We start from the raw sequence: 121728 nt of genomic DNA, 5'->3' as shown, positions 1-121728 counted from the left end.
GCATACCAGCCATTCCATGCACAAATGTACCTTTGAATGCAGAAAATGTTGGCATTAGAGCTATCTACTCATTTAGCAGGGCTATTATGTATGTTTAATGATCACTTGCAGCACCATGAGAAATGTCCAGTAATGGTCACCGATTAAAACCATTAAGGAAAGATAAACTATGTGTATATATTAAATTCCTCCTTGGGCTGACGCTAGGTAAGAAAATGCAGCCAAGTAGATTTAAAGTGAATGTGTGAATCTTTGCTACATATTCCAGTAAAGCTGCTAAACTTACAAAGTATGTAATTTGTTGGCTATTAAGTTATGTATGTATGCTAAAATTCTCCAATAACAAACTGTACCTGAATTTAAGTTTGAGCAACAGATCTGTCTAATGCTAGCTGGCACACAATTGATTACTACTGATCATTCCAGCTTCACTGATGCTCAGCAACAGGATGTTGCCATTTAGGAAACACAAATTCATTTCTAAGCTTTAAGCAGAAGGCAGTACGTGGGCCATATAGGATTTTCCAATCTGCATCTGTCCAGAATAGATATGATTAAGTGCATTTTTGTTTAGCTATTGATTTATTCACCTGGCTTCCTCAAATGTCAGATATATGTATGTTTCTTGTCCAAGAAAAATAGGGCTCTTTGGAGTATTGATTGCAGCAGTGGAGTCTGCAGAACACCTGCAGGTTTGGTGCACATTTAAGACATTGGACTGTTCTTTAATAAACTGTGGTGGGTTGACCTTGGCTGTAGGCCAGGTGCCCACCCAGCCACTCTATCACTACCCTTCCCAGCAGGACAGGGGAGAGAGTAAGATGGAAAACAACTCGTGGATTGGGATAAGACAGTTTAGTTGAAGCAAAAGCAAAGTGGAAGCTTGCACATGCGAAAGCAAAGCAAAAGATAACAAGGTTTATTCTCTACTTCCCATCAGCAGCAATGGTCAGCCACTCCCGAGAAGCAGGGCTTCAGCACGCGTGATGGTTTCTCAGCAGGCAGCCATTGGAGACAAGGAATGCCTGCCCTCCTGCTCCTTGCCTTAGCTTTTGTATCTGAGCTGACATCATATGGTATGGAATATTCCTTTGGTCAGTTTGGATCAGCTGGCCTGCTTGTGTCCCCTCCCAGGATCTTGCCCTTGGTTGAGGAAGGAATGTCACAGTGCTGATGCTGTGCTCAGCAATAGCCAGAACACTGGTGTGTTATCAACACCCTACAAGGGCCCTATGAGGCCCTTTCCCTTGAGAATTTTTTCCTTCTCTGAGAACTTGGAAGGCAAAACCTTCCAGGTTATATCTTTCCCAATCTGCAAAACATTCCCTGATAATAAAAAACAAATGTTATTTGCCAAGACTCTTTGGATTTGTGATTTTCATAAACTCCAGCAGTTCCGGACTTCTTTTTCTCAAATGTGTGCTGGAGCCACAGCACTCTTACTGCAGATACTTTCCAGCTCTGTGCAGTTGCACCTCTGAGTTTTGCTAGTGTCTTTGCCTATTAAGAACTCCTTTACCTTTCTTTGATTTCTTTTTGGATCTACACTTTCTTCATATTTACTCTGCACTCTTGTTTTCATTATTTTCTCTTCATAACATACGTCTGTGGGACGTCTCCTAAATCTCATCATCAGTCTTCTTTTTCTCATGTCAAATAGAGAGATTTAACATGGAAATCTCATATACAGTTACTTCAAACACTCAGACTAGATGATCTGTCAAGTTTTGGGTGGGATGGATATGCCACGAAAGTACCTATTTATCTTTTACTGAAAAAAAAATACATAAAAAGTAGGTCAGATTTAGATATTTAAAGCAGGGTGAGATGCATTCCATCTTACAAGACTTCTCAGTTGCCAGTGAAGTCAAAGACAAATTCTGAGTAATTTCAGTACTGAAAGATAAGGCCCAGAAAATTTTATGTCCTGTTAACAATGGTACCTGAGATGATGGACAATGAATGCCTTCTTTTCTAGCTCAGCAGCTACTTCAGAAGACAAGTGACAATTAGTTATGACTGTCTGAAAGTAGTTTGGTAATCTTGGAAAAATAAGAAATCCACTTGGCTCCTAATCTATGTTCTCAGAGATGGCTTCATGATAGATGTCACTCACTAAATGGTCCCAGAGACTATAATACTCTTTCTCTTCTGGAGAGAATATCTTTGGAGCTTAATCTAACTATAATAGAACAAGTGTATCAAAGAAATGCTTTAAGGAGCTCATCAGCTATGAACTGGAAGTAACTATGTAGGGAACAAGGTCTTGGGAACAGATTGTTTAACTAAAGTTAAAGCTCAACATTTTCACACTAAGAATGAGATTAAAAGCATGCAAGCAAATAAACAAGGAGAGTAATATACATCTGATATGACTTAAAATTTGTCAGTACTGATAATGGCTAAATTGAGACAGGATGCTTTCCTGATTTGAGCCCAGAAATTATGATGACCTCTATATATACAGAAAACAAGAGTAAATGATCACAGCACTTTCTTCTGACTTTAAAAACTATGCCATATTGACAAGGTTATAAAGTTGGGTTGTACCGTCACCATCCTGCAGAACTCTTTTTTTTCTGAACTCTCGATAACAGTTTCACAGTCACAACAGTTTGCTTAGTGTAGAGCCTCAAATAAGTGTTAGAAGATGTGAGTTTTTATAGAAAACAAAAAACTGGATTCATCTGCTACTGTTAACTAGGCATTTGAAACTAAGACTAAAACGCACTAAGACACTATCCTTTTTCCCTAGTATTCCAAATCACAGCAGAACTCTTGGACTTCAGATTTCCTTTTTCAGCAGGACATGATGTATAACATTCTGAAAGACATTATAGAAATGCAAACTTTGCCTGATCTTACCTGAAAAAATATAAAAATAATATTCAGAAACTCCTGACAGGTAATTTACATTTTGTATGTTGGATACACTACAGTAACTATTATATTTTGCAGGCTAATTCTGTAGTGCAAGTTTAGTCTTTTTACATTTCATCCGCTGTCACAAGTGATTAAATGACAGATAAAAAATTTACTTGATAATAATTGAGTGTGTCATCTGCTTTCAAAGGCTCACAGTTCCAAAACTGAGAAAGACTGAAAAAGGAGAAATGTATAGTGTCTCATTATACTTTATCTTTCAGGTAGCTAAATATTGTGACTAAAAGTCAGATTAGACAGCTTCATCTGGTGTCATGTTTTACAGAAGTGGAAAGACAAGTCACAGACGTGACAAATCTTTCTTCAGTACAGACTATTGAAAAAAATGCTTTAGTAGATCTGCTTGTAATTTTTCACGCTGTGTCCTGCTTTGGCACTGAACCATATGAAATTTACAAAAGCAACACCTGCAGCTCTCTAAATCACAGCCATTTGGAAAGCTGATGTCTCCATATAACATTCTCACATTCAATCAACCTAAATATGTTAACAGTTAGGTGATTTATGGTGAATCCCTGAAGACATACGCTTGGGAAAAGATTTTCTTTGTCTCAAGATGTCTTTCTCTCTGAAGAACCTGTCATACCAGTCAGACTTTCAAACTCTGCACACTGTGGTGTAGTGCTGAGCAACTTCCTGGAAGTTACTAAATGCTTTCAACTCATATTATCTTGTAGGAATTGAAGGAAGTTGACTATTTACAGGAAGAGCCGAGACCTTTAAAGAATAAAGTGCAAATTAATTCTATTAGCTTACATGTTTGTAGTTACTTTTAGGTATATTTTGACATTTTCTATTTTTATTTCTTGACATAAAAGTATACTTGACTAGCAAACACTTTGCTGTCACTTCCTTTAAGATTCTCACACCAGCCATCAACTTCTTCTGTTGCTGTTGATGTTAGAAGACAAAATGTTTTGGAAGAACTTATGTGTAAAAAGCTTTAGTTCTAAAAGTTAATGCGAAGCTCCATGTATTTCAGTAGATAATTTGCCTTCCTTATGCATATAAATGTACTAATGCTATGAGCTCTTTTATATTTTTCCAAAATCATAGCAGCCAGATATCCAAAGGACCAATTCGGTTGTGGACTTTTCTCTAAACAATCAACCTGTTTCCAGACCAGAGTTGCTGACTCCTCAATGATCTGTTGAAAGATTCAGTAGCTTTTGGCACATAGATACTTACAGCATGTCCTTTATTCTTTCTGGCATATAATAGAGTCTTCTGCTTCCTCCTGCTTCCCTGATTATCACCTTACAGTGACTGGGGAAGTAAAATAGTATAATTAAAGGGAGTGTGGGTATCTCCAGGTATCATTAGGACATCACATGACAGTATATCATTCAGCTTTGTGCTTAGCGTGTTTAGCAGAAATATGGGTTCTGTGCTTTTTTGACATAGGTGTCACTATAATTCTTTGTGATGGGTCTTCACATTTGATGACATTGCAAAAGCAGAGTGGAATAGATTCAACCTTGAAATAAAATGCAATCTGTGAGAATAATTAAACAGTAGAGTGCTTTAACAAGAAAGTGGTAGATCATTGTAACTTAGCTTTTTTCAAAGTAGGAGTTAATATCTTTTTTACAAAATATGCTTAGATCACCTGGAAGAAACCTCCAGCCCCTGTGGCTGAGGTTATCAGTGGAGACACTGCAGTTGCTTTTGGTCTCAGGAACCATGAATCTGTGAAGCGTTTTCGTTCTTTGTGGATCATGGCATAGTGAGCAAAATTGTGTCCACAGTCCTTGCTTTGCTCATATTACTTGCAGTTCTGTAATAGACCAATGTCTGTAATTAAATGTCATATCTCAGTGCTTCAGATGATTTTTCTGAAGTGATTAGGAAGTCTTCTCTTCCTTGCCTCTCACTTGCCTGGGCAAAACTGGACAGGTATACTTTTATATATCTTTTCCTCCACCAAAACCATCAAAAGTGAGATGCTGGATAGCGTGGACTGGTGGCTAGAGGGGGTGAAGATTTTGGACTGGCTAGTGGAACATCTTATTCACGAGCCAACTTTTGGCCTAGGAAGAGAGATCGGTCAGGCTTGGACCGTAAGGTGGATGTATGTGTTTATGCCAGATGGGGAGGGTTGGGGATTTATGCTTACAGCTGGGTGGAGCTGTGGAGTAGATTCTGGCTGTGGATCAGCTGGTTCCAGAAATATCATTAATGATGGCACTATAAAACATTTCCATACATAACATGATAAGAAGAGAATGTTTTGTTCCTGTTTACCTGTCACTGAAAAGAAGTTTGTAACTTGACTGTAAAGACCTTCCCAGCTACTACATTTCTTGAAAGCTTAAGCAGTGTGAGGGTTATATTGCCATGCAAACTGAACTAGGCAGTAAAGACCCGTCCCTTATAAAACTATGTAAATTTAATTCCACTCCCAAACCTTTTTATTTATTAATATCAGACTTGGAGATTTTAGGAGAAGCACAAGGAACCGCCTTGTATAAGCAGTTCTTTCTGGGCTCAATTCCAAAGTCTTTCTCCACATTCTATCTGTGGATATAGTATCTAACATTGTATCTGTGGCCATTCTTAATAATTCAGTGGATCCCAGAGGCCATGTTCATAACTTTTATTTCTTTCCCTCAAAATTCTGTACTTATAATGCAGAGATACATATTGCACTTCTTTTATTTCAGTGTTGTGAGAAGTGAAAGGAGGAGATACTCTTACTCCCTTCTCCTTCAGTCTAATAACTTCCAAGAGCAGGTGCTACTCAGCATGAGGGACAACAGGAGCAATCTCACCAAGCTGAGGTGGGCATGAAATTCTGTTTTGAGACTGGACCCACATGGAAGCCCACACTCAGAGGTGGGGATATTTGAAATAGTACATTCCTAATGGCTTGAGATTTGGAATTCTAGCTTTGGATCTTTTCCCAGTGGAGATAAACATGATTATGCACCCTAGCAGTTCAAATAATCTCTAGTTACATATGGATTCACTGCTATATATGTTTCATACTTCCTCTCATATAAAATAATAGGGATTAGTTCTCTTCACCTCCATCTATGTAGCTGGCTTTTTTTCCTATAAAATTCAATAAGAAGAAAAAATCCAATGCATTTATACTCACAGAAAACCAGTCATGCAAAGCATTCATTTATGAAAGAGAGATGGTTACACTGAGTCAATACTAGTACAATTACCTACTTGAACGTGCTCAGCTACACAATGCATTACCTAATTCTGCCTTTTGAGATTCTTGCTGGTTTTTTTTTCTTTTCCTGTAAGGTTCTCTTTCTGTATTCTCTTATTCTTGTGTTTTCAAGAACCACCAGTAGCTGGAAATGTAGAAGTACACACTGTTGTCATGGAAAACCTGACTTACCTAGACAGATACCTTACCATCACTGTAAACAAAAAAACAGATGCAAGATTTGCAAGCTGTATTTACAGCTCTGACACACAGTAGTCTATTTGGTAGAGCTGGCTGGAAAATATTTTTTTCAGTCTGTGAAAATCCTGAAATAACCTTTTCTTATTCCAAATGAGACAGAAGTTTTCCTTATTCCAAGTGGGACAAAACTTTCTTCTTCTTTTTCTGATGGGCAGGGAGATCAGTGGGATGAGAATTGTCTCTGTTAAATTTTTAAATTAAAAAAAATTATTCTAGATGACTTCCCATGTTTTACCTTACTGTATTCCAAATATTTTGTTTCAATTTAATTTTTTTGTATGAGCTTCATCACTAAATGGCATCCAGTATTGAAGTCAAACATTTCTAATTTGGAGAATACCGAAAGAGGAAGGTTTTCACTATTTCCTAATAGAAATTGCTTTGAAATTGATAATTTCACATAAACTCCCCACCTCTGTAGAAATGGTGCTTTCAAAGCAAAATTTGGAAATTGATTATATTAAAAAGTGTGACTAGTCTAGTTTGTCAGTGATTCTTTAAGGTGAAGACTTTTGGTTTGAAGTAATTTCTGTGACCCTCTGAAATTAATGAGAATATTCTTCTAATGTCCACTGATTGTATTAATCATTTTTTCATAAATGTTATGTGTCAAGATCATTAAAAAAATACCCTAACAACTGGAAATAGGCTTCACTTCATCTTAGAGACCTACTGAAGCCTGCCATATCTTAACATTGTTCCCCAGCAGTGGAACAGGAGCTGATTTAAATGACTGCACAACCCTCTCTGCATCCAAGGAGTGTGGAGTTGCCTGGTTCTTCCCCTTTAGTTGTAGTTAGAGGAAAATGCTCCACTGTGCTACACCTGTATGGTTGCACTTGATCCTCCAAAAATTTACATTACCCCAGAGTATTGCACTGATCACAGTTTGAAGTCGCTTCAGAAGGCACCAGAATCCAATGGTGATCCACATCAGAGAAATTAGTGATAAAGATGCTCCTTTACCACAGCAATTCACCTTTGAGTACTGTTATGAACAAATTTAAGACTGTGTCGTACATTGCCTGCCTAGCATTCATCTTAAACTTTCAATAACATGCTTACTAAATTAAAGCTCATATACTCCCTGGAAAACAGATAAGAAACCCCATCCTGTCTCTAGTGCTCACCTTAATCACTAAGTTACAAGCCATACTCTCTCAGGTCCCTGTTAATATCAATTATTCTACATATAATGGAATAGCTTCAGCAAAGGTGGAGACATTCAGAGGGCTCTCTAACTTTGACATTATGGCACTTCCAAGGGAAAACAAGCTCAAACCTCTAAGGCAAAAGAAGCAACTGGGGCACTTCTGTCCTGGGCTGGATTCAAACTTGAATCCTTATCAGTGAGCTGTTAGGTAAAACACTTATCAGGAGCATCCAGCAGGCACAGCAGAGCTTAGCCTTGAACCTAATCTGAAGCAGTTTGTAGCAGTACAGTCATCACAAGATCATGGCTCATATTAGTATGCCTTCCTCTGGTGTTAATCGTTATTTAGAAATAATCACTGCAGTGGTTTGTGTTTCATTCATGCAGAAGGAATAAGGGTAGATCAGCCCTAACACTCTGTGTCGCGAGGGGAATGTGAAGCAGTAGCTCTTTAGGAAAGCATACTGCCGGAATTCTGCATCGGCTCAATCACTCTGCAGTTCACCATGGTGAAATGGCTGGGTTTGTCAAGCTTGTCAGCAATGTGCATCATTCAGCTGACAACACAGAAAGCTGGGGTTGGCTCATGCACAGCAATTTCCAGATGATGAGTGGGATCAATTGATACATCCACTTTAGGAGATACAGTAGGAATATTCTCAGTTTGAGCAAGGCTACACTGCATGAGTATCTCCCTCATTGACAACAGAGATGATGCCTGCATACAAGACAGGGCATGATTAGCAGGAGGGAAAAGAAAGAGAAGTAATATGTCTTTTAAAGGGAATTGTTTCATTTATATTTTCTTGATCTTTTTGAAGGAGATTTTTTTTCTTTTATTGTCATGTGTCCCATTTGAAGCCAATGGGAGTCTATGCTTCCACCCTTTCCCTGTTTTCCACATAAACTGCATAGACTGCACAGCTATGGGTGTAACTTAACAGTTGTGCACGGACTGTGTTTCTTCTCTAAAGAAGAGGTCCCATTACTTTGCAAATATAGAATTAAAGACCTAGGAATTAATGACTCTTTTTGAGTGTAAAAGAAGTGCAGCTGGACATAGGAGGGGATCAATCCCTATAAGGTTACAGGATACCAAGAGTAAAATAACAGGAATGATGGATCAGATGCCTAGCAGAAAGCTTCACTCTGTTGCTTAGATTCTGAGCCTTCTGGAGCACAGCAGGTTGTTTAGGGTTTTTGTGATGTTGCATGATATAGTATAAATAAGAGCAATTCATGGTTCAGTACTGCTCTTCTAGATAGTACCTAATCTTTTTTGGTGCAGGAAAACAATGAGCTCTTGGTTTTTCTTTTAATTTTTTTTTATATGATGTGCGTAGAAGGAATTCTTCATGTTTTATATATTCAGTTGCTGCTAGTTTTTTTCTGCCACTGGCATTCAGTCTTCTTTGTTGTTGCTACATTTGCCACAGGTCTAAATGCTTCATAACAATGCAGTACATATTAGCAAAAATATAGTGGCCTGTCGCTGTATAACTTGCTGCTATAGCTGCTGCAAGAACAGTTTTCTCTTCCTGTTTCTGCTCTGGGAAGAAACTGTTCACCAGGCCCAAGGGATTGTCCCAGATGTTGTAGCTGATGTCATCTTCCAGTTGGTACAGCCCTTCCACTCTCGTATCTTCCCACTGGGTCAATTCTTTGACTCTCACATCTTCTACTTTATACAGAGTTATGTGCCACCGGTAGCCTTGCAATCCTGCAGTATTAATCAAACCATCCAAACAAAGGGCTTATTTTGTTTCTAGTACAGATACAGATCCTTAATTACTCCAGTATTGTTTTAACTACCTCAGCAAATTCTTAGCTCTTTTGTTGCACTTCATTGCATATTACATATTTCCAGTTGGAGACTTGACAGGAGGCAGAAGCAATCAAACCATATTGTCTTGCATAACAGTAGGGAAACTGCCATGTCTCTCATGCAAAAGATTAATCATACACTGTGTGCTGTCTTTGTAAAACAAAAACATGTCTCGCTTAAACAGCTTAAAAGTTACGTCCTGTGTGATGCTGTCAGTGTAGGGACCAAAAGTCAGAGATCTAAAGGAGTCTAATCTTTAAGAAGCAGCTTTTTATTTTCCTTGTAAATCAAACCGTAAATTCCTGCAGTTGATCTCAGAGCACGATGTTTACATGAGACTTGCTGCAGATAAAGAAGGGAAGGGACAAACTGTTGCTGGGCAGATTAGTGGGGAAAGCCACAAGTACCACAGGTGGAGAAAGAATAGCCTGCTATTGCCAGGCAAGGGAGCTGTTTAGGGGCAAGCTTGAATTTTAGATCCAGACATTATCTCTGGAATATAAGGAGCCAGACTGCATTACTGCTGCCCTAAAATACCTGTGAGGACCAGGCATTTAACTGCTATGTCTGACAACAGCTTGGAAAAACCTACATGGGTGCTGTCTCCCTCTTCACTGTGTTTAATCTGAGGAGGTAGGGATATGTCCAGAATTATTAACTGGAAAAAACAGGAGGAGTAGCGAGACTTTAAGAACAGGCAACAAAAGTTTGTTTGGAAGTCCTATTCACAGATCCACTAAGAAATACTTTGGAAATACATGAAGTCATTCTAGAGACTGATTTTCAATCCACGAGTATAACTACTCCATATTGCATTTACTGTGATCCATCTTGTCATAAAGATCTGAATTGAAGGTAATGCAGCACAGAAGCACTGGATTTTATTAATCTCACCAAAGCACAGGGAAATGGCTAAACATAAAAAAAAATTGCAGGTGGTGGGGAGAAGGCAAATAGAAAGTCCCTGGTGCAGGGATTTATCCTATACTTGCAGGGAATGTATAAACTTCATTAAAAAATTCAAAGCCTGCTTGGCGTGGATCCTAGCTGTGTAGTGGTTTGTTTAGTGATGATGGAAAGCTCACTCTACAATAATTCCTAATGGTTTATTGCAAAATGTTCTGTAATGATGACGTACTTGAGCTGTTAATTGATTATGAAATGCCTTGAGAGCTTTATGAAAAGCATAAGATAAAATTATTGTTGGATTATGCTGTTCATTAACTTTAAAGAAAATAAATGTGCTGTAATTCCAACTGGCCTGTAAATCTGTTTTGTTCGTCTTCTTTCTTTTTCCTGGTAATATCGATGTTTATTGCTTGTTTGAATGGAAGTACATGCAGGGAGATTAAAGGGCCTGAACCAATCTGACTGAAGTCAACCTGAATTGTTCCCATTGACTAGAGAAGGAGTTGGAGGAGTCCTTGTTTGGTCTGTCCAAGTCCACAATGAAAGTCTATGGAAGACCAGTCATGAGACTCTCTGAAGAGAGGGGATGTGAAAATTCTTGTTTCTCAACTGGGAGATTTACTTCATCCTAAAGCTGTTTCAAGTGCCTAGACATCTTTTGTTGTCAAAACAAATTCTGCATAAATGGCAGGTATAGGAAATTGGGACCATGTTTGCAGTGATAAAGCTGTGCCCATTCATTTGGAGACTACTGCAGTACTTCTGCAAACCACTGCCTTACAGCACTTTACATTTTGTTTTGTAAGGAACTGGGAAGGTAAATCCTGTGAGTAAGCTTAACCTGGCAGCAAGCATTTTCCTCTGTTCCTGGTCTGTGCTTTTGAAAGCTGCAAGGTCAACTAAGAGAGTGCAATTCTGAAGGATTCCAAAGGCTATTCCATTGGTTAAGCATGGGCCTGATCCTGCCATATCCCTGATTGACTTGCCAATCTATATTATGACAAGCATCTTTTAGAAAGCAAGCTTAACAGGAGGCTGAGTGCTTTAGATGTGGGTGGATGTAACCCCAGGGAAGGTTATTCATGCTGCAGATCTGGTCATACACTGACACTGAAAAAGAACAGTCTCTCACCCTGTGTCTCTGTGACCAGAGTGGGGAAGAAGGCAGAGAATGGACAGAAAGTGGAATGGGGGCATATCCCTCCCAATCCTCGTAAGATTACAAATCCAAGTGTAAATCATAGATTTCCCCCAGAAAGACTATATCTCGTTATCTGTATCTCTGCTTTTAGCATCTAACCCTCATTGTGTTTTACTAGTGCAATAATTAAAAAATAAAAGGGGATATGCCTTACCCTAAATAAGCAAACATCAGCCAATGAAATAGAATTTACTTCCATGGTTATTTGATAATACATTCTGTGAACCAGAAAATTCATACATTTCTAATGTATTGTACAGGAAGGACGTTATTACTGTTTAAAAAGGAAAAGTTTTCCACAGAAAATATGTTAAAACTTGCCAGCATCTCTCATGCTTTCAATTGCTGCCATGGGAGACAGATAAAAATCACCCTAATGATAAACTGTACCACGAAAAAGGCATCTCTGAGGCATCTCCATACCTTTTTAAATGTTGCCTTTGATTTTTGAGATTAGTAGAGTTTTCTCAACCTCTGAGTCTTTGTAAATTTTTGGAAACGGACTACAGCCTCTAGAGTTCGGCTAAAACCTGAATGGATTTAATTTTCTGCCTCAAAGTTGGTCTTGCAAAGACTTTTACACAATCGATATTCTTATACTCTTACATTTGGAAGGAGTTCCATGTGAAAAAAAAAACAGTTTGGAAGAAATAAATGTTTTATTTGCTATTTAGATTTTCAGATTTTAAATATTTAATTATTTTAAATTTTCAGAAGATTATCAAACCCCATTGGAATATTAGTTTTAATTTCAGCAGACCAAATTCTATAAGAATTTGCATTTGTGCACTGTCAGTTATAACACTGAACTGGATCATGAAATTTAGCCTCCTTGTTGGCTTCTGACCCAGAAAGCTTTTCAGAAAGTTTTTCAGTCTGCAGATCTGATATTATTTCATCTGGAATACTCAAAATTTAGTTACTGTTATCTTCTGACTTGATATCAAGGGGAATTTGAATTCTTAGGGTACCACTCAGACACGATAAGAGGACACTGACCAGTGCATAAGAGTGAATCCGAGCAAGGAGATTAATGAGTGGGACTTTAACATTGTTCTGAGTGGAGTTTATGCATGAAGCTTGGTAGTGATCCTCTCTGTAAGGCTGAATTTTAAATTCAGTTCCCAGATTTTCAGCAAATCTGTTATAAATGGGAGCTAACAATTTTTATAATGGATATATTAGAATTAACTAGGAGACATGAAAGTTGTATTTGTAAGTGTCTTCAAGTTATACTGCTTCAGAATTAACGGTGTTGCCACCACTTACTTGGGAGTGAACACGTGTTGCAAAAATATTTACTATTTTATCAGAAATAGTGTAGACCCCTAAATTCTGCAGAGCATTTTGTCTAGAGAAGTCAGCAGACTCCCATGTTACTCCAGACCTCAAATGCTGACGGGTACCACTAGATCTGGAATAACTGTAAGTTGAAAGTGAATTCTTGGTATGCATACTGATGCCTAAAAGACTGAGGGAAAAAAAACTCCAGGCCCAATTAGGTAGGAAATAAGATAAGAAAGCAGAAAGCTTTAATGAGCCTCCATGCTCCAGGAATACAAACCATCGCATGTGCATTTCGACTCAGGTGTTACAACTTTTATAATGATGTCCATCCAATCCCCGCTTGTCCATCCCTCGGTTCTGCCCTGCTCCGCCCCTTGGCACACCCCTTTGGGAATTGAGTCTGGGGGAGTTTGGAACCCCTCTTTCATCACCTTCCTCTTCATCAAAGCACGTGCAGCCCTTGGAGGCTGTTGTCCATGTTTACATTCCTGGGCAGGCAATAGGGTGTTTTCTGCAAATCTACATTGAAAGAAGACTAAACAACTAATGGACTTAACGGAATTGATATGGGAAGGGGGTTTGATGTGTACAACCGTTAGGCTACTGCTGTCACTTCTACTGGAAAATACTGATAGAAGATATAACATCATGAGAAACACACTACAGCTACATTTAAAATCTACATTCGCTACGTAATTACTTCTAAAGTTTATAGAAATTTAAAAAATCAAAAAACTCTAAGGCAACAATATGTAAATCAAAGTAACTGATATCCCATTGTTCTTTTGCTTTCAATTAAAAAAAAAGGAAAAGAGGAGAGAAAGAAAAACTAAGAATGCCTCCCAAATATAATTAAGTATTTGCATATAAAAGACTTTTAACTTACCTTCTTTGCTCACTGGCAGCCTTTGGAAGCCCATTATTGTTTTCTGCTGTTAAATTTACCAGAAAAAACCATACTTTTGGACAAGTAGGCGTTAATAAAAAAAAATTTATTGTTGTTAGTTTATTTCCATAGGATGCAGACCTTTGTAGACACAAGAATTATTTCTAGACACAAGTAGGAGAAAAATGTAAGATTCTGTGGTGGTGTGAGGGTTTTTTAAACATCCTAGATAAAGGTTTATAGATGCTGTTTCAGTAGAAAGTCTTATTATAATAGCAAAGGAAACATGGGTATCTTCAGTTTCTCATCCTGAGTGTGCAGCTTTGTGACTAGATAACTGTGAGCAAATGACTTATTCTTTTGAGGACTTAGTCTTATTTCTACCAATGTAATTCTGGAAAAACTCCACAGAAGTCAATGGAGTTACAATACTAATCCAGTGTTGCTTCCTCATCTGTAAAAGAGGTTAATGACATTATCCTCTCTTGGGGAATATGTCAAGGATATTTAGTTAATGTTGACTCTGTAAAATGCTAATTAATTTTTACTGCAAAATTTGTACTGTACAGGTGAAAGAAACAGCGCACAAGGTACTCATGCTTAACCCACTCTGCTAAAGACACATCATGATATATTGGTTTTCATTATAACATCTCAAACAACTTTCCCATTATCACTTTCATTAGTGAGGGAAGACTGCTCTGTTCTATTAGGAAAGCAACCAGATGCATGTAAATAAATTAACACCAAAAGGTTACCAACCGTAGCATGTGCATATGTCCTACACTGTGCAGCTTTGCTTATGTACAGGTCAAAAGAGAGCATTATAAGTTTAAAATAAGCAGTTTTGATTCTGCTAAGTAATTTGTTGTTACATATAGACCGAGAGAGAATAAAATATACTAAGACAAAATGATGGACAGATAAATAATTATTGCCTGAAGTGATCTGCAGCTTTCAGGCAATTCTTTTAACATGTTTCTATCTCATTGTTTATGTATATAAATGAGAAATGTCTTTGTAAGAAGTAGCAAGGATACCAGGCATGAAAGCTTTGGTATGTGTCTATCCAATGCCAGCAGGAACATAACTATAATTCTTAGTAACTCAGAATTAGCAATTTATGAAGTGATCATGGGACACTGTCACAAAGTAAGTAGAAGCAGGTAAAACTGCCAATAACAATAATTTCCACTCCTGTTCTGAAGTTCACGCTGGTAATTCTTGGTACATTTTTCAAAAATGGGTGCATTATTCCCATTTTGCAGATGTGGAAAGTGATCACACTAGGACAGGTGCCATGCCTAAACAAAACAGCTGGTGAATGAGGTGTGAGGAAGCCGTGCAGCTGAGTGCAGAGAAGAAAAGGGCAGGAGCGGGGGGGTCCCATTTCCAGCAGCAGCCATCCCATGGATCTGCTCCCAATACTGCTCTCACATTTGGAAAGAGAAACTTGGCCTACCAGCTCCCATCATCTATCCACTGACATTAGATTAAAGGTAGAAGACAGAAAGATACCACATAAAATAGTATCAGCTTGTTAGAGAACTCTTCCTTGTGAATGACTGTCCCAAGTGTTTGGATCTCCTGTTTTGTTCCAGATGCCACTCTTCTCAACAGTGTGTTAACACTGACTTTTTGCATTCCACCTTCAACTATCAACTTACCAACCTGCTTTGTTATCCCCTCTACTAGTGCTGCAATGATGAGGAGGCTAATTGAAGTCCTTTCGTGTTCTAATCTTTCCAGGGGCTCAGCTGTGATCTTTTGAATTATAGTACACAGCTTTCCACTGTGAACCAGCTCAGGTTTCTGTTCAGCTTGCAAGGACTGGTGAAATCAGACAGTAATGGTTAAAGCTTCCTTCTGTCCTAGCCAGCATGACTGTGTCCAGTGAGATAATTTTTCAAGAGAAAAACATTGCTAAACCAGTTCTATATAAACCAAGAATGTTTTTACACTGAACTCTTGAGCTGGCAGTGTAGCTAGAGTAGCTTGGGCACCAGCTGACAAGTATTTACACAGGATTTCAAGCTGGTTTGTTCAATTCATGCTATGATAGCTATGTTGCTACTGGTTCCTCAGTCATCATGCTACATAGCTTTGTTTTAACAACACGACATGAGAATATGCTAGACTTACCTTTCTTGCCAAAACATTTGCAAGAAAAAAACAAAGACATTACCACATTGGAAATCATACACTGAGAAAACATTTTATTTCCAAAATTAGGCTTTTGTATATTCACATGCTAAAAGGAAGAGATAGTATTTCCTATAAAATTTTTAATTTAAGAAAAAAAAATAATAAAGTAACTTTTTCCATAGCCTCTATAAATTAGCAATAGCATTGGTTTGGCCAACTTGTCCTGAAAACGAGTTCATTAAATCTAATTGCACACACTGTATAGCAAAGAATCATATGAAAAAGGAACCTATGAGTTTTATGTCCAATTAGGAAAATACTCTGGTGTTCAGCACTGATTCCAGTGGTGGATGTCTGCCAAAATACATTTAACTAAAATTGATACATTTTAAGATAGAATCAGCCCTAACAACAGGGAAATCATCTATTAGAGGCAATAACTCAAAGATCACAGTAAAATTGCTTGTTAATAGAAATCACAAACTTTGGGAAAATATCAATGTTTATTAAAATTTATTATCTCTGATGGCTCAGTGGAAGAGATTAGAATATTCTTAAGATCTTGTAACTTGACTGTAGTGAATCAAAATGAATGAACATATGCCTTGCAAGTAGAAAATAGGGCTCATACCCTTCCCTACAGTCAAACGCCAAGGAAAAATGCACGTTTAAATGATGTGAGGATGAGATCCAGAGTGCCTATTTATGCATCACAAAGTCTGGGCTCAGCAGAGTGACTCAAGGAACTGAAATTATGCATGTAAGGTCCATATTCTCAAAGAAAATAATTAGACGCTTTCCGGAGTAGCCCAGAATGCCACACAATGGGCTTAGTGGCTGGCTGGTATGAGATACTGAGGATAACAGGTGTCTGAGTAGTTCTCTTTCCCTGGAGCTTGCAGTTTCTTCCTGCTCAGAATATTCAGTACCGAGCCTTCCCCCCACTGCAGTGGCCTAACTGTGCAGGCTCATTCTTTCTAGGTGAATGTAATGGCTGAAGGACAAACCTAACTTGGAGTCCCTACTCATTCATTAACTTTAAATGTTCATCTCATGATTGCCTAATGTAAAATGCAATGATAGGTCAGAGCACGGCAGAGAATTCAGTCTTTGCCTGACTTCCAGATCCCCTCACCTTTCTTTCTGGGACCGCCCTGTCTGCTTTCTTTTCAGTCTCATTCCCAGATTCACAGCAGCCCAGTTGGCACAGGGTGTGACCCTAAGAGACCTTCCTAGCCTAAGACAGGGCATTTGCAAGCTAAGGGTCACCCCAAATCTCCACTGCCCTGGGCAACTGCTTTGACCGCTAAGCAACAGCACTGAAGAAGCAATAGAGGTATCACTTTTAAATGGGGCAATTGGCTGTCATGTGTTACACTGAAAAAAATACAGTCCTTGTGTGATATATATTTAAGTTTATAGTTCACCTAGTCATTTCTGTTTGCATCATGGTGGACTTCTGTTTTCACAGAGTAGGCACCTACTTTCACAGAGAAGAGCAATAAACAGAAGTCTCATTTGAAGCATCGAGAGAGCTTCCAAGTCAAGTAGGGGCATGCCATCTCCAAGAGTAGGTTTTCTGAGGAACACAGGATTTTGAAGATTAATTTCTTATGTTCTTCCCAACTTCTTGTCTCTAGGCACTGAAGGGATGTCCCTAAAATTCCTCTGAACTGCAAGGCATGAGATGTCCTAACAGTCCGGGATTTGTTTTGCACAGACACTCAGAGTGTTGGATAGAAGGAAATGGCTACTTGAGGTCTTGGCACGGTGAAGCAGATCTCTCAAATGGGATAGTTGGTTGTTGTCAAGATGACAACACGAGTTGCCATTGCAAGGAGTCTTTACAAGAGCTTCGTGACTGGATCATGCAATCCAGCTTATTAAACCACTGTTTTGTTCAGTTCTCAGATGATCTGACTGTCCTGTGATGCTGTGTGACTATTCCAGCATGTATATGATCCATTTCTACACGTTATATTAAACTCCATACAAAAGATCTGCTAACTGTCATAAGTATCTACAAAGGTCCTATGTGACTGTTTTTGTATCTGTAGGTAAAGTTTCTACTGCCAATTTACAAATGTCTGTGTAAAGGTTGGTCAGTTCTGCAGCAAGAACCATGTAAGGGTGTCTCTTGACCAGATTCTCCACTCAGAATGTTAACGAACACACGCATATAAATTGATACAGGGACAGCAGGAGCTGTCTGGGAAAATCTCTAGAACTGTCCAAAATTCCTACCTGGAGAGCTGCTGTGAAAGTCAAAATTTTAACTGTGAAGGTGGCTGAAAGTTCAGTCAATTAATTACCTTGTCTCAAGTTGGACCATTGTTTCAAATTAATCTAAATGTTTGATGCAGGTGACTACCTGGGGAGCTCCTAGATCACCCAAGGAACTCATGACTTAAGGGCTCTGGGTGTGCATAAAGGTATGACACCCAGATTTAGCGCAGTTGCAGCTAAAGGATAAACTTGAGTTTCATACTACAACTTCAGCTCCGTAACTCTTATATTTCATTAGCTCAGTGCCCGGTCTGTATGGTCAGACATGGACAGTATTCTTCAATATACTTCCCAAATGCCTTCTTTGCTGGATCAGGATTTCTCAAAACAAAACCTCATATTAAATCTCTAGTGAGGGAACTGAGTATTTTAAAAAAGAGATTAAAATACCATATCCAGTATAGAAGCTAGCAAACAAGCAGGAAATTTAACTTTTCAGTAAATCTAGATATTTGTGCATCTCCCATCACTAGAGTACCTGAAGAATTCATTACCTTTATATATTATTAGTATTAACCTCATTTTATACTTAGGTAACAGACACTCAGATTTTTTGGGTCCCAGTCCAGTATTCTCTAGTAGTTCAGGCATTCTGGTTTTACTTGATTATTGTTTTTTCTACTAGTGTTGCTTTTACAGATAAGAAAATCAAGAACATAAAAATTGTCTGATTCTATCTCCTTCATTTTTAAACCAGTGTTCATTTACATGGAATAAAATTTAACTTTCAGCAGAGGGCTGAGTAGTATACCTACAGATACTGACAAGTGCTGATTGGCCTTGTGTGCATAGAATTTAACCTTGGTCAATTTTTTCCATCCAAAGAATATCACTGTCTGGCACTCATTCGTGCCTATTTGTTCTTTGCCATCTGCAGTGGAATAAGATGCCTGACCAGCCAATCCACCCTGTTTGAGAGAAAGTTAACAGATAATCTGCAATAGAGCTTTATTGTTTCCCCAGTATGTGTTTACTCTGCATCACAGAGAATTCATTTGCCAAATATTAATTGAATTCTCCAACATTTGGCATATTTGCATAACTATTATGAAACAGAGTATTATCTCCCCTGGTATTATACCCATTTCCCTTAGATGGTGACTCTTTGATCCATTAATCATGTTTCCTGTATCCTCCCACAGAAACTTAATTGCTCACATCCTGCAGAACCCACTCACAAAGAAAGAAATTAGCTCTATGTAAATCTAAGGTTATTACCTTGCCTCTATAAATATAAAACAATTAAATTATCCTCTAAAAAGGACAGTGATAAAATTCCAGATGAGCATTGATCACCCAAGGAAGCAGATTGAGGCAATTTTATTGCACCAGTGGGAAAAAAGTGTTTTTGCTCTACCAAGGACATTACTGGGGCAAATGATACTGCTGTCTGTGTCTTCCTCTACTACTGCTGCTGTCCTCTTTACTGACTTCAGTCTTACTTTAATATCTGAAACAAAGGGTTAGATTCAAGAGATATCTCCAATTTTAAGGCTGACGTAGGCTTATACTAATAGGTACATCACTTAGGCTTTACTGGAACCTCAAGGTATGATCTGAAGATGTGAGCACACCATAAGGGAATCACATAAAGTCAAAGTTGCAGCTATCTAGCACTAGCTTATAGGAAATACTGAGAAAAGAAATATATTTTAAATTCCACCTCTCAGATCTGGAGGGATATGATTTTCAGAAAATATTTCTTTAGCCTCAAATCTCTACTAAATATAGCAACCCACACTAAAAAAGCTGCATGAAAAACTGGAGACTTGATCTCCAACTGCCTCTTCTCTCCAATCACAGAAGAAAACAGTAACATGTTTTATACAGAACTCTGTGCAGTTGCTGTGTTGCATGTACTTGAGTACGCTAAATGCTGACAGGTATTAAAAAAAAAGTAATTCCTGAATCTTGTTCAGGTTTAGATTCTGAACCATTTCAGTCCTGTCAACATTAGAACAGTTTGAGCATGTAAAGATCAGCAAATATAAAAGCTTAGGGATCTTTGGGATTAAAAAATTTTAACAACTTCTAGACTTCAGTAGCTTAGTGAGGTTGTTCAGGATCAGGATTCTGGGACTAAGCCCAATTTATCAGATCAAGCCCAAAGAGACTAAGCCAATATCAAAGGGACTAAAATCTATGATCTTTTAGAAAACCAAAGGCAAGACTCCAGTTTACCAAGCTAGCATCTAAGTCATCAATATCTTCCCTTCCACATTTGTTTTGCTCAGACTTGACTCTTAAGTTTACCTCTTTGCAATCACTAAAGACCCTTTGTTCTTTCATTCCTCCTTGGGTTCTATAATAGTTAGCAAAATCATGACAGAAAATGCCTCCATGTCTTTAGAGAGATTGGTTTCTGTTAAAAGGATAAAATGGGAGCAATAAGAACCAGTATATCACTGCTCCATGCTCACTGATTTCTTCTAAACTCATTTGTTCACTCTAAAGCTTTTCTGAGTTTTTCCTCTTGATGCAAATTCATTCTCACTCCTTGTAAATCTTTCTTCACCCCCCCCATTCCTTTTGTAAGGTTCTCTTTGAAACATATTTCATCCATAAAGCCTTTTAATGACTTCATCTGTATAATCAGTTTCTTTCTACTAAAGAAAACATCAAAGTTAATTTGCAGTATAATTGTAATCTGGTATATCATATGATCTGTCTGATCATATAGTCTCTTTGATTTAGACTGTGAAGGTCTTGATCAAACCAGGATCCACTCTTTTACACTGTGAACATTTCTGCTGGTATTCCATAAACTATATTAAGATATTATAACAGTTATCCAAGAATAATGGCATGTATTTTCCCAACAAGAGACCCACATCCTATATCTTATCCTGTATGTCACTGTGCTGGTTTAAGAGTTAACCAGCAGGGGAAATGAACTCAACTCAAAGGAGAGATTATAAATCAGAATAACAATTTATTAAAATAATACAGTGAGTACAATCATACAAACAAACAATTGGTCTCAACCCACAAAACCCAACTGTATAACCCAGTACCCTGGGGCATGAACAAAGTGGTGTTCCTTGGGCCCTGCTTGAGTCCAAAGTAAAGGGAGAGGGGAAGAACCTGCTGGTGGGAGAGCTGCTGCAGTCTGGCCAGAACTGGTGATCGCAGTCCAGTGGTGGTCTAAGTCTGGTTGAGAGCGATGAGCTGCAGCCGTCCTCTGGATCCCACGAGTGGGTTGAAAAATGTTCCAAAACTCCAAGATTATATATCCTCCAGTTCAGGCAGGAATGCTCAGTGCTCCCCTCAGGGCGGGGAGTTCCACAAAGGGTGTGAGGACAGGAGCATCCTCCTATCTCAGAGGCCTCTTAACACCTAGTTTATAGCCTGAGGAGTCAGGCTCTATGGGCAGAGGGTGCGAATAGTCTATTGACAACAGTTTCTGGGAAATGGCATGGAAGGCTATAGAATACACAGTTTTGGGTTACACCCATCATGGTGAACTGGTCTCAGCTGTCCTAACTAGGACAGTCACCCACTGTGGAGGTAAGTTGTCAGAGAGATAGCAGAAGCCAGCATTGAGGAAAGGGAGCATCTAAGATACATTTTTAGTTGCTTTATATATAAATGATTATTAGGGAAGCAAAAAGGATTCTGAGATTCTGTGACTGAACTGGTCATTAAGTTGTCAGGACCTGAACATTTACTTCTTTATGATTTCATCCAGAACCTTAAACCTCTTTGGAGACCTGTAGACTTAAAGTCTTAAGCTATTCTTCAAGATGTTTTTGCATTAATTTTATTGCTTATGGCATGGTATTTGGATGCACATCTGAGAAAAACTGAAACTTGTGAAAAATTCAGTGCCTCTTGTATTAAACATAATAAACATAAGCCATCAAATGGAGAAGGCAAACATTACAAAACAAGCCAAATCATACTGGAGAAAAAGTAGTCATTTTAAAATTAAAAAGAAATTAGTTTTCTCCTTTTGTCTGTACTACGTGCTGAAAATACAATGCTTACTACTAATACAGGACTTAACTAAAAAAGCATTTTTAATCGCATAAGGAGGCCTTTTTCTACAAGGTAAAATTTGAAGCCATTTGAAGCCATTAAGAGATCTTGCTGGAATAGAATCTGTTATTTAAAGGAAATGACAGAAAATGCAGCACTGATCTATTTTCTGCTTGAAACTACCTGCAATAAAGAAAGGAATGTTCAATATAGTTTCTGAAATTGAATAAAAGTAGTTATTACAAGAAGAAACACAGGAAGGTTAGCCAAACAAGATATGGCACAGTAGTTGAGAAAAGCTAGCAAAGCCCAGCTGTAAACTCACTGGACTGAGCATAACTGGCCTATTAGTGCACATAGTTACTATGCATATCTTTTAACAATTGGAGAAAATTCTGTGTGTGGTTCCCATATATTTTAGAAGGCTGAAAGCAGGTTACAAGAATTTTACCAAATTAATGTGCACACACCAAGTTTGTGTTGTAGAATTCTAGATACACTGGCATCACTGAATAATTAGGCAGACCAGTTCTGAGGACATACAACAGCTACATAACGCTCCTTTTTGTCTGTAAAAACCTGAATCCAGCTCAGTTCTGTTGGCTTCAAGCTTTGGGAGAGTTCATTTTTTTGAGACTTTGGGAGCCCAATCAAAATGACCTTAGGCAGCACCATGGTTCATGCATGAATAATAAGTTCTTAATCACTTGTTGCTGCTCTTACCACCTCAAGGCTGGTTGTTTTCCAGAGACCCAGACCATTAAGCTGGGCTAAGGATGCTGGGAGAAGTCCCAGGAGCATTCGTGACAGAGAATGGGCATTGCTTAAGGTTGCTGTTTGTTCCCTAATAAGAGCTTCTGGACCAATGTCATAGGACAGCATGACAGCATGTTTTTTTTCTGTAAGACAACACCATTTATATCTAAAACCGTATCTGAATTTACAGCAATTTCTTTGTCTTTCCAGGACAATAATTTTAGGATGTCCGTTGTATTAAATTTAATTACACATAATTATCCTTTTTCCAGCTACATTTTTATGCTTCATATTTTACTTCCCTTTTTTTTTTTAGCTATAACATCTTTTTTTATTAATAGAGAATTTATACAGGCACAGCTCTGAATATAGTTGCTTTGGTACTGGAAAGCGTAGCTTAGCAGCTTTTTATTACATGACACAGAGTATAATAACAAAAGCTAGCCTTCCACATCTGTCAAGAAAATTTATCTCCAAATCAGTCTCAGGCAGAGGCTATTACAGGCTGTGCTTGCACAGGCTGACCATAGTAGATTAGTCAGTCTCAAAGAGAAAGATTAACCCTTTTTCCTTCTTAGGAAACTCCATCTATTTTTGCAAAGCTTACACATAAACATACTTAATGCAAACTCTTTAACAAAAGCACTTTGCAGTTTTGAAAATGTATAAGCTGGAGGATCACAAACATTTGTAAAACCACATCCTGTTAGTTCCTGGCAGTCATGATAACTAGACATCAGATGTCTGGGTACTAAAAAAGAGAGAACAGCATGGGAAAAGTAATCACAGATCAAAACAAAATGAACCACAGGGAAACATTTAAAACTATATGACAGTGTGGTATGTGACACTGAGGAATACTGAACGCAGAGAAAGGCCAATTCAAACTGAGAGAAGTTCTCATTTCATTCTGATATTTCAGTTATGAGCAAGAAGGAGACAAGAAGCAGAAAACTTCAGTACTGTCTAATGAGGTGTTAGAGAACTCAGGGTGGGGGGGGTTAGTGTCTGAATATGACACTTTCTCTAAAGCTCTTCCTTCAGGGGTTTTCAAGGAGAATACTTAATTCATGCAGAGTGCCAAGTCCTGCACAAGGGTGAGCTGTCAGGTGTTTGTACTGTTCCATTACTAGACCTCAGAAAACCTATAAAACCAGTGCCTCCCTGCTGAAGATGCAGAAAAGCCTACAAGGTCATCCTTCCCTTGTACAAGTGAGAGACAGGAGTGGACAGTGAAGAATTTCTAATGAAGAAAGGAGCAAGTGCTTCTGTGTGGCAGTAGGAGGTACAGGTTGCATATGCTAGACCTGCCCATGAGACAGGAAATCTTTTCTCTCAGGCCACACAAAAGCACCTCCGGCCTCACTAATCTCATATTCAGACTAAACGGTCCCACAGAGCACACCAAGGCAACGCTCCTGTGCCAAAATCTCTTGCGATGGTTCACGTGCTGATGGAATAAACATCCTGTGATAGGGAAGTACAGACAGGACTGCTCTAAAAAGCTGCTTTCTGGAATAGCACAAGGCCTGTACTGTGATTTGAGCTCCTGGCTGCACACTGCAGGCCAATTCAGCAGCAGGCTTCACAGTCATACGACCCCTCTTCAACTTCAAATGCATGAAGCTGAAATGATTTCTTCCAAATCTGTGTATTCATGTAGATTCACTCCGTGAGACATTTTTTATGTATGGAAAGCATTCTGTTCCTGAAAAGAAATTCAAATTTCTCACCAGCTATCTTGGGACTGTGTAGATAACTGCTGCAAGTATAATTCTTTTTCCCCAGGAGAAATGTGACCAGTAACTGAAGCTCAGGGGAGCCAGTACCTCCAGTTTTATATATGCCTGACTAGATGCACCGATACTGCTGCATCACTATTCACCTTTTATAAAAGGAACACCATCTACTTCACAAGGGGAAGGAATTAATGCAGGCCTGTAATACTGTAATTCAAATGAGTGTAGTAAAAAGTAGAAAACATTACAGCATTAAAATCACTGTTTTTCAATATACGTATGTAAATTAAGTGGTAGCAGAAATAATTCTGCAAGACAATGACAGAAAACACCCTTGAAACAAAATTCTTACCCAGCACATGTAGGTTTCATAATATCCCTTTTATCCAATAGTATAATTAAGGAGCACATATTTGACCTCTTTCACATTTTATAAGTAGAGGATTCTAAAATCCATAATCTCAATTACTCCCTTAATAGACTATCTTCAATTTTTTTTATTATCCGTTGACCTGCAGGATAAAGCTATTTAGAAGAGATGTTATTGTGGAAAGCGCTGCCATAATGAAAATGTTGAAGGACAAAAAAATCCAATAAGAAGACTGAAAAACAATTTGAAAGTGCACTCCTCAAGTTTAATTTATTCAATATGCATACTGTGAAACATCTCGGTGTCTAATCAGGTATTAACTTGGTATCAGCTATTACAGTCAGAAGGTTGCAGCAAGTTGCAAGCACTCGTCAGAAAGTAAAAGTCTGTGAACAAGAAGGCAGTTTAGCAGTGAAATGCAAAAGGTGGGGAAGAAAGCACATAAAGCTGCTGTGTTACCTCTTATTCCTATGCTCATGTCTTTTCTTTTATAATTCTGTATTTTTTTAGCCTATTTCCTGTGTGGCCATGCATGTGCATGCATCAAACCACTAGATTTTACCAAGTAATCTCAGCCTACTGGTTTCAATTCTGCAGGGCACAATTAAGTAGGTTACTAGGAAAGTTAGCTCCTAATACAAAATTTGTTTTTTTTCCTTTTTCTGTAAGAAACTGCCATAGAAAGTAGCTACATTTTGCACTCAAGTTTCAGCATGAGACAACCAATTTTCTCCTTTGTGCCTGGTTGGTTATGATTAAAAGCATTTCTTCTATCTTTGCAGCAGCAGCTCAGAGCCTGGGAAGGTGCTCTATGCAAAGAAACAGTCTAGCACAGCCTCTCTTGCTTCATCTATATGTGTGGGAGAATTATTTCTCTCAGTGTGAATAACATTCACATTCTTCATAAATCAAGGGTATCACACAACTCCACTTTCAAATCCCAACTGCTGCAAGTCTCACACGTATGATAAATGGTCTCTTCTAGCAAGAAAAGTAAAACGTGAGGAAGAATCATAGATTCATAGAATCATAGAATAATTTGGGCTGGAAAGGGCCTTAAAGACTGTCTAGTTCCAAGTACCCTGCCACAGGCAGGGACACCTCCCACTAGACTAGGTTGCTCAAAGCCCCATCCAACTTGGCCTTGAACACTTCCAGGGATGGGGCATCCACAACTTCTCTGGGCAGTCTGTTCCAGTGCCTTACCAGCCTCACAGCAAAGAACTTCCTCCTATTATTATCTGATCTAAACCTACTCTCTCTCAGTTTGAATCCATTCCCGCTTGTCCTGTCACTATATGCTCCTGTAAAAAGTCCCTCTCCAAAGCAAAGAAGTAAGCACAAAAGCAAGCCAGTATTGCATCATACTTACAGGGAGCAGACTTAGTTAAAGTTAGGTTTATAATGGAAATATCAGCACTAGTTACAAGGTTGACACAGCAGCAAAGATCTGCTGATTGTAGAAGTAATATGCAAGCCTAGAAGATGGGTAGAGCAGCACTGCAAGTCCAGGGGCACTGCCATGACCTAAACAGGGTTGGAACCAGCCAACCTTCCAACGCTAACCATTCTATAAATCCATGATACTCCTACTGATGCAATGCATCGAAAAAGAGTGCTGAACAGGGAAGCTACACGGAGGTAACATCAGTGAGGTAGAACTAGCAGGATTCAGTATTATTATGCTCCCTCAGCACTTCAAGCGTAGCCAGCGCCCCTCCCATGCGAACACTTGGAAACTCCGACTGCGGGCTGCTGGTGCAGTGCTTTGAGACAGCCGGGGTGACCAACCCTTTCACGTACGTATTCCTTTCACGTACGTATTGAGATTACACGATTAGGGGAGCGAGGCATTGCCCTGACTTAGAACTGTCCCGGGAAGGGGCTGACAGGAAACAAACTGCACCACCGGGAGGTGATAAGGGTCAAGTGCCTCCCTCGCCCATAACACCCATTTTATATTCGGCGCGCGCGGCCCCGCCGCCGCCACGAGACCCCATTGGCCACGGGGGGAGGGGGCGGGGCTCGGGTAGCTGGGGGCGGGCGGGGCGGGCAGATGCGCATGCGCCCTTTACTCCTGGCGGCGGGCTCGGGGTCACGCGGCGGGAGCGGCGGTCGTTGGCGCCACGGCGGCCGGGAGGGCCCAGGCGGTGGCGGGTACGTGCGCGCGGCTCCGCTCCCTCCCTCACTTTCCTCGCCCGCTCCCGCCTTCTCGCGGCTCTCTTCTTTCTCCTCCTTTCGCGCTGTGCCCCCTCAGCTCTGGTGGACCCAGCTGCGGCCCCGGCGGAGGCTCCCAGTGACCGAGCAGGCTCCGAGTCTCTCGCATGCTCCGTCCCCCGCGTTACTGCGGCAGAGCCGGGGCGAGCGCGGCGTTTGCACTCTGCTTTGGCTCTTGTCCTTTCGGTTTTAGATCTCTGCTTTGTGTTGGTCATCCTCTACGTTTTTCCTCTCTTTGGGAGTGTGTGTGTGAGAATCTAGGTTGCTGCTTAGTTACAGTGATAAACTTCTGCTTTGTGGCTCAGGCGCTGAGTAAGGGGGGGCTGGCAGGAGCCATGGTACTTCTGTCCATGTTGATGCTGTAACAAGCTTGGGATTCATTGCTTTAATAACCTTGTACCAAGAGTATCTTATGGATAATTACTTCGGCTTTACACCTCACCTGATTTCTTTAGAGTTTTGCTCTTTTATCTGTGATATTGTATCTATGTCTAAATATATTAAGTATATATACTTATTTTAGTATATATATCTAAATATATATACTTATCTTAGTGTATTTAGACATAGATACAATATGATACATGATACTGAAAATAAATCTTTCCAGGTGTCACATGTTGGTTAAATCGTTAGAGCGGTGTGAATTGTTCATTAGTAAAAACCTTCTGGTTTTTTAGAATCAAACAGTGGCTTTTGAAAGTCATTGTCACAACCAAAGACTTTCAAAAGTCTTTGATTTGTTTTGTGAGAGTATTTTCAGGGTTATAAATATTTAAACATACAATAAAGTATTGGGGAGGGGGTGTGAAATTTTGGAGTAGGCTGCATATCAGATGAAGAAGTCCTTTTTTTTTTATTTTTGTGCAGATGAAAATTACAATAGCAGGGAAAATGGGAAGCAATCCGTAGAACCAGCAGATTCTGATTTCACAGTGAAATCTACAGGGAAACAGAATTTGAAATGGCTGTGTAAGACAGCTCGAATAAAAAAATTGTCAGTAAGCAATTTCAGCTTTCCAGTGAAATGCTTGGCATGCAAACTGTTAGAGTTTCACAGTCTTCAAAGCAGAAAACCTTGGACTGCAGCCAAAAACATTAACAAGCTCTGTACAAGGACTATGAGAATATTTCAATACAAATCACCTAGGTGACCAGTCTGCTTTACTGTGTGGTGTGCTTTTCAGTAGTTTGTGGGTTTGTTTTTTAAATCTTCCCAGGAATGGGTTTGGTGTTCTCTGTTCACTTTGCAAATGTGCATGGCTGGTCCACAAAGTAGAATGTGATACTATTGCAGAGTTTGGTACATAGCTCAAAATAGCTCAGAAACAGTACCTTTTGTGACTGTGACAAAGACAGTACCAATGTTGTTGATTATAATTAGAATCATAGAATTGTTAAAGTTGGAAAAGACCTCCAGGATCATCAAGTCCAACTGTGAGTTGGAACAGATGTGAACAGTTGTAGCTCACACACTTAGATACCACAATAGATTTGGCAACGTTATGGCAATGCCTGTTTTTTATAACTGGTTTACCTATGTAATTTATGCACAATTTTTGTTTTTCTCTGTGTTGTTCTCATAGAAGTTGATTATTCACGATATCCAAAGATGAAGAGGAAAGTTACAACAGCTGGGAAATTGAGGCATAGTCCTAATGAAGAAGCCATGCTTCTGAAAGAAGAATATGAAAGAAGAAGAAAACTGAGGCTACAACAAGTATGTCTGTATTTTTCCATGGTTTGTATTTCATGTGATGCTATAACAAATAATTTAGAAAAAATCAACTGAAAAATAATTTAATGTAAGCTAAATTTCAGAGTAATAGTATTGTAGAATCATGGAATTGCTTAGGTTGGGAAAGACCTTCCAGATCATCAAGCCAACCATTAACCCAGCACTGCCAAGTCCACCACTAAAACGTGTCAGTAAAGTATTTTCTGGCCAGATGGTTAATGGAATAGTAGATGAGATGGAAAACTGGAAGGAGGGTGGACTTACGTTGTGGAAAGTCTTGCTGCAAAAAGTATTGGGGTTTTTTGAGTTGCTAACAAAACATAAATTCTGTTTCTACAGGTTAGAGAGCAGCAGAAGTATATTGCCTTGCAGATAAGGCAGAAGGTAAAGCAGAGGAGAGAAGAACAATTGCATCAGTTAGAGGAGGCACTGAGAGCTCAATGGCAGAAAGCACAGGATCAAAAGATGAAAGCCCTGGAAGAACTGTATTTATCAAACTTAAGAGCAATTGGTGAGGGTCACCGACAGGCCAAGGAGAATGTAAGTAAATACAGTATTAAATTATTGTGTTATGGTTTAACCCCAGCCAGTAACCAAGCATCACATAGCTCACTCCCCCACCAGTGGGGCACAGGAGAGAACTGGAAGGGGAAAAAGGTCAAAAACTTGCAGGTTGAGATAAAGACAGTTTAACTGGGAAAGCAAAAGCTGTGCGCACGGGCAAAGTAAAACAAAACAAGAAATTAATTCACTGCTTCCCATGGGCAGGCAGGTGTTCAGCCACCTCCAGGAGAGCAGGGCCCCATTACATGTTAACAGTGACTTGGGAAGACAAACACCATCACTCCAACTCTCCTCATCTTCCTTCTCCTTCCCCGAACTTTATATACTGAAATGATGTCCTGTAGTGTGGAATATCCCTTTTGTCTGTTTGTGTCAACCTGTCCCAGCTGTGTTTCTTCCCAAATTCCTTGCCAGTGTGGCAGTACAAAAAGCAGAAAAGGTCTTGGCTCTGTGCAAGCACTGCTCAGCAATGACAAAAACATCACTGTTATCAACCCTATATTCATAACAAATCCCAAACACAGCCCCATACCTCTGCCAAAACCAGCACATGTTGTCAGAGGAGTTTTTTATGTTCTTAAAATCGCAAGATTGCTGTTTAGTTTTGGTTTTTTTAATAGTCTTAGTTTTAGAATCCTAATACCTAAACAGACAACTTTTTTAAGAATGAAAACTTTTTAGAAATGGTTACGTAGTTTTTTGCAGATGCCTTTTCACAAGACTGCTCTACAGGCCTATCTGCTAAGGCTTTTGCTATGCAGACTTTAAAGGTTATTTTTTTTGCATTAGGTTGTATACATATATTATAGTGTATGTTTGTGCTTGACTAAATTGCATATGGTGACTCCTTGTCTCAATTATGGCAGTAATATACTAGCTTTTTCTCTAACGTATAACTTGTCTATGGTTAAGATAATACACTTAACATTTTTTTCCCTTCAATGCTCAAGTGACATGGAAAGCCTTGGTAAGAGCTTCAGAGGTCTTTGACTAGACTGCAAAATGATGTCACTTTTTATTCTGCACCTATAAACTGGTTTCACTTTCTTTAAAATCCTGTAACTTGTGTAGACTCTGTTTGAGAGATCATTGTGGCTGTTGGGTAGAAATTTTGTATAGATTTGACTCTGAACTGGGTTTATAGAAATCAGCCAGTGGTCCCACGGATTTCTTACATGAATTTTACAAAGTAGCTTACTTCCTGAATTGGTCAGGATCTTTAACACAAGTAAAATAGCATTATGCCTTTCCATATCTGTGTCTTTAAATCAACTTCTTTGTAAAGTCCTTTCCAATGCTAGGATGGGTGAGTTTCTGAAAGACTGTGGAAGCAGTGTCATAAAAACAGAGCTAATGATAAAGAAATGTTTCTGTTGATACATGACTGTTGCAGTTGATGACTGAAAGGTAGTAACACGCTTTTTCTACACAGTCCGCATTTGCTAAGCTGTGTATGTATGTAAGTATATTTATATTATCCTCTTTATCAAACTGATGCAGAGAGAAGCTAAGGTTTCTACATCAATATTTGGTTAAATTGGCTGAGGAATGTGGCAGGTTTGCTGCTGTTGGTGGTAGAGAGGAAGAGAATAAAGATGGCAGAAAAAGAAAAGTTATTATTTTTACCCTAATACAGTTAGAAAGTCGTTTCTAGCTTGTGCTTCTTACTAGCAATACATAATTTGAAATATCACACTGACAGTATGAGAAGTGAGTAAAATCTTGTATTAAGTGCTTACAATATTTTATTGTTAAGGAACCTGACTTAGAAGCTCTGGCAAAGCAAGCAGAAGAAAGGAAACAAAGAGCAGAGACGAGACATAGAAAAGCTCTGAAAGAGCAGAAGTATCAGAAAGAAAAAGTTCTTCATGAGCAAGCCCGGTATGCAATAGTTGTTTAGTTTTATTAAGAATGTGTTTTACAGTGTCATAAGGTGAAAGGCAAACATTTTGATGCTTGGAGCTTTTTCATACTTGAAATTTTATGGGTTAGAGAATTGATGGTCATGGACAATGCTTGTGGATTTTGATAAGAACTGTAGCTATAAAACCAAGACAAAAATGTCTGGTATACAAGCTGGCCTCATAGACTCTCCATGAGTGGGGGAGCTTTCATCCCTGTGTTACTATTTTCAGTCAAGCTTGTTGGCTGACAGCTGTTCAGTGACATGAAGTGAAATGTTCTCAGGCCAGTTTCTGATGAAGAATTACCCACTTGAAGAAAAAGACCTACTGCATTAGTCATGGTCTTCCTTGTTAGCATTTTTTTATTAAGCAGATTGGACCAAAATTGAGCTGGCATGAAAAATTATCTGTGTCCTCTTGGGGATAGTTGTGCTTGAGTTGATCTGAGACCTGTTGATTAAATAGTTAATTTTGTCTACATTTGAGCAGTTAAAATCTGGTGAAGTGACATGGCTGCTTCCTGCAGAAGTGGAAAACAGGGATTTTGCACTGTTCTTTAGAAGGTTGCGTGTTTTAACATTTTTGCATTACTTGAAATTAATTTTTAGTGGCGCCTTCCAGCGTAAGTTCTCTTGACTTTTCAGTGTGCTTTTTTTTATGTCTCAAACATTCAGTGCAGGTACATCGAAATCTGTTTGGTTTTAGGTTTGCTTTTTATTTTGTACAGTGCTCTCACTGTTGCTTGAATACTTGAATAACTTGGCTTCTTTTTTTTTTTTGGTTTGTTTGTTTTGTTTTGTTTTGGTGGGATGTTTGGTTTTTTTCCCTGAAGACGAACAGATGCACGTAAACATGCTCTGGAAGTGGAAAGGCAAAGAGCAGCTAAAGTTGCAAGCCTGCCACCCCCTCCACCACGTCCTTTTGAGGTATGTATCCATGATGCAATAGTGATCACAATTTTGGGGTACCGTGTAATGTAATGATTTGTTTACTGGTCTGACTCCTCACAGCAGGATATCTAAAATTGGTATTTGCATACTGTAAGGAGAGTGGTTCAGCAAAAAACAAGAGAACTAATGAATTATGTATTAACAGACTTCATACTACTAGACTTTGGTAATTACTTCTGATCTCTTGTTAGGTGTGATTTTTATTTCTTGTCATCTGAGATCTTATTTTTGTGGTTAACGTGTCTTTTTAAACTTTTTTCATTATCTTATTTTCACTTAGTAGCCACGGTGGTATTAACTCTACAATGATCTTTCTCAGCATGTACACACCTCCTCAGCTTTCTGTCACAATGATGCAGTAATAGCTTTTTGTTTAGTTCTGTAATAAAGACATTACTACCTTTTTAGCTGTGGGGTTTTTGTTGGGTTTTTTTGTCTCCAATTTCTTTGATTCTTGTAGGGAATGCTAAATATAGGGTAAGCTGTTTAATTTTGATAGGAAACCAGCACCCAAGGCTATTGAGGAGGCTATAAGCTTTTTAGGGGTAACTTTGTACCTCCATCGTGCTGCTTTGATTTTACAGAGGTTCTGCATAGGTGTAGAAGCTCCTGTAGGATTGCAGATCTATGCTGCAGAAGGAACATTATCTACATTTTTCTTTGGAGTTAACTTTTAGTAAGTTTAATTTAACAGAACTTCATTAATGGAGAGTTTAAGTTGCCTTTGCTGCTGTGCCCTTTCAGACCATTGGGTTCAGGGATTTTCAGGCCATTGGATTCAGGGATATTCAAATCACTGAAAAGGAAAGGAAAGAAAGGATTGAAGTATACTTATGCCTCTAACAGCCAGTGAAGTTATCAAAACTTTTCCCAGCAACATCCAGCACTATGTACAGGTTAGGGTGTGGGATGAGGGGGGTTGGTATTGTATCTGGAAAAACCAATTAAGGTTTGATACTCACAGTTTGCAGAATGTTTAGAAGGAGTATCTGTATACTTTCATTTGCATCCCTCAGTACTTGCTTTCCATAGGTCTCCTCACTGTCTGTCCAAGGATTTTCATATTATGGAAGTTGGATATGAATGAGGATTAAAGCAAGTGTTGGAGTGGTAAAGTTTGGGGTTATTTCTGGTGAATTAAGTACATGCAATATTGAAATTTAGAACATTTGGAATAAGAACCTGTATAATACAGTTCAGGTTAATTCACACACTCCTTCATGCTGCTGTTTTCCTCTACATTGTTCCACGTGTAGAGGAACATTCTCCTCTGCGTTGTTCCTGTTGTATCTGCTGTAGTGCAGATGAAGTCTGTATCAGTCCAAACTTTGAGTCTTTATTTCCTGCATTTCAGATGTTTCTGTTGCTCAGTCTGGCATTGTTGGAAAAGCATGAGGTGCTGCAGCATTGCTTTCTAGAAACTTTTGCAGTTTAGGATGTGTTTTATGTTGCATTCTATTTTAAAAAACCCCACAGGTAGTCACTGCAGTTAACCTCCATATTTGTAGATGATGTAACAGCTAAAATGACATGGTAGTTACTATTTAATACTTTATCTGGCAACATCAGTAATGCATCTCTGCTTCTGTTTTATAAATACAGGATTTTCTCCTCGTTCTTTAGTCTTTTTTCACAAGGGTAGCATTAGACTTTGTTTTAGGGTTTCCCCAGGTTCTGGTACAATTGAATTTGTGATTGTGTTGGATGACAGGTCTGGGTCAGTATGTGAAAAAATTAATGCATTTCCACCCATGAGCAAATGTCATTTACTTGTGTTTTCAACAAATGTGATTTTAACTGGTTTTAGCAGAGTTTGCAAACATCTGGATTTTCTACAATGTGTGGGTTTTGTTTTTTTTATGAAGTTCATGCTCTGATAAGGGCAGATTGAATCAGTAATTCTGCAGACATCTTGAGTTTTTGTTGAGGAAAGAGGTTGCTCTGTTTCAATATATCACAGTGTGTCAATTTGTTTCATTTAAAGACTGGCTGACTGTGAGCCTTTTTCCTAGTTATTGTATCTGTATGGATTTTAATCCTTTTGTGGTAGGCCTGTGTTGCTGGGAGGGCACAGGGTGAAGAATAAAGTTATTTTCTTCAAAGAGTTGTTGGGTGCCATGTACTTCATGGGGTAAAATGCTAAGTAATTGAAAGATGAGAAATTTTATTCCTGTTTCTCTTTTGAGAGAGAGAAAACAAAAGATATTGACTGTTAGTTTGGGGGAGGTAAATCTGGGGCTTTATCTTGTAGATGCATTACTGAAAAGGCAGTGAATTTGAATTGCTTAACTTTAAAATTTTGTGAATTGCAGCAAATTACAGGGTCATCTGCATAACCACACTTGTTTTCTTGAATCAATTTGCATAAGGAGCTTATTGAATATAACTATAATCATAATCTGATGCTTTGTTGCAAGAAAATTGACTAAAATTTTATAAAATGGAGCTAGGGCCATGCTGTTCATTGGATGATTACTTGGAATATAAGAAACACTTTCTGAAGATACTCCTATTATTGTTACTTTGCCCAGTTACAAAAGAAGTATTTTTACTCTATTGTCATAAACAATTTTAGTTCTCAGAAAGATGGATTTCAGGAATTGAGGCCATATTTATTTAGACCAAATGAGGAGTTACTTAACTGAAGTTAAACTGTAAACACCACTTTATTAACAAGTGTCACAGAGTTCTTGTAAACTTTTTTTTTTTAATATGATCTACTAGATTTTTATGTAACGAAAATAAACCCTAAAAAGTGTCACTATACTCTTATGGAGTATTCATAGCATTTGTAGAGTTGGGGTTGTGGCTTTTATTTTGGTTTTTTTTCCCCCATTTCATGATACATTGCTGCTCCAGTTTTGCCAGATTTAAGTATGAGATTCCTTGCTTTTGGGGGGCAGTAGGGGGAGAGGGGAAAGGAGGGAGTTACAAAACCTTGATGCAGAGTATGGTATTTTATTCAGCTTCAGTTGCTTTTGACATTAACTGGAAAACTGTAGCCTCCAACATAATTCTCATGTCTTCTTAGCTTTTGAATAAAATTCTGAAGATTTGATTGATTACATGTAATTATTAACTATTGATTTGTTAATTTTACATTTTTAAAATAATTCAGAAGACAGGTTTAATTGTATGTTCTGAAAGTAACATATTGCAGGGTGAGCAGGTGGTGATCTGGCTAATGAGGTTTAGGCATGGGACTTCTCTGTTTTCAGAGCTATAATCAGTATCTACAAGTGTTTTGGTTAATGTAGAACTGCTAAAATTCTGTGTCTAAAATTTTATTGATTAAGAAAGTTAGCAACTATTTTTTTTCCTGCTAGAATAGCATGCATTTACTTAAGGACTATAAAAGTTCTGTTGTGAAGGCTAAAACTAGTTTCAGCAGTTGAGGGCCCCTCACTCCATGAAAGACATTGAGGTGGTGGAGCATGTTCAGAGAAGGACAACAGAGCTGGTGAATGGTCTGGAGCACAAGTCTGATGAGGAGCAGCTGAGGGAGCTGGGATTGTTTAGCCTAGAGAAAAGGAGTCGCAGGGGGACCTTCTTGCTCTCTACAACTACCTCCAGGGAGGTTGTAGCCAGGTGGGAGTTGGGTTTCTCCCCCAGGTAGCAAGTGACAGGACAAGAGAAAATAACCTCAAGTTACACCAGGGGAAGTTTAGACTGAATATTAGGAAAAATTCCTTTACAGAAAGAGTTGTCAACCACTGTAACAGGCTGCTCAGGCAAGTGGTAGAGTCAGCGTTCCTGGAGATACTTAAAAGATGTGGTGCTCAGGGACATGGTTTGGTGGACTTGGCAGTGCTAGTTGGACTTTATGATCTTCAAGGTTCATTCCAACCTCAATGATTCTGTGATTCTTTGATTTTAATTTAAAGACTTCACTTTCTATAGTCTTTTTAAAATAGTAAGTGATAATCAATATTAAAATTTGTATGCCTAATCTTATGCAGAGATAAGTTTAAGATATTCCTGAGACTTAATGCTGCTCTTTGTGTATATGCATTTGTTTACAGTCATGTTAGTTTTAAAACACTCAGACTATGAAACTTGCTGTTTTAGTTAATGTGGACCAGAATCTCTTTTAGGGAAAAATCTGAGGAAGAGGAAGCTGAGAGAAAATTAATGGAGGGGATGTTAAAAAGTACAATGGCAGGTCTGTATCAGGGCTTAATTAGATGTTGATACTTTTGGTCTATGTTTGGCTGAGCCACCTGTGAGAGTTTATCTTTTTCTTGCCAGGTTATGAGAAAACAAGCACTGATAAATGGGAACTTCCTCCTTGAAGGAAGAGTTTGGTACAAACTACAGTTAATTGGTGTCTTATTATTGGCTGACCGCCTTCCAAGGGCATTTGAAGGAGAAAGTGAAGAGGAGGAGGATGAAGTAAGCCCCTAGACTCATTTAGAAAAGACCCCCTGAGGTATAGCTCGCAGGCACGGGAGGAATTCCAAAGTACACACACATGCGGAGTAGGGGCACCACTTACATAATACTGGGAGGGACTGAAGGCCTCTAGTTGGGCGGTGCTGGCCACGCCTGCCTGGGTAGACGTCACCAATTAATTGTATAAAAAGCAGATAGCTCATGCTGGGAGGAAGAAGTAAGCTTCACATCAAAGGACAAAGTTGCCTTTTGAGGGTACAGCCGCCACCTCGTGAGCCTGCCGACACTCCAAGGATGCAACTTCTGCTATGGGTAGTTTTAGGCATTCTGGGGTCAGTAAGATAACTTCATAAGCAACTTCTGGGTGACTGGGGGAGTTGTACTGAGGGCTTATTTTTCTCCTTCTTCCTCTCTCCTGTTTTTTTTTCGTTTTGTTGGCCACCTCTTGATGATAAATATTGTTTTTTGTTGACCTTTCAATGGTCTTTGTTTCAATCTCGGCATCCTTCAGAACTCTCCCTGGAACACAGGTCCTACAGAATACTAATACCTAACCCAGCTACCTAAGTACTGAGAACATCAGGCTGAAGCCAAAGAAGAGGGAGTGTCTCACGCATGGTTCAGACTTTCAGAAAAGAGTTGAAATGTGTACCCAAAATATTAAAAAAACCCCAGCAACTTAGCATTGTATCAATTGACACTTTGCAGTGAAGTTACAGAAAATGCTCTTTGGTCAGCTGATAATTGGACATAATGGTTCTGTGTTTCCTGTAGCAAGTCTGTACTTGGGATCTGTTACTTTGCTGTTAGGTGTAATTACATTGTGGATCAGTGGTTGCCCTGCTCTTAGGTGAGTGTGACAGGTGTTGTAAGTGGGATTTCTATTAGTGCGTTAAATGCTTTTAAGTTAGTGCTGTTGAAACGTGATACTGATGAATGTCCATCTGTGTGGAGGAGTTTGCCTAAGACTTTTAAATGCTCTCAGTTGTTAAAGCCCTCTATATCTACCTTGTGCTGATGTGGTTTATTAATTATTACATGTATAAATTTTAAACAAAAATATTTTCAGGAGAGAATTTGGGGGTGTGAATTTCTTTTAATAATAATCTAACTTTACAGATCATGTATTTTCTGTTTAATTGCTTTGCTAGAGATACTGTTCTGTGATACAGCTGTAGTTGTACTTTTCTTCCTAGACAGTGAAAAAGATTCCTCTGGTGAAGCCCTATGGTTCTGGCAACTTTTCTGTTACACGTTACCATATTTCTGGAGCTTATGTGGACAGAGAAGTGGACGAAGAGCAGGTGATTAACTCCAAGTGTTTGTGCTACAGGCTTCCTTATAAGTTTCTTTACAATGCATAGTGTCTGGATATCAGCTATTTGGTTTTCTAGAACTTGTTTAAAGGTATGAAGTTATATAAAGCAGCCGCTACACAATTCACTAAACAGAATCTTAGGGCAAACTTGTAAAGCCTGTTATGTGCTCAGTCACTTGGGGGATCACACCTGACACTCCCTCATAAACAGACGTCTATAAGAAGGTGAGTTCACAAGACTGGCATGACATTTGAACATCCAAATTGGAAGATTTTTGGCTTATGCTGAATTAATAGTTGCGATTACCTTACTCTTCTCTTCTTCTTAGCAATGTCCTCCCAGATTTTACCTTGTATTTGTGTTCATCTGTTCATGCAGTCAACAGTTTCAGCTTGCCTAGAAGGTAGAAGTCTAATCTAGAGAAAAGGAACAATGAATAGATTTTTGCCAAATAGGAAAGACAAAGGCCAAAGTCTGATCAGATGAAGGGGAGGACCTGGAAGAATGAGAGACGGAGCAAGAGCTTAGCTTTTAGAGGTGATTTTTGAAAAGTAAACCAAATAACAGTTTGTTTTATTAGCAATGTGAGACCATATTCTAAGTTCCTGTTCTGGATCAGCCTGTTTTAGACTAGAAAAGGTCTCAATTTTTTTTTTTTTTATTCAGTGCATTTGTGAATTTTTAATTCATAAACTTTTAGGTTTTCTTGATATTTGAAGGACTAGATCTAAACAGTAGCAGGGGATACTGTAGTTTGCTCAAGCTTTGTCATGAAAAATTCCAAAATGGTAATTTTTTAGCCTCGCTTACATGGTATGATTTTTTTCCTTAAGTATTTTTTAATTTTCATGTTGGTAAGATTTTCCTCCTTTCAAAATTGCAGATTGTTTCTGGTTTCCTAAGAGTTTGAAAATGCTTCTGGATTTTTTTTTCCCCTTGTTTAAAATAAAACCGTGAGGGTAGAAGTACTCAGTCTGTGTTATCGACTGTATTACTCACTTTACCATGTATTATTTATATTTACCATGTAGGAAAAATAACCACTCTACTATAACAAATAAATTGTGCAAATGGTCATCCCCAGTATAGCTTGAAACTGGAACACTTGGACACCTAAACTTATGAAATATAGAAATACCCATTTCTTTTCCAAAGGTAAAAAATTGGTTTGGTTCTGCTTTCAACTGACAGTTATAAACATTCAAGGGTGTTTATATGGCATTGTATGTCTTTTATAAAGTGCTTTTGCTGCGGAATTATTCATTTATTTATTGTTACATATGCTTTAAACTATCAAAGAACTTCGTGGACTAAACTATTGATTGACTGCCAGCCAGATGCTCATTTAGCTGCTGAAGAAGAAGGGAAACGTTTGGAGGAACTCCATAGGGAAGCAGAGAGGGAGAGAAGAGAGCAGCTTGAAAAAGCGCATCTCAGAGGAAGTCATGCCTTGAAGAAGGTCCACTTGGCCAAGGTAGACAAAGTAGTTCTGCCTGTTTTTAATATCAAAATGACCGCTGTTATGTTGTATGTAGGTGTCATAAAGGAATACATTTACAGGAGGAAAATTAAAGGACTAAATGATGTTTGCAGAATGTCTTAGAAAAAAAAGCAAATACTGTTTGCTTCTTTTGGCATCTGGAAGGAGTGAGAATGAAAGAACTCTAATTTTTGTTATCTTAATGTTTGACCAGCTATTAACCAATAGGTAATAATCAAGCTAAACTTTCTTAATCGGTGATAAGTTCTACTTTTCTACATCAGCTTTAGTTGGAGTTAGTTATTCTGTACTTCAGGGGAAAAATAGTTTATTATTAAGGAGGTAACAGGCTTTTTTATTTTTTAAAAACTTCTCAAAGTTTTTAGTTAAAGACTGAAGTTCTGTTAACATGCAAGTCTGGAAATGTTGAAATTGTTTCCTTTAAGAAGGAAAACCTGAACTATTGGTAAAGGTTTTTGTACTGAAAACTACACTCAGAAGTTGTCTGTTACCTTCACATGTGTTTTTGGTGGCTAGAAATAGCAAAAACTTCCTGTTTTATCAGTTGAAATATGATTGGCCTTGAATGAGTAACCAAACTAAAATGGGGAACTATGGAAATACTAATGATGCTCCTGAAGTTAAAAAAAAAAAAAAAGCCAAAACAAAAACCCACCAAACTTCAACTTTTTTTTTTTAAAAGGTCTCATATATAATCATAGCATACCAAAGAATACTTAGTTCACATCTTAGAAAGTAGGAATTGCTGAAGTATATACTAACAAAAGTAACTTTCCAAAAGAAGTATTTGTTTACTTTGTAAAGTAGAAGATTTAATTTTGTTGAGGAAAGTTGGCTACAAGCGTACAGTCTGATCCTTTATTTAATATTAGATATTCTAGGTATTGACGACTCCTGTGTCTAAAGGTCAGATACAGCCTTTTCCTGAGGAAGCATTTCCTCCCTAGAATAAGATTAACTTTGAACATTAAGGATTAAACAGACGTCATGGTAACCAAAGGGATGCATTTTGTCAGTCCTGATGTATGACTGTCTGAATGTGAACACTAAAGGTTTATGTTATCCCTTCTTTATACTTGAAGGACAGGGAAAGGCTGCTGGAAGAACTGGAGCAAATGCAGAGTATGGATCGGCTGCGCAGAAGGCAGGTTGTTGCACAGATGCCACCTCAGCTTTTAGTGCCAGCATACAAACGCCTGGAAGTAAAAGCAGAATGGCAGAGAGAACTGGAGTCTGCATTTGAAGAAATGTACAGTGAAGACAGGAGTAAGTAATTTGTTGAAGATTGCTGAATCTGATAACCCAGTAGAGGAGAGACTGCTGCAGCTGCCTGTTCCCAGGTCCAGCTGGTAGCAAGGCAGCGTGTGCGTTACAGTAGGTACACACACACACAGGCTTTCAGTACACGCAGACCAGCATAGATAACACAGCATTCACATTAAACACGAACAGCACAAGTGGCCTCTTTCTGTTTACTGCTCTGGTTGATCAGGATGAAAGACTGTTAGTGGAATGTATGTCTTTATGTGCGATATGGATCCCTCTAGCACTTAGTCTTAAACATTCAGTATATCTAGTAATTGTCTTCTGCATCCCAGATCTCTGTCTGCCACACTACGGATGCTCCAGGAACAGGTCTTAGACACCCAGTCTATCCAGTAGTTCATCCTGGACCCTGTAGCCTTCCAGTTACCTCTCATATCCACGTACGCACTCAAATGCACACATGCTCAAATACGTGCTGTGGATTACTCAGTGAGTAGCTTTGGACACTCGCTCTACCTAGCAGCTGGCCCTTGATCCTTAGTCTCCCAAGTTGCCAGCTCCTGGGGATGTGAATCCGCAAGGTCTGCTGCTCCATTCCAGTTGTTGCTGCACAGGCCCAGCTGAGCATGTGACCATATGCACAGACATGCACATGCTATGAATCCCTGTGGGAACTGACAGTAAAAACTCGGTCTACCCAGTAGCTGACCCTGGATCATCTTGTCTCGGAGATGCGCACACACCTGCTGACAGGTTTCTTAGGATCCCACAGTCTCCCTGGTTGCTGGCTTGAATGCTTGGATCTCCTGATCCCTCCATTTGCCAACTCGTAGATCTCCTGGCCTCTCCAATATCCAGCCCAGTCTTACGGGTGCTCCATACGTAGCTCGTAAGCCTCTTACCATTCTTGCTGGCTAGTCTGGCTAGTGATTTGCTAGTCACTACATGCTGATACTCATACCTACGTAACATTCCCTCATTATGGCCTCTGCATTTAGCAGTGCTCTGGATGCAGCTGTGCCTGTGACTTTTGGTCCCCACTCCAGTTGCTGGCCTTTACACTTCTGTGCACACACATGCATACAAAATACAATCCTAAGGTGATCTTCCCATGTATCCCACATCCCTTGTAGGCAGTAGCACTTAGTTGGTAAGGTGATCATGGCAGAATTTCTGTTGTGTATTCTTCTGGGATTTCACACCTGGGCCATCTGATAACTCTCCAGTGGCAGCTTTGTGAGCAGATAGGTCAGGATGTGTCTTTTCCTTGATAAAGATACTGGAATCCTGTGTAATTGTTCCTGTGAGCTGTTTTTTGTGTAAAGATGAGCCTTTGTCACATCAACTTTTATTTTGAAAGACCGCATATTCCAGTGGAAACCCCTATGGAGTTTCTGAATGAATAGATGGCTAATGATCTATACAGTTTTGAATCTTCTACTTTTGAGAACAAAAATAAAAAGTGGATTAAATCTGTTGTGAAACAAGATAATGATATTTGAACTTCTTGGGGATTTGTATGTGAGTGTAGTGTTGCAGTCTTGCTTGCTTTGTATTCCAGTTGATCATTCTGTGTCTTTGTGTTCTTTTAATTAGACATGAAAGGAGACCTGATTTTGCATTTTGAGCCACAACCTTTGCCAGCCCCTTCTGACAGAGTTCAAGATAATGATCTTGATATCTCTTTGGAGCAAGAATCTGCTTGTCACAGTCAACCAGAGCCTGCTTGTGATATTCAACTAGAATCAGAACATGTAATAGAAGAGGAGGTCCCTAGTGAATCAGAAAGTAAACCATCTAAACTTCATATTTAAATTAAACTTTTTATAACAGAAGAGATTTAGTTCAATATATCAAATAAATAATAGTATTAACTAAAATGTCTTAAGTAGTATAATTTCTTACTGTGTCTGAAATACTTCAGTATCAAGTGGTTTATGATGTTTATCATGGATGATAATACCCCAATGATTATGAATTTAAAAATGAAAATGTGACTTCTTTTTCTAATATGTGTCAATTTGTTAGTATACTAACAATAATTTTTAATTGTTTTAAGGACTATACTGTTAGTAGCCATAATTATTCTGATATAGTTAGTATAAATTATGGAATGATCCTGGTGTATGAATTTAAATAACTATTTTCCATTTTGTGTTTTGAAATATTTCAGAGTTTAAGCTTGACTTTGTATGAAAGTCTACTTATTGTATGTCCTTTATGTTCAGGTTTGTGATTGAGTTGCTCCATATTGTGAGTAGGCTGCAAGAGATGCATGTGTGTGTACTGTTTGCTTGTGGCATGTGCAGAGTAATGTGATGTGAACAAGAAGTGTGTTACTGAACTTTGCTGCTTGGCCAAGCGTTTTTGCCATGTCCCTTTGTTGGCACAGTCTGGTTTATGGTTTATGGTCTGTGGTGCATTGTGTTGCCAGTGCTACTACAAAGGAGAAGGCAGGAACATGCAGGCAGGTGGGGAGATACTACTGTTTGTTTCTGCAATAGTCTGACTGTGAAACACTGCAACTGGGTTAGCCTTTCTTTTTATAGCTTGCAAAGACAAATTACTGCTTCCCTCTTGCAGGTAAGAGAAAACATTGTTAAGCTTTTAAAAATATACCTGAACTATTTGTCCCACTGAGTAAGCAATAGAAAAAAGTTTGGTTTTATATGAAAATATTCATGGCCTGAAACTCTTAATAGTATATTTTCTTTATAGATCAAGAAGAGGCAAAAACTTGCCAACCTCGGTCAAAACGTGCTTTAAAGAAATTGCTGAAGAAGATTAGAAGCCAAAAAGAAGAGTGGACATCAAAATGTGAGAAAGAGAGTCAAAGTGAATTTGAGACTATTGAATCAGGCACAATTGCTAGCGAAGAGAGACCATTATGTGATTTAGAACTTGACAGTGAGCAACAGAAAAGCACAGTATGTAAAGCCAAAGGTACGTAGTACATACTTAAGGGGGGACTATGACAAAACTGTTTAATGAACTGTCAGTGTTAGTGTTTTGGCATGTTGACTGAAAGTACAGTTTTCTTATCTGTGCCCACAAAGCACTGTGGATTTGTTGAAACCACAAATAGGAGAGGTTTTGGTTTTTGGTCTTATGTCCAACTTGCCCTTTAAGACCTTGTGGAGAACAAATGTCCAAAATACCTTTCTGTCTTTTAAGTCTCACCCAAATTGTTGTCACACTTGGTGTTGCCCTGCTTTAATAGGTACTTGCCTCCAGGAATAGGATTCTAAGTGCAAAACTGGGCATTGAAGTTCTATACCTGTTGAACTAAAAAAGCCAGATTCTTTGGAGAGAGTCACAGCTAGAAATGCACAAGATAAGCATGAGCTGATGTGTGGGGTTTTTTTTTGCTTCTAGGCACCATTCTGAAATGGCTTTTTGTAAAATTGGAATTTATAGCAATTAGGCATTCCAATTTGTTTGGCAGCCAAATCATCTTGGAGTTACTTCCCATTTTTATCCTTTGTGCTCTTCTGGTTAGGCTAGTGCAGAGGTTGGTGATCTTGTATGCCATGTGGGATTTCTGAAGTGATCAAGTTGTGACAAGTTTTTTTTGTCTTTTTGCTCTTGTAGGGTGCTTGTTTTGTAAAATACTCTAGAGAAATTTAGTTCAATCATGTACATGGATATGCCAGCATAACACCTGGGGATTGGAGGGTGCAACATGAGTGAAAACATGCCTTGGGGGAAAGTGTGCTGCTATTTGAAGCAAATAATACAGGATTAAGACTTGCTTTTTGTGTGATAGCCAAATGTTAGATAATTTACCCTGAGAGTGCCAGTTTTAGACCCTCTCTGTTCTAAGAGGTTAATGTGTGGCTTTGATTCTTCAGGATGATCTTGCTACCTGGGCTCCCAAGTAATCTGTAAGAAGTCATCTTCAGTCCCACTGTAGATGGGCCATTACTGTATATTCAAGAAAGACACGTGATAAAGGGCCATTAAAGACTTAAATGATAAAATAACCTGATTTTCTAACTTATGGAGACAGGCAGAGTAGTGGGATGGAGGTATTTTTAAGAGCAGCTTAAGCATTTTGTTTAGAGATATTGGGTAACTGTGAAGCAAAATGTAAAGAAGATCCAAGGCTCTTTCTGACTGCCATTACAGTTAAATAACCTGTATTTTAGACTCTGTGTTGGAAAATATAGTTGCAGATGAAAATTTGGTTCCAACCCATCCTCAAGAACAAGCAGCTAAAATCAGAATGGAAGAGGCAGCTAAAATTAGAATGGAAGAGGAGAGACAGAAGTGGGTAAGTGTGTCTGTACCTATTACTATCTCAGCTATAGTGTAAAAAACCATGATTTACAGAAGACTTTCAAATGCTTCAGGTTATACAGCAGTGATAGGTGCTTTTAACAGTTAAAATTTTACTGTAACTTTTGCTATACTTTTTAAAAATTACGAAGCTGTAGCTGGAATTTAGAATAGAGTGGAAAACCCCAGTTTCTTAAAATCTAGCAAGTCCTATAGGCAAGATATGTAACCTTGTGGTTAAATGAGAATCCCAATTGTACATTAATACCTTTGCTTTATAAAGGGAGGATATAGTCAACAATACACAACTGAAAACTTTACTAACTGTGTAATACTGCAGGAAAGTCTAAGGGATTGTGTTTATACTAGCAGGAAAAACATACAAACCTTGAGTCATTATTTTAAAAATTAACTAGGAGACAAATGCAGAAAGCTTTTTGTGTCTCTGGAAACGATACATTTATTATATTTAGAAAATAATAACTTCGGGTACTATTTCATTATATGTATCATATTTTCATTTTTGTTGTACCCCTAGAGACCTACCAACCACTATATGGTGGTTTATCAATTAAAAGTTGAAATTTAGGTCTTAGTGCAGAGTTAAATTGTAGAGTTTTAAGTTCAGAAGTAAAGGAAATGAAAATTTGACAAAATAGTAATATTTTGGAAAAAAAAACCAACCGCAAATCCTCTATGAAACTGTGGCTACTTTCTTTAACATTCGTTTGCTCCCCCTTTGTACCTGATCAGGTGTCTTACTGTGTCCACATTAACTGTTCTCAGGTCCTGCTTTTCCCCGCATTCCTCTTCCTGATGTCCCTCTTCAGACTGGCTCATTAAAGGCTGTTGTCCGTTTCATCTTTGCCAGTGCTTTGAAATTTTTCTTTGCTTCCACTCTAAAAGCATATATGCTGTTGCTCTGCATGGATCTAAGTGAATTGTAGCTGATAGGTACATGGAAAGAGAATAAATAATATTCAAAATAAACAAACTACTTCAGAGGTTTATGGAGTGCTCTCAAAGCTATTTCAGAAGTTTTGTAAGTCTTGAATTAACACACTTAAACGTGATGAAAAGCTCTGTACAATGCAAAATAGATTTCTGAAGTCAATTTAAGAAAAGGACTTCTTTTGTAGTCTCTGGAAAATCATAATGTATCTTGAATGGTTAGATTCTGATTTTATCTATTCTGTTAATTTGAGGATTCAAGGACTGTTAAAAATATTGAGCCAGTAAAATAAAATCATTCTTGTAAACTTTGGAACTACTTTTAAAGGCCTCTTGCAATTTGGAATTGCCTTTCACAAGCAATAGGATTTCTGTTGTAATTTGGAACAAAGTTGTGCGTGATGATGTGTATGAGGGGTCTGATTTCTTTGTCATTCTGTTCTAGAGATTCACCCTCGTTTTTCTTTTCAATAGCATGAGAAAATAGAGCAACAGAAACAGGAGCAGCTGGCCTTGCTTAAACAAATCGAAGAAGAGAAAGCACGCCTGGAGGCTGATTTTCTGAAGATCCAAATGCAATCCTGCTTGGAGGAGGCTAGGAAAAAAAAAGAAGAGGAAGAGCAAGGTCAACTGGTACAAAGCCACAGTCTTCCTTCTACAGATCAGCAAAACCAAGTGGAACATAAGGTGAAGAGTTGTAGAAAATTGTTTGTAGGTTTTTAGTTATTATTATAATAAAAATCAAGAACGCTATTTGCCAATTTTAAATTATATCAACTAAGAGAGTTTTTATTTCTTAGACTGTAACAGAAATTTGTACATATTAAAGCTTCTTTTTCTAACCTAGAGGCTTGTATTTCACATGGTATCACTGGATCTGAGGGAGTGGCATGAATCTGTGTCAGGGGAGGTTTAGGTTATATAGTATGAAAAATGTTCTTCACCCAGAGGGTGATTGGGCACTGGAACAGGCTCCCCAGACAAGTGGTCAGAGCACCAAGCCTGACAGAGTTAAGAAGTGTTTGGACAATGCTCTCAGGTACATGGTGTGACTCTTGGGGCTATCTATCTTGTGCAGAGCCAGAAGTTGGACTTTGCTGACCTTGTGGGTCCCTTGCACTCAGGATATTCTATGATTCTGTGACTTTGACTACTGTATTACCTATGCATAGTCCCAGGGGCAGCCTATGTGTTTAAAATACCTATTAGTACAATATAAATAGAGTCACATAATAATTATGCATGTAGTCATAATCTTTTTCAAGAAGGAAAAAAGAAATCATAATGAAAGAAAAGGACTAAAAAAATCTATCTGTATGTTTTTGTCTGTCTAAATCTCAAGCAGATACTTATAGGAGAAGAATTTATGGGGGATGTTGAAGGAAGGTAATTTTTTTAATAGAAAAGCTTGAATCATTTGCACAACCTGTACTCCTCTGAGAACCTGATTGCCTTGGCAGTGCAGCTCTATTGGATTGTTGCTCCCTGAGTTTGCTAGATACATTTATCTCTGAGCTAAGTTGCTGCGAGCACCATTGGCTTTGATGGTGTATGCTCAACTTACCAAGAGAGACTGTAGCTGTAGGCCATCTGTTCCAGGAACTCCTTTAGTTTCATTGCCTCAGGCTGAAATCTCACTGATTTCAAGTGGTGATACAGAGTGGCTTCTGTAAACTTAGGAGAAAGAACATACAGCTTAAGGTTGTTCCTGTAATAGACTTCTGTGAGTTAGTTGTGTATGTGCAAAATTAAATTAAAATTATAATTACTTTATTTTGATTAGACTGGAAATACTACTGTATCAGAAATTAGGAGTCCTAGAGAAGACAGCCATTTACAGATGGTTCGTGACTTTCAACAACGTCTCCTACAGCAAAATAGGTAAATAAATGCCATTATGAAATGTAAACCTGTTTCAAAGTAATTTGAATTTCTTTAATTATTGAAATTGATGTTTCTTTTTACATCACTCTGAAAAGATTCATGTTGTCTTTCTATTGAGGCTGCACAAACGGACTATTGAAGCAGCTAGAAAGCAGCTACAGGAGTATCAGAATACACTGAAGCACAGGTACTTGTCTCCTTCTGCAACACCTTCGAGCTCAGTGGAAACAAAATCAATTAATTTAAAGCCTGTCTCAGAACCACTCCTACAGAGGCAAAGAGTGTCGCCAACACAGTACCAGGCATTGGAACAAGTTAATGCCCAAGAATATGCGCGGTCATTACCAGCACTTTCAGGAACATTGCATGTGTTGGAAAAACCATCTTCACGGAAACAAGAAGAGCAAACACATAATATTTGTCCTGGCAAACCTGTGCAGTTTCCAGAAGCATCAAAACTGAAGCACAGAGAGTTTCACTTGCCGTGTTACTGTCCTTCACAGGAACAAGTGGGAATGTTCAAAACCTCCAGTAATCACATCACAGAACCATCTCAGTTCCAGTTGCCTCCACAGTCAGTCACAAAAGATGTCAGTGCAATCAGAACACAACTAGAAGCCCACCGACAACAACATGTTAGATTTTTGCTGCCTGCAGAAGGTTCCTTGGAGTCTCCAGAAACAGTACACTTAAAAGAGTCTTCTCAGAAGATACCTTATCATCAAACAGAGACAGAAGCTGGAGAAGAGCCTCCTCTTAAGGTACCCCTCATACCAGCAACAAAGGGATCTTGTATAGTTCAGACAGCCTCAGTTGATTCTTTGGCCTGTCAGCAGGGATCTGTAGAGAGCACCAGCAAAACAAGCCCTGAACAACCCTTCAGTCTTTCTCAACCTGTGACTTTAGCACATGAAGAATCTAAAGCCCAAAGTGTTGAGGAATTCTTGATATCAAAATCGGGAGATGCATCTTTGTTAAATTACTCTAGTATACTGAATTTAAGGGACAGAGTGTTGGCCTCATCAGAAAGCATCCAAGCTCAGCAAAAGTATTTGAAAGACTTGCAAGAGAAGCTAGATGCACAAAGAGAAGCTCTTCTTTCTAGACAGAAAATGCAAGAACAAGTACTTTTACAGAAGCAAGATAAATTGAAGGAACAGATGCAGAGACAGCAAGAGGCTTTGAAAGAATTTTTGAACAAGCAGGTAAACTTTATAAATGCTTTGCATGGGGAATCATCCAGTAGGTGATCAAGCTTAGGAGTGAATGCTAGCAATTAGCAAAGTATCCCATGGAGTCTTGATAGTTTTAGGTGATTTACCATAATCAAAATTTTAATTAGGACTTGTGATTTTTAATCAGTAGTTCTTCTCTGTAAGCCCCAAGAGCACAGTTTTGTTCAGTCTGACAAATACTAAGAATGCCTGTGCTTGGTCTCTGAACATAACGCCTGTTGAAATTGTTAGATTGTCCGAAATATCTGCAAGTACAGTCTTCATCTCTATAAATGCAGCTCTGTGTGAAAAGCAGCTCTTGTATTAAAAATACTTAAGCAATACCTGAAAGGATATCATAAGCATCTTGAATAAATTATTTTTAAAGCTCGTCTTTGTGTGTACTCGCTAGGAAATTGGTTTGGCAGCTGCAGTCTTGACTTTGCTTTTTCTCAGTAACTGAAGAAAAATCGAAGTTTATTTTTGAGCTTCTAGAAAGCCTCCTTTTACCTCCCCCTGTGTTGTTTTTTTTTAAGCAGAAGGTATTTTAGGAAAATAATTGTTCCCTGTACTTCCTGTCTTTTGATTTTTCAGTCTCCAGGCAGCTAAAATTCATGAATTTAGGAGCTGAAAAACTAAAAGCAGACTTTTCAGAAATTGTTCCTATTAAAAATGCTGGGTATTCTGATCTAACCTAACAAAGGTCTTGAAAATGTAAATAATTGGGCTTTAGCACATTAGGTTTGTAGAGCTAAGTAAAATACCTATACATCCAAATGTTTCTGTGAGCTAAGCAAATCTGTCTGGTATCTTGCATACTTGAACTACTTTCTCAACATGTTCAATATTATTCTGCATGGAATACACACACAAGAAAATTCTTGTTTGATAAATGAATATAAATATAATCTTACATACATTTGCCTCCTGCCCTTCTAAGGTGAGACATATATGCTCAAATGAAGAAATCACAGAGGCACAAAAACCTGACTGGATTAATAGAACTGACTTTTTCAAAGTCTCAGAAAACTACCAGCAAGAAAACTGCAGCAGGAGTAAATTTCATGGAAGTGAAATGATTTCGCAGTGCATTGGTCCAGTTGAGCAAACTGGTAAGGCTGTATGTTATATTCTATTACAATTTTTATCACTTTACAGCTCAGATGGAGTTTTCTTCAATTTCCCCGAGTTAATTTTATATCTCTCTATCTAATTGCAACATACAAAACTTTGTTTTACAGAACAATCTGAGAAAATTCTCTGTCGAGAACAGAAATGGAGATCTTCCAAACCACCTGTGACAAGAGTCAAGTTAGGGCTTGGTTTGGAACAACATGAACTTAGTATTATACCAGAGATAGACACACCGAAGAGTTGCAACCTTTCCTTTGCAGGTAATATATAAAATATGTAATAATCTACAAGAAGTAGATTGGAGGAATTTAATCTTTCCTGAAGAATCTGTAAGATGATTGATTATGAAATAATAGCTGAAGTTGGTGGATAGTGTTTAAAGGTTTAGCTTTTGAGCATACCAAGAAAGTGACTGTGAAGTTTTTCAAATAAGGAGTTTAGTATCAAGTTTCTACAGAAATTTTTAGACCATCTTTTTTGTGGTTTTTTTTTGTTTGTTTGTTTGTTTTTGGTTTTTTGGTTTTGGTCTTTTTGTTGTTGTTGTTGTTGTTGTTGTTTTGGGGGTTTTTTTGGTTAATTGGTTGGTTGTTTTTGGGGTTTTTTTTTGTGTGTGTGTGTGTTTGGGTTTTTTTTTATTACAAAACACTATAAAAAATTTGGAAAGCAACTACACAAGCAATTATCATTTTATAAATATATTTGTTACAGTCTGTATGCAGTCTTTGTAATTCTTCATAAGGAACATTAATTAACGAACTGATGTTTTCTAAATGTAAACATTTATTTCTTGTTGGACCAATTTGGTATCTTGATTAGACAGCAAGTTTTGTTGGTGAAGGTTTTGATTGAAGAATATATTTATTTTCTTAAAAGCTCTTGGTTTAGTAACTTACACTTAGCAGTATAATCCCATTATCACAATCCACAGGTGATGAATTCCTGTATTATCAAACCAGTAGTCATGATAGGTAGTAAAAAGTTGGGATTTTTATTGGATTGGGTGACCAGAAAAGGGCTGTTATGTGGTCCGGGCTGGGGAGAAAAGAAATCTTTAAACCAGAGCAGAGAAGTTCTAATACCTCTAGATTTGGAGAAATTACTGAAAGTTTTGATGGATTTGCTGTGTGGAAAAATTTGTTTGAATTTTTTTGGAAGAAATAATTTGGAAGAGCTAGAAATTATTTTTTGATAAGTGTATGACCTGTATAATCTTTCAGCCTGTATAATTCTTAGACTGTGATGCAGAAGTGTTTACTGACCTGATGGGGCTAATTTAGTTAAAATGGAGACCGTACAAATTCAGCTGGTTGTTTCTGTAGCGTAGAATGTGCATCTTAATGTTCCTCATTAAGTGCAAAACACTTCCTTTCTATACCTAAACTGATTACAAATATTTTAAATCCAGATAAAGCAGATTATGCTGGTGGAGAACCTTCCCCTGTTTCAACCATTGGGGAATTTGCTCATATGAAGTGCTACAGTCCCACTTTTTGTGAGGGCAGGTTACCCTTGAGCATAACAAACTATGAGGAACAAACCTCTAATGGAAGTTCAAGGCAAACTAAACCATCAGGGAGATTATTACAAGATTTGCTGATGATGGCAGCTGAAACTTCATATGATTCAGGTGAGAAAATCCTCTTCCTTCAAGGGATTACATGAATTCCTTTCAGCAGTGCTGATTTTATTGCTGTTTATTTGTAGAATATGACCTGACTTAAAGGACATGCAGTGCTATTTAAATGCTGTTGAATTTTAAGTGTAAAAAAGGATGTTTCAATAAGCACATCTCAGAACGAATGAGTTTTTTATCTTTTTTTACTATTTACTTTTTACCATTCTAGTTACAAGTCTGCACTGCAGTACTGTTCATTGCTAGTCAACAGTTTCTTATCCAAGGCATGTGCTTTTTATCTTCAACTCGTAGAATTGTCTGTAAAGGTTAGCAGGTGGGAGCAGACCATACAGACCACTGGTGTTCCTGATTCAGTACCCAGTGATTCCCTGTATTGACAAAAAGGAAATTAAAGCTTAAAAAGAACTCTGGAGTGCTAACGTGATGATGTAGATGTCCACTAAAAGATTAGTGCATATAAGAAATTACTTAAAAATACAGTTGAGACAAAAAATAGAAGACTGAGGTCATCATCAAGCTCAAAATACAACTTTGAAAAAATAATCTATTAGGTGTGGCAGACATGAAAATTGAGAATTGTAGAATATCTCAAGTTCAGAGGGACCCATAAGGATCATTGAGTCCAATTCCCTGCTCCTCACAGGATTACCTAAAACTAAACCATGTGATTAAGAGTATTGTCCCACTGCTCCTTGAACTCTGTTGGGCTTAGTGCTGGGATCAGTTCCCTGGGGAACCTGTGCTAGTGACTGGCTACCCTCTGAATGAAAAACCTTTTCCTAGTGTCCAGTCTGAATGCCCTGATGCAGCTTCATTCCATTTCCTCGTGTCCTGTTGCCCTGCTTAGTGAGAGGTAATTATTTTATATATGCAACTCTTGTTTTATTAGGAAGTTCTGTCTACCAGCTTACAATGCATTAGTGTTGACTGTCAGCTTGTGAAAGTAGCACAGTGCTGGAGTTGAGCCAGACACTTGGAATTTTCAAGGGTCTGATCTACCTGAATTCCAGACAAATCAATTCTGCCTTGGCTTTTCTGGTAGTCACTATACACTTTTTACATGTTCCACTGAGTATGTCAAAAGGAAAAATACTGCAATAATGTGAGGATTACTTCAACTCTGTTCTTGTCCATTTGTTCATTAAGAGCTCTTATTGGACATCACACCTTTGAGGATAGGCTGTGTCCAACTGTGACAAAGTCTGATTCCATGAAATAAAACAGTTTGTTCAGTTATCAAGAAAGCTTTTGTTAAAGTGGTTTGGGAATGTTCAAAATAATTTTGTTACGGGGATGTTTAAACCTACTAAACATGTTATGGGTAACTTGATTGGCTTTATAAAGGGACAAAGATGGCTAGTCTTAGGTAAACAAAGAAAACAGGCTACTGAGTTTGTCAAGAGATTGGACTAACAAGTAGATGTCAAGGGTTTTATTTCCTACTGTTTTTTCCCTGTCTATACAAATCTAGCTTGTCTCTCCAGCCTTTTAACTCAAAGGCTCCAGTACTTTCAATTGCAATGCTTCTTCAAATGCAACTTGCTTCTCTTCAAGTTTACTGCATATTGAAATGCAGTTTATTGTCACTATAATTGAAAAATTCTATACCCGACTTGCTGAGAACTGTTAGACAAAATTTGTAAAACCCTGACTAAAGGAATTTGAAACTGAGTACAAGGTGACAGTGTTGCATGGTCCAGGACAGTTTTCAGTATCCATTTAAAATGAATTAATACATTACTAGAGCTGCAGAGGAGTTTTCAGAAACTTGGCAGCATTTATATGCACAGTGTTACAAGCAGTACAGCTGTGTAGTACATATCTGGTTTTGCTAGAAATTTCACCACTGCCCCTAATCTTTAACTGTTCATTTAGTTTGTGTTGAGACATCATTTCCAATTCCATCCAAGCTCATTTTCTTTCAGCTGCTTTTTTTGTTTCTCTGAATAGTCCTTTTGAAGTATATCTATATTTAAACTTAAATTATTACTGAAGAATTTTGTCCTTTAACAATATTTGAAGAAAAGGCTTGTATTTTTCTGAGTAAGTTGTAGAAGCATTGCTAGAACCACTGTTTTTGAATTAATATAAAATATCTTGGTGTAGTGTCTTTTTACGTTAGAGAGTATTGTATGACCAGTGCAATAGTTTATGTAAGAGGATTAGGAAACTTTATTTGAATGTCTATATTTAAAGAGAAAAACCCCAAAGCTTTCTGTAATTTTGTGTAAGAGGATTGTTCTCTTGAGCAGTTCAACAACCAAACTGCCAGTAATATCTTTATAATTTGTAGGCTGTGAGGCTCCCTGTGACACTTTCAATAACTGTTGTGGTATTTCAGCAAGAAAATCTACAGTCCCTTGTGCTTTAAATATAAAGTTTCTGAAGGAAGAATTTAAGGTGCATTTTAGGTTGTTGTTTATGATAGTAACTTTGATTATTTTTTATTTGTTTTTTTGAACATTTTTTTGCTACTTGATTCTAACCAGGACGTGTTTGCAGTTTTCCCATGTTTTCAAGGTGTAATTGTGTCTCTAAAAGTGAGAGAAAATGAGTGCTTTGTGTGTGTGATCTTTGACCTTATTCTTTGAAGTTGTATTCTTGGTGGTTTCTACCTTTGACCACATAATGTAAGGCTCTACAACTTAGGAGTTGCGCTGCTTTCATGATTACAGAACCAATAGATGTGCACAAATCCTATCACTGCTCACATGTTTTTTCAAAGTAAACATTGAAGATAAAAAGGTAAACTTGGTAAATCTTCTTGGATGCTTTATCAGCACAGGTGACTTTTCTTTGATATGAGATTGTCCTTGAGTAACAGGCATTTTTTAAAGAAACTTTTATAATTAGCTGTATTTCTGTCTTCCAGGAAGAAAGATAACTTCAACCCTCCAAAATTTAGATGAGATATATTTGAATTGTAAAATGTCTTAAGGACTTTACTGTGAGGATGGTGAGACATTAGAACAGGTTTTCCAGAAGAATTGTGGATGCCCCGTCCCTGGAAGTGTTCAAGACCAGGTTGGATGGGGCTTTGAGCAGCCTGGTCTAGTGGGAGGTGTCCCTGCTCATGGCAGGGGGATTTGAAACTAGATGCTCTTCGAGGTCCCTTCCAGCCCCTTAGCATTCTGTGATTCTGTACTTCTGTGGTTAGGGAAGGATGAATCCCTGTGCTCAGTACTGAGTGGTTACAAGTGCTCCACAAAATAATCAGCTGGTTGCAGCCAGAGAGGGCAGGTAACTGATAAAGTGATGTTGTCATAAGTGACACCAGTGAGACTAAGATCCAAACTGCTCTCTTGTACTATGCCCCTAATGCATGATTAAATGAGTTTTGGGAACTTCGGACATTTGATATTCTTTCCAATCCAGTTTGGTTAGAACTGGCTAATAGAATCCAAATTGTAATTGGGAACTACAGAGTAACCCAGCAGATGAAATGGACAGTTTGATGGCATAAGCCTAATTTCCTTAGTAAGTGAGCCTGAAACTAGTGACTAGATTTGGTACATACATCTCTTTCACAGTTCTCCTTCATTGCATATCAATATGCTGGTCTCTCATTATTCATCCTTAGTGGTTCCCGTGAGTGGTGTTCCAGATGTGATTATCTTCATGTCTCTGTCACTAGCAGCCCTCTTAGAGTTGGGAGAAAACACTTCAGTTTCATTTCAGTTTCACACTTAGCACTTCTTTCTTGAAAATTATTTCTGGAAATAAGAATACGTATTTTAGAGTTGTTTGTGACAATTCATCTACAATCATAGAGTTATCAGACTTTAAAGGTGCTTGTCAGCACTGAATGCAGAAATTGCATTTTTGGGGTGCTGCTGTGGTGCTTTTTTGCACATACTCATATTACTTATTTTTATGTGTAAGAGTATTATGGCAAAGGTGATTCAGTTCCGTGGTAATAGTCATGCTGTACTTCAGTAATTCAGTGTTTCTGATTTCACTGATCTACTTGGAATGTCTGCTTTTCTTTGTAATCACTGTAATAGTATATTGTAAAAGATTTCCCCCACCCTAATGAAATGATTGCAGTAACAGTAGCAAAGCCACGTTTCATTCTCCAAAACCAGAGCATAAATTTTGAGCTCTTCTTGCCTGCTCTTCAGAGAGCAGTCCAAGTAGTTAGAAATTTTAGGAAGGCTCGTCAAGGAGAACTACAGATTTCTGCTGAAATTGGTGGTACAGTGGAGCAAAAAATGTGTTGTAGGTGAGAAGAAAGTGGTTAATGATGGCCCAAAGGGTGAGACAAGCAGCAGTGGAGTGTTACTGCCCTCTGGTGTGCCACAAAACATTGCTCACTATGAACTCAAAAGCTCTTTTTGTTCCTTATTGCTTCTGTTATGTTTGTGTTCAGCCCAGTCCCAGGATTCTCAAGTGTCTCAAGATTCACCAGTGCTTGCTGCTGAAGTTGGAGAGGGAGTTAAAACATATTCTGGACCATCATTCACACTTGATAATACGGTTGGTCATATCAATGTAATCATATAACATAACCCACTCTTTATTTTGTGATGTAATCTTTCTTTCTCGTATTGGGGGGATAAGATTAGGTGCAGTGTTCTAGGTGCAGCAGCATAACAAACACCAAGTAAAGAAGGGTAACTACTGGGATGGATCTGCTGGCTCTGTTCCTGCTCATACAGCACAAGATGCTGTCTGTTGCCCCTCTGCTGTCGGCACACCGTGGGCTTACGCTCAGCTTGCTGTCTGATGAGGCTCCTGGGCCCTTTTTCACAAGGCTACTCCTTAGATAGACCCCAACTGGGACTGGTGCATGAGCTTCTTCCTTCCAGGTGCTGGACTTTGCATTTGCCCTTGCTGAGTTTCACACTATTCCTGTAGGTCCAGCCTCACGAGGTGGTTCTAGATGCCAACCCTGCTGTTCAGTGTATGACTTGGTCCTCCCACCTTAGCATATCTGGAGACCTGATTAAAGTATGGTGTCATCTCCTCTGGGTCACTGCCAAGGGTGTTACAGGGGGCAGGTCCTTGGACAGAACCTTATGTACTCCACTTGTTCCCCACCTCCACGTAGAGTGTAACCCTTTAATCGCTGACCTCCGAGCCTGATTATCCATCCAGTTGTTATTGTCCATTCAGGTTGCCACATCCAAACTGGGACCAAAGAATATTGTGAGTGTTAAAAGCCTTGTCAAAATCAACACCAATCTCCTTCTGCTTCCTCACCCAAAGATCCTGTCATTTTGTCAGGAAATAAAAACAGTATTTAAAAAATGTTATGTGTTACATGTGTATATAGAAGTACATTAAAATGTAGATGTTTTAAATGTAATATATTTTGTATAAGGTAGTATATAATGAAAAATGTAGGAAAAGGGTTTCTTAGATTTTTTTTATTTTTTAGTGCACATTTGAAGTCAGAATTTCAGAAGAACTGTTCATATCTAATTCTTCAAAATTTTTAAATACAAGAACTCTCATTCTCTGCTTTGTGACTTTGTAGAACTTGCCTTAAAATTAAGGAAGATGATGTTTTAGGGTATTTTGCATATTTTTGGTGTAATTTCATAGAATTAAATTTTAAGTCAGTAACTTGTATGCAAAAGACTCAGTGTTGCAAGTACTTGTAAAATTCCTGATTTTTTGATGTTTTGCTTATATGTTCCTCTGAGATCTACAATTCTACTGAAGTGGGTCTGTGATGAGAAATAGCCAAATCTGATCACCAGAAGATAAAACAATCTTCCAGGTGTCGTGATTTGTATGCTGTCCTGAGAGGCTTTATAACTGTGTGTGTGTGTGGGTGGGTGGGTGTGTGTGTGTTGAGGGGAGGGGGCTGTTGGGAGTGATGTGTCTGGGACATGGGGTGTGAATGTGTTGTACTGAGCAAGGATGAATCTTTATTTGCCTGACTGTGCAAAACATGAAGGCTTCTACACTTGAACTGAGCTCAGAATAAAATGTGTGGGTTTAAAGCTTTAATTCTGGACATCTGAGTACTTCGTAATAGGTGTGCTATGTCATCCTAGGAACTACTAGTTTCAGAGGCTTTCATACAAGGAATACCCTGTGATTTAACTTCAACAATTTCCACTGGGAGCTTTTCAACTAGTGAAATGTTGGATGCAAGCCCTGTTGGCCCTGGTAAGTGCTTGGGGTTTGTTGTTGTTCTTGTAAAAGGAAAATTGTGTTTTCTATTTATTTTATGGCAGAATGGGTCTAACTCACTGCAAGTTCTTCTGAAATAGGCTAGTGTCAAAATTCATTTAAGGTTTATTAATGCATCCTACAGAGTTGAGCATAACCAGAATGTTTTGTTAAGTGCTTATGTTTTTTTACTTTTATTATAATTTAATATGATAATACATCTGCTTTAGCAAAGGATATTTTGAGTTTTATTAAGCAACTGTAATGCTAACAGTTTTCTAGTGGCAGTTTTTATTTTCAAATGATCTTCAAATGATACACTGATAGAAGTTTACTAATCAATACATATCATGGATTCTTACAGCTATGACTTCTGTCTTGCTGTTAAGAGAATTGTTCCAGTATCTGCTTGTCACTATAGTAATTCTTAATCACTTATTTGTGAAAATGTCATTTGAATGCCATATTGACCTTTAATAGTTTTCTGAAAAACACATGACCTTATCCCTTTTTTTTTTTCGCAGTCTGCCTCTTGATCTTGTTAGCTTGTTGTAAGATCAAAAATAATTCCTTTATAATAAATATATAGTTGCTCCTGACATTATTACTTGTGGACATGGAAGTGAGCTTGAAAGTGATTAGATAGTGACCTGTAGATTTATTTACTTTAAGGCTTAATATTGTGTAAGTCTGACATCTGATTTCTTAAGCAACCTGTGTGTATATGAGTTATTCTATGTTTATAAATCAGATTTGAAGACTACAGTTTTTACAGCCTGAGATTTCAGTGTCTTATTTTAATCCTAATGATATTACATATACTTCATAAGTCACTTGACAAATCTGTGTTTCATTGATGTAAGACACCAAATTCTAAGATTGTTTTCTTGTAGCTTTTCTTGTCTATTGTTTCTTAGTTGTGGAAGAAAAATACCAGAAGTTTTGGGTATTTGGCTGCATGAACAAATTTTTCAAGTCTAGCTGTGTCTTCACCGTACACTCAGTGCTTAGTGATGACCTTTTCTGATAGCTTTGTGCAACAAAGAAGGGTTGGTGCGGTAACTAGGAACGTGATTTTGGTTGCCTTGATCCCTCAGATTTCTTGTGTTGGTATTAAGCAATTTCTCTTTAATCATGAATAAAACTCTTGCACGGTGTCATAAAGATATTCAGATCACATTGAAGGATTGACATGTTTATATGCAGTAGCAGGTTATTTTATGCTAGCTAGCATAAAATAACAGTATTAATTCTTTTCTGATTTTATAATTTCAGTATTTCTTAAATCTACATTCTGTAAAAGAGCTAAGCTGTACTGGCTGCTACCTAATTAGATCAACTTGTATTTGTGAAAGTGCGTGGTAAGATTTATAGGAGCATTGACTGGAGACAATTAAAAAACCAAAACCCTAGAACTCTTTATGAATATTTCAGGATATTAAGCAGTGTCTTTTCAGATGATGTCATGTAAGTGATTTATATGCAAAATTGTGAACATCTAACTTATTATTTCAGGATTGTCTTCTGATGGTACAGAAGGTGGAATTTTGAGAGAAACAACAAGCCGTCCTTTGAACTCCTCGCTGTCTTTTACCTTGCAACAGAGGCAAGAGAATTTGTCTGGAATATCTGAAACTCGGCTATCTGAAGAAGATATGCACCTTTATAAAGAAAGTCAGACACAGCAGGTCTTGGGGAAACATACTGGGAACTTGAACTCAGAGGACAATACATGTTTCCAAGGTATTTGCTATTTTATAGCATTTATGTGCTGTGCTCTCATCATACAGAATGAGGAGTTAACTCGATGTTACATGTTGGTCTCTGTTATTTATATTTGGCTTACATTTTAAAGTTAATAAGGATTCTATGTGCAAGAATTTAATACTCTGATGTTCTTCATCCTTTGTTAGATATATGTTAATGAAGCATTATCTGGTGCAGAAAAGCAAGATAGTCTGATCAGGTGTCTCTCAGTTCTGTGCAGCCCCCTGCTACCATGGCTTGGCTTTTTGCTACCTGTGCCATTTTTATTACTTGTTTATGCACAACTTTTACTTCAGGAAGATAGAAAAATAATATATAATACTTCATTATTCACATGGGGTCACACTGTTGATGAAACACTTCACTGATTAACAGATTGGTGGGGGTTCTGTGCTCTCTAGAAAAATGTAACAAAATTAAGAACATCATTGTTAGCTATCATGATGATAATGTTAGTGTTTTAATTCAAATTGCTTCCTCCTGGAATGTTTGAAAACCTGGAATCATAGAATTATAGATTAATCTAGACCAGAAGGACTTATGTTTATGTGGCCCAACTTCTCCTTCCCGCTCATAGCAGAGCCAGCTTAGGTTGCTTAAGGCCTTGTCCAGGCAAGTTCTGAATATTGCCAAGGACAGAGATTCCACACCCCCCTGGGCAACATTTTAATAACTGTTCTTTTCCTCCTTTTTTTTAATTTTTTTATTATATCCAACCAAAATTTCCTTTGTCTGTCTCTTTTTCTTTCACTGAACATGTTCAAGCACACTGACTGCATTTTCCTTAAACTGAAGGAGGTTAAGTTGAGTTAGATATTAGGATGAAATTCATCACTCTGAGGGTGATGAGGCACTGGAGCTGGTTGCCCAGAGAAGTTGTGGATGCCCCGTCCCTGGAAGTGTTCAGGGCCAGGTTGGATGGGACCCTGAGCAACCTGTGTAGTGGAAGGTGTCCTTGCCCATGGCAGGGGAATTGGAACTAGGTGATACAGCCCAAACGATTCTAGGATTCTCTATACTGTCTCTTAGGAGGTAATAGGCAGCAGATATTTTTGTGCCATTTCCCCCAATTCTTTTCTTAAGATTGAACAAACTCAGTTATTCAGCTTTTCTTTGAACATCCATGTGGTACATCCACCCTTTGATCATCCCTGTGGCTCTTCATTGGTCTTGCTCTGCTGTGTCACTGATTTTTGTACTGAAAAACCCACAGTACTTCTGATGCAGTCTCACAAGTGCTGAACAGAGAACTTAAGGACTTAATCTTTTCATTAAAAAAAAAATGAATCAGTGTATCACTTTCTTACTGCTTTTTATACTTGCATTGTGTCAGAGTGGAAGAATTGAATGCTGTAAGGGTTTTGGTTTTACAAGCTACTATTTGTATACCTGCAGAACATGCTTTATTTACTGCATAAAGATACAACTGTTGTTTGAGGTCTTTTTCTTTTTTTTGAGGGGGGTTGTTTTGGGGGTGTGGGTGATGTGTATTTGTTTTTAAAATAACCTTTTTTCTTACAGCTCTAGCAGCTGAGCTTTGTTTTCCAGAAAGAGAGAAACCTTTTCCAAACTTCCATCACCATCTCTTTCAGCCTTTGGAACCAAGTGTTGACTTCGATACATCATCATCGTGTTCTCAATATGGAATTTCACAAGACAGCAGAGAATTTAGCAAGGTACTACACAAAAACTGGTGGAGGAAATACTTTAGCATAAGGTTTTTGTAAGATTTAAATATATAATCCCCACGCTGTGTTTTATCTAGAAGAAACAGGAGTATTTTTTGATATATGTAGAGCTTGGAAGTGGTTTTGCTGGATGTAGCAGAAATGTGATCCAAAAATCGAATACTACCTTCAGCTTTTTATTCTTCACATTTCTGAGAAATTTTTTTTTTTTAATGCCACTAGACTTCAAAATTTTCAACAGAAAGTCCAGACATGCTTACATTTCTAGAAGTGGGAGACGCTGGTCTGAATGTGCAAAGAAGCAGTCTGCCTTCTTATCTTGAAACAAACAGGCTAAACAACATTCCATCAGAAGAGTCCATTGCAGAAAATCTTATTCCAGGTATGTACAGTGTAGTCAGATCAGCGCTTTCAGATTCAGCGTGTTGGTAATGTGTAAATACCAACCCTTAGGATGGGTTTGCCATGTTGAAACGGGGACAGATCTCTTTGCTGCTCTCAGTCCTGCTTGGAAATGTCTTAACTCTGCTGCTGCTCTCTCACACAGTCTCTTCCACTACCTTTAATGGATAGAACTCCTAAATTCTGTGAAGTTTATCTCCTCAGCAGTTACGACTTTGGTACAAAAGCAGACCTGCTTATTCAAGTCCCTGTAATGGATATTATGTTACTTATTCCTTCTGCAGTAATTATGTTAGTGAAGAAATATCAACTCTGGCTGAAACTGTCAGCTTAAGTCCTTTTCCAGATGTTTGTTCATGCATATCCATTACTTTTTAAGTTTGAGGAATTAAGGAAGTTCCGAAAATTGATAAAAATTTTATGAGGTGCATGTGCTAGAGTCCCTGAAATTAATCATTTGTCTTTTATATACATTACGTATATAAATTTAATTTTCTTTTCCCACAATTTAATTTTCTAATCTTGCTCTGATTATAGAATTGCTTTATCTCTCTACAGAGTAAGGGGGAGGGACAAGAAAAGAAGAAAGGAGCTTTTAAATGATAATGTTGTAATTAACTTAGTAGATTAAAAGTTTATGGTTGCAGAGCAGCATTACATTAACTGTAGCTCATAGCAGGAAAAAATATTTTTTTAATGTTTTGCAGTTGAATTTAACTTGGTATTTCATGTATTCTAAAGAAAAGGACCAATCTGAAATTCCAAAGGGAACTAGTAGCAAACTAAATATTTCATAAAACATTATTTGCCAAGAATCAGGTATTTTCAGTGTTTTTCAGCTTTCTGTTGGAGTACCTTAAAGTAACAGGAAATGTAGCACAATATCTTAAGTAATAAATAGATGTATTTACAATGTAAACATTGCTGCTCAATTATGTTTGTGATTTGCATATATATATACACTTAAAATTTTTGGACACACACTATTCATGTTTAAAGCTGCAAGCAAGTACTCAGTAGCTATTATGCTTTTCTTTCTCTCTAGCTGGCAGTTGCTGGTACAAGAAAAAAGGAAAGTAATAAAAGATGCTAAAAGAAGTTTACACTTAAAAACTTTGTGACTGTGGTCACAGCAACTAGGATTTAGGAAGCTCCCTTCTAACTTCAAAACACTCTATTTCTAAATTGCTTATAGAAAGAATCTTTATACTTTGAGTCTTAACTGCAATATCTCCCCATCTCTTATGTGTTTTTATGATCCCAAACTAATTACTGTTGTGCTTTAGAAGTATGGAAAAAAATAACATAAGCAACAGGCTAAGCAAGTAAAAAGCATTTTGGGTTGTCAGTTCAAGGAAGGTAATTTAGGGTGCAGTGCTGTAACTTGTAGGAACAGCAGTCCTTATTCCAATTTCAGTGTTGGCTTCTACTTTGAAAGTTTCTGTAATGGCATTTTGGATTGTTTTCTTTGTGGTTTAGAGACTTTGTTGGAGGTGCAAAAGGGACTCGAAGGACTTCCTTTTACAGAGTATAAGTTGTAAAATGTATGGTTGTCATTATGTCACCACCATCACAAAGTCCATCCCTAAACATATTCTAAGAAACAACAAAAAGTATTGTTTCTCAAAATTTTGTGTACAGTGATGGAATAATTTTCTCTAATGTTAATGGTACTATGTTTGAGGAAACTTAAGCAGATTTTTTTAAACAAAATATTTCTTCCTATTTACTAGAATTTTTGTTATACATTACTGAAAAGTCTTATTATGGGGAGACTTTTAAAGTGAAAATTCTGTTTTGTTAGCAAGCAGTTTGACTTCTGACAATTTTCAAAACAGGATCTGAAGAATCTTTTCACCCTCTTCAAATAGAATCTGCGCTGAGTGATATCTCTCAGAATACTGATCAGCCAGTGGATTGTAGGGCTGCGTTACAGAGATCTTTTGAGCAAGCCCCTGGAACTGAAGATGGGGGCCATGAGAACTGTGTTTCACCTGCAAGAGAATATGAAGAACTGTCAAGAAGTATGGAAGGTATTAGCCTCCAGTGTTCAGTGGAAGGTCTGCAAAATGAAAATCTGATTCCACTGGAAGAGCAAAAATCACTTTATCGAGTAGATACCACACCAGTTACAATGGATGAAACTTGTTCTCCACACTTATTAAAAGAGACTGTGTCTTCAGAAAAATTACCTTTGGAGGAATTTGATAAGAAGCATGTGAAGCTTCCTGAAAAATCAGTTCCTGTACATGAAGTAAATAATGCCGTGGAGCTGGATTCTCAGTGCAATATGAATATAAAGGAGCCAGAGCAAAGCTTTTCAGAAGGACAGGAATGTTTAAGGGTTCTCAGAGAAACCAGCTTGGAAGACTCAGACATCCATTTGCATGCTGTTGTACAACAAAACAGTTTTTTCCTGGAAAGACATGAGAAGCATTCTCATTCTGTGCCCAGAAACTCATGTTGTATTCCAGTCTGGGTGAGTAAAACAGATTTCCAAAAGCAGGGGGTTTTGTTGTTGCACCAAGTTATTTTAGACCTTTAATATCTGAAAGCTTGGCAAATGTTGCTTTTACAGTTCTGGTTCCTATTTTCTGGACTTCTTCCCTACTACTTTCAGATCATAGCACTGAAATAATTAGCAGTAGCTAAAATGAGCTGAGTTCCCACAATGGTTTGAGGAGCTGTTTCGTCTCCCTCTCTTACTATCGGCTGGTAGAGCACATGCAGCTGGGTTTCATGTCACTGTTACCTCACTGTCCCCATTTAGAAGCCTGAAGGAGGTAAATAAATTAACCAAAGCATAAGCAAACTTCAGGAAATAGCTTTGATGTAGCATTAAAAGAAATTTGCCCTAGAACTAAGTAACTTAAACTTGAGGAGAGTGAAGGAAAGGTGGAGGTTTTTTTGTTTACCTGCTTTGCGTTATTTGTTTCAGTTTTTTGAACTCTGATATACATGTTCTCTTTCTGTATTTCATGTATGGCTTGGGGCGGGTCTTCTTCTTCCTCTTGAATGAGCCTCTTCTTTCTAACAACAGCTGTTGCTATAGCTGGAAATATTTATTTTTTTATTTTTTATTTTTTTTTTTTTTTAGTTTTTTCTATTTTTACATTGGTGACTTGTATATTTTCTTTTCTAGGAGACTGAGTCAGGGCGTGGTATTATGGAAGAACCAGAACTCACTCTGATAAGCTCAAATGACATCAGTACTGCAGAATCGGACACTGAACATATTAACCAACAGAAAATTGAGGATAAAATCGATAACCCAACCTGTGTGGGTCAGTCTGAATGTAATGTTTTTACTGAGGTGAGCATTATCTAATGTAATTCTAACTTAGTATTAATCATAATAAAGAGAGGCCCCACCGTAGCAGTTGATCCACTGTTGCAAAACAAGAGAATGTTGGGTTATCCGAGTTTAGTAATTGCTTGAATCATCCTAGTTTGACATTAGGTTTTCTGGAGAGATCTAATAGATCTTAAATTTGGGCTATTCTTTAAAATTACTACCTTGTCATATTGGTGTAGACAGAGTGTGGAAGACTTGCTGCAAGAAACAAACCATCTTGCTGGTGTTTGCAAGATTAAATTGTATCCCACTGGTTGAAAACTTGAACGAAATGAGAATGTAGGACAAAAGAAAAAGGAAAAATCCCCTACCTAGCAGATGGAGCCATAGCAGGCTCACACAGCAGTTTGAGGTTTATGGGGAAAAAATAACCAGCTTGTCATTCTACCACGCTTAGTTAGCCCATGGTGTGCTTTTTGCTGTTTGCTTATATAAAGCAAAGGCTGTAAATTGCAGAGGGGCTGGGTTTTAACGAGACAATAATTTGGGTGATGAAGCAATAATGTAGAACCAAGTAATCTGTGTCAGTTAGATGAAATCATGCTTTAATTGCAGGAGGCATCTACAGAAGATCCTAAAAGTGTCCAAGGATGGGTCTTTATAAAGTAATTGATACGAGGGAGAAGTGAAGGTTGACAGCTGGAGGCTGTACTGCTGCAGTGGGTGTCACCCGCCACTGACAAAGAGGGAAAGAGTCAAGTGGGATGAGAGTAATGGGGGAGAACTAGAGAGAACAGTAGGAAATGAAAGCAGATGGAATTATGCTGCCCTGTATTAAGAACAACCAATTGAATCTGGTGGGCAAAAAAGTCTTCAATGGATTTTTTTTTTTTAAGTTTTAAAATGTTTTTAGAAAGTAGATTTTTCATAATTATTACAAAGATCCATTTGTGATTTTTCTTTGCATCTGCTCTAAGGGCAAAAGAATGTATTTTATTTGCATTGGGTCTAAGCTAGTGGTACAGTAGTACTGCTCCACTCAAATTGGCAGTGTATTTTAAGCATTTCCAGCCACTGATTCCTTTTGAAACAGGAGAGAGAACTTTTACCACTAGCTCCAGATGCAGATTATTCGGCATTCACAAGGCCTGACAGCTCTCCCAAAGCCCAGAGTCCCAACAACAGTCACTGTCCGTCACATAGGACTGCAGGTAATTATGTGTAACTTAAATATACTGAAGCTGAGATAGAGATAGTAAATTTTTTTATTATTAAAATAATCAGTAAAATACACCTCTCATCTGGAAAATTTTTTAGAGCTACTTTTACTTAGGCAAATGCATCTTGCTGTTCATGCTTGGTTTGTTGTACGTTTGACCCAGGTTTAGTGTGTGTCATATTGCTTGTCTCGTCCTGTCCCAAGTTATGAAAGTTCTACACTACACTTGTTTTTGTGTTGTAACAGCTTAACTTTGAAAAATTCTGTGTTGTTTTGTGATTTGTTTTCACAGTTGCACATTCATTTATTTCTCATTTCCTGTTAGTCTCCCAAGCCCTGTAGCCAAAGAATGGTTTTTTTTGGTTTTTTCCCTATTCTGATAACAATGTGGAACAGCAGTAAAATACTGAAATATTTTTTGTCTAAAGTGAACCACAGTAACATGAAAGACAGGAGTTGACGGAACTTAACTGTGTTAGGGACTTATTAGGTCTTTGATATGTTTTGAGGCATCAAGATGCTTTTGATGCAGTATTTGTCTCAGCAGACCTGCTGACCATGACTGGATTTCATAGGTCTGAATTGCTGCCTGTTTTGCAAGATACCTCATCACTCACAATGCCATTCTCCTAGTGCCATTTACAAAAGTGGTCAACTTCAGTATATTAGGAGAAGTACATTGAAATGCATGACTTGTTAACAGTGAGAAATGTTGAGACTTTCCTTCACAGTGATGCTGCTGGAGTTTGCAGCTACATCTGGAAGTTTGCAAAAATCCTTTTTAAAAAGAAAGCAGAACTTCATCCAGGAATCTCTGAAAAGAGTAGAAGAAATAAAAAAGAGAGAGAGAGAAAATGAAAAGCCGGAAGCCAGAAAGCTTCGAGGAGGAAAGTCTAAGGAGTCAAGAAGCAGACAAAAGGAGTTTTGTCTTCTCTCTGGTAGGTTTGTCTGGGGACAAGATACACCATTAGGTACCCTTTTAATTGCTGTTGTATATCAAAGAACAGAGTTTATATTTGTTATGTGTTTGCTATTGCAAACTGGGATATTCTTTGTTTTCTTGGGGATGGAGAGAGCTTCCCCCCCTCCACTGCCCTGCTGCCTCTTCAGTGCAGTGTTGTAAAGGCTTTTATGGGTGGTCTTTCACAATCAGCCCACGTTTGTTGTTATAGGTATCTTTGCAAGCAATGGCTGTTTATCAAAGAACAACCACATTACTTGAACTGGTGCATCTCTAATGCCTGTTACTGGGGACTTGGAGGTCGGCTGTTGAGAGCCATGGCTGGCTTAAAGCACAGGCAGCAGCCTAACGAGTGAGACTGTGAGGATTTATTTTAACACAAGACATCATCTCCATTGTGTCCATTCTGCTAGCTTGTTTCTTTTTTTGTCATGTCATTTAAAAATCTTTGAAAACCTGTCATGCTTTTGAGTTAGCTAAACTAGAGAGTTAAATTTAAGAAATGTTTGGCTTTTTATTTTTTTTTCTCCCTAGGAAAAAATGGTGCAGTTGCCAGTCAGTTGAAAAAAGTAGGAGAAGTGAGAGTATCTTCTCCAGAGGACAGGAAGGCCGGAGAAATTGAAATGCACCAGCGTACATCCAGGTAATGCATGAACACAAGTGGGAGAAGTTTGAACTAAAACCAACAGAAGTAGTTAATCTGTGTCTTATGAAAGCTCTTGGTCAGACATAACAGTTTGTGATCTTCCAGTTGAACCCAGTGCTGCTTAACACAGAACAGTTGGGAGAGAGGAGCCAAGAGTGTTTGATCCAGGTACCTGCTGGGAAAGGCCCTTGCATGGGTGGCAGTGAGGAACACAAGGTCAGCCTGCTGGTTTCACCAGCCTGAGGCTGCTGTGCCACTTAATGCCTGACACTAGATAAAATTTGAAGCAAAGTTCACAGTCGCACGTGGGCACTTATGAGCAGTAACATGAACCAAGTGCAGCTCCTGAACGTGGAGGGGGGTTTGTTTGATACAGCTGAAGAATTTGAAGTGATTCTAGATTACTGGAGAGATGTGTCAAATTTTCCTAATTGCTAGCAAGTGAGCCAGTGTAAACCCTTAAGCTTGTTAACTTACTCCAGCTTTGCCACTTCCTTTCTGCCAGGACTCAATTTTCTTCCTACTGTTCCCACAGACTTTATAATCAACTTGAAGAAGTAAAAATCAGAAAGGAAGAAAAAACCAGGCAAGAAACTTACGCTAAAAACAGAGAAAAAGCTAAAGAGTTTCAAAAGGTAATAGTTTGTTACACTGTCCTCCTGGCTGGTGAGTCTCATGACTTCATTGAGCTTCTAATCAGTCACTGAAGCATAGTTTGAGTGCAGGTGAAATGGAAACCATCCAACCAGTCTGGATTTTAAGTGATGGCATTGGTACATCCACATAAGAATTTCCTTGTCAACACTGTGACTAAGCTGAAACTTCATCTAAAATGCAGGGCTGCCTCAGGCTGAATTTTTCTGGTGATTTGAGCTTGAGCAAAAAGGCTCCAGCTGTTAGAAAATCTACATGGCGAAAGAATGGCAGGGTTTTCAGTAGTTCAAACTAGACTGAATTAGGTTTGGTGGGTTTTGGACTGCTTTGGCTGCTTGAGGTTAGGGTAACATTCTGAGCATGCCTAAACTTCAGGTTGCAAGAATCTTGTCTGGGTTTTCCTCCAGTTGCTGTAGAAGAGGGCTTGAACTAGAGGACTGGAGTCATTAATTCCCTGTTCTCTTGCTGGGCCTTGGACAACTGGAAGGAAGGAAATGCTTGATGATCCTGAGAGGCTGTGACTATTCCAGGGGGCTCCAGGCCCAAATCCTGCCTTTAGCACTGACCACCCCAACTTCTTTTTGGTGGAATAAATTGGTGCTCTCGTTGCATTGCTTTACAGATTCCATAATTAACATAAAATAAATAAGCACACCTTCTCTCCCACCCTGCAATCTGTGGCCTTTTTGAAGCCCGGGCAGTCACTGAACTCATCACTGTCTATTACTGATGTTCAGGTCAAACAGATGGGGCAGTACCTCAGTTGTGCCCCTCTAGCTCTGCTGGTTTTTAGTGTAGTCGCTTAAGCTGCACTAGTCTCATGGTTTGTTTTATTTGCAGAAAATGCTGGAAAAACTACGAGCCAAGAAGTCTTGGAAAGCACTGTGACAGGCAGCAGACTTGGAGCAAAAGCTTCGCTATGATATTGGTACAACCCAGACAATGTTTAATTGCAAAGCCATTAGGAATCCTCAGCTTTAAGTTGTAGGAAAACAGTGATTAACCCAAAACCCCTGTACTACCCTCCTGTTTAGGGAAATCACTACAGAAGCAGATGGCCTGCTGCTTTCAACATGGTTTGTCTCAGAGTAGACAGGAATGAAAGGTCTTTCTAGATATGCATTTATGTTTTAAAGGGAGATACTAACTTTTGTAATATACATGTATAAAACATTTTCAAATAAAGTTGCGTTTTAAAGATGACTTGAATTATTTTGAGGCAAGACATTTCTGTAAAGCTGGAGTTTTTATCAGTTCTTTGCACTATGATTTAAGAAGTGTGGGTTCCTGTACACATGCAGTATGTCTTTCAAGCACTTGAGAATAAAAATCTTACTGTTGCTACTTCCATATTTTTCTGTCCATGTTTGATGAACTCCAATTCATAGCTAAGTAGTTAAAGCACCAGGGCAAATTATAGCAAAAATTGTGCTTTAAAATTTGAACTTGGTTATCAGCAGGTGCAATAGCAGAGATGTTTCATTCAATCTGATGAGGGTTAAAACATACCAGTAAATCACAGAATAGGTGGGGTTGGGACCTTTAAAGGTCATCCTGGCAATGATGAAGGTGGTATAAAGGTCTCCCTGGAGACTTCTGTTCTCCAGGCTGAACCCCAATTCTCTCAGCCTGTTTTAACAGGAGAGATGCTCCCATCCAGTTACTCTCATGGACTCCTCTGGACCTGTTCCACCAGAAAGCTTAGCTTACTTTAGATGTACAATTAATTACACTGTACAGGTCCTTTCACTGATTTCTTAGAGTCTGGTGCAGTTGCATGTACTGGAGTAGCAAAACAATTGTTACCTCCTGCATAAGTAAAAAGCCTAAACCAGAATCAGTTTGTTATGCCACGGAGGTCAGTGGAGGCTGTTTGCAGTGCAAATAATGAGCAGTACAGCAGGTATATGGTCTCAGCTTCACCAGGGCAGTTCTGCAATATTCTAGCTCCTTTCTGAGAATATGATCAGAAGGGAAGAGACCAAGGCTCAGGAGATCAGCTGTGAGGATTTTCTCACCCTTCTTTGAAAGCCACAGTGTAGCAACAGGAAATAATCCCAGGCTGCAGCTCAGAGACAGTTTTATTTAAATGCTGTGACATTCTGTACAGAATAAATACCTATCCAGGGCTTCAGTACAGTGAGAATTCAGTGACAGGGAAGTTAGGGAAAACACCTGATCAAGTTATTTTCAGTCAAATTACAACACAATATACTCAGCTTGGTCTTCTCTAACATCGCACACAGGCACCTTCATATCTCACAGGAGGACAAGAGGCAAGTTACAATATGCACTACTTTTAATGCCAAATAACTGCAATTAACACTTTAGGTAAGATCTTTCTCCATTTGGAACAGCTGTGTAGCTCACTGCAGCAGACTTTCAGCAGTATCACCAGAGCCTGAGAGAGAAAAAAAAATCTATTAGCACTTTTACTCCAAAAAAAAGCCATTTTCCTACCATCCAATCTAAATGTCCCTGGCACAACTTGAGGTCATTTTTTCTCATCCCACAGCTTCTTAATTGGCAGACTGACCCCCACCACACTACAAGTAAGAGCAAGAAGGTCCTCCCTGAACCACTTCTTCTCCAGCCTCAACATCTCCAGCTCCCTCAGCTGCTCCAAAATGAACTTGTGTGCTAGACCCTTCACCAGCTCAGTTGTCCTCCTTTCGACACACAAGCAGCAACTGGGCTACCAGACTGCTCATACCACAACCCTTTTGTTCTCCAGCTTTAACTTTCCGTGCTACAAATGTCAGCTGGTTTCAGAATGAAACTGAGCAGCCTTTCCTCTACATCAGCATCACAAAAACCCAAGGGCAGAAGATTAACATCCTTTTTCCCCTCAAAAGGCTTAAGGACATAAGGTGTATCTCCTCATAAATAGACCATAGCACACACTACGTGTCCACGGCATCCTGCAGAGGATTTCAATTTGCGGTCACCGCGTTAAGAGCTGCTGGTTTTTCAGCCATGCAAACCCTCTTTGAAGTGACCTTGAATCTCTTCATAGTACCAACCATTTTGGTTAAGTGCTCTTACCTTCACACTCACTTTGGTAGCACTCAGGTGGAGTTTCTCATCCCTCTGACATGCAGCAACTTGGTAGCAGACACTGGAAGTTAAAGAGTCAGGTTTGGTTAGTGTAAGGGAAGAGTTAACAACACACAAGTTGGATATAAATTGCATGGAGCAGCCTTAGTCTCCCTTTTTTGCTTCTGTTCAAAAGCACTACCTTCTCAAGAGCAGCTGTGGAGTCCAATCTACAAAGGTTCCACAGCTGGAACTTCAGAGGCACCCAAGGATACCAACCACATACCTACACTTCAGCAGCAACTTCCTCCTAACAGCAAAGGGAACATTGTGTCTGTGACCTACATTGAAGCTTTATTCCCAGCAGCCTTGGTGCCACGTCATATGGCAATACAAGAGTCTGATGGACTTGCTTTACGGTCATGTCCACAGCTCACCAGAAACAGTAACATCCCAGCAGCCTTGGTAATGACCAGACACTCCTCTCACTGCCCGTACTAGGACTTCACTCTGCCCATCCTTTCCAGTGATGGACCAATTAATCCTGCCAACATTAAAGCCAAGTTGTGTACCAACAAGCCTAAAATCTTTTAAAATTTTTAAGTACAGAGATGTACTTGATTCCTCACAACCAAGAGCAGTCTAAGACACTAGTACTACAAACCACTGCACAACTGTGACAGCCATTACATACACACACAAGAATGACTCACAGACGAGTGACCTGCTCAGATACTGCCAAAATCTGGAGTGATCACCATCCAGTAATCTCTGGTACTAGACAACCATTTTTATACTTCTTTCTAAAACAGTTTACTTAAATTTAAATGTCCTAGAATCATACTAATTTAGCACACAAACTGTGTAGTGTGAGAGTAGTAACTCACTGCTTACCTATAAAACAGGTTGCTTTTATCTTCCACAGCTCATCTTTTTAATACAGGGAGGTTCACTTTGTTCAGTATCCTAAAGCACCTGTTAGAAAGAAGAAACTGAATGCACTTGCTGAGTTCCAGAGGCCAATACTCAGCTCTCACACTGGAACATGAAAATAGAAAGCAAGTACACTCAAATCACTGAAGAGGTCAAAGACTGTTTCAGAAAAAATACCAGGTTTAACAGACACAGCTGAACGAAAACCAGTGATGCCAAACACTGCACTGCTGTAGCACAGCTTTTTGCACACCCCATCAGGAGAATGCAGCTGGGCTGAAGTGCCATACAGGGAAACAGCTGCAGTTCTCCATCCATGAACAGCTCATTTTAACATTCAGCCTTCTCCCATGCACCAGCTAGTGTCTGGGAATAAGAGGTACTTGTCATTTCACAAAAGCTGCCATGCAACTGGAGAGGGAAAACAGACTCCATGAATTTCACCTCATGCCCCTTTCACCTGAACAGCAGCTGCTCAGTGTGAAACTGTGGAGCATCTCTTGACACAAAACAAACGCAGTAAGTTACTTCAAGACAGACACCACAGTGCTGTCTCTTCTTGCCTACAGCCACCACAAGAATAATTACTCCATGACTGAAGGGGGAATTGACTGTTTCAAGCCATCCAGAACACTCAGGCAGCAAAAAATAGTGTTAAAAGTCAGGTATCTACACTAAAACCTAGGTGAAGAATAAGTTCAGCCTGTGTAATTTAGTATGTTAGTTGCACCTGAAGTCCCAAAACACTCTGTATTTTGACTCTTACCAAGCTTTTCCACTTGAATAATTTTTTTCATTTCTATCAAAGCATGTCACAGTACACCTAAAGGAGAACACGGTGCATTATTACAGTTGCTAGGATGTTACATGAAGATGTCTTGCAGTTTTATCCCACAGAGCTAACAGGTAGTTCAATGGGTAAAGCGAAACCACAAGTTTATTCTGTGAGGCGTTTCCAACGACACGAACCTACAGAGAAGATCCTATCGGGATAGACCTCAGCATTCCCTGTACTATATATTAACATGACAGATAAAAATCAAGCAGATTGGAAATGTATCTGCTATATATCCCGCTGAGTGTCTTTTTTAAGTCGTTTCAAGATATTCTGGGGAAGAAGGAGAATAAATGATTTCAACAGCTGGCACCTGGAGAAGATGAAGTAACTCCTTCATATTAGCAACAGTTTTAACAGTAATAGTTAGTTACCTGAAAAGCAAACATCAAAGGCAGTTAACTACAAATATGTACAGAATCCTCCCTATAAATTTACTGTAAAGTGCAACTCACTTGTCCATGCAAAACTGTCAGTTTAAGCAGTTAACCTGATCACCTCCTTTCTGAATGAGAAATTTGTATGAATGCTTTTTAGGCAAATCAAAGTTACAATAAATTGTTCCCCTAACAGAGTGAATGCTACAGTAATGCAGTGTTGAAACCAGTTCATGAAACCCTCACAAAACAGTAAACTAGGTTTGATAGGACTTCCAGCCACCAGAGTCCTTCAGTCATTAAGGTATATGCAAAACTTCAAATGTCATACTAACCCTAGGCAGAGCTTCGGATTGCTGTGAAATGGCATCCTGCATTTCTTCTGTTATTTTCTCTAAATACATGCCTCCTGAAAAAGCAAAGTAATGTTACAAACCAAATTGATGTTCCTACAAATCAGCAGAACCTACAACAGCACTTAGTACTTAAGTGGTTTTAACTACCACAAGCATTACTGAGAGTCTCTATTTGGAATCACATTTCAAGCAACTATAGTGTCTGAATATTGTGCTATTTGACAGCTCCTTTTAATTTCCTGTTTATTTTTAAAACAAAGTCAAAGTCATGATCTTTCCTCACTGAGACAAGACATTTTCATGTAAAAATAAAGTGCCGTGAAGAGGACATTCATGTAGTAATTTGTTCAGAAAGGCCATTCTCACTCACTCTCTTCAGAGCAGTTGAACATTTTGCCAATCATCACAACAATTTTCTCACAGCATTCTCAAGTTTGGGGTTAGATAAACTCATATTTTCTAAGACACTGCATTTTCTCAGCAAGAAAAGAACAGCACTACGACCAGCTTACCAAGTGAAAGACAGGCAGTTGACCTGCAACAGGCAAGTGTTAAAAACCAGTCACACACACTTACCAAGACAGTAGTTCAGGCTGGACTATCACATGGACTTCCTAAAACAAAGTAAATTGTTGCATCTGATCAATATGGCCAAGATTCTTCAGTATTTCAGTAATTTATTAGGACTTGAGTACTCTTATACTCAATATGAAGCAGGTAGACTGTGGTCCTGTTACACTGCCTGAATGCTAATGACAAAACAAAGCATTTCAGTTGAAATCAAAGCCATGGTCCAGTATACCACACAACTACCAACAAGGTCTATCTGCAATTTAAGAAACTGGAGCACTATGGCACAGAAGGTACAACTAAGGGAGTTACCTCACAAAGAAAACACAACCATTTTAAGACATCTTAAAAATACGTTCTAATAAACCACGTACAAGAATTCTTCACTGCAAGTATTTTTCCTCTACCTGCTAATTCTACTTCCTTTAGTAGGTAGGATGCACAATTCAAGCACATCGAAACAAGCAAATTATTAGATTTTACAGTAGCTGCATTAAGTATGTTTGCAGAACTGTCCCACTAAGTAAACTGTTACAGGTCTCATTGTCACCACTGCAATTAACTTTACAGTGAGGAAAGCATAACCTGTCACTCTTCTAGCCACGTTTTTCAATTCAGACACACAGCAGGTTGTGCCTATTTGCTGAAGAACGAGGCATAGCAACTCCACAATGGCTGTGGAAGAGACTGTTTCTTAAGCCTAGCCAGTTAACTTTGAAAGAAACCTGTTTAGTGGTCACCTGCTACTTGGATTTATGTCTCAAAATAAAATGCCTCTTTTTTTTTCTTCAGAAAAAGACAGCAAAAAACCTAAGACTTGAGCTTTTATGATCCTCGTCCAACTACCTCCACCAAGGAAAAAGCCAACTATTTCCTTAATACTTACACTTAAGTAGAGGCCTTCTACTGCATTCCAGACATCACAAGAATGCCCCTTAAAGAAGAAATAGTTTGGAAAAAGGTCACTTATTTAACTATACGTTAATCCCGTAACAGTTTAACAGTTTTTGAATGTATTTGACAAGCCTCCCAGTTTGGAAACACTAAACCTACTTGTTTCAACAGAAATACCAAGTTTTACAAGCACATCTGCATGAAAACCAACGATGCCAGCTGTTGAAATACTGTAGCACTGCTTTTTGAACACTCCATCAGGAAGACACTGCTGGGTGCAGATACCATACAGTGCACAAATTAGTGTGATTAACTTGCTGTGGAAACAGCATGTCTGAAGAAGTTCAATACTCATATGATGAAGCTCAAATGAAATTCAAAGCTTACCTCCTTCACTCCCATGTTGAACAGAAATTCACTGAACTGTCAGATTTGTGAATCAGCGGGCCAGCAAACAGCCATAATAAATCAAATGCTCCCAAAAAATTAAATCTGCCCACTGCTGCAGCATTGGTGTTCTCATCTGCAAAGAAAGAGATACAACTGAGCTACCTACACTTCTACAAATCTGGTACATTAAACTCATGCCTGAGATTGATCAGTGGAGTTCATGCAAATATTGTCCCTTCATATAAGTAACACAACTAATATGTTCATCAGCTGTGGGTTGCAAAAGAAGGGTTTTTTCTAAGCACTAGGTTCCAGGTTTTTGTCTACAGAAACAGACAAAACCTGATCAAGTGCTAGAACAGACTGAATGCATTCATCTTTTACTATCTTTGAAACAGCATTTGAAGCTATTTCCCAGTTCACTGTAGTTACTGTTAAAAACTGTCACCTTCCACTACTACTGTGTTTTCTCATTCTAGAGACAGGTAGGTTAAACCAAAAAGTAACTGTGGCAAGGAGTTCAGCATCAGACATGCCATCCTAAGAACAATCTATGCTGTGTTAAACAGCGCAGTACTCCTAACTACATCACTGGCCAAGTAAGATGCCCTGTTCCTATCCTCTTACTAAAGAATGTTCTTGTAAGGTTTCATTACCTTTAGCTCAGCGCTTCCCATGTTACAGGTGTTTTCCTATGCAGTAACCTTACATGGTGCTTTCTTCCATGCTATTTCCTACACTGTCCTGAAGCCACACAAACTTGATAACATCCTACAGTAAGAAGCTTTCACAGCTATGTACATGCAAGACTACCAGCTCCTCTCTGCTGTCCCTACTGTTCTTGCATGGGACATGATTTAAGATGGAATTTTACCACAGGGAAGCCATCAGAAGCTGCAACTGTATGATATGCCCTGGTACAGAAAGTGTGTGTGAGGCACCACGATGAGACTAAGTGTACAGTAGTTCCTCAACATCTTCAGCAGAGAAAATCCCAGGTAGTATTGTCCAAACCAGACAAAGTTGCCCTGCAGCACGCAACATCAGGTAAAAACAAAGTATTTCAATATAAAACTTCTAACAAAAACTGCACTTTACAGATATTCAAGAACTCAAGTTTTTGTTTTCATTCAAAGAGGCTACAGGCTAATTATGGTCAGGTGAAAGAGATGTGGGACTGAACTCTAGACCTTGGAACCTTCACACACAAAAGCTGCGCAGCTGTGAAGCACTGTAATACATCCACTTCAAGTATAGAGCACTGTTTTTTCAAAACCTCTTGTGAAGTACAGCAAAAAAAGCTACCTGAAGGAAACAAAACTGAAACCAACAGCTTACCTCGTGCAGCAAGAAAACTGAGTGGTATTTCATCCTCCAAAAGCAATATAAACTAGAAGAAAAAGCAAAGTAATAAGAACTGTCATATACGGTCAAGTCAAGTCAAAGCTAGGTTTCAGCAATCAATGCAACAGTTGTAATAAGTTGATTTGCACCTGTACTTATCCAGTTCTAATCAGAATTAAAATTTAGTTCATTTCTGAGTCACTCAGCAGTTGAACAACAAAATTCATCACATGAACTGCAGAATGAGCAGGACTCCGCATACCCCCTTCACTATGCCTTACTAAGCAAGAACCCCACTCCTACATCCAGAATTGAGTCTTTCAAGCTATTGAGTATTTCTCAGGTAGACGCCTAAAGGAGTTACACCTGGCCATTAATTATGGGCTATTATTAAATGTGATCTTCAAATACTGAAGAGTAATTTTTCAGTCCTAGAACCACCAAGTTGTAATTGGGAAACTTCATTCACTAAGGTTTGGTACCTTAGTTCAAGCATGTAAACAATGCAGCTTGACTTGCTCTCAATACTGAGCACCTACTGCCAATCACCTCAGACTGCCATTAAACCAGTAGATAAAACCTTTCCTGGACAACATCCTTGTTCAGCACAGACTACTTCTACCTGCTGAACAGCTGTTAGTTGCTGACAGCAATTTGGTTAAGAGCATCTGAGGCAGGCAGATGACTGTTTGGTCTCTAAATCTTGTTTATTGACAAGGAAACTTTTTTTTTTATATTTTCAGCTTCCATGACACGCAGAAGGACTTGGCTGTATTCAGACCATTTCTAAACACTTACTGGTCAGGTTTCCTGCTGACTAAAACCCCTTAGAGAAAGTTATTTTCTGCTGGGGCAATGCCTGTTAAGAACTGTCATTATGAAGAGCTTTTATCTTCTGCTAACTCATGTTCACATCAGAACCCATTCTGGATAGCAGAGGGCAAGAGGGGAAAAAGAATTTTTAACCCAAGATTCACTATACTGCTACAGTTATTTTTAAGATAACTTACAAATTCACATTATTGTATTAGATTCAGGAGCAGAGAATTAGTTTTCTGAAAAGTTATTCCACATGGAATAGACAACCTCAATCATACAAAATTGATTTTATGATTATTTGAATGCATTAACCATATTTTGCAATAGACTTCTGTTGAAGTTGACCAACCACTTCTGCATTTTTGTTGTTGGTACTTATTTGCATTAAGCTTCAATTCTGTCTTCAGCCTCTCAACTCTAAGTATTTTAAATCTGCACCTCTAAGCCACAGGCCATTCACAAAGAAGTCAGCTATGAAAACTGAAGAAAGGCATTTAAACTGCCCTTTTAACTTGAGCATACAGGTGTATGCATGCAACTGCATACTATTCTATACTGTGCTGCTGCTATGTTACGGTATTTGGACCTTGTTTGCCTGTTTAATTACATAAATTCTACGATCCACTGGTTAACAGAGGTCAAGCTGCAGAAGCCAGAACTTCAGCAAGATTATCAGCCATTGAACCAAGGATATTATATTCCTGATAGAGAATAGCACAGAACACACTTAAAAGCTTAACAGAACAACAGATTACACTTGCTTTGTAACTGCGTCAGACACAAGCCCAATATACTCACATTACACCAGATGTGACTGGGTAGCTCGGTGGATAGCTCAAGATTGACTTCAGACCAATGCTTTAAACAAAGCAGGCCATGAAAAACGACCACTGACACCTCATTTGTCCCATCTGCTGTTCACAGAGGTGAACCTTGCACAGGCAAGGAGTTCTCTGCACTGTCTTCATCATCCTCTATTTCAATCACTTCAGTTGATTTTGCACGTTTTGTTTCTGGCTTTGATTTTTTCTTACTGGGAATTGTGCTGCTTATAATGAAAGAGCTGTTCTCCTAAGAAAATGAAAGACAAGTTGGGTTTTGAGATTCTTAAAATACAAGTAAATAGTAAATTTGCAAACTTCAGTAACTCTTGAGAGAACTGCAGAATTCCTACACATTTCAGCATGTTATTTAAGAGAGTGTGGACTCTCAAAATAACCTCCTTCTCCATTACAGATCGAGATTCACGGGTATCACACTGTTAACTCTGGATCTAAGCTCAAGAACTAAGTACTGAAAACATTATTATCTACTAATTCCTTACGTTTAGCAGAAAAAGGTTAGAGATTTTCTGAAGTATTACTTACCACTATTCTGGCATCATATTGCTCTTTATTATCAGAATTCAAGCTGTCCTCATCATCACTGAAATATAAAAAATTCAAATCAAACTCCGTACTTTTATAGTAGCTCAAAATGTGTAAACTATTTTCCTACTACAAGCCCTGTTTTCTCTTAGTGTCTTTTAAAGTGCTACAGCTTGTAGGTTAAAGATACTTCTACATAAGGTCATTCTCAAATGATAGTTTTTGACAGCAGAATGACATCCTAACAAATAACACTAGCAGGACAGAAGGAGTGCTTAGGAGCAGAACAAAGATTTAGTAGCAGATATCAACAGCAGTATCAAGATAATTTGGATTACACTGCCAAACAGGCTAGAAAGCCAGCAAGTTGGAAAGGAAGTAGAATATAATCACAAGCAAGAACATAAGAGGATAAGTCTCAGCTAATAAGGGTACACAGCTTTCTTCCCAATATTGTAACTGAAGTTTCTCCATAGTGCCATGAAACACCAGTCATGAACTTAATTCCACTCTCATCCACAGATTTTCTCTGAAGATAGAAAGGACTCCCTAAAATCACACAAAAATCACACGCTACTACAAGCAACTGTACTACCTCCTGAATTCCTAACTGTGAAGAGTGGCAGACTGTACTGTCTGGAGTCAGTCAGCTCTCTCTTCACAGCACCCTGTGCCATGTGTTTTTGGATTTGTGACCAAGTGTTGAAACCCCACCCATACCAGCAAACTGGTTGAGGGCAGTGTGGGGTGTCATGCACCTACCTGTACACACACATTTACATTTTAGTTAAAAATAAGTCTTATAACATCTAAAAATATAAAGATCAACTTACTCTGTCTCCTGAATAGGAGAAATGGGGCCTTCATCATCTAGGTATTTGTGTTTCCGTAACACCACACATTCTTTTTCTAAGTCTTCACCAGCCTGAAGGGCTTTTAAAGCTTTTTTAAGATGTTCTTCATATTTAAGCACTTCAATGTACTTGAAATATCCCTTTGCAGCTGCTTGCTGAAAACAAAAATTTATCAGGTAAGATCTTATAAACACCACTTAAAGCATTTATATTATGAACTGAATTTGTAATATTACAATGACACTGATATATGTTCTTTCTCTGTTTGCCTTAAAGGGTATTAAGACAACATCAGACGTCCTGTTTAATAGAAATAAAATCTGGTTTTTTAATTGTTCTATTCAAGCACATCAGGTAGAAGCACAACACAGTCAACTTACTAAAATAGTAATACTTATCTCACAAATCAGAAGACTTACCTCATAGCCAAGAACCATCTTTAAGGGAATATGTTTCTCCCCATAATGTTTTTCGACAAAAGGGAACTGAAAACCTCTGTCCAGTAGCCTCCTCTTTTGCTCCTGAGGTGAGGCTGTCAGTGGTGGTCTCCCTGTGGGCATCCTTGTGCCCTCACATTTTTTCTTTTTCTTCCTTTTCTTCCCTGAGCCAGCTTTGTATTTTCGGTGTGCGGCAGCTTTAAACTTCTTTCCCCTGAAGTGATAGGCAAAAATGGCTTTCAAATTGAGTTTTGACTTCTGCTGCTTGGAAACTTCCGATGATTTCATTGGACTTTGGGGAGACAGAGAAGAATCTGACGAGCTTTCATTGTCAGGCACTTCTGCAACAGATTCAGCTTGTTGCCTTGAAGACTGACACCTCCTTTTTTGCTTTGATGGTGCAATGGAGCACCCAGGATGGCACTCACTGCCAGGAGCAACAGAGACATCACTGAAGAAGAAAAGAGTATTTACTTTCAAAAGAATGATTACTTCTATGATATCTGACACAGGTTCTTCACAGTAAAAAATTCTAAACTAGAGGTAAAAACTCACATTTCTGAATCGCTGCTGATAAGTAAAACCTCAGCTGAAGCAGTTGATGATTCACATATACTGTTAAGATGATTCGAAGACTCCCCAGGAGCAGCATTCTTCTGCCTTGAGTGTGAACACTCCTTTCTTGTATTTGTCTGCCATGCATACTCCTTGGATGGCTCCTGATGACCATGTATCAGATCTTGGGCACCATGGTAATCAGAGCCAGAAGCCTGAGGCTCATCTCGATCAGTCATATTTCAGTTTGCCCTAAAAATCAATGAGAGTTAAAGAAGATAAAGAAAATTATATGTTAATGAGGTAACAAGCTTTCCACTACTCCAGTCTCACAGGATAAACTTAAAAGACCAATGCTGAGCAAACTTCAACAAAGATTTTCCTACGAACCAGGAGCAAATAGATTAAACTTCAAGAGTAACAGTTAAGTCACAGCCACTTATTTCAGGATATTCATAGCATTTAGGTCAGAAAGAATTTTTACAGCTCTTTTGGTCACCAGTGGAGTTTCCCAAGGCTCAAGACTGGGGATCAAGTGCACCCTCAGTCCATTTGCAGATGACACCAAACTGGGCAAGAAGGATTTCCAAAGGATCTAGACAGGCTGCCATCTATGGGCTGAGGCCAACTGTATGAGGTTTAACAAGGCCAAGTGCTGGGTCCTTATTTTGGGTCACAACCACCCCAAGAAGTGCTGGAAAACTGCCCCACAGAAAAGGACCTGGGGGTGCTGGTCAACAGCAGCTGAACATGAGCCAGCAGTGTGACCAGGTGGCCAATGGCATCCTGGCCTGTATCAGCAACAGCGTAGCCAGCAGGACCAGGGCAGTGATTGTCTCACAGTATTTGGCACTGGTGAAGCTGCACCTTGAATCCTGTGTGCAGTACTGTGCCCCTCACTGCAAGACAGACACTGAGATGCTGTGTGTGTCCAGAGAAGGGCAACAGAGCTGAAGGATCTGAAGCACAAGTCTTATGAGGAGCAGCTGAAGGAGCTGGGGATGTTAGCCTGGAGAACAGGAGGCTCGGGGGGACCTTCTCACTCTCTACAACTGCCTGAAAGGAGGCTGCAGCCAGGTGGGGGTTGGTCTCTTAAGTAGTTACAAATGACAGGACAAGAGAAAATGGCATCAGGTTGCACTGGGGAGGTTTATATCATTGGAACAGGCTACCCGGGGAAGTGGCTGAGTCACCATCCCCTAAGTGGAATGGTGTAAATGTACATGTGTAAATCCAGTGCTTTGAAACTATGGTTTTGTGCTGGACTCGTCAATACTAGGTTAATGCCTAGATGATTTTAAACACCTTTTCAAACTTAAACGACTCTTTAATGCTATGAAAGGTAATTTTGGACAACAACCTGCACCTATGCCTCAGCCACACTATGCCTTATGAGGGCACACTGCTAACAGGGGTTCAATCAAGACCTGACAAACACAATAAAGAGACAGATCAGCCCAATACCAGAGACAGGACACAGGCAGCAATGTCACTCTGACCACACAGGTTGTGGCTGGTACTCACAGATCGCAGCTCAGCATCCTTTGCGTCCTCTCCTGCAGCTCCGTCTGGACGGCTAGCAGAGCACGCAGAGCCCCTAGGGAGAAAAACAACCAACATCTAAACTTACTGACTGTTTCACAGAGTCACAGTATCTCCTCCCAGAAGAACCTCAGGCTGAAAGGTGCCAGGCTCGGCCGCCGGCATCGCGCCAGGGCCGGGGCTGCGGGAAGGCATTTTGAATGCGGGCCCCCACCAGGTCGCCACGGCCGAGGACACCCCGTGGCCCCTCGCACACTACCGCCACACGCCCCAGTTCTCGGAAGACGGCTCAACACCGCCGGGACTGTGACCCGCCCCCGGTTCCCTCGGTGCCCGGGTCCCCGCACCGCGGATGGCGGCGGATGCGCCGCACCCCAACCCACCTCCAGCTCCGCCGCCACCCCACCGCAAAGAGCGCAAAATGGCCGCCCCGCGGCTTAAATAGCGCCGGGAGCTCGCGAGAGGCGCGCGGGCCGACGGGAGGGAGGAGGGAAGGGAAGGAAAGCGAAGGAGGGGCGAAGGGAGGGATGCCAGGGATGGCAGCAGGGTGGGCGGTCCCCGGACCGGGGCGGGACGAGCTGAGGCGAGCGAGCCAGCCGAGCCCGGGCGCTGGTGCAGGTACGTGCGGTCTCTGCGGAGCAGGGATCGGGCAGTTCCCGGGTCCCTCCACCCGCCTCGCCCGGGACGTCCCGGCTTCCCGCTCGGTGAGGGGCTGTCGTTACTGCTGTCGGGTTTCTCTCCAGGCTTCTCCGAGCTGGCGGCTCCAGCCTGAGCAACCCTTTACTTCCTCTCGCAACCGTGCCAAGCGTGCTGCTAAGTTTGGTGCTTCCTCGCTCCAGAGCTCCTCGCTGCCTTTGCCTGCCGGGATGCTCTCCTTCCCTAAGGACCCCAGCCTCGCCTTCCACGCCTGTTCCTGTCCCGCCGTGTCCCGTCCCTTCCCCAAATCCCAGCCGCTCAAGCAGCCCTCTGCTGTCCCGCAGCCTTCCTCTGTCCCGTACGGGGTCTCCTCGCATCGCTCCAGCCGAGCAATACGGCCTCTGCATCTATAGATGTTTTGCTTCTCTTGGTGTCATGCTGAGTTTCTCCTCTCTCACTGACTGCCATCTTCAATTTTTTCTCTTTCTGCCCCCACCAATCCCCCTCCCTGACTCTTCTCTAGCCTGCCTATAGCCTCTCCCTTTTGGCTTCAACCCTCCAAACTAGTTTTAATTCAGGTTTTGATGACAGACCCCCCCCTCCATCATTAATATAATGGTTCACATTCCATCCGCAGTCTCCAGACACTTAACTACTCTCTCTGATGCTTTCTTCCTGCTTCAAAGGTAAACTTTCAGTCTTTATATGCTTGTTCTCTCCGTTCTTGTTGCACTTTCTTTGAAAGTCTTCTGTAGCAATTCAATGGCATTGCACCCCCCTGTGATGGATCTTAATTGTCTGCTGTTGTCTCCTTTCAGGTTCACCCTGTCCCACACCACACAATTCACTCCCCTGTGAATGCTTGCAGTGCTGGCTCACGGATCTAGCCTTTCGTGGTAAGGACTACTTTCTAGCAATCAGATCGGGTTTGACTATGGTACATCAAGCTTTTTCACCGTCTTTCCCTCCTTTCTTGATTGCAGGGAGCTCACTACTGTCCATTACACAGCAGGTGATGGTCTAGGTGTTATATCCAAGCCTGTTTATTTGAACTGTGTCCAAGTCTTACCTCTGCCTTTTGCACAACAACAGTTCTAGGTTGTCTTCTCAGTCTCAGGGCAACCAGTGTGTTGAGTGCTGGCACAGCCTCCTTCTAGATGTGGCAAGAGGTTCCTGAGGGGATGAGAATCATCTAAAACAATGCTGCCAAAGCCATCTTGTCACTTTCTTTCTCTGGCTAATTACTCCCTTTCTTGGTGCCCGCTAAAAGCCTTGGGCTGTGATTTGCTCCTTGGGCTGTGATTCCCTCCATCTGACGGTAGGCTTTTACCAGAGACACCAAATCCAGCCTTTCTCCTTTGTTACTTTGTTTCTCCTCTGTTACTTTCTCCTTTGCAGCCTGAGGAGGGAGGGAGTCACCCGTGGATATGGATAAGACCAATTACAGGTTGCAGTCTTTCTTCTCTACTGCTTGCTACCGCAAGAATTTGGGGTGGCTGAACGTCGATCTCAAAGACTTCAGTTGGGTGACTCCTATAATCTCCCCACTCTTCTTATTTCTTTTTTTTCCCCCCACTGTCTTATTTTTTTTTCCTTTATGCAGGCTTAAGAGGCTGATTGTATAAGGACAGTTAAAATTTTTGACAGTCATAAAAGGTGGGATTTTTTAAAAATAGAAGCTAGAACTATACATAAACAGCTATCTCACACTGTAGTCCTTCCTAACAAAGGTTCTGCCATGTCTGGGAATGTAGTTAGGATTTTGGCATTTTCCTCCAACACCTGACATCTGGACAAGTGGGATTAATTTTGTTGTTTTGGGGTTTTTTTTGCTGTGCACAACAAGCATGTGCCTAAGGAGTTAATAATTGCTATAGCTGATTTTTAGGTAGTGTACAATTAGCTGTTTCTGCCCTCAGCTGGTGGTTTGCCCTAGTTAGTCACTTTGTTGTTGCAAGGCTGACTGAAGTACAGTTCATTTGTGAAAGCATTCTTAAACTTATGTTCAAACAAAACTTTTTGTTACGAGCTCAGTACCCATACAGAGGCTCATACCACAGAACTTGTTGCTGTTGTTTTCTATTTTGATTCTTGCCTTTTCCCCCTGGAAGGGAAAACGCATGCCCAGAATCAATTGGAGACCATATCATAGCTGGGGTTGAAAGTCCACTGTAGCCAACGCTGGCAAAGTAAATATTAAGGTTGAGAAGGCCTGAGGAGGCAGCTAATGTGTCAGAAAAGCCCAGTTTTCTTTCAAAACCAAATTGTGATTCCAGGCTTACAAAGGACACACAGATCTCCTGACCTGTCCCTTGAACTGAATTCAGCATAGGATGTGTTGCCTACACCCAATTGCAAGCTTGAGGACTAGCATGTGTAATGTTCTGAGCCAGCTATAGATCTGACAGACATGTCTTTCAAAATCTATAAAAACTTTAATGTTACTATTGAAGCCATTAGTCTTTCCTGATGGCAGAACTACAGTTCTACTGTTGTCTTTGCATTCTTGAGTGAAATTGAAAAATAATTCCCATACTGAAAGGAGACTGTTTTAATTGTTAAACTATTATCCTTGTTGGCAGATCAGTTGCTCCTACAGTGTGCTGTACTGTAATTTCTTACCTCAAGAAATCAGCACCAGTTAAGAAATGGCCAAAGTCGAAAGGTTTGCTTTTCACGTTCCAAGTCTGGAGGAGCTTGCTGGGGGTAAGTTATGCAATGTGTACCTTTTTACAAACTTATAATGTACTCTTCAAACTTACATTAAAGCTCATACCAAAACCTTTCTACAGGCAGTACATGGAGAATTCCTGCTCTTAACACACTGAGATGTAAAGAACATCATTATTTTTCTATATGTTATGATTTTCGTAGCGCGAACAATGACTCCTCCCCCAAGCCCCCATGATATTTAAGCACACAGACAGGCTCTCAAACCCTTTAAAACTGTTTGCTGCATTTGCAAATTCGTGCACGGGTTGTGAAATTTTGACAACTGCAGAGCAAACTTCTCTACGGATACAGGATCATCTGCCCTCCTCTACCCTCCAGTATTTCTTTATTTTTCAGGACTACTCAAAACACAGCTGGCAAGATGCAGTGTAGCATGGCAGATCCTCTCGCTTGAACATAGTTGGCTCCTCTTTTGGTGATTGCCTTAGAACAGGGCTGCAGGAAACATCTTTAGTTTGTTTCTTTCCAAAGCCTTCCCAAAATGTGCTCAGAGTAACAGAATGGTTGAAGTTGGAAGGGTCCAACCCAGTTGCTCATGAGCTTCTTTCCTTGCACTAGTAGAAAGGTAGTCTCTCCCCTGCAGCAGGTCTACTAAAGGTTTTTGTCTTTCAGGTTGACCCTCAAGTTCAGCTTGCCACTTCCCCAAATCTGTGTCAGTTTGACGTTTCCATACATTGAGAAAGTGTGATCCCAGGATTACCCTGGGTGGTTCTCAGTGCTTTTCTCACTCAGTCAGACTAGGGCAGTAGGACACAGCTGCTGTAGACCTGTGAGCTCTGAAGAAAACACCATGTACTTGCAGTAGAACAGCTTGAAAGAGTAGCAGAAAAATTTCATCATAAAGCAGAATTTTCCATTTTCCCCCCCAAGGACCTCCTGTAAGCTGCGAGATTTGTTGCTGTTCAGCTGTTGGGTATAATTTGAGGAATGCCCTTTTACCGTCCTTGTCCACTTACCAGAAGGTACTGAGATGTATTTAGAAATGTGCCAGGTACTTCTACTGACCCTTTTGGTCAACAGCTTTGTAAATCTGCTCTTGAGAAGTAAGGTATGGCTGAAATCCTAATTGGAGGAAACAAAGGCTCAGGAAAGTCTTCTGAGCAAATAAGGAACTGCCTGATTTGAGAACAGACTTGATCTTGTGTTCTTTAGTTTGAGAAATCTGTCAAAGCAGATCCCCAGGCATGAAAGAACCTGGACCTTTTGACATAATATTTGAAGCAGTGTATGTGAAGACAATCCCACACTCAATTTAGGTTTGGAAGTTGTTTCCCAATAGTGCACTCACCTAATCCTCCCTGTTGTTTGAGTGACTTTGCAGGTTCGGAGCCTAAAAACCATTGATATGAAGCAAAACCAAAATTTCAGATTTGGTTCATTATCACCAGCACCATTCATTATCTGTCTTGTACTGAAAGTGGCACTTGCCAGAAAATCTCCACAAGAGCATGAACATGATAGGCAGTATGCTGTGGTGGCAGAAATTTCCAGACAGCAGAGACGGTTTGAGCTTATAATCAAGCTATTGCAAACAGTCTGGTTAATGTATTTGAAGAACCGATTGTCACTCCATCTAAAACTTGCTTTCTCCTTTGCTCTGGCATCATATTTGACTGTGATCATAATTATCTGCTCTTTGAAACAAACCCACTGCTGAATGTGATTTAAGTTTACCCATGTTACTTCACATTGTGTTGCTCCTAGTGCTACTAGGAGCAGTCAGTTATTATATTTCAATGAAAATGTTTTTAAAATACTTTAAATTAGTTGATGTGGCAGACAACAATTATCTGAACAAACTTTTGCTCTTCTCCGAAGCTCTGATGCATGAAACAAGTGCCTACAGACAATTAAATCAATGGAGTTACTTAGAGTAAGCATAAGTAATGTATCTTGCTGAAATAAATCTAAACAGACATATTTATAGTTGTTAGAAACTTGTCAAACAAACTCTTGGTAATTCTTCATTGTCAATAACTTTGCCATTATTCTTTATTACAGTTTTGCAGAAAGGGCTTAAAGAGAACTTTGCCGATGCTCAAGTCTCTGTTGTAGACTGTCCTGATCTGACTCAGGAGCCCTTCAAATTTCCTGCTAAAGGTAATCTAGCATTCCCTTCTTCCACTAAGTCTTCTCCCGTTCTTTCTACCTGATTCTGCTTGGTTCTGATCTTCTGAAGACGTTGGGAGAATTTAAATTGTTTTTCAGATAAAGAATATACATGAGAGGAAAGCTAAATTTTATATCTCTGGATTTGCTTTGTAGTATGAACAAGGACAAGTAATTGCTAAGTACTTGTCATAATTTTTTTTTCTTAATCTATCACTGCAATACCCACTTATTTCATAAGATTTATTTAGTGTACTGAAAAGGTTTTAAAATTAAGTTGTTTTCTTCCAGATGGGGAAATTTTTTAGATCCATGCCAATCACTATCTGAACCTAAGGTGTTGTGCTTCCATTAATTTTTAAAGTCCTGCCATTCATGTATGTCAGTGAAGTGAAACTATCTTACTCTGAATGGGAATCATCTTTGAATTAGCTGTCTGGAAGACAGACATGTCATCTGTGCTACTCATCTGAGTTCCCTCTGGCATCAATGTAGTGAAAGAAACACTTCCAGAAGGTGATTCATCCCTTCTTAAAATACATGGCCAAGTAAGTGGGATGAATTGTCCTGAAACTCAGACAGCTTCCAGCTTTGCTAAAATTTTGCAAGGGGAGCCCCAGCAGAGATATCCACTGTGTAGTGGAGAACTGGCAAATGGAAGGTGTTGCCCACTCTACTAATTTCTTTGTGCTTAGAGAATGTTAATTTTACAACAGGTTGCATAGCAATGAATCCTACTGTGAATCATTTTAGGCCTTGGACTTCTTAATAGTGCAACACTTTGTCTAAGTATTTAGAAGTTGGAGGAACCAGTTCTTTGGTGGGTTAGACTGCATGCTCATTTAGCATTAGTAGGAAAAAATATTTTACCACGCTAACTGGCTGTATTCTTCCAGGAATCTGCGGAAAGCCTAGGATAGCAGATGTGGGAGGTGTTCCTTATCTCATACCTCTCGTACGGAAAGAAAAAGTGAGTTTTTCCTGTAACTGTGGGGTTTAATGTCAAAATAAAAGCAGTGTCTTGTTGAAATATAAACAAAACTAACAACTAAGAGGTACTATAAGATTCCTCTTGTGAAAGGAACTTTTCAGTGTTTTACGAGATTGATTCTGATGTGTGTTAAACATAGACTATGTGACAACATCTTACACATTGTAGCAAAAATAGGGTATCGTGGTTGATGGTTCATCTTCTGTTCTCAAATACAAGTTAGTTTTAGAAACATACAATCTGTGACAGGAACCATGGAAGGAACTACTGAACAAGGGGCATGTCTGCATATTCGTGTATGGCTTGTTTCATGCCTGCAATTTCAAGTGACAGCCACGCTTCTTTGTAAAAACTGGCTGTATTTGTGTTTTCAGGCCAACACTGGATTTGCATTACCCTCCTTTTCCAAGAATATCATGCCTTCTTGCTGACACTTCATTCAATCTGTCTCTATATGATATTTCCTTCAATTTTTTCCATGGAAATTTCAACAAGAACAATAATTCAGTTTTTGAGTATAATGACAGGGGAACATACAGGCAAAATCCACCTGTCAGAAGACAAATGGACATCTACCAAATTTGTTATTACCAAATGGTTTGTTGTGTTCAGAAACTGTGTTCAGCCTAATCATCCAAAATATTAATGAGGGTGTTGTGAATTAAATGCATCCAGAGATTACAGTGAACAGAATGACAATTCCAGCTCAGAGCACCACACTAAAATCATTGAATCATAGAAAGGCTTGGGTTGGAAGGAACCTTAAAGATCATCTAATTCCAACCTCCCCTGCTATAGGCAGGAATGTCACCCACTAGATCAGGTTGCTTAGGGCCCCATCCAGCCTAGCCTTGGACACTTCCAGGGATGGAAGGGTTGTTTCTATTTTGCAGGTTTACGATCTAAATACAGTTGCAAAAGACATAGAGCTGCCCGGAGCATTCATTCTTGGAGCTGGAGCTGTTTCATCTAAGATTCTTGGAGTAAATGCTGAGGTCAGTAAATAAGTGCAATGGTTCTCCATGAATTCATGGGAGTATCATAATAATAGAGCAGTGTCATACAGGGTATTTCCCATTTACCCCAAATACTTTCATGCCACAAGCACATAAAACACATTAGAAAGAATTCAGATGAGTGCCATCCACTGAGGTGCATACTACTGAGATAATAAAGATTAATTTTTAACTTGTAATTCTTCAGGAAGCGTGTGGTTGCCTTGGAGCATGCAAGAAACATGATTTTTTTGAAACTAATTGACAAAGACCTGACCAGAGGTTTTAACTCCAAGATTTAGAAAAGCTTTTCAAACTTACTGGTAAATGCCTTTAAAATACTCCCTATATTTCACCCTCTCGGATGACTTTACCACTGTAAATTTTAAAAATGCCACATACAAAATGGTGAACTGCAAGAGAGGCAGGAGATAAAAACTACTGCCTATGCAGACTGGATAATCAGAGTTATTTCAGGCATAAACCTCTGGTCTTGCATCTCCTTTTAATGGATTTATTGGCAGGTGAGATAGCCCATCTCAACATTAAATTTGGGCCACTATTATAGTGGTTGTTACTGTACACTAACAAAGTATTACGTAGAATTCCAGTACTTGAATTGGACCTCAGATACTTTTTTCCTCTTTTTTTTGTTTATTATTTTTTTATCACTAGCATTCATCTCCACATGACATTAAATTTAATTGTCCAGAAAAAGAATATCTCTTTTCTGGATCTTTCATTTACATTACAATATTAGTGCATTTTTCTTACCAGTTCAAATGTAATCCTGAGAGACAGAGCTATGTGATGAAGAGGATTATTTCTTGGGTTCATGGTCCAAAGCTTAAACAGTGTTTAAGTGAATTCAGTTCATTTAACTCACTCTTATGTGTTCTGATTGACTCACTTAACTCTTGTATGTTCTTTTTCTCAGCTTATCCCTATTGTTCAAACTAAGAGTGAAAAAAAGCCTGCTGTAAATGGGAGCTATGTTGCTCAGATAAATCCTGCAGACAAAGGGTGCCTGCTTGAGAAGTACAGCAGTAAATATACTGACTGTGAGTTTGGACTGTTGGCCAATCTTTATGCCAGTGAGGGCCAACCTGGTAAGGTGTGTACTTGGATCAAAGGTGACTTGTTTGTAGAGCTTTGTGACTGAAGGGAAACTCATGATTTAATGTTCTACTATGTGTTTTCTGTGGTAATAGTAAAGTTGTAATTCCACGAGAGAAACATGCAACCATAAGGAACTGATGCCAATGAACAAGGGGAAGAATTGGTGGAGACCGAGAGGCATTTGAATTTTTGAGGCATAAGTATTAGCTTAATAAAACCTTTCCATCATCATAAATCATTCACCCAAATCCAGTCCAAACTAGCAGTGATTTAAGGTAATGGTTGTGCAATGTACCTGTGTAAATCAGATGTGGGCACTTGTCTAGCTTTTTGTAGAAGTGCTGCCCCTGATACAGCCAGCACAAAGATGTGTTGGCAGAGCAGTCAAAAACTGACTATTGCATGGAAACTGTAAAGTCTTCTGTGGTACCAGGAGTTTCTTGGTAACAGTGGAAGCCAGCTGATAGACAGAAAGGGGTTGCTCATATCACTGTCTCATGTATTGAGTAAATCTCTTGCTGCCCAGCACCCTTCACAGGCAAAGCTAGCACTGAAGAGATGTCAGGAAAAGAGAGTTGGTCAGGTACTAGAAAGAGCAGCACTCACAGGGAATTGCATTTTCCGAAGGTAATTTTGGGTTATCAGCTTGAGAGAATTTCAGAACAGCTTTTACAGACCTCTGCAGACTGTTGCAACAGGAGACAGCAGTGACCAATTAACTTTATTTTCCAGGTCATTGAAGTGAAAGCCAATGGAAGAACTGGGGAACTTAACTTCGTTTCCTGCCTGAGACAAACTTTAGAGAAACACTACGGAGAAAAGCCAGTTGGGATGGGTGGCACATTTATCATTCAGAAGGGGAAAGCAAAGATTCACATTATGGTACGTTGTTCTCAATTCATGTAACTTTCTTTGTCCTCCTGAAAGCAGAAGTATAAATCAGGGTGTAACATCTTAGTGCCTTGACTTTGTTTTTTATTGTTAAATGTATGCATAAACTATTAGGATAAGCACTGTATTAAAGCAAGGAGCTGACATTACAAAATCGGTGTTACAAAACTAGTGATGCTGCTTTACTTGGCCTTAATACCATCATCTCTTGAAATCCTTGGGCAGCTAAAGAATTGGAGAGCTATTGTAAAATGAATTGAAATGAAATATGTGAACTGAGATGATATTTACAAGAAGCATTAGACTCTTTTGAAAATAACTGAGCTTCTAAAATGTACCAGGAGCAGGAGAATCTTCACTTCAGTAGTTCTTCCACTACCTGTGCTATGAAAGGAGCAATATTCTGGTCACTTCTATTTCTGGCAGAAACACAGTGATGGGCACTGGTGAGCTTCTTTTCATTGAGAAGTAAAATGAACAGAATAGTGGAAAGGGGAAAAGTGAAAGAAAATTGCTAAAGAAAAAGTATCTTGATGCAAGTGTCTTCCTTTACTTATAAAGCTTTCTTTTTTGCTGTAGCCTCCAGAATTTTCTACCTGTCCCCTGAATACTGATGAGGATGTGAATAACTGGCTCAAATTCTTTGAAATGAAGGCTCCACTGATTTGTCAGCCGGTAATAGTTTCCAGAGATCCGGTGAGTCTCCTTGTTCATTTCTGAGTTTAAACCGAGACTTGTAATGAATTTTGTCTTGGCTGTAATCTTCCTTTTAAGAACAGGAGTGTGTAAGTATTGTGTTAGACTCTTCCAGAGGTGGTGTAATGAAATAGAAGTTTCTCGTTTCTGTGACTTGTTTGAGTTGAATCTAGGTCAATCTGTTCTGAAACCTAGTTGTTGTTCATAGTGGATTGAACTTAATGGTTCAGTTCCAATTGCAAGTTTGCATTCCAAATCCAACAGCACAGTTTGCATTCACTGCTGGCCACGCTGGAAGAAATGCCAAGAGCATGGAAGCTGGTTCAGCTGTGTGTGTTTATGTAGTTCACTTTCATAAGAACTCTCTCAGCTAATGCTGTGTTGAAATACATGAAAGCATGTGTCTTGTTCCTGATGGAAATTCAAGTCTGCAAAACCTTATGCTGGAAAGTTATCTAGCATCTTTCACAAGCACTAAATTCAACAGCAAATAATTCAGTAATAAAACTAATCTGGTTTCAAAAACCATGAAGATGCTCATCATTAGGAAAACTATTTATTTAAAGGTAAGCAGAAAACCATAGATGAAAATGACTATTTTATAAATAACAATGCAGTCATAAGTAATATAAAAACATTTTTCCAGAGTTAAATGAGACATACTGTAGGCTTAAATACGTTCAAGGGTGTGAATTTATTGTGTCATGACGGGGCAGTCTTTGGCTTACAGATAAATTGTGTGCATCTTCCCAGAATAAACTGATGTGTGCTGTTCATCAGTGTCTTCTTGTAGCCCAGAAAATTCCTGGACCGCATCAAACAAAGCATGGCCAGGTCAAGGGATGTGATTCTCTCCCTTATGAGACCCCACCTGGACCACTGCATCCAGCCCAGAGGCCCCAAGAAAGATGTGGACCTGTTGGCGTGGGTCCAGAGGAGGGTCATGAAAATGATCAAAGGGCTGGAGCACCTCTCCTATGAAGAGAGATTGAGAGAGCTGGGGTTTACCGTGGAGAAGAGAAGGCTCCAGGAAGACCTTATGGCAGCCTTCCAGTACCTAGAAGGAGACTTTTAGGAGAGATGGAGAAAAACTTTTTAGCTGGGCATCTTCTGACAGGAGAAGGGGCAAGAATTTAAAATTGAAAGACTTTTAAATGCTGTTCACATGAATGCCTTGTTGATCGACCTTTCTTTCTCTGGTGACAGGGGTTTGATCTGCGTGTGGAGCACACCCACTGTTTCAGCCACCACGGAGAAGGAGGGCACTACCACCAGGACACCAGCCCGGACAGTGTGCAGTACCTGGGGTACTTCCAGCCTGCCGAGCTGCTCTTCCGCATTGACAGGCCCCAGGAGACCCACCTGGTCGGGAGAGATTGAGCCTCCTGCTGGGCGGTTTAATCTTCCCGAAGTACAAATGCTGATTTTTGTAACGCTTTTAATTATGCGCACTTATCAGATTTAAGAATAAATATGAGAGCAGTAAACTGCCGACTTCTTAAGTGTGTTAAAGGGAGGAACTCGGAGTGGACGTGTTATTGGAGTTATGACCCAATTCAAACTGTAATTTCATTGCAATGTTATTGTATATTTTCCTGATGTTTGGTTGAGCTTCCTGCGTGGTCATAGCTAACGAGGGGGAACCAGAGGTGAAATTATGTTTAGAACGGGTCATTAAACCAACTTCTGGTCAAAAATAACGCTGTGAAAGAACAGCTTCAGCAGCTCAGGGCAGCAATATCCCCGACCGTCCCCTCAGGGCGCTGGCGCCGCCCCTTCCCGCGCATCTCCGGAAAGGGCCGAGCCCCCCCGGCGCTGGCCCCGCCCCTTCGCTCCCACGCGGCGCCGGCCCCGCCCCTGCGGGCGGGAGGGCGGGGGTCGGTCCAAGATGGCGGGAGTGCCGGCCGTGCGCATCAGCATCGAGTCGGCGTGCGAGAAGCAAGTGCAGGAGGTGGGGCTGGATGGCAGCGAAACCTACCTCCAGCCGCTTTCCATGTCCCAGAACCTGGCGCGCCTGGCGCAGCGCATCGACTTCAGCCAGGGCTCTGGCTCCGAGGAGGACGAGCCGGGCTCGGCGGGCCGCGCCTGGACTGAACCGGGCGAGGCGGAGGATGAAGAAGGTGAGGAGGGGCGGCGGGGCCCACGGCCCGGGCTCTCCTGCGGGATGGAGCTAGTGTAGGCCCGCCCAGCTGTGGCGGTGGCCGGCCTGCAGCCCCGCCGGTGCTTGGGCCTGGCCTGCCTTCCCCCTGGGATTCCCACGGTTGGCTGTGGATCAGGTTAGGATAGTCATGACCGAGTCTCTGCAAGTTGCAGTGGAAAAGGATAGCTCCAGATACGTCATGTTATATTTCATGCCGTTATGGTCTCTTCGTGGTTTAAGAATGAGTCTTAAACCATATCTTTTTAAAGTCCTTTGTTTTCTCTTTCTTTATTTTTAGGGTTGGTAAAGTTTCAGCCATCCCTCTGGCCTTGGGATTCAGTGAGGAACAACTTAAGAAGTGCCCTGACTGAGATGTGCGTGTTGTATGACGTCCTTAGCATTGTGAAGGATAAAAAGTTCATGACTCTAGATCCAGTCGTGCAGGATCCCCTTCCCCCAAAGCAGGTATGTTGTACCTAAGTTATGCCCTTCGTGTAGCTTGATACTAAAGATTTTATTTTGGTGGATTTTTTTCATGTGTGATGTGTACAAGACTTTGTAAAACTTTCCTTGCTCTAGGACAGTGCTTTGTGGGTCAGGGTAAGGCTGGGAATGGGAGGTGAGGCCAATTTCAGAGGCCTCTTTGCTGAAGTTCTAAATCAAAATGCTACCTGTGACTGTATAATGCTGATATGAAAGTAATTCCAAATCAGTGGATATCCAGCAGTAACAACTTATCAATTGCTGTCAGTTAGTTTCCATTAATAATAATAAAGAATGAATTTTTTGAGAATTCAGGTGCAAGTATCTCTGTATCTTTTTTTTTTTTTGGTGTTGTTACCAGAATCCTCAGTTTCTACAGTTGATTTCAAAAAAGAAGTCATTAGCTGGAGCAGCTCAAATCCTATTGAAAGGTGCAGAAAGATTATCCAAATCGGTTGCAGAAAACCAGGAAAACAAGCGACAAAGAGACTTCAACTCTGAACTGCTGAGACTGAGACAACACTGGAAGCTGAGAAAAGTGGGAGACAAAATTCTTGGTGATCTGAGCTACAGAAGTGCAGGTAAACAGTAGGGTCTTTTTCACAAGAATGTATATGTTATGAAATTTGCTTTTTGTAACTGGAAAAACCAGATAGAATATCTAATAATAGATTATTTCAATATAAGTTTATTATAATTTTGAGAGGATTATAAAGCTTCTGTTTGATTATCAGGAAAAATATATTGCCATCCTCAACCTAGAAAGTACTTTTAAAGGCTCACTGTGTAGGATTTTAGTAAGGATTTCTTTACGGAAACAATTTGGCATTGACAATCTAGTTGATCAGTTGACAGGGAGACCTTGTTAAGTCTTTGGCTTTTATCTACATTTGGTCTCTAAAGCATTTAAAAAAAGATGAGAAGTGTGTTACATTTTCTTCTGAGTGAAGATCATAGAATATCTCGAGTTGGAAGGGATTATCAAGTCTAACTCCCTGCTCCTCAGAATTCAGACTAAATAAAACTAAACCATGTGACTAAAGGTTGTCATCAAAGATAGATTTATTATACCTATTATTCCTACACTTGAGAGACATGATACTGAGAATATGCCTTATTTCATGGATAAGACAGTAAGAGACGGTGACCAGAGAGACCAGGGTTTTAAAGGCCGTGATGGAGTGCCAAAGTGAATACAGAATCCCATGGAATTTAAGATATAGCTACAAAGCAGGCATCAGAACTGGGTGTGTTGGGTTTCTGTTGTCATCACTGAAGGAGGGGAAGGACAAATTTGGGGTTGTTCATGTTTCTTTTATTTTTCCTCTTTGCTTGCATCTATTGACACCATTTTGAAACAGTTGGTTTTCCCTCGTAATTATTAAATACTCCATGCTAATTTACTGTAAAACATTACATGTCGCATACTGGAGGACTGAGATACTGATGTGCTGAAATTAGCTTTCTAATTTATCTGGGTTTTTTTAAGAAGTCATTGAGAAATATGAGTCAAGTGCACCCCTGGAGGTTTGGAGACTTGGAAATACATATTCTTCCAAAATAAAGGAACGAGGTTTTTTTTATTTGCAGAAGGTGCTTTATGTTTAGTATGTATGTCTTTGCCCTTCTTTTCTCAGGCTCTCTTTTTCTTCATCATGGCACATTTGAGGTGATAAAGAACACTGACATTGACCTGGATAAAAAGATACCTGAGGATTACTGTCCTTTGGATGTTCAAATTCCAAGTGATTTAGAGGGATCAGCGTATATCAAGGTTTGTCAGAGAAACTGTAATAACGTAGCATGAGTTTTGTTTCGGTATGTGTATGCTTGCAACAGAACAAACACCAAATAATGTTCTCTCTTGCCTAGGTTTCTATTCAGAAACAAGCTCCAGACATTGGTGACCTCGGGACAGTCAATCTCTTTAAAAGACCCTTGCCAAAATCAAAACCAGGTATGTTGTTTTGTGAGCATGTTCTCAAAGAACTGGGTTTGAGTATGATGCTTGTTTGAAAATCATAGCATATAGCTTAGGAGAAGAGTGAACAAGAATATCCTCATTTAAACTGAAATTTTCTGTTTAGGTGCTGCTTGGGCTTTGAAAACGTGATGCTTTCAAAGCACACTCCTTCAGTTTTTCAGATGTTTATTCAGTTCTGAAACAAAAGTATGGGAGTTGTATTTCAAGTATTCTGGAGCACCTTCTGTTAGTCATTAAAACTTTGAGCACATCACCAAAATCAATCCAAGGTATTGTGTTTCGGCCAGTTACATCCCATAGTTCAGCTGAACTGTATGACTGTTCACTCTTAACTTTGCCCAAAATGCATTACTTGTGTCTATGGCTCATATGTTTTATCTGGATCTGAAACTGTGATGGCAATCTGTGCGTTAATTACTGACAGCCCACCTGGCAGAGAGTAGATTGATTCATTTGATACATGCTGGTATTTGAAGTTGTAAACTATTGGGATTAAAAATTCATCCTTTACTCTTTGGGGTTAAAAATAAACTGGCAGGATTTCATTTCACAGTGGTCTGTGACACAGATGCTCATGCTGTCCGGAACATAGAGAGAGTGCTGTACTATGGAAGTGTTTCATATGGTACTCAGGATACATTATAGAGCTTGTGTACTTACACCAGAATCTCCCAAGAATTTTGGGCCTATAAATCCTGTGAAAGCACATACACGAACTGAATATTATTTGATAGTTCGTTATAGAGTGAATTTAATAAAGCTGGAAGTATCATTGAAAGTAAATTGCAACTTAGGAAGCAGAGGTTCCTAAGCAGAGTTCACAAAAGGCCTGGGAGCGTAATACGTGGTTCCAGAAGGGCCTTTCACATATATGTTAAATTGAATGAAAATGCATTAGTGTTACCTTAAAGTGCTTGCTTAATTGAGATAAAATTCTGATAATACTCAGTTTGGCTATAAGGTACTGACTGCTTTATCTTAGCAATTTTGCCTAGCCTACTGCACAGTGTCTGGTATCTGAAAAGAAAGGTGGCTTCTCTTTACTCTTTTCTTCTGGAAACGTTGATTTGTATTTTTCAGGTTCTCCACACTGGCAGACAAAGTTGGAGACTGCGCAGAATGTTCTTTTGTGTAAAGAAATTTTTGCCCAGCTGTCACGAGAAGCTGTTCAAATTAAATCACAGATTCCTCACATTGTTGTGAAAAATCAGATAATTTCCCAGCCTTTCCCAGGTAGGAAACTTTCCAAGACTTTTTAGCAATTATTTGCTTAAACATGAATTGAAATTCCCGATTGACGTGACCTTTTTTAATGCTCTGTTCTTAAAAAACAGACTCCTTGGTTTTCAGAGGTTTTGAAAAACAGAATTTCACAGAGTTAGAATTTTGTTTACTAATTATAGAAAAATTCAACTTATGTGCTTTAGTTTCTAATTTACTCTGTTTTCCTTTGTGGTTATGTTTTTTGTCAGCAGCACTTAGAACTGTCCACTGTAATGCCATGTGCACATGCCAGTTTGGAGCTGTGCATAGGTCATTGCTCCTGGATTGCACACAAGTGAAATTTAAGGCTTGAGTTAATGGGTCTTCAGAAGAACAAAGGCTAAAGCTCTTCAATGAGGATAATTAAACAGCATGAGGGTGGCTCTGAGTCAGCTGCTGAATCCTCTGTTCTTACAGGGGGTACACAACTGATTGTATCATGTGAAGAATATATTTCTGGATTGCTTAAAATGTGCATGATGGTAAATCATTCCTTCTTTGGGGAAGGAATGGGGTCCTGAGGACTTTTCTTTTTGTGTGGGATTGAGTCATAGAAATTGGTGAGAAATGCAGCTAGTGAGTTCATAGCTGGCCTGTCAACACATCAGTGAGTAGCAAGTCTTACTTGCCTTTGGTGCTGTGCTCTCCACCATCATTCTTTGATTTTTCTCTGATACGGTGAATTCTCGTTGTTAAACTACTCCTATAAAGCGTGAAGAAAAGTAGTTCTCAGTAGCAACCTTGACAATTGTCAGTGCTCTCTTTTGGTTTTTTCTTCCCATCTGTTTTGTACAGGTTTGCAGTTGTCTATCTCTCTGTGCCACTCTTCCAATGACAAAAAGTCACAAAAGGCTGCTTCTGAGAAACAGAATCCAGAGGATCATCTCTATGTTCTGGAACATAATTTGCATCAACTTATCAGAGAGGTAATAAATGCATTTATGGTCAAACACTGAACAGTTTTTGGGCATTTGTTCAGTCTTTTGCCTGGTGTGCGGCACTGATGTAACAGCCGAGTGCCGCTAGAGGCCAGTCTCTTCCCATCCATTTGTGTAAGGCAGCCTTTTGTGACACCCACACTCGGTTTCAATGGGTGTGGGTGGTTCAGTAGTTCCACTTCATGCTTTCATGGAATGCTAGTTCTTTACTTAACCTCAGGCCTGGCTGCTCACTTCAGAATAGTCATGCAAAGCTTTTCCACTAGAGCTCATCAGTCTCCCTTTTTGCATTGTGTCTGATTAATGCTTGGCAAGCACTGTAAGGGAGCATCTAGTCAGACTGTATCCCCATGAAGGAAGAACAATCAATTATTGTAATAGCTTTGCTTCTTTTAAGATCCACTTCTCTGCTTCAGTGTTTAATATTCTTGTATAATCTAGCAGAATGACCTAGGGTAGAAGGTTGAGGTTGCGTCTGTTCAGGAAAGGAGCGCAATTTTGCATGTCTGAGCAGAGTTGAAACCATATTCCACTGAGTGTTCATCTCTTAGAGCATGGCTCTGCAAGTCATGCAGCCATGTGGAATAGTCCAGTGTTTTAAATGCTGATTTAGGTTTCATGGAGCTTTGGCTCAGTGCCCAGCTCTGCTGTGAATTTCCTTTCTTTACTTTGGACAGGTTGCTAAAACTTTTTGTACCTCAGTTTTTTTTTCCTCTACAATGCTTCCTTTGTTTTTACTTGACCATTCTTTCTGTCTCCAGAGATGTATTAAAGGCATGGTTCCAAATTTTGGTTAGCTAGCACTTTTCAAAAAGAAAAAAAAATCACTTTCCATAAGTTTTGAAAGACACACATAAAGTTGGCTTTAAAATGCTGTCAGGTTTCTAAAGTTAAAATGTTGCACTGTTGAAAATATGTAAACTTAAAAAACCTGATGTGAAGCAGCATATTGTATATGTAGTATTTCTTGCAGATACATTATTTGGTCACTTCATTTTGTAACATCTGTTGTTTGTTTCAGTGTCACAAGCAAACCCTGAGCTCGACAGTAATGCCACATCCTGCTAGTGCACCTTTTGGCCATAAGAGAATGAGACTTGCAGGACCCCAGGCTTTTGATAAAAATGATATCAGTTGTCTACAGTCGAATGAAGGACTTCTGGAAAAGATAATAAAACAGGCAAAACATATCTTTCTGAGACGCAGGTAGGTCACATGCTCTTCTTGTTTAAAGTTACAATAAAACATACCATTAAGTAGAATGCAATTGATCTTTTTTAAGTGTTCTTAAAATTAGGCTCTGTTTCCTTCACAGTTAAAATAGTCTTTATTTGCAAGTACTAAGAAACAATAATATACAATAAAATATGAGCAAACAACACTCAGCTAGTAAAAAAAAAAGTCAGATTTTTTTGAGATTGCTGTGACAGTTAGGACATACGCTGCTGATAATTGTCCCTACTTATCTTAAACTGCATAAAATATCTTTTTCCATATTCTTTGCAATGCGATAGTTGATACTGAGTAATACCGCTTTAATATGGCTGCTGAATGCTTGAGAGATGTACATAATAAACAAGTGGCCTTCATTAGCACCAGAATGGTGCTGAAATAGAGCTTTGATCCACATGGTTCCCTTAAATGGAATAACCTGCTCAGTTCCTTTAAACAAGAGAACAGCACAAACTGTCTAGATCACTGTGTGTGGGATGTGGCTTTATCTTCTAGAACTGCTCGAACCATTGACAGTCTGGCGAGTCGCATTGAGGATCCTCAGATTCAGGCTCACTGGTCCAATATAAATGATGTTTATGAATCCAGTGTTAAAGTTCTAATAACTTCTCAAGGATATGAGCAGATCTGCAAGTAAGTATGAGAATGCATGTCTCTTTTTACTGGTAGAAGCATGCAGCAGAGAATGTGTATCCAAGTTGTGCTTTAAAGGTTTAGATTCTTCTCAGACAGAGAAGTAGGAGTCCATTATTTGTGTGTGTCTGTTTGTCTGAGTTGTGGGGTGAGCAGCCACCCTAAGAAAACTCTTCACCCACTTTGCACTTTAATGAAGAAATGTATTACATCTTTAATTAGCACAGTTTCCTTTCAAAGAAGAAAATAGAAATGAGAGTGGCCATTTAAGGGGGGGGATTTACTTTTGGTAGAGATGACTGAATACAAAGTATCATTTGATATGCTGGATTCTAAACTTCCAGGCTCCTTATGGAAAGCTAATTAGTCCTCAGTCCTAGCTTGGTTGTATAGGTACTGAAATGTGGAATTCATGTAATTTATGCAATTAGTTATGCACATTGGTATCAAAATAAGTAATGTCGTATTCCAGAAACAAATGTCTGGATGCTGACCAGCAGTAAATTAACTAATGCATTGACAGTGGTTTTTTACATTTGGAGCAGTGTTCTGTGTGCACAGTGTGGGGGAAACTGCTGTCACTGGTGCAATTGCCAGTCTTGGTTCCAGAATGCATATGCTTCCCAAGTCTTGGCTGTAGTATAGAACACACCATTTTCCCTGCACCTCTGGAAGGAAACTTCGGCAACAGTGGCAGGCAGGGAACTATGAGGCTTCCTTGACCTGAACAAGCAGTGGGACAGGTCTGGGAACATGCCACAGAGTATGTCCCCTGCAGTATAGAGGGAGCTGTTGTGGTGAGTGATGAAACTGAAATGGTTGGAGTTGCTGTCACATTCCGTAGGCTTTGCACCATCCATCTTAAGAGTTCTTGTCAGTGACTGGGGGGATTCTGTGTTCTTAGTTTCCTGTTTCCTTTAGTGTTGTAGTGCATTTTGAATAAATATGCCTCTTATCTTCAAAGATCCATTCAGCTACAGCTGAACATTGGAGTTGAACAAATCAGAGTTGTGCATAGAGACGGAAGAGTTATTACATTGTCCCATCAAGAGCAAGAACTGCAGGATTTCCTTTTATCTCAGGTAGACTCATACACATTATTCTTCCCTTTCTTGTACTGTTTGAAAAACAGAAGAATCTCACCTTTATCTGTATAGAAAATGTTTAAAAACTTCAAATAAAGATAGTGAAAATGGGAAGGTGGATTACTGAATTTTCACTATGTTTGTATAGTGACTTCAGCAACTGCTACTAAAATGTAATGCCAGTTTTTACTAAGGTCAGTAGTAATAATGATTTTTCCCTCCCATTTAAAATACATTTCTTTATGCTGCTCATTATGGTAGAAGCAAGTCAGTGAGACTCATAACAAACAGTAAGGTATCCTATATGTGAAACTTACTGTAACCAAGTTCTTAATGAGCCCACAATTACTGTCATTTCAACATTGTCTGTTAGTGCTCACTTTGCATCATTCATTACTAAATCAGCTGATATTTGAATGAACTGTATTTACTTAATTGCTTAGAACAAGCTGCTGGTTTTATTCAGAAGCAACAATCTCCCTACTATGCATTATAAATAGTCAAAATACAGGTCTTTAATAATAGTGGTTGGCCTGTTGCAGTTATATAAAACTCCACGACACAGAAAACAGGTTGAAACAGATTCTGCTGAGGGCATGTCTTTTTGGTCAAGTGTTGTCAGACTTGTTCACAGAGAACTGCTGAACAGTGCTAGATAGTTCCTTGTTACAAGTGTTAAGTCATAATACAGAAAAACAGTAGCATTTAAACTCCTAAGCTGTTAAAGCTCAGTGCTTACACTTGAGCATTAATGGAGATAATCATGGATACGAGAACCTCAGCTTTTTTTTTCTGAATTGTTTCTTCTGATACTTTTAAGATTTTTATATATTTTACAGCAGAAGTCTTGTTTTTATTCACAGACAGAATTGTTTAAAAATCCCGTTTGAATCCCTTGAATTAGTTTTTGAGACCTAAATACAGGTATTTCTAAATTGAAAGCAATATTTAAATAAATTGCATAAACCCATATACCTATGAAAAATTCATCTAATTGAAAAATACAGTGGTCTCCTCTATCTGCAGAGGAAGTAGTCTAAATTCAAATAACACAAAGCTCTACCAGCATACATGTAAAAAATAAAAAAGTTCCTTTTAAAGTAGAGAACTTAAAATACAAAGTCACTTTTATAAATAACTATTGTATAGAAGAAAAAAGGCTTGGTAAACCCAGTAAGCAATTCTTCCTGTGGTATGCAAATACTGAACAGAAGGCGAACCTCTTGTTATCTTTCAGATGTCACAGCACCAAGTCCATGCAGTTCAGCAGCTTGCAAAAGTTATGGGATGGCACGTGCTGAGTTTCAGTAATCATGTTGGTCTGGGGCCAGTGGAGAGTATTGGCAATGCATCAGCAATAACTGTAGCATCACCAAATGGAGACTATGCCATTTCAGGTAGTATTTCTATTGCAAACGCATGCCAAGTCATAGAATTCTTAAGTGAGATCTACAGGCTTTACAAGTCTCTTTCTGAGATTTTTTTGTGGAGCATTTTGCTATAAATTGGTACTATTCTATACAAGTGTACAGACTATTTCTTTTGTGTATGGAATTGACATCTGCATAGAATCAATACTTTCCTCAGGAATCCACTTAATATAAACTTGATTTAATTTACACAAGTTTGAAAATATTTCTGACAGTTAGCATAAAAACAGGAGATTACAGAAACCATCATGACACTGAAGGAAGGGGAAAAGGTAAACAACAGGATCACAACTCTGGACTTAAGGAGAAGAGAGTTTGGTCTCTTCAGGGATCTTTGTGAAAGAATCTTACAGGATATGATCCTGTGGGATGGAAAGAAGAGGAGTTCAAGAGAGCTGGTTGTTTATTTTTTTCAAGGATGACTTCTTTCAAGCTCAAGAATGGTCATACCTATGTTCTGGCAGTTTTGCAAAGGTGACAGAAAATCTGTGTGCATGAACAGGGAGCTCATGACTGAACTTATGACAATAGAAAAGAAGCTGCAAGAGATTATAAGCCTGACCTGGGAGAGAGAGAGAGAGAGAGGCTGTCCAAGCATGCATTGACAAGGATAGGAAAGCTAAGGTCCTGAGGGGTGTACAGGGCAACAAGAAAAGTTTGAGCAGGTACGACAGCAGCAAAGGGAAGATTAGGGAAAATGTGGGACTCCTTTCAAATGGGCAGAGGACCTGGTGGCACGGGACATGAAGAAGGCCAAGGTACTCAGTACCTTCTTTACTTTGGTCTTAAGACTGGCCTTTAGGAATGGGTCTATGAGACCCATGGGAAATTTTGGAGCAAAGACAGCCTCAGTAGCAGAGGAGCAAGCTAGAGAGAGAGAACCTTTGAACAAACTTAGACATTGACAAGTTCACGGGACTAGGTGGGATATATCCATGAGTGCTGAGGGAGCTGATTGATGTCATTTGTAAGGCCACTCCTGATCATCTTGAAAAGGCCGTGGTGATCAGGAAGGATTCCTGAGGACTGGAAGAAGGTAGATGTCACATCCTATACTCAAGAAGGAGAATGTGGGGGAACTACAGTCTGATCAGTTTCATTGCATTACTGGGAAGATAAGGGGGGAAAAACCGGTCCCAGAAGTTTTCAAACATATTCCATAGAAGGTGGTGACTGAGAGTAATTGGCATCAATTTATGAAGGAGAAATTATGTTCAATCAGCCTTACACTCATCTGTAGAAGGCTGGCTTGGTAAATGAGGGGAAAGCTAAGTGTTGCCTCCCTAACTGCTATTTAAAAAGCCAACACACACCACTACCCAGCATCAAAACACAGAAATGCATCCAACCAACAAAACACCACCACCCCTCCACCAGTCCTGCAGAATTTTGAGATTAAAAACAATAGCTATGCTAGTGACTTTGTCCCTGTCCATTTGAGATAAATGCACTAGAAACAATACATTTTTGCTCACATTTTTCAAAGAATAGTTGGAATACATGCAAGGAAAGAATGAGCATAATAACCTTTGCCCTTCCTGGTATCATTAGGGAAAAAGAAATGTGGTTATAAGGTATATGTGTGGGGGTTTTATCAAATGTATCTCTGGTTTAATCTAACCAGAATTAGATCCAGTTAAACAGTTAGTGCTAAAGCAACAAAATCGTAGGGAACTGGGAGAGAGAGAAAATTAAAAGAAAAAGCTTTTTATAAAAAAAAAGAATTTTCCTTGTTTGCTTTCAGCATGCTTGGAATTGAGTAGGAGTAATGTATAGTATACACAAGAAAGAATATTTAATAGGAGGAATTTGTACAGTGTAAAAATGCTCATTAAAATCTCTGTTCATTGCAGTACGTAACGGTCCGGAAAGTGGCAGCAAAGTTATGGTTCAGTTCCCACGGAGTCAGTGCAAGGATCTCCCAAAAGGCGATGTACTGCAAGACAGCAAGTGGAATCATCTCCGAGGGCCATTCAAGGAAGTTCAGTGGAATAAAATGGAAGGGCGTAACTTTGTGTATAAAATGGAACTGCTCATGGCTGCCCTAACTCCCTGCTAATGATGCCTCGGCCTCTCTGTGGGGGCTTTGAATAGTCTCTGTGCAGCAATCACTGCCCCTGCAGCAAAGGGAAATGGAAGCTATGGGCCAATACAAGAAAGCAAAACCAAATTTATTTCCTGTACAGATATGTCCATTGTGGAGTTTGTAATAAAACTTTTTTCAATGGCATATAAAATACATATAATTTTTTGAAAAAGTTCTGCTCAGCTGTATCTTTGCTGATTGCTCTGTCCAGAGTAACAAATCTGAGTAACGTATTTTTTGTTTATAAAATTAAATTCAGTGTTCCTTTTACTACATGAAAGGTGTCTGCTTGGAATCATTCCCTTTCCTCTCATGCCCTTATTTTTTTCAGTAGATCTTTGCAAGTATTTTTGAAAGATTAAAAATATTAGAACTGAATTGGGCTCTCAGTGGGCCTTTTAGTGGTTTATACCACAGAATCTGGCTATCCCTGTGGATGCTAATGGCCTTGTTTGATGAGAAGTGGGACAACAGTAGAAGCAGAGCTTCTGTGTCAAGAATTGAAGCTAAACAATACTTAAGATCAAGGTAACGTCTTCACTGTGTGGCATTCTTGAGTTGGATTGTTTGTACATTGATGGGGATTCTGGGTGACCCATTTATTTTTGAGAAATATATTTACTTGGCAGTTTGTTTAAGTTGAGAGTGTTACAAAGTCACAGCTTGTGTTTTCTGTCTCTCTTTTTTGCAAGAATATAGAGGAAAGGTCTTACTCTGCTTGCAAAATTCTGATAATTTGAGTTTGTGAGTGATTTGTGTAAATTAATGTCTGGATAGAAGGTGGTAACTCTCATGCAGTAAACCTTGGATCTCCACACGTGCTGCTGGGTTTTTATCCTGCACTCTCAATGATTATTGTCCAGGGAAACAATAATATCCTCCTGAATATCGGCTCTTGAGTTCTTTCAAAATAAAAAAAGTCATGGTTTTGATGGTTTTGGTTTGGTAGTTGTAGCCTTGAAGCTTCTAGTAAGGTGTTAACAAAGCTTTTATTTTGTTTGGTACTTAATTGCTAAAGGTCTTTTTGAAACCTGTCTGTATGAACTGGTTCAGATTCATTTCCATGTTGTGTTATGAGGTGTGTGTATATATGTACATATATATGAGAATTTCTTGCACATAAACATGTTTGAATTGAACATCATACTTCTATGATGACAGTTATTATTTTGTTATACTCTCAGGTAATAAAGAATAGTTTTGGGAAATACATATTAAGCAACTGCTCGTGGCAAGCTGCTGCTCAGTGTGTATCCAAAGCAGCTCTTGTAGTTCTCTTGATGTTTGCCAGCATGGAGCATCTTGTTTCAGTTCCTGGATGTACTGGCTTCTGTGTAACTAATCTGTGAGAGAGAAATGGTTTTCCTTTCAGGTTCTGATGAGTTGCCCAAGACAACTGATGAAAATGAAAAATACTAGTAGAAAATAGTCTCCTGATCTTCTTGAAAAATGGGTGAATCTTATTTAACACCCATCATGTCACGTCCTGTATTGCTGGGCTAATAGACACTGCACCACTACAGGCAGGGAGGACTTTTGTTTCTTGGTGAACAGTTCAGCCAACAGCCTGATGCATCCAACTGTATGAGGCTGTTTTGACTCCTGCCAACACAACAGATCTTTCCTTACTAATAATTAGAAGATGAGTCTATGAAACTTGAACATGTCTTTACACTTCACTGTTGTTAACCTAAATTGACAGGTCTGCATGTAGTGACAGCCTTTTCATTAGGGAAGTTCTTCATTACCATGTAATCAGATCACTATGGAGCTATTAGAATCTCAGGGTTGCAGGACTTGTCTCCTGAAAAGAAATAACGGATGCAAGAGGACATCTAATGTGTTGTGGAAGTGCAAGCACTGCATGTTAGCAGTGAAAACATTTGTCAAGACTTCCACGTCTAGCTGAAAAAATAAGAATAATAACAACAACAACAACAAAAGAATTCTTAGAGACCTGGAGCATCTGTATTTTAGTGTTGAATATATAGAGATTCCTAATTTTAATGGAAAACAGACTGATTAGGCCTCTAACAGAGGGACAGTCTTGAAAATTGGTAGTGCATCTTTGAATATGAGATGAAGACAGAGAATGATTAGGACCTTTACTACTGATTGCCAAAGCAATCTTGTGAACTTGAACATCTCTTTAATTAGTTTAAAAGTAAAATGCCTTAACCCGTTTGATCATCTAGAATGCTCTAAATGTTAAATTCGCTGGTGTTCTGCAGGGAGTAACAATAGCTATTAGTTTCTGAACTTCCACTGTAACAACTTGCCATGAGGCTTTAGATGCTCCAGAGTAGCAAGAAACTGCTACAGACAGCTTAGTCTCACCTCCTGTACATAAAATAATACTGGCATTAATAATGCATATTGACAAACGTAATTTTCAGAAAAATGTTAATATTTTATAAAAGACCCTACATGTGTACGGTAAGGATGTTAAATTCTGGGTAAGATTTGTGAGTGAGGAATTGTCTATAAGGAAAGCTGTACATAGGCTAACTGTACTGGATGTCATCAGTGAATGTTGAGTCCCTGTTGTTCATCTGGGATATTACTGCCTAAAAGCGAGGTTAGCACCACGGTCAACAGCCAAGAATAGGTGCCTGAAGTTGCAGTGACTTTGGCCAAGCTAAGAGAGGTAGAACAACTGTGCCAGGTGGAAACTTGTTACTGCTGTTGTAGTACATCTTAAACTGAAGAATTTTAAGTGGTCGTTTCCTACTTTCATCCTAGCTCTCAAATATTGTAGTTTACAAGTGTGCCTACAATCACAGCAATGCACTTGAATGACAATTATTCATGTCTGGATGTGTTTCCTGACTTCCTTTGGCAATTGGAGTGTTCAGGGCAATGTTAGCAGATAATAATGGTGTTAAATGCACGCTGCACTTTTTGTACTTTCTAAATAAGTCTGGCAGAGCACCTACTTCATATTCAGTTCAGCCTAATAACTTCACATTCAAATTCTAAGATTTAGGGAATAAAAAAATATGGAATAGATAAACAGAAAAAAACCCAATAATGTTTTCCATATGCTATAAGTATACTTCACCAAGTACTTCAAGCTTGGTGATTGAAACAGATGCACTTAAGAGTTTCTCTGTTGTCAAAGCTTAGTGCACTCAAAGATACTTTAGATTGGTAATACACGTTTAAAACAGAAAATTAGAACAAACTGTCAGTCATCTGTGCTGTATCTAAGATCTTTAAAATTTAATTTCTTCCCTTTTTTGACCTGTTCTCCTAAATGCAGGAAAGAACAAACAGCTGAATCTAGTACCTGAATTTATGAGTGGGAGAGATGCCCTTGTACTACAAATGTCCAGTTCAATCTGGGGATGACTTAAAGGTATTGTGTACAGGGTGCTTTGGAAAAAAGCTTGTTTGACACCTACCTGCATCGTTTTTCACTTGGTGAGAAATTCTCTGAGAGTTTTTCCAAATGGAACCCATAGTACCTCTGCACCTGGTCATCCTAGTCCCTGACCAGAGGGGAAGCTCTGTCAGTCTGTCCTGTAAAAGGTTTTTGCAAACAAGTGAGACAAAGAGTGAGAGAGGTTGTAGGAACACTTTGACTCAAACAGCCGCGTGGCAATCTACAGGCACAGACTAGCCCATGGTCTCTTATATTTTCAAAGTTTATTTCACACTGCAAAATTCTCATTACAAAAGCAAAACAAAATAACTTGAAGCTTGGTCAGTTTACTGCTTTCTCACTGACAAACGCAAATGTTATGCCACCTGCAACAGATCTGCAGGTGGAGGATCGCATTAAGTGCAATATGCACATTCAAGAAAGCATTAGTTGGATCACTTCATGTTTTTCTTTGAACATAGGGAAAGCAAAGGTGGCTTCTCAACAAGAGCAATTTCAGAACTGTATTTGTAAATACTAAATTTCAAAGTAATGCTGTTCTAACTTTTCTTCTCAGACTGTTTGTCGCTGGGCTAAGTTTGCAAAGGACTGGACACCTTTCACAACAAAACTGTTTAGTACTTTGCCACCTCACTGGTGCGGTGTATCAGTATTTTGTGACCCCTCATATCTTTGTAGACAGCGTCCTCTTTAGTGCCTGCACAGGCTTCCTTGTATAACCACCTGCTCTAGTAATGTCATAAAATGTGTGTTAATATCCATTCCGGGGCAGTGTAAACAATTGCAAACATAAGCGGGAGAACTTTGACCAGCTCGGCATTCTTTCCAAGTCAGTTTTGTCTTATGAAAAATTACAGTTTGTCTTCAGAGCTTCAGAAAGTTCCTTCCACCTGAAAGTAGCAGCATAGCTGCAATAAACAGGATTCAATGCTTGCAATTAATTTTTAATGTAATACTGTAATTAGATATTAAATTTATTATGTTGAAGAATGCTAATGACCACTCTGTCTTAATAGGAGACTTGCTGTATCCAAAATACAGGTGTCCTTCAAGACCATGATAATTTCCTTTATGGGTTGGTCTTAGAGGCTTGGTTGCTTGGTTGGCTGGTTGTTTTTAAGAGTGGTAGAAGCTGTAGATTTTATTAGTTAGCCACAAAAACGTGTTCATGCTTAGCATGAAAGCATTCTCTTTTTTAATGTGACCTTGTCTAGCAGAACCGAAAACTTAACAGGTCAAAACAGCTCCATCAGACACTGCTGATTTAATTGCAAGTCAGGATGTTTCTGCAGTAGTCACAAACATTTTACCTTCTAGGTTTGTTCTTGCTTTCTTGGTCAGTATTTTCTCCTGAGGTAGAATCGTTATTTTTGCTATGATACAGTCCTTGGCTAACACTCAATGGTTTCCAATTCAATCTCTTCCGTTGTACTTGCTGTAAATAAAAGCATATTGTTATTGATTGGCAAATGGATTGGAAGGCCAGTGTTCCAAAATTATATGTGTTGTGCTAATAGCTGAGATATTTTGAAATTTTTAATATTAGCTCAAGCCTGCTCATCTACAGTTAGGTTTTAAATACATCTTTTCAAAATATTTAACTGCATAAAGAGGCCGTCACAATCTTTAAGGTGACACCAGTTTCTTCCAGTACAAGGCTAAAGGCACTATGAAAACCTAAGTCCACAGGGCCCATCCTTATACCTCTCTTCATAACTTCTGAAAGGAGGGCTCTTCTAAGGTGGAATTGGGGCAGAAGTTAGGTCCTTGCTTTGGACCATGTTCTGGGAGATGACACAAGTTTCTGGAACTGTGGTTTTCCTGAACTCTGCCGAATAACTGTATTCAATTCAGCTCTGTAGAAAGATTAGCTTTAACTGGAGGAAGAGGCTTTATCCCAACAAAAGCCTATATTTTCTGGCATGATAGGAAAATTTTCAGTAGCTACAGAACCTTGTGAATGGTGTGTGTACCATGAAAACAGTAGCAGCCCTTAAGAGCTGTATGTGAGTGACAGAAGGGAATAGGCAGCTCAAGCCAAATTAATTTCTTCTTTTATCAGGTTTTGCAGAGTTGACACAAAGTCTGGGCCATGAGGCTTAGGATGCTCGAGTATCTGTTGGTCTAGTAAAATCCTGATAGCTATGCTGCTTGTTGTAATGTAAAAGCTTAAGCAGCACTCATTAGAGAAGAAATACAGACCTATTACCTACAGGGCAAGAAACCACTAGTGGATCTGCACTTACAAAGTATGGAGGTAAACATCTGGAATGTTTTGAAGTTGTAAAAGAAACCTCCCATTCCAAGGATGCACCTAAAGAGCTTGATCCCAGGTCCATAGAGTGGCACCTTGTCTTGCTGCCTGGGCCAAATATCCCTGGCGGTGGCTTGGAAATTTCTTCTCTAATATGTGAATGTTCCCTTCAGTGCAGCCCTCATGTTCCCTTGACCTGCTTTTCATGACTGTTGTATTCGGTGTGTGTCAGGAGTCTGGTTTTGATATTAGTCAGTGTTTGTTGCAGTCTGCAACAGGATCAAAGGTGAGGACAGATGAAGGGGGGCGTTGAGAGGAGTGGGAGAGGTGCAGTCCTTCATGAACTGAGGTGAGGGCCACTCCCAAGGGCTGTTTGATTATTTTCCCCTAGGACATACTCTTCTGGTGTGAACTCTGAAAGAATTGCTGATGCTCTTGACTTTGTCTCCTGCCCTCTGATAGGGGGGTTATTGCAGCTCTTGCCTTTTCTCCCCAGGTTTCGCAATCAGCAGTGTTGGTAAGTGTTTTATTATTTCTGATGTGAAATGTATGAGGTAGATGTCCTGTGGCTTGTTCTGCAACTAAACACCTGTTATTCAGTTGCCTCAGCTAGTAAAGAGTTAGAACAGGATAACTGATTTTGAGCCCTTCAGTCTTGTTTCTCAGTGTCCCTGTTTAGCACCCTTATGGCACAAATTTTAGGCTCAAACTTCAGACTTGAAACCCCTATACCTTGACTGCATTCTTAGAGAGATACCTGTGAGCTTGTGTGTCTTCTTCTGAAACAGATGCAGAGATTTATTACACAGCCACATGAAGCAGATCAGAATGGCAGATACTGCAGCGAGAAAGGCAAAGAGAACTGCTACAAAATGTAAATCTTCATAGATAATTTCTGTAGGGAGAATGGAAAAAAAAATATTATAAAATTGATTACAAACAGATTGGTATTTAAACACAGGGTAAAGCCAAGAAGTCCCATGTAGTTTGTACCGTAAACATTGACTATGATGGTGCCGTAGGCGTTGTTTCCATACTCCTCTGTTACAGTGACAAAATAGTAGCCAGCATCTCGCATGCCCACGTTGTGAAGCTGTATAGAGCCATTTTCAAAAGTAGTCACTCTGTCCTTGTAGACTGTGGATATGTTGACATAATTCCCAATTTTCCACTCAACGATGCTGGTGGTGCCCCAGCTTGACACATGCTTCCACTCAATGGTGGCAATGCCTCTGCAAGAGTATTCAACTGAGAGGAGGATGTTTTGTGCCACTGTTGCATTGATGTTGGGTTGTGGGACAACTAACGATACTCCTCCGGGAGCTGAAAGACAAAGGAGGGTGATGAGTGTGGAGGTGATGCTGCACCAACCATCCAGGGCAGGTTGGGACCTCTGGGTGTGATTCATCCTACCTATCTCAGTGGTCTGTTTTAAGAGAGGATAGATTATGCTTTGCAGTATCTCTTTATGCTTTGCAGTATCTCTTTATACATCCTTAAACACTAAATACACATTTGCAATTGGTGATAGCAAAAATGTTTCTACTATAGAGGATAAGTAATTGTGTGTGTTTAAATGTTTTCATACCCAAATCAAAAGGAACTTTGGAAGGGTCTTTTTGGATAAGGGAGCATAACATCTTCTGAAAACTGAGCAACACTTTTGTATTCATCGGTAACTGGCTTTCTTTTAAAATCCTGCATTTAGATGGAAAGTATAATTGTCATATCCAAGGTAACCTATTATATTAATTAATTACCATTCCCCAAAAGCAAGAACTGTAGTAGGCGTAAGTATGTGAAGACTCAGCAAGGACTTGGTCTTGTTTTCAGGATGTGTAATCAACATTTGAGACATGAGCTTCTTACAGGCAGCCAGTTATATGCCAGCACAGATAAACTGCATGTAATCAAAGGTACGCAGTTCCATGAGAAGCCAGGGACTTCATGTTCCTGATGATGTCCGGGCAAAAATGCACATTAAAGAATATTTAATTCTCATCTAGTTCCTCCTGATGTGATTACAGAGCTGTGAAACTGAACTGGCCACTTAGTTTAATGTGTAACAGCAATAATTTCTGCTTGCATGTGGGTGTTTCTGCATGAAGATTTGGATGAACACCAACATCTGAGTTTCAACTGGCATACATTTTTTCTTTTTATTAGTGGCATGTTTGAGACATTTGGCTAGAGGCTGAAATCCTGTTATCTCTCCACAAAAATCAAAGCAGACAAAAGGCAGATAAAGCACAGAGTAAGGCTGAAAGCCTTTTCCTGGTTTGGCTTGGAGCAGCTCACTTAGTCTCCTCTCTTGCTGTGGGAACAGCCTGACTGCAAGAGCAGAATGAAAAAGTAATGCTGACCTGCAAATGTCTGTAACCCAGTGAGGAGTGGGAATGAGACCCTTAGCTACACTGCAGGAGTGCAAAGCAGGACCCCTGGGGATGATCCTGGAGGTTCTGCAGAGTCCTCATAGATAAGAATGATTAAAAAAGGGAAAGAAAAAAATCTCCAAGGGAAAGAAATATATTTAAATATCTTAAATTAAGAACCCACCATGAGCAACCAGAAATGGAAGACATGGGTAAATTAATTACAAGCTGACTTCACTGTATTTGGGATATGTAGCAAAATTCACTAACTCTTCTGGTCAAGGTAAGGCAAGGAAGCTCGAGAAGCCATTTAGATTCCCAGGCCCTCACCTATGGGACCAGATAAGATCTAGGCTTTTCCCAAGATAACACTTTTGGGATTCTCCCTTCATGGGCTTTGTCATGATCATGCTGCCCAGTCACTCTGCAGGAACATCATCACACTTTCTGGGCAGCCCAGTGCATCCTCTGCTGTTCAGCCTGTGTGCAGGAGAGACTAACCAGAGCTGTGAAAAAGGGGTTTGTGCCAGCTACAGACACAGAACAGCCGGGAACCTCTGGTAATCGCTGCAAATTGTTCCAATTGTTTTCTGCTCCATGTGTTTATTTAAAGGCCTTTCCCACTGTTTCTGACCAGACAGGAGCTGAGTGTCTGCCCTCAGTGACTCTTTTTGTTTTGATAGAGGCATCTTTCCATTGAATTATTTGCAAACGTGTTCTGTCCCTATCCAGCATGCAAAGCTACAAAAGGCAGTGCAGTATTTAAGCATTCAAAAATATTTTTAATAGGCATTGTGCCTAGATCACCTGAACCGGTCTAATCCCAGCACAGCTGCACCAGGCTGGAGAGCAAACATCACACCCACCTGCAGGGCCCTTTGCATGCCGCTCTGCTCTGCTGCTTGCAAAACCAGACCCTTCACGCCCAATAAAACATGCACCCAGGAGAAGAGGGCACCGGTGCTGCTCAGAGCACAGTGAGTTTGCTGTCCTGGCATGCTGCTCTGCTCCGAATTATTTGCCTGGCCGAGTGTCAAAGGGGCAAGTGTGGCTCTGCGTACCAGACTGGCCATAGCTGGGGAGTGGGTGGGAAAGGGCTGGCAGTGAGGGGCCTTCACGCAGGAGCTCTAAACTGGGGGGACAGCTCTAAAACAAAGCTCTGAAACCCTTGGGACAGTTCCTCCACCCTTTGGTGTCCTGTTTGTGCATCACATCTGATGATGGAGTGTTGTGGCATGTCCAAAGCAAACTCTGGTGGCACGGACATCCCAGTCCCCAGGGGTGGGTGGGGTTGGCAGCAGTCTCCTCCAGCCCTAGCTGAAAGAGCGAGGATGGTTCTCTGAAAGTTGTCCCATCCCCACTCACCCATCCTGGGGTGCTGGGTTGGAACCCACCTTCTCTCCTCACCGCCGCGTTTCCCAGCGTGACCCGACGCCCTTCGGACTGGCTAACCGAGCTTGATTCCCCCTCCATGCCTTGTTCCCTCGGTTGCTGGAAAAGCAGGGGGCGAAGGGCGCGTCTCCCCCGCGGCCGCGGCTCCCGCCCGGGCGGCCGGCCTGCACCCCCGGGCCGGCCCCGCTAGGCTCCCCAGCTCCCTCCGAGCAGCAGGAGAGGGGACGAGCCTCCCCAGATTATGTACAGCCCGCAGAGAGTAGCGATGCCTGCCTGAGTCCCGGTATGTCCCGTCCCCAGCAGCTCCCGGGATCACGGCCGGGCCGGGAACAGCGCTGGCCGCGGGCGGGGGGCGGCGGGCGCTCTGCACCGCCCCGAACAGGTGCCGGGCGCTGGGGCCGAGCTAGGGTATCGCGGCGAGGAGGAGGAAAGGGGGGGGAAGGCAGCAGGGGGAGACAGGGACGGAGTCGGACACTTACTCTGCAGAGCCCACCCGGCGGCCAGGCAGAGGGTGACGGTCCCCACGACGACGCCCCGTCCGCGGCAGCCCTGCAGCGGTCTCATCAGCGAGAAGCCGATGCCCCAGGGGTGGCATTTAAGTGTCTGGGCCGGCCGGCGCGGCCCGCCCCCGGGGGTTGCCTGCCCCAGGCCTCTCCCTCGCTTCCCCTTCCACTTCTTCCTCCCCCTCCCTCCGCGGCGCCGGGGCTGCTCCCAGCTCCCCCCCGCACCGGCCCCAGGGCGCTCCCCCGCCTCACGCCCCGCGATCCTCCGATCCGCGCTGGAGATGCAATTGGTTGAGGAAGGGAAGGCACTGCCCGGCCGCCGGCCGTCGCCCAGCCGGGAAATGAGATTGGGCGGCCGCGGAGCCGCGCAGCCCTGCCCGGCCCTGACGCTACCCGCCGGAGCTGGGAGCCGAGAGCCGAGCCCGCGGTCGGGACACCCGGCCGAGGAGGCTGCTTTTGGGTATGACTGTGCATCTGAGCGGGAAATTTCTCTTCGAGGTGTTAAAAGTAACTTTATTGCCCTGAAGAGCCTGGTGATCTTGCAGGGAAGACGGTGGGACTGGGCATCAGCATCTCTGCCTCCAGGAGTCATCTTTGATGACCACGCTGGAAAATAAGATTCGTTCCCATCCCATCGTACCCAGCACATGTGCAGGTGCTCTCTCTCCCTTCATTGTCATCAGGCGAAGGTTCCCAGACTCCCTTGTCCTTCTTTCAGAAAAGCACAGGACAGTGGTAGTGGGAAGCGTGATTAGAAAACGTGAGAGTGTCCCAATCGTGAAATTCATCCTTGCTCAGAGGCAGCCTTATATATGGCTGCCAGAAGCCATATACATCCCCAGGAGAACCACTCCTCTGACCAGGGAAAGAGTTACACACCAGAACAGCCCTTTTGCAGATCTTCCATCCTCCTCTTCCTCACATTTCCTTTTCCTCAAGTTCTCTTTCTTAGATTGTGGATGAAAGAGACACACTTCAGTGTGCTGGTCAGCAATGGCTCCTCAGGGCGGGTGGGAGAAAAGGTCAATCCCCCAGGTGAAGAGGTACAGCTGGGATCTGCCAGAGCTCTCTGTGCTGGGCAGTCACATCTCCTGCTGCACTGTATGGACTAGTTTAGGTTTTCCTGGTACTGGTTGTCTGTGAGGATGACAGGTGAGTCCCATGGGGGTCTGGGTGGCTGAAGCACAGCTCTTGGCAGGGGGCTGAGCAGGAGTAGGGCTGGGCTTGCACAGGGATCAGCTGTGGGGGACCCACTCCCACTGGGGCTTTCCAAGTGTGATGCTGTCATGTGCAACCAGGTGAAAACCTCCCTATGGCATTACAGCTTCCTTCTTGCACACCTTAAAGGGGACTTCTAGGACTTAAGTGAGGGTGCAATCTGCATGGCCTCCAGGGCCCAGATTTTATTCAGGTGCAATAAAATCTCCAGCTTCCCCAAATTTTGGTGTCTCCCTTGGAGCTTCAGCAATGCGAGTCAGATAAAGGGACTGGGGGAGAGAGGCCAGTGAGGATGTGCTGCTCAAATATATAATCTCACATAGGTTTTTCAGCCTGCCATGGTGCTGGGGTTGCACGAAAGTGCATTTGCACTTAATCTTCAGAGGCAGGCTATGAATTGCTTACCTTCCACCCCATCTGGCATCAAGCAAAGCATCGCCAGCCAGTTGAAGGAGGTGATTGTCCCGCTCTGCTCTACTCTTGTGCGTCCTCACCTTGAATATGGTGTGCAGTTTTAGTCACTGCAATATAAGAAAGATATCAAGCTATTGGAGAGCGTCCATAGGAGGACAGTGAAGATGGTGAAGGGCCTTGAGGGGAAGCTGTATGCAGAGCAGCTGAGAGCACTTGGTCTGTTCAGCCTGGAGGAGAGTGAAGGGAGATCTCATTGCAGTCTACGACTTCCTTGTGAGGGGGTGAAGAAGGGCAGACACTGATCTCTTCTCTGTGGTGACCAGAAGCAAGACCCGAGGGAATGGCTTGAAGTTCTGTCAGGAGAGGTATAGTTTGGATATTAAAAAAAGGTTCTTCACCCAGAGAGTGGTTGGGTGCTGGAATAGGCTCCCCGAGGAAGTGGTCACAGCACCACGCCCGCCAGAGCCCAAGAAGCGTTTGAAGAAGCTTCTGTGATCTGTCTGAGCTGCTCCTGTGCTTTGCCAAATCTCCTCTGCTTCATCAGGCCAACATCATGCCTAGGTGTCACTGCTGAAAATGAAATTACATTAAAAAGTGTGTAGCCCTTCCCCTGGAAGAGATTCCCACTGGCAAAGCTTCTTCCTGACCCCATCACTTTATGGAAGTGCTTCAAAGCATTAAATAAGGTCTCATGGTGATGTGACTTAATGTGATTTTCCTTTTTCATTTCTTTCAACCTCTATTTAAATTATTTTTGAGCTTTTGGCCCAGTGACCTATTTTGGCAGCACAACATATGAGGCATCTGCTCATATAAAATGAATTGAACTTCACCTATTTGAAATGTATCAAACTGGTTGCATGGATTTAATCCACCCTATTGGAGAGACAGATGTGAGTCATGAAATCGAAATCTGCATCTGGAGCTCTTCTCAAATGTTGAATTTTGGCTCTGCAGTATAGGTCAAATGTTCAGTCCTGGGATAAGAAATGAGTGTTTGTGTTTGGCATTACCAGTAAAGAGCTTTTAGATTCCTTCTTTTTAAAGGGAAAACTATAACATATCTAGAGGTTGGTTTTTTCCGAGAGAAACTGCACATCAAGAAATACAGTGACATTACAAAATGCCCAGCATTAAGAAAGCATTTAATCAAGCTATTATAAACCATATTTATTTGAAAGCTGGCTGGTTCCTTTCTCCTTGACAGTCCATTGGAAACAGTGCTCCTTTCCTCTGTGGTAAAAACATTCCCTCTGAAAGAGATAAGGCTTCTCTTAAACAGAAATACACCGTTTCACCGTGTGAAATGGTGGCAATGGGTGAGTGCTTTGGGCAGGGTGTGAGCCCAGTGGCGGGGAAGCGGAGCAGCGGAGGGCAGGGGGTATTTTCAGGGCAGGCTTCTTGCTAGCAGCCTGTGGCCATAACAAACTGCAACGTGGGGGCTGGTGCTGGGGACCATGAGGTGCAGCCCCATCAACAAGTGACTACAGAGAGAATCACTTGGCTTCAAGGAATCTGAATCATTTAGGTTGGAAGAAATCTCTGAGTTCATCGAGCTTGACTGTTATCCCAGCACTGCCAAGTCCACCACTAAACCAACCATGTCCCTAAACACCACATCTACAGTTTTTTAAATACCTGCAGAGATGGTGACTCCACCATTTTCCCGGGCAGCCTGTTCCGAAGCTTGACAGCCCTTTCAGAGAAGCAGTTTTTGCTAATATCCAGTCTAGACCTCCCCTGGCACAACCTGAGGTCATTTTGTCTTGTACTGATGATAGCTGTATAATTGATTAGCAGCCAGTCTAAGTTTGATGCTTGACCCCTCTGAGTTCCCTCAGCCTCTACCTGCCTCTCAGCACCCCCAGTGCAATGGGGCATGAGCCTCAGCAAATATCTCCTGCTGTTGGGATGGAATATGAAGAGGATGTGCTGTGGATAAGCTGGTGTGTAGGTCGTGGGCTTTGGTGCTTGGGCATCAGTGCAAGGCTTCAGCAATGGAGCTGTTTCTGCCAGGTGAGAGCAAAGGCATGCATCCTGCCTGACTCTTCTGTGGGATTGCTAATTTGGTAGCTAACTCAGGGTAACTTTACAGGAAGGCCAGATTGGAGTGTTATTCCTGATTTTACTTACCTTAGCATATTCATGATGTATTTTCCTAACAAAGCTTTTTATTAAAGTCCTGTCCAACCACACCCAGATGAGGCTAATGATATGCCACTCCAGGTTATAGATGTTTCATCCATTAGTGCTGCTCTACTCGTTTTACTTTTCTCTGCTTGTCAAACAGCAGTTCTAGGAAACAAGGACATATCATGCAATACAATACAGACTGTAATAGATGAGTTTTTCTTTGTTTATTACCAAGTGGCCTTAAACTAGCAGGCTCTGGCAATGATTTACAAGGCTTGTAAGAGATTTGGCTCGCAATCCCCGCACTGCTATAGATATCTGCAGATTTTATTGCTATATACTCAGTATTTTAAGTTTCCTTTCCCCTTCCCTTTGCTTATTTCCATTATTTTAAGCATTTTTTCCTTCCTTCTTGCTGGAAGATGTCAGATGACAGTCTCTCAACTTTGTGTGGAAGGCCTGATTTCTTTTTCTGGTGTCATTAATAATGGAACAAAACCACATTAACAATTGCAACAACAGCCAGATAGGAGCCAGAAAGCTCCTTTTGCTCTCTAATATGCTGCATAAGTAGTCTGAAGTGCTTTATACAGAGGGCTTGCTTTTTTTTTTTCCCTCACCCTTTTGCATTCATATCTTTTTTCTACTTGACAAAATGCTTGACCTTGTCTTTGTCTGCTTGACCAATGTCTGAAGAAAATATAAAAAACACCACAGTTAAAAATTCAAAGAGATTACAGGCAGGAAATAGCCCTTTAGAGGTAATTTCATCCTGCAACAAACCATGGGAAAAAACTGAGCAAAGAAATGTTAGCAGGGGCTGCAGGACATTGCGTCTGCAGGGTCAGAGGGCTCCAGAGGCTGCTCACCACCGCCTTGAGATGCTTTTGATTGATGCAGTGAGCTGGCAAACAGCTGACAGAGAGCAGGAAAGAGCTGCAGGTTTCTGAATCAGCAACAGAAATGTACACCAGGCACAGGAGTAGCCAAAAAATGGGTAACATCCTGCTGGCCCCTCCTCTTTCACATGGAGTTGGTGGTCCAGGCTTAGCTTATTCTGGTCTTCTCTAAGTGAAAAGAACATTCATTGTGAGATCTTGGTGTATAAAAAAAACATTAATTCCACTTGTATAAGATGAAAAAAACGCTTTTTCATCATCTGAAGTAGAACCTGGCCAAATCTGCACTTTGCATGTCAGTGGTTTCTTTTTGCCTTTCATTTTTTTGGCAGAGGCACAGTATGAAAAACCCTTCTCTTACCCCTAATCAGTCAGTAGCTGTAAGAGTAGAGGCCATGGTCTGTTCTGGTCTGTCAGTATTCCTCCACTTTTTAAGCTATCTGGACTGCCTGAGTCTCCTTTTGAATTTGGTCTGTGGGTTTGCAGGTTAGGAAAACAGGGGAAAAAAATCAAATGATGGTGCAGAAATGTGTATCTGAGAATGCACAGATACTTAGCAGAAGGGAGACATTTGGAAACAGTTGTTATCAAATTGGAGGTACTTAAAGCACACTTTTGAGCTGGGTGATTGCATTCGTCCATGAGGTACAGCTGTGGCATTAAAACTCTTCCAAGATCATCCTCCTTCTGTTTTTATAGGGAGTGTAATATCCCCGTGTTCCTTCAATGGGAAACCAAAGCACAAAATTACTTTTTTTTCTAGGAAGTTTGTGCCAAAACAGAGAAAATAAATCCTCAC

The 121728-nt window shown here is 39.9% G+C and overlaps 5 protein-coding genes and 9 non-coding genes across 32 annotated transcripts; 4 read left to right on the top strand and 10 right to left on the bottom strand.

Moving 5' to 3' along the window:
• Positions 1-26984: 26984 nt before the first annotated feature.
• Positions 26985-69953, top strand: CEP295 (centrosomal protein 295). 8 transcript variants are annotated; one of them, XM_051780342.1, is made up of 29 exons: positions 26985-27059; positions 28706-28839; positions 29197-29397; positions 31178-31302; positions 32158-32251; positions 37864-37971; positions 39320-39460; positions 40570-40753; positions 42350-42541; positions 43472-43696; positions 44902-45026; positions 46457-46669; positions 47766-47863; positions 47985-49071; positions 50021-50192; positions 50322-50474; positions 51620-51841; positions 56220-56326; positions 57856-57970; positions 59489-59716; positions 61262-61416; positions 61651-61810; positions 63669-64309; positions 64973-65143; positions 66219-66336; positions 67076-67282; positions 67840-67948; positions 68487-68586; positions 69446-69953. In XM_051780342.1, exons 2-29 carry the CDS (start codon positions 28732-28734, stop codon positions 69491-69493), a joined length of 5607 nt encoding a protein of 1868 aa, XP_051636302.1. In that variant the 5' UTR covers positions 26985-27059; positions 28706-28731; the 3' UTR covers positions 69494-69953. The 8 variants fall into 8 exon arrangements, with proteins under 8 accessions (XP_051636302.1, XP_051636308.1, XP_051636303.1 ...); XM_051780343.1 differs by lacking the exon at positions 26985-27059 and adding an exon at positions 27075-27325 and having other exon boundaries at positions 44923-45026; XM_051780344.1 differs by lacking the exon at positions 26985-27059 and adding an exon at positions 27075-27325 and having other exon boundaries at positions 63702-64309.
• On the top strand, positions 57520-57603 carry LOC127468195 (small nucleolar RNA U2-19). The gene has a single exon (XR_007903445.1). It is a non-coding gene; the product is annotated as a small nucleolar RNA U2-19 (small nucleolar RNA).
• A 715-nt stretch (positions 69954-70668) lies between the features above and the next one.
• On the bottom strand, positions 70669-83345 carry TAF1D (TATA-box binding protein associated factor, RNA polymerase I subunit D). Of its 6 annotated transcripts, none has more exons than XM_051780356.1 (16): positions 83298-83345; positions 82897-82969; positions 81373-81624; positions 80800-81268; positions 80360-80535; positions 79527-79584; positions 78958-79230; positions 77335-77386; positions 75994-76129; positions 75599-75646; positions 74719-74891; positions 74122-74195; positions 73341-73397; positions 72536-72616; positions 71651-71723; positions 70669-71006 (listed from the first exon to the last, which is right to left on the bottom strand). In XM_051780356.1, the coding sequence occupies exons 3-7, from the start codon at positions 81609-81611 to the stop codon at positions 79078-79080; spliced, it is 1095 nt and encodes a 364-aa protein (XP_051636316.1). In that variant the 5' UTR covers positions 81612-81624; positions 82897-82969; positions 83298-83345; the 3' UTR covers positions 70669-71006; positions 71651-71723; positions 72536-72616; positions 73341-73397; positions 74122-74195; positions 74719-74891; positions 75599-75646; positions 75994-76129; positions 77335-77386; positions 78958-79077. The 6 variants fall into 6 exon arrangements, with proteins under 6 accessions (XP_051636316.1, XP_051636312.1, XP_051636315.1 ...); XM_051780352.1 differs by having other exon boundaries at positions 74719-74756; XM_051780355.1 differs by having other exon boundaries at positions 74122-74891.
• Positions 71477-71606, bottom strand: LOC127468191 (small nucleolar RNA SNORA25). The gene has a single exon (XR_007903441.1). It is a non-coding gene; the product is annotated as a small nucleolar RNA SNORA25 (small nucleolar RNA).
• LOC127468190 (small nucleolar RNA SNORA8) lies at positions 72732-72865 on the bottom strand. Its single transcript, XR_007903440.1, has one exon. It is a non-coding gene; the product is annotated as a small nucleolar RNA SNORA8 (small nucleolar RNA).
• Positions 73446-73577, bottom strand: LOC127468193 (small nucleolar RNA SNORA18). Its single transcript, XR_007903443.1, has one exon. It is a non-coding gene; the product is annotated as a small nucleolar RNA SNORA18 (small nucleolar RNA).
• LOC127468188 (small nucleolar RNA Z40) lies at positions 74484-74556 on the bottom strand. The gene has a single exon (XR_007903438.1). It is a non-coding gene; the product is annotated as a small nucleolar RNA Z40 (small nucleolar RNA).
• On the bottom strand, positions 75239-75370 carry LOC127468192 (small nucleolar RNA SNORA1). Its single transcript, XR_007903442.1, has one exon. It is a non-coding gene; the product is annotated as a small nucleolar RNA SNORA1 (small nucleolar RNA).
• On the bottom strand, positions 75764-75902 carry LOC127468189 (small nucleolar RNA SNORA8). Its single transcript, XR_007903439.1, has one exon. It is a non-coding gene; the product is annotated as a small nucleolar RNA SNORA8 (small nucleolar RNA).
• On the bottom strand, positions 76225-76351 carry LOC127468196 (small nucleolar RNA SNORA40). Its single transcript, XR_007903446.1, has one exon. It is a non-coding gene; the product is annotated as a small nucleolar RNA SNORA40 (small nucleolar RNA).
• LOC127468199 (small nucleolar RNA SNORD5) lies at positions 77505-77576 on the bottom strand. Its single transcript, XR_007903449.1, has one exon. It is a non-coding gene; the product is annotated as a small nucleolar RNA SNORD5 (small nucleolar RNA).
• Positions 83346-83448: 103 nt separating the features above from the next.
• CUNH11orf54 (chromosome unknown C11orf54 homolog) lies at positions 83449-94571 on the top strand. Of its 3 annotated transcripts, none has more exons than XM_051780360.1 (10): positions 83449-83532; positions 84369-84446; positions 86133-86256; positions 88285-88383; positions 89289-89362; positions 90277-90378; positions 91316-91492; positions 92230-92379; positions 92968-93084; positions 94291-94571. In XM_051780360.1, exons 3-10 carry the CDS (start codon positions 86199-86201, stop codon positions 94462-94464), a joined length of 951 nt encoding a protein of 316 aa, XP_051636320.1. In that variant the 5' UTR covers positions 83449-83532; positions 84369-84446; positions 86133-86198; the 3' UTR covers positions 94465-94571. The 3 variants fall into 3 exon arrangements, with proteins under 3 accessions (XP_051636320.1, XP_051636319.1, XP_051636321.1); XM_051780359.1 differs by having other exon boundaries at positions 83475-83618; XM_051780361.1 differs by lacking the exons at positions 83449-83532; positions 84369-84446 and adding an exon at positions 85190-85206.
• A 144-nt stretch (positions 94572-94715) lies between these two features.
• MED17 (mediator complex subunit 17) lies at positions 94716-107498 on the top strand. The gene is made up of 12 exons (XM_051780351.1): positions 94716-95204; positions 95523-95689; positions 96069-96288; positions 97345-97481; positions 97580-97664; positions 98772-98924; positions 99750-99880; positions 100914-101098; positions 101621-101758; positions 102723-102840; positions 104081-104240; positions 106127-107498. The coding sequence occupies exons 1-12, from the start codon at positions 94973-94975 to the stop codon at positions 106330-106332; spliced, it is 1932 nt and encodes a 643-aa protein (XP_051636311.1). The 5' UTR covers positions 94716-94972; the 3' UTR covers positions 106333-107498.
• Positions 102756-116480, bottom strand: VSTM5 (V-set and transmembrane domain containing 5). Of its 5 annotated transcripts, XM_051780367.1 has the most exons (7): positions 116242-116257; positions 115765-115861; positions 112992-113321; positions 112756-112893; positions 111055-111179; positions 109764-109881; positions 106099-106209 (listed from the first exon to the last, which is right to left on the bottom strand). In XM_051780367.1, the coding sequence occupies exons 2-5, from the start codon at positions 115841-115843 to the stop codon at positions 111136-111138; spliced, it is 591 nt and encodes a 196-aa protein (XP_051636327.1). In that variant the 5' UTR covers positions 115844-115861; positions 116242-116257; the 3' UTR covers positions 106099-106209; positions 109764-109881; positions 111055-111135. The 5 variants fall into 5 exon arrangements, with proteins under 5 accessions (XP_051636323.1, XP_051636327.1, XP_051636322.1 ...); XM_051780362.1 differs by lacking the exon at positions 115765-115861 and having other exon boundaries at positions 116242-116480; XM_051780366.1 differs by having other exon boundaries at positions 115765-116281.
• Positions 116481-121728: the final 5248 nt, after the last annotated feature.

This window comes from Manacus candei, unplaced genomic scaffold (genome assembly GCF_025592945.1).
Source record: "Manacus candei isolate 608988 ecotype Guabito, Panama unplaced genomic scaffold, ASM2559294v1 h1tg000014l, whole genome shotgun sequence".
NCBI classification, from domain to species: Eukaryota; Metazoa; Chordata; class Aves; order Passeriformes; family Pipridae; genus Manacus; species Manacus candei.
The sequence above is the reverse complement of the archived record's forward strand: the minus strand, read 5'-3'. Positions and strand labels throughout refer to the sequence as shown.

What these genes read in the sequence shown, in the direction of transcription:
- VSTM5 (XM_051780362.1), bottom strand. Translation starts at nt 116,326, where the DNA reads ATGAGACCGCTGCAGGGCTGCCGCGGACGGGGCGTCGTCGTGGGGACC. An exon ending in CGCCGGGTGGGCTCTGCAGA is followed by an intron (nt 113,322 to 116,241) that starts GTAAGTGTCCGA and finishes TTTGTCTTTCAG; the next exon opens with CTCCCGGAGGAGTATCGTTA. An exon ending in GAAGACACACAAGCTCACAG is followed by an intron (nt 111,180 to 112,755) that starts GTATCTCTCTAA and finishes TTTTATTTACAG; the next exon opens with CAAGTACAACGGAAGAGATT.
- CUNH11orf54 (XM_051780360.1), top strand. Translation starts at nt 86,199, where the DNA reads ATGGCCAAAGTCGAAAGGTTTGCTTTTCACGTTCCAAGTCTGGAGGAG. An exon ending in TCTGGAGGAGCTTGCTGGGG is followed by an intron (nt 86,257 to 88,284) that starts GTAAGTTATGCA and finishes TCTTTATTACAG; the next exon opens with TTTTGCAGAAAGGGCTTAAA. An exon ending in AAGCAAAGATTCACATTATG is followed by an intron (nt 92,380 to 92,967) that starts GTACGTTGTTCT and finishes TTTTTGCTGTAG; the next exon opens with CCTCCAGAATTTTCTACCTG.
- MED17 (XM_051780351.1), top strand. Translation starts at nt 94,973, where the DNA reads ATGGCGGGAGTGCCGGCCGTGCGCATCAGCATCGAGTCGGCGTGCGAG. An exon ending in TCTGAGCTACAGAAGTGCAG is followed by an intron (nt 96,289 to 97,344) that starts GTAAACAGTAGG and finishes TTCTTTTCTCAG; the next exon opens with GCTCTCTTTTTCTTCATCAT. An exon ending in CTTGCCAAAATCAAAACCAG is followed by an intron (nt 97,665 to 98,771) that starts GTATGTTGTTTT and finishes TGTATTTTTCAG; the next exon opens with GTTCTCCACACTGGCAGACA.
- CEP295 (XM_051780342.1), top strand. Translation starts at nt 28,732, where the DNA reads ATGAAGAGGAAAGTTACAACAGCTGGGAAATTGAGGCATAGTCCTAAT. An exon ending in GGTCCCTAGTGAATCAGAAA is followed by an intron (nt 42,542 to 43,471) that starts GTAAACCATCTA and finishes TTTTCTTTATAG; the next exon opens with ATCAAGAAGAGGCAAAAACT. An exon ending in CATTCACACTTGATAATACG is followed by an intron (nt 56,327 to 57,855) that starts GTTGGTCATATC and finishes ATGTCATCCTAG; the next exon opens with GAACTACTAGTTTCAGAGGC.
- TAF1D (XM_051780355.1), bottom strand. Translation starts at nt 81,611, where the DNA reads ATGACTGATCGAGATGAGCCTCAGGCTTCTGGCTCTGATTACCATGGT. An exon ending in TCTCCTATTCAGGAGACAGA is followed by an intron (nt 79,585 to 80,359) that starts GTAAGTTGATCT and finishes TTTATATTTCAG; the next exon opens with TGATGATGAGGACAGCTTGA. An exon ending in AATATGATGCCAGAATAGTG is followed by an intron (nt 79,231 to 79,526) that starts GTAAGTAATACT and finishes TCATTTTCTTAG; the next exon opens with GAGAACAGCTCTTTCATTAT.